This window comes from Xiphophorus maculatus, chromosome 1 (genome assembly GCF_002775205.1).
Source record: "Xiphophorus maculatus strain JP 163 A chromosome 1, X_maculatus-5.0-male, whole genome shotgun sequence".
In the NCBI taxonomy this organism is placed as follows: Eukaryota; Metazoa; Chordata; class Actinopteri; order Cyprinodontiformes; family Poeciliidae; genus Xiphophorus; species Xiphophorus maculatus.
In genome coordinates, this window is record NC_036443.1 from 27,846,506 (window position 1) to 27,990,684 (window position 144,179).

At 38.4% G+C, this 144,179-nt stretch overlaps 1 protein-coding gene across 1 annotated transcript; it reads right to left on the reverse strand.

The window, feature by feature from the left end:
* Positions 1-45,682: 45,682 nt before the first annotated feature.
* On the reverse strand, positions 45,683-100,116 carry tshz2 (teashirt zinc finger homeobox 2). Its single transcript, XM_023341331.1, has 2 exons — positions 99,375-100,116; positions 45,683-49,436 (listed from the first exon to the last, which is right to left on the reverse strand). The coding sequence occupies exons 1-2, from the start codon at positions 99,412-99,414 to the stop codon at positions 46,396-46,398; spliced, it is 3,081 nt and encodes a 1,026-aa protein (XP_023197099.1). The 5' UTR covers positions 99,415-100,116; the 3' UTR covers positions 45,683-46,395.
* Between the last annotated feature and the right edge of the window lie 44,063 nt (positions 100,117-144,179).

Genomic DNA, 144,179 nt, shown 5'->3' on the forward strand with positions numbered 1-144,179 from the left:
GTGCTGTTTCCGATACCCATGAGTAAGCCCCATAAAAGCCGCCCCATCGCCGCAGCGTTATTGTTTCTTGCGGATGATTGATTGATGGATGAGGGCTGACACTTCAATGAAGCCATTTCCACTGGCATCTCTATCCGATGATGTGCAGCGTATATTTTCCATCCACGCCTCATTGCTCGCCTGTGTCATTCCTGGAACTTCATTTACACCATGTTCCCTGAAGGACCTTTTTTAGCCCCATCTTCCTTTCTTTCCCCCCCTCCTTCTGCCTGGCTCCTCTTTTTATCTCTTTCCTTTTCTATGCCATAAAATAATGCCGTTTCTTGTTGACACTGGAGGGCCCTGGAATCATTCGCACAAAATGATAAAACCAAAGGCGTGGAGGGGTTATTTACAGCATGCGTAACACTGACAGAGTCCCACTGTTCTGCTTTTTTGCTGTCAGAAGCCAAGTCCATGCTGAGGCGGAGCAGAGTTGTGATAAACATATCAAACATACCTGCACCGTATACACAGGCGCATTCATTTGCTGGTATCTCCTGAAGGCGTACAGTGGCCTCCAGCGTTGCAGATTCAGCTGAGAGCCTGTCCGCAGCAGCCTGAAAAACATGTTAAAGTGTATTAGTTCGATGACAGTGTGATTGAGGTGGCTTTTTTTGAGACAATTGCCTGTTTTTGCTCATATGGGGAGCAGATGGTAAGCAGGCATCAGTGCGGCAGGCTTTCTGGGATGACGGCCATGAGATTTCCCCCTCAGGTGCCATTGGAGCCCCTTTAGAGGAGGAGAGTGATTGGTAGGACATGGCACCCCTAAGCAAAGGCGTTTTTTCCCCCTCAAAATTCCCTGTGTTTTACAGTTTTAAACAAAAACCCATTGTGTACGACATGTACAACATGACCCAGGCTACATAAATGTTTAAACTGTAACCGTTGGCTTTATTTCAGGACAAAGAGGTATTAAATAATTTGTTTCTTGTATTTATGTAAAAACTGGTACCTTTATTTGGACCAAAAAACAGTGCTAATTGGGATATTCTTTATTATGTTTTGCGAAATTAATAAATTAGGTTTATAATACCTTCATTGTTGCAATGAACCAAGCCAGTGGTGTCCAAACATTTTGCCCCAGGGGCCAAAACTGGTAAACTTTAACTTCTGGTGGGGCACAAGATTCATGAAATTAAACATTTTTTTAAAAAAATTAAAAAATTTAGTTGCATTTGCTCAACAACAAACAAAACTTTTATGGAATCTGTATATCATAAAAACAGAAAAAGGGTTACAGTTGTCTGTCTTTGAATAAGTCTGTGGACACTACTAAACCTGGTTTAATGTAACTGGGTATATTTAATAAATAATTGATAATTGAACAAAACTCATATCTTGATTTTATTAGCATATTTGTGAATTATGCATAAGTTTGAATATTGCTTCATTTGGAAACATTTGAAAGTTTCCTGACATGTATAAATAGCTTGATAAAATTATTTGGAGAGTGAGTTATGTGCAAGATTGTTCTGTCAAGTTGTTTTACGAAGTTATAATGGAAGTTAGAAGGAGAGCAACTTTTATCTAGGAGATGAACTTTGAAACTGGACTGGACTTGTGCTTTTAGTCATAATGTTTCATATCTGCTCAGTTCTGGTTTGTTGCTCTCTTGAAACCCTCCAAGGTCTTCACAGGTAACAAATATTTTATCAGTTATCAGCTACAATGCATTCTGGCATTGCTACTAAATGTCTAAAAGTCAGTCTGCTAGATATCATTGTGCAGAAAACAGTCAAAGAGCTGCCCTTAGGCCATTTTGGGATCTTAATGTGTTATTTCTTGCCATCACTTTAGTGTGAAAAAGCATGTGAAGCATCTGCCTTTCAGCACCTTGAGATCAAAATGTACCCTGTAGTAGACTGCAGGGAAAATCGGAGGACACAATGCACAGTTTACCACATGATGCATTTACCAAAGTCCTGTGTGGGTCGGCTTGGGTGTGTGTGTGTGTGTGTGTGTAGTCAGTGTACCTGACCTTGGCTGCTATAGGACACTTTGGTTCATCAGGAAAGATGATTGTTTCCTTTAAAAGATATTAGGAGGAAAACGTCTGAAGGAAACTGACATGGCTCCCTGCATCCCTGATGGTTTCCACTCCGTTTCTTTTATAGTCCTTCAGTAGGTGAGGGAATAGTCTCCCGCCACTGTATTTATATATTAAGCAATGTCTTTCCCTGCAGAAACAAGAGTGTAATATTTTCTACACGAACGTGTCATCCTTTATCAATAATCACCTTGGAGGGAGAGCTGCTCTTGGTGAACAGATATTGACCTCTGTGGTGATGAGGGTACATTACCAGTGGTGATCCTTCACCACAACACAGAGAGCAGGGCGACGGCCGCAGGAGCAGGTCGCTTATCGACTGTCACTGGATCACAGCAGGACCATGCTACAGTATATCACCATTTCAGAAAATTAATCTTAGATCAGTGAAAAACCTTCATACAACTTGACAATTTGAGGGTTTTTTTTCCTGTTTTTTTACATTTTGTCCCCCAAAAAATCTCAATATATATTTTTTATTGTAGTATATGTGATCCAATATTTTACTTTTTTTTAATATATTAAAAATCTGAAAAGTGTGGTGGACATTTGCATTTAGATCCCTTTGCTCTGATACTCCTAAATAAAATCCAGTGCCAGTAATTTCCTGAAGAATTTGTCTAATTAGTAAATGCAGTACACGTGTGTGTGATGAATTCAGTCAGTCATGTGAATACAGTCAGTATAAATACAGCTGTTAGAGAACATTGAGAAGGAACGCAGATGATAGGTTAGGAATAAAGTTTATTATTAGATTTTTTAAAAATATGCAAAACTTTTCAAATCTCAGAGCTCTGTAATATCCATCATGTCAATATGAATGTATTATGACAGTGTTTTTCAAATTGTGTGAGACCAGTAGAGGGCAATAGGGGGAATCAGAAAAATGGAGGGAAGATGAGAGGGGAAAAAAGCAATATTTATATATTATTTATATATATATATAAATAATAAAAAATTTTATCTGAATTTTTTTATCCAATCTATTTTTCATTCGGTATTATAACATAATACGTTGTTGAAGTGCTATTTGCCATGATGATCTTTCTGATTGCCAGTCAAATTTATGAAGCTTCTTTCTCAAGCTAGCATAGCACAGCCAACTAAAATCAAAAGGAATGAAGCAGCATTTAAGCTAAATGAACGTAATAATTATTGAATAGAGAATAAAAGTGACAAAATAAAAATAAAAAACCATTCTAAAAGTTCCTTCACATATTTTTTTGAAATGTGAAAAAGTTCCAAGTGGTATGCACAATATCACTTTGTATCACTCAGCATAACCTGTTTGGTTAAATAACCTGTTTGGTTAAATCCGCCCCTTTAAGCTATTATCTTCTTGAAATAAAGAAAAGAAAAAACACAATATGTGCATGCTGGCTCTGTGAGAAGACGAGCCAAGAAGTCACAAAGCAATGGCCCTTCTTGTCTAATTCAACGTGACACTGAATAGTACACACAGAGAAACAAGTAACCTCAAATTGGGTTATTCCTCCTACCTGCCAGTAATCCAGTTGATAAGCACTATACATGTAGATTTCTGAGGAGCAGAGAAATCAGATTACTCAGAGCTGAACTGGGATTTTCAGTCTAAATTGGCTGTTCTTCCAAGGGCCCCCTCGTTCTAACAGGATGAATGAGGGGAAATAAATGACTTGACTTTGCTCAGATAAATAGTCTGCAGAGGAGCTCTGAGCAACGGCAAGCAATGCAGGCTTACTGAGCATACAGATATTCAATGTGTAGATACATTTAGTAGAAAAACTATCACATCTACAAAGCGTTAAAAGATTTGAGGACTTAAGATGGATGTTGGAAAGAATTTTCTGCAAATCAAAAGAAGCTGCACAGCAACTGAAGACTGTTTCCGAGAACAATTGGGGAAAGTAAACCTGAAAAAAAGGGACTTAAGAAAATCTCTTAGGTCTGTTTCATTATTTTATCATAATCGGTTAACGCAACTCTGAATTGGAGGTTTTGTGAGCTTGTAAAGCAAATATTTCTAGTGCTTTCATGTGAGGTTGTCATTTCAGCCTAATTTGCTGACATAAAGTTGTGTAAAAGTTTTAAACCACTCCTGTCTTTTTTTTCTTTTATTCGTTGCTTTCGAGGAGCCAAAACGTTTTGTAATCTTTAGCAAAGTGATTCTGATCAATTGGTTCCCAGACTTTGTGAAAATGCATATGCTTTTATTTTGGAGGAAGATGAAAAGCCTGCCAGGCCTTGAAAGAACCAACAATACACAAACTTAAATTGAAAGCCATGCCAAACATTGTTTAAATCTAGAAATTGTGATTTCAAAACTAAAATTAGACTTCTGCATCATTTAGTGTTTTCTTAAAACAAAAGAAAAATAATGGGGAAAAAAACTTTATTCATAAAATCATGGAACAGTTTCGTCAACTGCAGCGAGTCAATTTCTCTGTATGTATTAAAAAGAAAAGGAAAAAGCTGCAGTCCTTTCCTTTAGCAAAAATATCCTTCATTAGTGAGGTGCTGATGTCACTTTTTCACAGTTTGGTGGCTCAGTGCTTCATTCTTCACTGAGGCTGTTTTTTAAAATAACTTCCCTGCTCGTGTTAGTCATCAGTTCAACATTGCTTGTAAAAATAAACAAATGAATAAATAGAATCTCCCTCTGAACAGCCGTCTCACCCAGGGTGTGCACCCACATTTTGACACCAAGCTTCCACAAAGTGGCTTAAAAAAACCCCACAACCTGGATTTCTACACGAGTAATATTTGGATTAAAATTAATGATCATTTACCATCTGTTCATTTCCTTATACTACCTTTATCCCTGTATTAGTTGCTTCTGATTTTCAGTGAATAAGAGAAGGGCAGTATCTTCAACAGATGTCCGTTTTTGTTTTTAAAGAGAAAATTGAAACCTGAATTACTTGTTAAGACGTACAACGTTTTAAGGAGTAAGGTTACGTATCACAACTGGTCCTTTTCTCACAAATATGGAAAAACAATAATACATTTTCCAATGTAAAAAAATAATATTGCTGCAGCTAGTACAAACCTGTAACAGGGCTTTTATTCACATCAGCTTAAGTAATGAAAACAAAGTGTTGCAATAAATCAAGAAAATGTTCAGAACGTGATTTGAAAAAGAGCCAGTTTCAGTCAGGAGTTGAACAGCACAGAGACGGTTTAACAATGAGATGATCTGTGTATATATGCTTTAAGTTAGCATTTGTAACTAAAAGCATATATGGTTTTAAATTTACGTAAAACGGTGTTACATTCTCCTGTAAGAAGATATTGTCATGAAATCATCAGCAGAACATATTCAGGAACTTTTACTGGTGCATCAAGGTTTACCTTGATTGTTAATTTAAAAAAACATTGTCTGGGTCGGTTTGGAAGTTCTTTTATTTCTTCAACAATTTCTTCCAATACTCAGTGGAAAGAATTTACACTCATCATGGTAATTTTGCTCTTTTAAACTTCCATAGTGAAATTATTTAACACAATTCAACTTCACTAAGTTTTAAAATCAGGAATTTGGTGATTAAGTTTAATTTTTTTTGTGAACTTCACAATATCGAAGATGATTAGGGCTGCTGAGAAAATAATCTTACAATTTTGAGAAAAAAAGTCAGAGTTCTGATTCTTTTTTTAAACCAGAATTTAGAGATTAACTTCAGAATTCTGAAAATACTTTTCAGAATGTTGGTTAAAAAAAATAATGAAAAAAATAAAATTCTGACCTTTTTTCCCCAGATGTTTTAGAAAAAACCCAGAATTCTTTCTTCTTTGCAGGGCTAATATACATACATTCGTAATATACATAATATGTAGATTTAAGTTACATTTAAGGTGAGGATTTATGAAAAAAATGCCCTATAAGAAACAATGTTTTTCAGACAAAAAAGACAAAAGGTCAGATTTTTTACACCAACCAAAGGTAAGTTGTAAAATGAAACTTTGAAGAGAGGCAATGTATATTTATATTGGGAAAAAGGAGCAACTAAAAAGAGAATCAAAACATAATTGACTAGACCTTAGCCAGTTTGTGTCTGAGTTTCCATGGAAACTTTGTTCAGACCTATTTAGGCTTGCTTTTTAAAGAGAATTGATTGGGAACAACCCTGACCTCAACCTATTGATTTCCAGTTACTAAGGACCACAACCACAAAAGAGATTTACGGCTCCTATCTTTACCAGCATCCCACTGCATGTGTTCTAGATGTGACCTTTTGAGCAGCAGCGACACTTAAAAATGCACGCCTTATTTGTAGAGTTTTTTCTCTATTATGGTGCATTTATTATCCAGCGAAAAGCAGTTTAAGCAAGAGCATCAGAATTCAAGCAGTTATGTGGCACTCGAATCCATCCGTGTGTGACTTGGGTGTTAACACCTCAGCATGATTTATGTCCCAAGCAGCATTTCCTTGCATCGCAAATAGCAAGACTTTCAGCTTCTCTTCTGCTGTTTTTGTATTTTCTAACATGACACATGAATCCCCGGTGGCCCTGGAAATCAGACAACCCAGGTGCAACACTAATATCCTCCCAGTATCCAAACATTTCCTTTAAAAATAACTGGCACATTGGGGCCCATAAATTAGAAGTGAACGCTGCTCAAGACGTCTGGCTTCCAATAAGACCGTACCCAGAGCAATAAACTTTGACATTGGTGCTTGAAAAATGCCTGCCCTTTTTCATTGTCAAGTGTTACAAATTGATGAAATGAGTTCATCGATGTTCCCTGGTCATTATCTCTCCAGTGGCACTTTGTTTTACAGACAGAGGGAAAAGGAACAGTGCAGATTAGAGGCCCAGGCACAGTTTATCAAACAAAATCTAATATCATCCATAAGAGAAGAATCTGGAAATCAATACTTCATTACTAAATTGTTAGTGGGGATGAAGAGTAATTGTGTGAGTTCAGAGATGTGTCTCGGCGGCCGGGGCATAGGAAGTTCAATGTCACCCGGGAAGTGATAAGTAAAGGCACTGATGGGAAGAAACATTTCTTTAATGGGGGCTACAGGAGCAGGGCAGTGGCCTGAGCACAGAACAGACAATAGACACTAGTTTGCCATTGATTGGCTCGACTATAAAGATGAAATGGCTTAAAGAGCAAAACTGAGAAAAAGAAGATGAAATGAGAAGGAAAAATAGAATGTGACTGAGTACCACCTTCTGAGTTCAACCTTCTTCAGTTTTTTATGCATTCAGGAGAATCTTCTGTTTTCTCATCAACCAAACAGAGATGCAGTGCAGTAAAAAAAATAAAGAGTTTTGCTGCTTGCTACACTTAAAGGTCTCAGATAATCACACAAATTTTAATGCCAGACAAAGGTAACCTGACGCTATGTTTCCAAACCCTTCTCCATGTTTGTTAAATCAGGGATTAATTTAAACTCTTTGTTTCAGTTTCATTTGTCCTTCTACCGTCAGACCTGTTGAATGAAAAAAATCCATTGAATAGAAACTGTATGGCAACATGAAGTAGGCTAAGGAATCTCTAAAAGGAAAACAACAGAAAAAACTAATTGACTAGTTTGTTTCAGGTCATTCTTTCATTGAACTGTCTACTTTTTACACGTTCCAAGATCTACTGAAAGATCCCTACATAAACTGGTTACTTGTTTGTATAATGTAGCTCTTTGATACAAATAAAACAGCCCCAGAACCATAAGGAGTGTGAGTCAGGAGATGTAAAACAAGCCGTTCACATTCCACAGCTAACCAATGAGACAGAATTAAAACAATTCTGCAAAGAAGAGTAGTCCAAAATTCTTCTGCTGCAGTAGCAGTGGCTACAACCATTTATTAAATGTATGTGAACTTTTTCTACTTAGTGACAGGTTCATTTAGCTAACTTTTTCCTTTACCCAGACAAAGTAAGTACAATGAAAAGTGTGAAGAAACAGCAGACCACTTCATGACACAGCTATAGCCATTAGCAATACGTCCGTCTTAAATATGGATCAGCGTTAATGAACCCTTGTAAGTAACTTTGATGAAAGATCAAAGGCATACCGGGACATTCTGCACTGTTTAGAGTGCCGAACATTTGGCTTTATGTAGCCCTCTGGCTCCTCTTTTGTTCACCGTGCGTAGGGGGGCACATCAGTGCAATGAGCACGTCACCCCTGTGCAGCTCGGCATCGCCTCATCCGTCTAAAAGCTTGTGTCTGGAGTCCCTCTGACCCATTCCCCTTGCTCGCCATGTTCAACCATGCAAATCAGAGTGCCTTCAGTTTGAACATTTATAAGATGAACCTGCAGCTCATGTCTGGAGCCACTGGGGGGTTCAGAGCGGTTGCTTAAAATATGACAGGAGAATTTGCAGTTTTGGGAAAAAGACATAAAGTGAGGCCAGGTTTATGTAAAAATTTGACTCAGACATAAAATAATAACGAATTTATAGAATTCAATTGTTTTAATTGTTTTAGAAAAAACTGGTGGCTAGTATTTATGATGTTGTCATATACACTTCTGTTGTCTCCAACATTGCCAAAAAAAAGAATTGTCAACTTAGTTTAATATATTTTGCTAGCAGCATATTTTATTATGCTAACATAATAGTCTTGGTTGGTATTTTTCCTTTAAGCATTTGCTGGTATGTTCACAGTATTTGAATCTAGTCACTCTTTACATTCTTAATTTTTGTTGCACCTGTTAGCAAAGTTGGTATTTCTGTCCATGCCTGTGTTAGTCCTCTATCACTACTACAACTTGTATTATTGACACAGAGTGTAAGAACAACCTACCTACCAAACCTATGTATTTATTATCAATATGCAACATAGAAATATTGTATCTATGCAGATGATACTGAGCTTGGTCTACCTTTTATACTTAGATACAGAATGTGTGTAGATTAGCGGAAATTATTTTCGATCATTAACTTTCCTAGTATAGACAAAAAGCACCCAAAACAGGTACAAATTGACCCGCAGTCGGTGACATCCTTTAGTAGATGATTTATTTTCATACCCGATAAAAGTTGGTAGGGAAAAACCAAAACTTCAGAATTAGAAAATGGCTAACTGCAAAAATAACCAGGAGTTGCACCAATGCAACACATCAAGTGTTCAGAAGATGACGCCAAAGACACAACTAACAACTAATGACATAAATCAAATAAAAAGCAGATGAAGTCAAAACAAGGATTCATGTTTTCCAAAAACTTGTCAACATTTTGACAACTCTTCAGAGTTCTACATTTCTTATTTGTACTCTTTTGTTTTTGGCAAACAGAAAACCTGTGTTGTACAGCTTACTGTGCAAAACTGTAATACTTGTTATATTCACCTCGACTTTGAAGCATTAATTCTGATTCACAAAAACTTCTAAGAAATGAACCATTTAAAAGGAAAACGTCTAAAGTAAAACAAATGGGAAAAAATAGAACTGCTACAACTGCCACTAATATACTTTGTCAAAGTTTAGAAATAAAACTGCTTGGTTAAGCGAAAGGAAAAAAAAAATCTTAGGCTTATGAAAAGATCATGATTTTGCATAAAGTACAGGCATTCAAAACTCTGCCCTGGTCCTTAGTGTGGGAGCTACTGGCTGATAAATGCTGTCATGACGCAGAACTGTGGTTCATAGAAACGTAAAGTAGCAACTCTTTCTCTGGTGATGGGGCAGAGTCCCTCATGCCAATCAGGAGAGTAAACATTCAGCCTGTTAGCAGAGGAAAGTTTGAAATCAGTTCTCTGCAGGATGAGGGGGAAATAAAATTAGGTTTGGAAGACTTTTACATCTGCAAGGCCAGAACCATGCTGAACAACATACAGGAGATATAAAAACTGTAAACATGCCTTATAAAACCCTTTGTGATGCAAAAATTTAACACCAGGAGAAATCATTCCAATTTTTTCCACCTTTAAAGTGGCCCATATGCTGCACAATTGATCTAAAAACAAGTCTGTTAGGGGAAATGTACAAAATAATAATTAAGAAACTACAGTTACCTGGTCATATAAGTGTGTAGACATTTAAGCACTTACTCTGTTGCTCATTTTGCAACAATTTTAGCATTTAGATTAACTTCAAATAACGTTCAGCTGTCTTGGTAGGATTTTCCAATCCAAAAAGGATTGTCCATTCTTATATTTTAGTGGAAGCCTCATTGAACAAATGTATCTGTCCAAAACAAAGGGCGCAGTACACACAGTTCCCCAGTATTTACAGGTGTTAGGAACCAAAAAGTATAAATATTTCTAATACATTAGTTGCATTTTATTTCAAATATATGTTCTACCAAAAAATTTGTGAACAGGCATATTTACTGTGAATAATTTGGAATTAAGTTTTAAACTCCTCAAATACTGAATCGATAAAAAGCAGGGGCTCACTATACATGGACAAGATGGGACAACAATGTTTGGAAATTGGAAATTTCTAGAAAACTAATAAAAAGACAAGATAGAAACTGGTCATGAAGTTTGCCGAGGCGCCAACAACAACACTCCAGGACTTTCTGGGAAGTACTAGTTGCGTTGCCAGTTGACAAAATATGAACCAGTTGGTCCATGTTTCTGGAACAAGGAACAGGACTGCAAGACAGAAACTTTTTCTTAAAAGTAAAATATTCAAGTCAGTTCCTTATGGCAGAATGCATACACCCAAATAAACAAAAGAATGAGTTAATGAAAAGAAAATGAAGGATTTGGAGTACCCGATACCAAAAACCACAACTAGGTCTGCCAGGAAACCAGGAAACCAGAAGAGCAACCAGAAGATGGCTGTGGACAACAACATAATCTGAGTTGAAAAACTTTATTGTGGATTACTACCAAGACTGACAATGATTACTGTAAAGTTGTGCACACCTTTTCCACTGCACCATTAATTATTCTCCTCAAACATAAATGTTTTATTTAAACCACACATGAAATATAAAATATCAACAGTAAAAAATGTTAAATGAATTTTCATGGTGTATGTTTTTTACATAAAAGATTTAAGAGGGCTGGTTACAGTTGTATATATACTGAAAATATTATGTAAAGCCACATATGGTGCAATAATTGCTATTGTCCCTTCCATCCATCCATCTGTCCATCCATCCATCCATCCATCCATCCATCCATCCATCCATCCATCCATCCATCCATCCATCCATCCATCCATCCATGTTCTAACACCATTGTCCCTAGTTGGCTCAGGAAGTGCTGGTGCCTATCTCCAGCTAATGAGAGGCGAGAGGCGAGAGTCATCCTGGACAGGTCGCTGGTCTGTCGCAGGGCACTATAATCCTTTAAGGATAGTTTTGTTAATATCACCTGAACAATAAGAAACTGTATTTTGCATATCTGTTTGCACAACTGCAACAGCAAGAGTTACAGAGCTCCATCTTCTTCTAGATTCTATGTTCAAATTGAGCTCAAACTTGAGAAAAAAAACATAACTCATGTTTCGGTTCTTTGTTTCAGTTTAATTTTGTTCAACTGTTACATGATCTCTAGTTTTTCAAAGCTTTTTTGGATTTCTCCCTGGATCCATTCATTTTCCTATTTACTCCAACCAGCTTCCCTGCTCCCTCTGAAAAGAAGCATCTCCATAGCATGATGCTGCCATGACCATGTTTGCACTAGATTTATTTAGGGGCCGTTAATGAACCCAAATGTACACTACCATCAAGTTTGCATTTGGAGATTAATTTGGTCTGCCACATAAAATCCAAGTTGAAAACATTCAAGCTGACGGTTCAAAATGTAAAAAGCTTCATACTGTATGAATACATTTTATGTAAACACCTGCAGCAGAATTTTTTTTTTCTAATTAAGCCACCACCTTTCTTGCACAACAAATGATTTGTGATAAAACAAGCTGTAAGATCCACATGCTGCCATTTCTAGAGATGATATTTGAGTGTTCAGCAAGTATACTGCTCCTTTTAAAATAAGGAGCTCCCTGTTGTTGACAGAGAAAAACATTTTTTATTTTTTTTTTGTGCAGGGCTTTGACGTTGGTGAAGTGAGGCTGACAGTCCAGTAACAGGGGCCGTTTGCTAATGATTTTTGAGCAGCCCCCAACCGAGTCCTAAATGTCTGCAATATCCATAAACAACTCTATACTGTCCAATTAGGCAGACAGAGATGTACTGGGCTGTCAGACAGATTTGCATGGCTAAGCACCTGAGATCCAAAGGATGATGAGGGGGATGGTTCACCGGCCAGAGAGAGAATGTGCACAATGGATGACTTTCATTACAGCATTACCGCTTTACATACACACTCATCCAATTACTGCCTGGATTAATTGATCATCGTACCTTTCTTTTTCCTAGCAACAGCGTCGGAGCTGCTGTGTTTTTCTCCTTTCTGCTCTGCGTCCCCTCTCCCAGGTTTCCAGTGAGAGCTCTTCATAAGAAAAAAAAAAAAAAAAGTCTGAGGGGACATTTGGAGAATGGAGTGGGGGTTTTGTTAGAGAAAGCCGTCATGAGCCACCACTGTGAGGACGGCCATTTGCAGGATCGCATACGTTGGGAATAATTAGAATTTATGTGTGCTCGTCAATCCCGCCTCAGCCTCTTTCGTGCTGTAGAAGAGCCATCAGTGGTCAGAAGGGTTCACCGGAGCATGACTCATCCCTGAGCGCGTTTGATCAGAATGAATTATGCCTTTTAGATTCATTATGGCACTTTATTTCTCCTCTCTGTCCTCCTTCCTTGTCCGTTCAGCACGGGGAATGAAATGTACAAGACAGCGTACATATTTTATTGTATGCATGCTGTCATGCACGCACGGTTAGGGATAAGAAGTAGGAGGAGGCGTTTCGGCCTAGCAACCCATTATAACACATTTTTCTGAACAGTTTTCTCTTTTTTTAAGGGAGAGTGGAAAGTTTCACAGAGCAAAGGAGATGTCTGTTTAAGCTGAGAAGCAGACAGTTAAAGAATAAAGTAAAACTAACCAACAGGAATACTTCAGAAGGACATCAGGAAGCTGCTTTTTTATTCTGTTACGGGCCTATAGCTGTTAATGGGAAAGGATAAATGCTTCTGATCATCAAACAGATTTTAATATCTGACAAAATAAAATGAATACAGTATGTAGTTTTCAAATATTATTTCATTTATGACTGGGAAAAGCAATTCAAAGCAGCCTGGCTTTCTGTAAAAAATATAATGGAACGGAATATAATGGAATAAATGTTATTAAACACAATTTCACAGTCTTTTGATCCAGGTGTGATTACTCCCAAAATCCAAAAAATCACTTAACAAAATGTTCACCCTCTCCTGCTATTAACTTTTTACTTTTCATTAACACAGAAAGTACTCCTACATCAGTTCTGTTACTTTGTGTGTTTCTGCTCTGTCTTCTAAAACCCCCAGTTGAGGGTGGGACATGGCCACTCACAGTGAGTCCGGTTCTGCTGGAGATGTCTTCCTGTTAGAGGGGTTTTTCCTCTCCACTGTTACTGCATGTCTGCTCAGTATGACGGATTGATGGAAAGTCAACAACTCAAGAGATTGTCTACTGAATGCTACATGTGAGTGGCTCGATGCAATCAAGACAAAAACTTTAAACTAATTTCAATAATAAACTGAGCTCATCAGCATCAATTGGAATGTACGGGTGAATGAACTGAAACTGCGTTTTATTGTAAAATGCCTCCAGATGACATTTGTTGTGAATTGGCGTTTGCAGATGACATCATCATCATTGGTTTGATCTGCATACAGATGGTCAAGGTGCTGCTACCACTGTGAAGATAGTGAAATGCCTGCAGCTTTTTTCAGTGCTGCTGTTAGTCTCTAGGAAATTTGTACCCTTCCCCTGACTGATACCTTGACAAAATGGGATCATTTTGGTCTTTTGTGCTCTTACTATTACAATTTTTCCCCTTTAACTGATTGGTTTGTTTTCAGCTGAAACAGACATGATAAATACACAAGGCTGGAACAGTTTTCTATTTTGAAAAACCAAGTAATTTACCAGGGCTGTGTGCGCTTTTGAGATCTTCTATCTGGAGAGCAATATAAATCAGCGTGTGAATGCATGGGTAAAATAAACGTCCAATGCTCAACTGTCCACCATTTTAACACAGTTAATACAGATACAGTGACGCATATCGAACATCCAAACAGTAAGACCACAACATCATTTGGAGAGAGCTGATTGCATCAACTCATTTCTGCATTTTTAATTGTTTTTTTTTTTTCTTCCGTGGCTGCACTTCCCTCCAGGGACGGAGCCGAGTCTAACAGAAAGGTTAGTAATCTCTGATGCAAGCAAGCTGCTAGATTTCAGATCATGTCAAGTCTTTCTCTGTTAGCGTTTTCTGCCTGGTTAATAATGTAGCTTCCCATTCCCCTCATTCATTTATGCAAGCCAGCAATACCTATCCAGATGTTAGGGGGGGAAAAAGTGATATCTGAAATAATTACTGCTACCAAGTGGTCAATCTTCTCTAACTGTTGTTTTCAGCCTCTCATTCAGAGCTTCATCAGTAATCAAGGGTTAATTTCACACCTCAGTGGATTGCCTGCCTTAATCTCTATTCAGTGTAATTAAATCTGTCCAATAAAAGGGAGCTCTTTTCCTCTTTGTTCTCTCACATCTCCTTCTCCTTTTTTTATTGTTTTACACCCATCACATCTCATCGTCTGAACTACAAGCCATCCAGTCTCGCTTGACAGGCAGAATCTATCCCTAAAATTAAAACATTCCTGACCGAGATTGTGAGAGAGGAAGAGTGGGAGGGAGAGGAAAAAGGGGGTGTATGCTGAGTTCGGCAGAGGGAAAGGAAGAAGGGAAAGCGAAAGGAAACTGACACATCTTGTGTCTATTTTACTTTCCTTTTTTTCTTATTTCAGCAGAGTGGAATGTGAAGATATGACCCTGTCAATCAAGACTTGTGACAAGTTTAATCACGGTGTGCCCTCCACAAAATCAGGGCTAAATAGAAATGCAAATAATAGAGCGCTGGGGCCTCTTATAAATGGTAATCAAGAGGACTAATCAACTGACAGATCCACAGATCTGGCTTGCTCAAGGAGTCACTCAAACTTCTTTTCTTTTTAAAAAACATTTTTGTGCAGGGAAATTAAGCAAATTAACATCTCCATTTGAGTAATTTTTACTTCAGTTACTGCATTTTATTAACTATTTATTTGATTAATTGACTGCCTTTTTTTCCCTCGCTGAGGAGGTGACAGAAAGTTGCACTTAAAGCTCCGCAAACGGGTATTTTCCTTTGAGAGACAGACCAGGCACCAGATTTTCTGAACAATGTAAATGAGCCTTGCCAATACACTCCTCTGTGATCTGCCACAGAAGTCAAGGGCTCCATGACGACTTTGAAATGTTGATTCAGTCGAGAGTGGTGACTTCCCTTTGCACTTTTAAACATACAGCTGATCTGAAGTTTCATGTGTGCTTGAAACTTGTGAAGGTTGCCTTTCTCCCCAATTGTCAAAGATGTCAAACTTAAATGTGAAACTCTGTCTTGCCCTGACTGCATCAAAAGTCAAAGCAGTTCTTTCTTACGGAGTCCATAAGATAAAAGATAAGGGGAAAATCTATTATTTTGCCAGTTCTATTTTTCTTTCATAGCATGCCACATACACAATTAGAATTAGATACTGTTAAAGCTTTAGGCAGCAGTGGTTAATGCATAAATTGTTCACTGGGCGAGTCTCACCCAAGTGCAAAAGTAGCACAAATTTGAGGTGTTAAAGTTTGGCTTTATATTTACATTTATACCAGTGATTTATCCAATGAGGAGGGAAAACCAACAGAGATGCTGTTTAAGAGAAGAAACTTGAAGACCCAACAAACCGGCACCTATGATGGAGACACTTGGGTGCAGCACTGTACACAGTTTACATGGAGATGTAGAAAGCAAATAAAGTAAGTAAAGAAAATGACTTTTTCTGTGAGTTTTGTTAAGTGGAACCACAAAGAAAATATATTGCAGAAAAATATATTCACAAATCACAACAAAACAGAGGAAACAACTTAGCACAGCGCCTCAGCAGAATCAGAATGTTTCAGAATACTTGGCTGAGTGCTGAGTCAGCTACTCCTTAGAAAATGAACATTTTCTGTGAGGAAAAACTAGGTTTATGGAAAAATTATACCATTTTGCATATTTTGTTGGAAGCATTTGCAGAACATTATTTTTCAAAATAATAGCAATTTTGAAAAACCTGGTTAATCATGTGTTCTAATAGAGCGTAGAGGTTTTGCTTTGCAAAAGTGCAGGCTGAGATGAATATAAGAAACAATGTAAGACGGATTACATTATAATGGCAAAAAAAAGAAAAAAAGCATTTAAAGTTATAGAGTATAATTAAAGATGTTCCAATTTTTATTACTTGACAGCAACTCAGAGCAGATGAGGTTTTGCCTTGATTTAAATGAACTCAGTATTTCAGCATTCTTTCAGTTTTCTGGAAGTTTGTTTCAGATTAGAGGGATAGAAAAACTAAATGCTGCTTCTCCAGGATTGGTTCTGATTGACTTGAAGCAGTTTTTCTCCCTTAGTTAAAGGATTTCTCTACTTTGCAAAGTTGTGACTGTAATTTTGAAAATTAAAAATTACAAAATAAATTGGAAAAAATAAAACAAATGTAATCTGGCTTTTGCAAGGTTGTGAGCTGTTGAGGACCCAAATGAGACTAAAACAATTTTATGATTTTATGACGTTTTTGGTATTAAGACTGCCTTAAAATCACAAAAGCATTACAACAATGTATGTACAAGTCAAACCTGGACTGGTTATAGTATTTGTGATATAGTTTGCAAAAAAGGGAGAATAATGCTAACAATCTAGTCTCAATGTGTCTAATGAGACGGATGCATCATTACACTCTTACTGTTCAGTTTAGAATAATCCAATTCAGCTTTGACCAAATAAAGTATGTTAGCTTTTGAGTTTCAAATTCGGAAATGCAGCCTTACTTTTTTACAAAAATTGTAATAAGGCCCTTTAATTTAGCAAATCATCAGAAACTTCCAATCAGAAACCAGCTTTATTAATTTCCGTGTTTTCTTTAAGCATGTACAATATGCACAACATACAGTGAGAGTGATGCTCAGTCCCCATTCACTGGGCATGCAAATTAGCAAAGCAAAATTTAGAGCTTTGGCTTTATGTTATCTTTAATTTACCAATTTAGTGGAAAAATAAATTCAAAGAGGGTAAATTGGATTTTCGTCAGCATGATCATACATCAGTTTCGGTGGTTTGGTTTGTCACTGAGAATAAAACGAGTTATACGGCACGTCAAACGGATCAAACATTTTAAAGACTTAACACTTCCTTCGATCCCTAATGATGGTTTACAGGCCAATTCTCTGGGGGGGAATCTAAGTGCTTCCAAGATATAACATCTTCACAGGCAATCCACATAACCCAGAGTGGCAACGCCAAAGGGAGACTTACACACAAGCCAAAAGAGTGACTAAGAGACGTGTCAGAAGCGCACATCACATATAAATCTCTGCAAACAGAACATTACAACATAAAATCCTCTTTCACCTTCGCGCAATGACTCATCTCTGCAAATTACAAAATTTAGGCATAAATCTGAAATGTTAAGGTTTTGCTCTAAAACCCATAACTGCTCTCTTTCCCGTCTTATTGGTTAGCCAATAATGCACATCCAGCATTTCATTTCACATTGATAAAAAACTAAATCAAGAATTTCATCTGTGATGTTACAGAGGACATTCAGCTCATCCAGCCTCACCTGCAGAGGACAATCAACATCCAAACAATGGAGGAGCCAACAGCAGACATCATTAGGCTTCTTAACACCTCACAACACACAGACAGATTGACATCCAGCCAATTTGGCCATGAGCTGAGAAAAGCTACTAGTAGAGTGCTAGCTCACAGTGGAATAATGATGGCCTAGGCCTGTCTTGGCCCTTCAGAGGCCTTTTTTGATCAGCAAAAGCAAGAATCCAGTGTGACGTGTAATTCAGTTTACATTCATGCACATTACTTGTGGCAGATGATCAACACAGATGCTATTAAATGTGATGCACATCAGATTTGCAGAACAACACCTGTCACCTGTCAGTCAATGCATTCTGCAGTATAGCGCGCGCTGAGATTAAAAGCGTATAAAAACAGGGACAAAGAGACTTATAAAATCAGCATTTCAGAATGTATAATTTGCTGACAACAAATTACACCATCAGTTTAAATTAAGAAAGAAACAGCAGAGATCATTTGGCACAGAGCTGAGATCTGCTCAGGCCTGTACACAGCTGGATGGACAGTATGAAGACAAATATACAGGGGAATGATGCACGTTATTTATAGCATCCAGATAACACATGGTTTGGAAATTGACAGGCCCCCCTAATGATGCTCCTCAAAGTGGCATGGATGCAGACGAGTGGACCTCTTCAAATGGGAGGCCAATCCCTGCTGACACAGGGGATAATAGCCCAGCATTGAGCCCATTGTCTGGGAACCACACACCAAGGCATTTGGAACCGAGCAGCTCCTGTTCCTGTGGACAAATGATCCGCACTCTGCCAGGGGATGTCAGCCATCAGGACTCTCCGTCAGTCTGTTCACATGAGGAATGGTGGCAGAGGCCACTTTCCTTAACCCTGTTAGTTTATGAATAAATACCTGTGTAGAACCAAACATCCATCTGTCTACCTAGTTACCTAGCTACCTACCTACCCACCTATCTTCTCTACTATTGTAGCAACAGATTATGTAATTAGTTAATCTTCTCTATTTGGGTTCGTTGTCCAGTTGTATGATCCAATTAACCTCTAAAAGTCAGACAGATGGTCTCACATTTGACTGTAGTGTTCTAATACTTCTTAGTACTAGAAGTATTAGAATTTGATGGTTCAATTAGTGACTCAAAGGTACTTTTGCCCCCTGGCTGAAAAACAAGCCCAAATCATGAAACTTCCACCACTGTGCCCTAAAGTTAGCAAAAGATGTTTGTGCTGGTATACTTTGTTTGTTTTTACCAAATATACCAGTTTGCATCATAACTGATCATCTCAATTCATTTCTTTGAAGCTAATTGACTGTACACCCAAGAGAGGAGATATGAAAGAGTGTGGAAGTGCAGAAGGGTCAAGATGGTTTCCATTGTGTACTAACGCATGTTTAGGTAAATGTGGGGCTTTAACTTTTAGCATAGGCAGCTATAAGCATTTTTAAAGGGGTTCTCAAGTATTTGCAGATTCCAGCTATTCATGAGTGCTTGAGAAAGACTGTAGCATTTACTACACTGAAAGTTTGTATCATGATAAATACAGCACTGGGTTCTTTGGCATGTTTCTGACCTCTGTGCACTCTTAATTTACTGGGACCTCCATTCTAAATGTTTGTGAACAATTTTTTATACTGTACAATATGAAGCTCCAAATAGTCTAGAAATAACCTCATAAACTTCTCATGACTGTTGGTCATGAATAGCTTTGTCTAGTATGTACCACTTTTTCTCCAAAACAAAAAACGGTACTTACGTACTTAGACACAAATATTAAGAATAACACACCAGCAGTGAGGCACGGTGGTGGTAGTACGTTGGTAGGGCTTGCCCAACTTCATTAGAATCTTGACAGCTTGCCATAAATGATACAACCTCAGCTTCTGCCATTATAGAATATTGTGAATTAGAATGTCTGGCCATCAGTTTGTGACTTTAATCATGAGCGAACGTGGGTTATGCAAGAGGGAAATAATCCAAAGCACAATATTACATTTGTCTCTGAATGTCATGTTAGAGTGGTCTAGTCAAAATATATACTTAAACCTGAATGAGTTGCAAGTGTTGTACTTTAGACTGACCATTCATACTCGAATCTCTCCGTTGTAGCTGATTTATAACAATTTTGCAAAGGAAAGTGAGCCAAAATTATTCCACAGAAACATATTCAGTTGTTCCTGATATTAGCTTCAGACACTTGTCACTCTCTTCAAATAAGGCCAGAGTTACTAAAAAATATATTTTGCAAAGTTCATTTTTCATATTTTCTCAAGGAATCTTTGATTTATTTTAAAATTTGACTATCTATCTATCTATCTATCTATCTATCTATCTATCTATCTATCTATCTATCTATCTATCTATCTATCTATCTATCTATCTATCTATCTATCTATCTATCTATCTATCTATCTATCTATCTATCTATCTATCTATCTATCTATCTATCTATCTATCTATCTATCTATCTATCTATCTATCTATCTATCTATCTATCTATCTATCTGTATCTGTTTGTCTGTCTGTCTAAAGCTGGATCTGTTATAATTGCAAGTAAACAAAAGAAACACTCAGCAGCCATTATAAACCCACCCACAGCTGCCACAGGGACCTCCATTAAGCCCTGCGTTCCTGAGATGCTCTGGTCTTATCTGATTCATCAACAAGACGCTGGCTGGCATGATTTATCTATGCCACTTACTTGTTTTCATTTTGCCCGGGGGCTGCTGCCAGCATCGGGGGCTTCTTTTTACAATGTGACAGCTCCATCTCAAGAGAAAAGACTCCCTGTGCAAAAACAGTGCATCAAAACAAATAAGGCCCAAGCCACTTAAGAGAAGTGGCTGGCTCAGGACCCATTTTCACTACATGTCAAGCAAATGATGCAACGGCACGAGCAAATCTGCATTACTTCTGTGCTCATTCCCTTTGTCTGCAAATTCCCCGTATGAGCCCGAAAATAGGGTTTGAAAATAAATACCCCAATATATGCCTGCTTCTCCTGTTCATTCAGACAAAGAATGACTGGAAAAATTGCAAATTTGTTATTGATTATCTGTATGTTTTTGTCCGTACGGCTTTTTATTTCTTATGAAAATTCCCCACCTTCTAGTTTACATCTCTCTTCACCTCCTTTGCTGCTTAAATCTACAGGCATCGGGACGCGCTTGTACATTAAATAAGAACTGTCACCCTGGGCAACTTGCAGCAATGAAGCATTTATTCTGCTTCACATTTCCTGGCACTTAGAATTATTTCCTTCATGCCTGATAACCAAATTACAATATGGCAGGTCTCCCCGGAGCCACGGGATTGTTAGTGCCAGCTCACAACATACTTTCAACTGATGTGGCATTTCATGTACAGCTGCCAATCAAAGGCAGCAGAAGGCTGAGATGTAAATGAGGGCGGGCCCGATGGTGTTCAATTACTGCTCTGAGCTCTGCATAATCCCCCTTCCTACTGACTGACTGACTGACAGCTCCACATTCCCCCTCATCCCCAGCTTTCTCCCCTAATTTCTCCACCTATGTTTGGCCTCACATTGGGACACGGAATCAGACGTTGAAGGGAATACTGTCATTTCCGTTTTCATTCACGATCCTGCATAAAAAATGTATTGTCTGAAACGTGAGGAACAATAATGGAGAGGAAGGAAGAGCACTGCCAACAACAAAAACCACACAATCTGTGAGCTGTAAGCTAAAGACCTATGCATGTCAATAAATCAAAATTTGGTCTAAGAGGTAATTCATTTCAATTATGCAGTGGACGTCATAGTTTTTGCGGTTTGGATTTTTCTGTGGAACGTAACTCCAAATTATTCACAAAAAATGTTCCTATTGAAGGATTTTTTCGTAAAGGATATCTAAGATATTCTACAAAAAATGCAGCTTGTGAAGGTGAAATACCTGGGAACAATGCTACTTGACTCTCTAAGGTAGCATTGTGTTTGTAAAGCAGCCAAACCTAGAGCTGCTTTCCTGATTGGCCATACTCCGAAGAGCTGAGATACGGAAGGCCGTGTATGTTAGCTTCTGTGGAACAGCCAGGGCCATTTCCACTGTGTGTATTAATGCATATTTTGGCTTATATATCTGTGGATTTTCAGCTATTTGCAACACATTCTGGTCCCTAATGCATATGAATACCAGAGGTCCACTTTATAGGGGCACTCTAAACCTAAATATCTAATGCATATAACAATCTATCAAGTTTTTTTGTTTGTTTTTTTACAATTACTTTCATTCATATAAAGATACCGTGAACTGTGTCACAAAAATAAACATCTGGCAACAAATCATTTTCTTTTTACATATATTTTCCTATTTCTCTTCTCACTGCCGTCATTGCCTTCAGCAGAGCTGCGAGTTAGCACACAATCCCAGAATGCAATGCAGTATGACTTCAATGAGCAATTAGCAGTTGCTCCATTTCACTCATCTGCATTGTTGGATTTTGTCTCTCTAATATTTCTCCCATAAATTATTTATTTCAATCAAGCCATCACATTCATTTGTAAAGCACATTTCAGCAACAAGGCAGTTCAAAGTGAAAACATAAAAACATCATAAATACATCATATAGTCAATGATTGCGAAAACCAGTAACAGACATTGCATTTTGTCAAGTGTCATCATTAAAACCATCATTACACGTCAGATATGTTGGTCAATGTTCCTTTTGTTGTGGTTCAAAACCAGCTCTAAACAGGGGAGTTTTTGGTCAATCCAGCACCACGGCACCGACGTTACTAAAACAGGCATTGGTACATCTGGGCAGTGAGTATCAAGACTTCCTGGAAACCCAATGGACTTTCTTACAAGTACTTTTTTATTTATCAAACTTTATCCTTCCACTAAGCTTCCCTCAAATATGCTTGGATCCAGCCCTCTTTAAACAGCAAACATTTGAGATTTTCCTTTCCTTTGGAGGGTATCAACTAAAGTCTGATGGACAGCTGTCATGTCACCAGACTTTCTAATGTTTATGTAGGACATGTAATAGTTATGATATCACTTTATCAAAAGTTATCTTAATTGGTTTCAGTGAGTCCTTTGTGTCTCCAAGTTTAAGTAGTTATAAAAAATGGATGGATGCCTAACACATATATGTTTGTGTAAGTAATCTTTATAATATTTGAGCTTCAGTTTATAAATGGAATAAATTAACTACATTGATGATATTCTACTTTACTGATAGTCACCATATGCCGGGTCAGAGTCCTTTTGTTTCCAGAGTATAATTTTCCTTTTTTCATTTTGGAGAACAACAGAAATTGCAACAGCTGAGTGGGCAGAGACAGTCTTAGCATCCTACCCAGTATCAACCTTTGGTAAATACTCAGATTAAGAAGGTCCATGAATAGTGCTGGTATCTTCTGCTCTTTCTGTCATAAAGACGCCTTTAAATTCCTCCTAATCCTCATGTTAAAGGTGTGCCAGCTGAGTGGCTTAGGCAATGTTCTGGTACTGACTGACAAATGTTGTCATTAGACCTGCAGGATTCAAAATGCTATGTTCTGCTCAGTACTCTTTTAATACCACAATGCATCATGGGCTGTAATTCTATACAGCTCACCTAGCTTCGTTTAATTTTAAAATATCAAATTGTTTTCCTCCACACTCTCTTGATTTCATCTGCAGTTGTCATCGCCGGTTCCCATCGTCTGTCTAAAAAGGGGCACTTTTGTTGCATTCCAAGAGGTTGATAAATCAATCCATCAAAAAATTCTTTGCGGTGAAACTCAATCAAGAAAGGTCATGTCGGCGGGAAAAGAACAGATTAAATTAGCATTGAATTAGACATGGAAAGTGAGCTCTGTCAAAACCATCACTGTGCTCAGCACAATTAGAATATGTTAATTATGCATTTCATTAAGGGGCCTCAGTGCTCTTTGAATGTGAGATGAAATGTCACTGGTGTAGGCAGCCGAAAAATGGAAGATTGCCAGGCACAACTTTCTTTGTGCAATGTGTGACACCTTCATTAACATCAGGGATTGCTAGTCTGATTAGACTTTTTGTATTAGTTTAAGCCTTTAGGCTTTCAAATGCTATGCCTTTTTTCTCCTTTTTGATGTGGCAGCTAAGACCCTTCTCTGTTTCCAAGCAGATATTGTCTGTGGTTCAGTTCTTTGTTTAAAATCTCAAACATAATGCCATGACACCGGACAAAACAGCACATTGTCTTCAGGTGGATGACGGCATTTACCTCGTCTTTGTTTCTCATAATCTTGGGTCACTTTCAGAAATGTGGGAGTTTGAGAATTCCTGTACTGAATATTCAGTATCAGGATTCTGGGGTAAAATACAATGGATATTGATAGGAAGAAGGGTATGGAAGAATGGTAGGTAAAAAGAGAGGGAAACAGGAAGGTACTACAAGTTTTTAAGGGTTAAAAAACATTTCTAGAAGCAATTCAGGGTCAATTATTCAACTAGAAAGACCACTACTGAAGATCATCCAAGACGATTGCCAATTATCCCCTGAAGTGAAAATTCCAGCAAGTTTATCACAAGGTAAGACGATGCATTGCTGAGGCACACTGAAAATAAGAAATAGCATTTTGGCTTAGAGTAGCGCCAGTTCGAATAAAAATACCGTATTTTCCAAAATGACATGCCAACACACACCTCACCTGGATTTTCCAGTAGTCACAAGATCCAGGAACTGTGGTACTGACCAAGAACATCAAAGTATCCGATACGTATCGGTCTAACAGCTGAAACCTGGTGCATTTATTATGAGGATTGCATTTCTGATGTGATTACAAGCTTCCAGTCAGGGTCCCGATCCAAGCATTTATTCATGCAATTAAGAATTAGCAAATTATATCATTCAACCTTTATATTCAGGGGGTAAAAATGATCAGAAAAACAATTGGTCAGTGTACAAAAAGTAATGATGAACTAGAATGTTTCCAAAAAATGTAGAATTGTTACCTTCACCATTTGAAATTATTATTTCCATGAGAGAATAATAATAATTGTATATTTTAAACTATGAGTAGAATCAGCAGAATGCACTAGCAGAGTGCATTCTGCTGATGTAATGAGGAAGTCAAATCTCATCCTATTAAAGTGATTTTTGAGAGTTTTTCTGTTGCTTTGTATATTTTTTGGATTGGAAATGAAACAAGTTGTTGTTTCCTTAAATATAATAAATTATTCAAAGGGCACCCCATGGCCCAATGGTAGAGCAGGCTAAACCAGATCCAGAAGCTACAGTCTTCAATGCATTTGTCCCTGGTTTAATTCCCAGCCCCAGAGTATTTGCTGAATTTCCTTTCTCTCTCAGACCTTCTTCCTGTCCAGCTACATTTGTAAAAAAAAAAAAAGGTGACTAGTACCATAAAAACCTTTAAAATATATGTATACAAGATCCATTTAGGATCGCTACTGGTTCTGCTACACTTTCTTTATCTTCTTGTTTTACTTGTTTAATATTTTATTTTCTCTTTTTGTAGCTGAATTTTCTTATGTTTTTTACGGCTCTCTGAATGGAAGGTCTGACTTGGTACTGTTGAAAACATGCTGGTTTAAATGGTCAGACCCCATTTGCCAGTGCAAAGTTGCAAAGGCTAGCTGTCTGATTAAAGGTAGTTGGATCTTGAGGTTGGGGGCAGCATAGAGGTGATCAAATGTTGTGGTTCAGTACCATTCATACCATTCTGAGTGCAATTTTTTCTATTTAGCTCCACAAAGTCCTTTTTTTGCTACGTGTGAAGAAAACTGACATTAGAAAAAATTTCACTGAAATCTTTGTGATATTGTGTTGGTGTCCTTTTAAAAGTCTGACCCTCCTGATTCTGGTTCTGAGCAGTGTTTTCTATGCTCAGAGATAAAACCACCATCACATGATAACCTTGGTATTCTTTTTGTACTATGTACATGTATACGCACATACCTATTGCCCATTTTGGACCATAAAGTTGGATGGAACTGTATTTTAGGTCAACCTTTTCTGCAACCCACCCTAGGATGTCTTTTATCTGGTAATTGGAGCTAAATAAGTTCATGTTAACATACATCTACTATTAGCTCCAGCGTTTTATTTCCCAGTGTGGCCCTCTGCAGACCTAGCTGATATACTTTGAAGATGTATTCACATAACCGCTGTTTAGTCTGCTTTAATCAAACTCTGGTTCATTTGCCTAGAAAGTGATGCTCACAAAATAAAAAAACCAAAACAACTCTGGTTCACCTAAAAACCTAGGTCTGAACTCCAGTGCCGTTTGAATGCCTATTTGAATGCCGAGCGGACCAGAGACCATTCCAAAAGCAAGAAGCGGACTACAGCACAGGGCGTTCTGATTAAATACAACCAAAATAAACATGCATGTCTAGCGTTAGCAGGAGAAATAGCTCTTGGTCTTTTGCCAAAGACAAAAGACTGTTAAAGTTTGACACCACTCCATTTTTGTTTACATTTCATAAAGCAGGAAGTTGCACTGAGTGTCTTCTGCAGAGGTTTTTGTGTCCTTTCCTTCAGTAGTTCTTGGTGCGTCGCTACCACAGATCAAGGGTAAACAGGTTTTTTCAAAATGTTTGGTTTATTTAACAAATTAGTGTGAATGCAAACTGCTCCAGCTGAAATTGTATCAAATGTTCCAATGGAACAAAGTCTACATGCTTAGACATCTTGTGCACCATGAGATGATATTCTACATAACCTGATGGAAGAAAATGTTCATCTGATCTTTTACATCACCAGAACTGCTGCTCACTGGATATGTTTTCTTTTTTGGCAGACTATTCTATGTAAGCCAGAGAGATGGTTGTGAATGAAAATCAATCAAAATAAGATTTTTAGTATTAACCTATGAGGGGCCGTTTAGGACAAAATTTACGTTTTGTCTCTCACACACTACCAAAAAGTCTCGCATACTCCAAAAAAGTAGCCACGCACACTCCAAAAAATTACGTTTTGTCTCTCACACACTACCAAAAACTCTCGCATACTCCAAAAAAATAGCCTCGCACACTCCAAAAAATTACGTTTTGTCCCTCACACACTACCAAAAACTCAAGCATACTCAAAAAAATAGCCTCGCATACTCAAAAAATTACGTTTTGTCTCTCACACACTACCAAAAACTCTCGCATACTCCAAAAAAATAGCCTCGCACACTCCAAAAAATTACGTTTTGTCCCTCACACACTACCAAAAACTCACGCATACTCAAAAAAATAGCCTCGCATACTCAAAAAATTACGTTTTGTCTCTCACACACTACCAAAAACTCTCGCATACTCCAAAAAATTACGTTTTGTCTCTCACACACTACCAAAAACTCTCGCATACTCCAAAAAAATAGCCTCGCACACTCCAAAAAATTACGTTTTGTCCCTCACACACTACCAAAAACTCAAGCATACTCAAAAAAATAGCCTCGCATACTCAAAAAATTACGTTTTGTCTCTCACACACTACCAAAAACTCTCGCATACTCCAAAAAAATAGCCTCGCACACTCCAAAAAATTACGTTTTGTCCCTCACACACTACCAAAAACTCACGCATACTCAAAAAAATAGCCTCGCATACTCAAAAAATTACGTTTTGTCTCTCACACACTACCAAAAACTCTCGCATACTCAAAAAAATTACATTTTGTCTCTCACACACTACCAAAAACTCACGCATACTCAAAAAAATAGCCACGCACACTCAAAAATTACTCACGCACATTCAAAAAATACTCAAATTGCGTATACACACACTACTAAAATGTCACACACACACACACAAACGTTAACTTTCTCGCTCACATACACTACTATCAGCTCGCTCACATACACTGTACTAACAGCTCGCACATTCACAAACGTTAACTTTCTCGCTCACATACACTACTACCAGCTCGCTCACATACACTACTACCAGCTCGCGCACATACACACAAACGTTAATTTTCTCGCTCACATACACTGCTAACAGCTCGCACACACACAGACGTTTATCTCTCACATACACAAGACTAAAGTTGAACACACACACAGTACTAAGACTCGTTTTATGTATGTGTGAGAGCGAGACTTTTTATGAATGTGTGAGAGCGAAACTCTTTTTGAATGTGTGAGAGTTGTCACGGAAGAGGCGGGGCATAATTTTTGGATCAAACTGCGCATGCGTAGATCCTAAACTATAAGTTTCGATTGTTGACTCACTGTATGTTCTATTACTTAGTATATTTGTGCTTTTAAATATATATAGAACGTTTAACTTTCTTGTAGATTAAATGTGCTATAGAAATAAATGAATCTGATTGATTGATTAAAAAGAGCAAAATTGCTGTAGTACAATCTGTCCACTGGGTGCCAGTATTACAGGAATTATTAACCGGCGCCAACTAGTGCCGAAGAAGAAAGAGTTTGCTATACCGAACATGGCTAACTCTAATTCGAAACGAGAGAGAATTGGTCAGGCAGCTGCCATTTTAAACACCATTCTATCTTCTCCGGAGGCAACCAGCACTTTGACAGGCGCATTAAACGATTCAACGACTGCCCGCAGTGCTACAGTAGATTCAGAACTCTCATCTCTGTTCCGTTCCGGAGCGGTGTTTAAAATGGCAGCTGCCTGACCAATTCTCTCTCGTTTCGAATTAGAGTTAGCCATGTTCGGTATAGCAAACTCTTTCTTCTTCGGCACTAGTTGGCGCCGGTTAATAATTCCTGTAATACTGGCACCCAGTGGACAGATTGTACTACAGCAATTTTGCTCTTTTTAATCAATCAATCAGATTCATTTATTTCTATAGCACATTTAATCTACAAGAAAGTTAAACGTTCTATATATATTTAAAAGCACAAATATACTAAGTAATAGAACATACAGTGAGTCAACAATCGAAACTTATAGTTTAGGATCTACGCATGCGCAGTTTGATCCAAAAATTATGCCCCGCCTCTTCCGTGACAACTCTCACACATTCAAAAAGAGTTTCGCTCTCACACATTCAAAAAGAGTTTCGCTCTCACACATTCATAAAAAGTCTCGCTCTCACACATACATAAAACGAGTCTTAGTACTGTGTGTGTGTTCAACTTTAGTCTTGTGTATGTGAGAGATAAACGTCTGTGTGTGTGCGAGCTGTTAGCAGTGTATGTGAGCGAGAAAATTAACGTTTGTGTGTATGTGCGCGAGCTGGTAGTAGTGTATGTGAGCGAGCTGGTAGTAGTGTATGTGAGCGAGAAAGTTAACGTTTGTGAATGTGCGAGCTGTTAGTACAGTGTATGTGAGCGAGCTGATAGTAGTGTATGTGAGCGAGAAAGTTAACGTTTGTGTGTGTGTGTGTGTGACATTTTAGTAGTGTGTGTATACGCAATTTGAGTATTTTTTGAATGTGCGTGAGTAATTTTTGAGTGTGCGTGGCTATTTTTTTGAGTATGCGTGAGTTTTTGGTAGTGTGTGAGAGACAAAATGTAATTTTTTTGAGTATGCGAGAGTTTTTGGTAGTGTGTGAGAGACAAAACGTAATTTTTTGAGTATGCGAGGCTATTTTTTGAGTATGCGTGAGTTTTTGGTAGTGTGTGAGGGACAAAACGTAATTTTTTGGAGTGTGCGAGGCTATTTTTTTGGAGTATGCGAGAGTTTTTGGTAGTGTGTGAGAGACAAAACGTAATTTTTTGGAGTGTGCGTGGCTACTTTTTTGGAGTATGCGAGACTTTTTGGTAGTGTGTGAGAGACAAAACGTAATTTTTTGGAGTGTGCGTGGCTACTTTTTTGGAGTATGCGAGACTTTTTGGTAGTGTGTGAGAGACAAAACGTAAATTTTGTCCTAAACGGCCCCTCATATTAACCTGTTTGCATTTACTTATTGTTGAGATTGATATTGCTTGTGCACTGTTCTACCAAACTTTCAGTCTCTTGTAAGAGGCCAAAAAACAAACACTGAACATTGAAAACTGAACGTCGATCAGTGGTTCCTGAATAGTCGCTTAAACTCCTTTCTGAACTGAATGCATTATGTTACTATGATTTGATTCTGATTATTTATTTTGTGTCAAGACAAAAAATAACGTCATTAAATGTGGTGTTCATCTGAAAACAGACAACAAAATTTTACTTTAAGATGTAAAAACCAGAAGGCTATTTTTGTTACATCCTAATACAAAACACCAGACCTTTTTCATGTGCCTCCACCTAGCGATACTATTTTTTGTTTCTATCATTAACTTCCAAGTGAACTTCAAAAATATACCACACATTGAGACAGCTGACAGGTCATCACACTGCATTTTGTGGCAATCAAACGGAGAACATTGTGATACGTAAGTGAAAGTTGCCTCATCGCTGCGGCTTCCATTACAGATCAGCCAACTTTGAAAACTTCATTAAAACAAAATGAAAGCATTTCCCCTTGCACTTAAATGAAATCGACATGCTTCAGAAAGAAATGATGAAAGCTAGAAGTGGGAGCTGTCTCACAATCTCAGCGCCCACATACTTTGATGGCATAAGACAATCCTTGCATGCCGGAACTTTATTGTAGGAATGATTGTTTCTGGAAGACCCCATCTCACAGATGTAATATAGATGTCTTGAATGAATGACTACCTGCTGGTCTATCTCTGTACTCATAACTGTGAATATACAGCACCTGTGGAATAGAGCTCCTACATCAGGAGCTACATCAGAGGGTAAGGGAGGTGTGGATTAAATTCTTCATGCCTTTATGGGTTATTGTATACCAGTTAATGTAAAATCATTCACCGCTGGCATATTTTAGACGAATATCAAGACTTCCTTTTCTTATCAGCTTAACCACAGAAAGTGCTCTGCGGAGCCTCATAGCTGGTCCTGTGAGGATGCATTACAACGTTTGGCAGTTCATATTTTCTGTAGCTACTGTTCACTTCAACCGCCCCGCACGGTCAGCATTACTTTCCACATGAGAGATGGTTCAGAGACACCCACCATGGTTAGGGTCCTGTAAACGATGGACTCAGATCATTCACTGTCTGAGCTCAGTTCCAGTTTTCCACTTATTGGGATCCAGCCGGAGCATCGAAGGCTCTGGCAGGAGGACAGCTTCCATCTCAGGTGGGAGAAATTCAGTTTGTTCACAACTTTTCCACAGGTGTGCCATTTGCCTTTCTTGTCTTCCTGTCAAACGCTTGTCACTTTAAAACCTCAGCTGCTCCGACAGCCGCTCTCCTCAGAGAAGTGGACTAATTAAAAGGTATCAATCATTTGTTTTGGGTCTTTTTTTCCCCCTGCGTTTGATCTGATAGAGGCGTCAATAACTAAACGAACAATGAAAGCGTCATGTTAGAAAATAATCTACTTACAGGTCTAGAACTGCAGAGTAGCGCTCAATCAAAAGTGAAAAATGGCCGACTCTGTCCAAAACCTTAAATGTATTCCATGGCCGGAGAATGAACTCGCCGGCCATGTGACACATGATTTACACAGGAAAAGGCCTGTGACTCTACCATGATAGATCTACGCTCAAGTCTGCCTGGGCTCACTCTATGACATATAATCCTTCTCTTTTAAGTTGTAAGATAAAGATAGATAACAAAATGCTGTATTGATTTCCCTGTCTGCACAGTAGCTGGCTTTTGAGGACTGCACATATGTTGCTCTGAGTCTTGACCACAGTGATTACTTCTTCTGCACTTCATGCTTTAGTTGATGTTTATATTTTCAGCATTAGCGTTAGTTTGATGTAATGACATTTCATGTTCAAATAAAAATTAAATTAATTCCAATCTATTTAACTTTAGACAGACGCAAAACATTTGTGTCACCACCGATGGAGCTTAAAATTAGAGACGTTGCCTCAGTCTGACAATAGTTTGTACGAGGTTGGTTTGTTCTAGTTGTGGGATACAATTATAGAAATTATAATTTAAAAAGCTACAGTTTTCGGTTTTGAATTTTTCTGTTAGGTTTGGTGGACTGATTCAGTAAGTAGACATATGCGAACAATCACATCTGGAGAACAGAAAGAAAAACAATAGGTTCTAAAAATGTAAAGGACTCTTATCTTTTCAGATGAAGTTATTTTTTTGGAAGAGTTGAAGCTTTGTGGATTCTGTCATGCACTGACCAATCACCAATCAGGCTTTACCATAAATGTAAACGGGTTTGTGGAGAGATGATCAGACACATTCAGTCGAACATTAACTTGAAATTATCCTATAAAGAGTAAGCTTTTGGTTTCTGATTGTTTTTGAAAAGTTTCCCAGTGTTATTAGAACCAGAGCCATGATTTCATGTTGTCTAGTATCTCTTAGTATACAGAAATTAAAATCTGACCAAGACGTCATCATTATCAATATTTCTACTTTGGATGACTCGGATAAAAAGTGCATGCTCTGCCAGATAGATGTGATGCATTTTAATCTTCTAAAGCCAGGCTGTGTGTGAATCTGGGTCTGGAAAAGTGAGCAGCGGCAGGATGTCATGTCACATTACCATACATGATTGTCATTCCGCATTTAATTAGAGTTATATCACACCAGAAAAAAAAGCATAAAAAACATGCCTAACCGTATTCTAATGCTGGCTCTCTCACGCTCTTATGGGTCATTTGACAACATCCAGTAGTCTTTGGGTAAGAGATGGGCGGGTATTTTAGCTTTTCCTTTGCTTGGGGCCCACAGACGCAGGCTCTGTTTACAGGCTGGGAGAAATAGCTTAAATCTGCTGGCGTCAACGCTGATTCATGTCAAACTGAGTGGCAGGTGACCCAGGAGCCGGCAGCCAGACACTGAGATGGATTACAAGTGAGCAAAACGCCAACAACCTCTGGCCTGCTGTGGGGCAACAGATGACTGTAGAAGAGGGCAAAAGGTGGAGTCCCCCCTTCCAACTCTCCATCTATCCATCAACCCATCCCCCTCTTGGCCACCATCCACTCACACTGACTGATAGACGAGGGAAAATGAGAGCATTCACTTGTTAAAATAATACAACTCTGTCAGTCACTGGTCACATGTTGCAGATGCATTGCTCCACTTTGCAACTGCATTTTATTGCATTTGGAGGGGAGGAAGTGATCTCAATATTTTCACAGCTCATATACAAAGCACCTGATTTCTGAATTGTTCGTCAATCAAAAAGGGCTATTGTTTCCCCGAGCGCTGGGTGCTGTGGGAATTACACTCCAGCTCAGGCCCAAGTGGTGAGGTGTTTCTGGCTTTAGGGCCAGCGAGGCTGCAAGGAAATAATCTAATAATAGGAAGGTGTGAACAGCTCACACTCTTGGAGGAAAAATACAGACCAAAATAAGAGGGGGGCTCCTGCCAGCCTACAAATTCTTTTTTTGCTGCAAGAAGAAAGGGGTGGATGTTTTCCGGTTGACATTTGGCAACAACAGAGCCAACAAACCAGAATCCTCCTGACGGCGTCTGAGGGGACCAAATCCAACCCATTCCAGTTCCGGTTGTTAGTTTCACAGTCAGGACAGCCTTGATTGTGTCCCAATTTTTCAGCCAGTTTTCTGCAGTTTTTCCACTTTACTTGAGTATGCAGTTATGTTGTCAAACAATTAGTAGAAAAATGACAATTTGAAACAAGTTTTAGATGTGTTACATTTTGTTTCTCTTTGGAAATCTAATTGATCTCCCCAGCAGTCTGTAATTCTGATTGCTAGTTATTAGACAAGCGCTAATACAACAGTTGCCCCTTGAAAATAATGATTTCAGATTTTTTGGGGGGTGGCAGGGGTCTGACATCCAATTCCAATTTTTAAAAGTACTCACACTCCTTGAACTTTTTCACATTATGTCTTGTTTATTGGGATTTAATGTGCTATGTAAACAAAGTGTTTACATTTTGTTTGCATAGCAAAATGTAAACATTTTGTCACTGTCATTTTTCTACAAGTTGTTTGACAACATCACTGCACACTCAAGTAAAGGGAAAAGACCATGAAAATCGTACACATCCAAACTTTTTCACCAGTCACAAAAGTATGGCATGCATTTGCAATCCAGCCTCCCTTATTACTAATAAAAAAAAGTCAATGTGCATCAAATTTACTCTCAGTATGATTCCGGCTGTTCTGTGAGGCTGGAGTATTGAACAAATAACATAATGGAGTCCAGCAAACATGGTGAAGAAAGTGGTCTAGAAAGTAGGGTTGAAATCTGACCCCAAAAATACAGAAGCTTAAAGTTTGGATGGTGTTTAAGTCTTCTTTGCCTTAAAGGAAGACATTGCTTGAGACTCGATGGTTCCATCTAGTTATAGGACTATCATTCTGTATTGACATAGCCATATGTAGGACCGTACTTAATCCTGTTTATGACTCTTATTGATCTTTATGCTCCCTCTCTTGATTTCCTCAAAGGAATCCAAGAAAGGAATCTGTGGCGTTATCAAATTAAAAGCAGTGGTATCTGCTTCCTACAACAGCAAAAAGTATTTTAGCTTGTGAAATTCTGCTTTTTTATTCTTCAATCTCTTGCATTTCTTTCCATTTGTAGACTTGATCAGTGCTCTTGGATATTGATGTCATTAATCTAGAGAACATGATGTTTGCAGGGATTTCAGTGTTTGGAAGGAAAAGTCATTTAAAAAGTTTCTTCTAACTTTGGCTTCCAGTTGTTATTTGATGGACACAGAAGAACCAGTGCTGGTTTAAGAATCATTAAGTCGCAATAAAATTACAAGAATGACGATAACATTACTCGATGTTTGCAGTCTAGTCAATAAATGGGATGTAAAATGTGACCTTTGCACAGAGGCCGTTGGGTGCTTGCTGATGCCCAGGGTGGGACTCATCTCTGTAACCACATTAGTTAAAGACAAGCAGAGAAGGGTCAGGAGGTCATCGTCATTTCACATATTTTTGTGAAACAAAGCTTCATCAGTTGGATTACCACTGTGATTATGACTGGTGAAAAAAGGTGAATTTTGCCAGTAGCAGTAGGCAGATAACTATTACAGTTTATCCTCAAATAATATTTAAATCCCTTTTGTCACCAGCACACTGATAGGTTGTGGCATTTTTTCATCCTTTATTAAAGTGAGTTTCTATATTCTGTATTAACTCTTTAGGAATATCTAAGGAGATGAATGGAACATGATGATCTGACACTAAATGAGAAAACCAAGCAGTATAAAGTGTGACTTATTTAAATAAATACACACTTTCAGTTGCAAATAGATTGTTTATTGGGGAGTCAATTAATCTTCTTTCTTTACGTGGAATAAATATTGATTAAGTAAAGAAATTCTGGCTTTCAAAGTTAGCAGCGTAACAGGCTTACAGGCGCTGAATAAGATTATATTTTGATATTTTGTGCAAATATCTTAGTACACTTGAACTAAGACAAAACTAACTTACACATGACTTTTCAGCAAAATATAGGAGCTGTTACAAGTTAATAATTGATTATTATTTCACTTATAACAAGCATTTTTCCGATGGTATAAGTGAAATAATCTGCCAATGGAACTAATACATTTTGATCAATATTAAGCAATTATTGACTTAAAACAAGCTGTGATTTCTTGTTGAAAAGTTACTTATAAGTTATCTTTTAACTTAAGTCAGTTTATAAGATCTTACTGCTCTACCTGTTGACATTCAAAAGGTTTTGTAAGGACAATCTTAACATATTTTCTGTTATATTTAAGGATTTAAAAAGAACTGTATGGTCTCCTTTAATTTGAATAAATCAAGTAATTGTTGCTCCTAGAGCTCAGAAATGATCTTGCAAGAATAAATAAAAACACATTTCACAAATTAATTACTATTAATTAACACGAGGTGCTCCAAAACCAACCTGCTTATTTAATATTTTCCCATCTCATTTTTAGGTGTAGCTGTTTTATTGTGGGTTTTATTTGTTGCACCTCTCAGCGTAAAGCATTTGAATAAGTGAGTGACTCACTGAGTCAGATCTGAATATCCTCTCTGCTCCTGTCACAAGATCCAATATGATCAAACATGCTTCCAGATATAGAACTTATTTGCAGCTCATTTATGGATTACTCAAAGCACAGGCCTGTTAAACGAGTTGCATGTGTTTGTAATCTCATAACGAAGCCCTCTAATAAGGGAATGTGTCACCTATGTCTCTGGTGTCTGGTCATTTTGCCTTTTTCTCTGCTAGTCCACAGATGCTCGAGACGCACAGGCAGCCAGTCGGCAAGAATTAGAGCAGCGTCCATGATTGTGCTGACGTCTGCAAGGGGCCGGGTTGGAGATTAAGCCCAATAAAAATGTGTGATTTGTTGCTTTCATATTTGGAGGATGTCAGCTTCAATTTGAGCTAGCACACTGCCTCGAGGCAGGCTGGGTGACAAACATGAAGGATGCACTGATGAACTGCTGGCAATCAACTGTTAGTTCTCTCATCCACTATACGACGGCGGTGAAAGCCTGCACACATTGTTAAACAGAGGTTCGACATCATTTTATTTGAATTTCATGTAATAAATCAGTTAAAAAGCAAGGAAATTGGATTCAGTTAGTCACCTTTTGTTCATCTATTTTGCTGCAAATCAGAAGCCATTTCTTTGCTTTTGTCACACTATTCTTCCATAAGGAAAAACATGCAATTTCATGCTGTTTCACAATCTTTATTCCACATTATATATTGTTAAAGTCCCTCAGTTTAGCATTCATATACAGTATGCGATCATTTCATGCACTTTATATGACAATCGGATGCCTATAAGGATGTTAGGATATTTTAAAGGTGCACATATCAGCACATTTCACAACCAGAAAACCTCAAAATATTAAAAGTATAAATCATAAATCAACCACATTCAGGTTTCCATAGTTTTGTTTTTAACAGAAAAGAAATGTTAAAACACTATTTTCTAATACAAAGAGCCTTTTGAGTCATGATCACTAAAACTGGTAGGCAAAACCACAAAAACATGTGTTTTCTTGACAACAGAGACATGTTGAATGGACGTGTAACACAGTACCGTGGCATCACAGAAAATGATGTAATGAGAACTTTTAAAGATCAGCTATAAAGGACATGTGGAAGAGCTCCATGAATGTAAACAGGTGAAGAGGCTGGATTTCATCTCACACATAGTAAACAGTCTCTATTTTGGAAACAATTTTTTTTTCCATAATTATAAAGTCCGTGGAATCTTGGATTTATGGAAAAGAACAAACCCGAGGGAAGATGACTCAATAGGCTATATAGTTAGTTGAGTGGGTAGAAAACAGCCAGACCACTGTCACAACCACAGCTGTTGTTTATGAGCATTTTCTTTATTACATAACAATGCGCTTTCTTTTACTGCCATTTTTACTTTTTATGTTCGTTTTGTCTGCAGGTCAATTTGGCTTATTTTATAACAAATTATAATATTATTGAAAAGTTATTTTATTTCACTAGCTTAACTGATAACGTGAAACACATTAAGCAGATCGTTGCTTACTGTTATATATGATTATATAAAGCGCACATGACATTTAAATTAGAATATAACATCAGGCCAAAAAATTGTTACACAGAAATGTGGGCTATATAAAAAGTTTGTTTAATTCCTACTTGATTTTTTTAAAAGGTATTTTAATTTGAAAAACCAGCCTCACCCTTATTTTAATGACTGTTTACAGCAGCTATTGAGAACAAGACACTTTACAAAAGTAGGAAATTGAACTAATCATATAGGCAGCTTCACTGTCAGCTACATGCATTCCAGATTTATCCTAATTATTAGTATAGGTTATTATCAACTGGTAAAATAAATAAATAAATAAATAAAGGACAAGCGGAAGAGACAGTAGCTAAACAGAGATTAGCTACTGACTTGCAGCAATCACTTCTCCTGAATGAGCCTGCAAGAGTGGACTGTTGAATATATTGAGTCGATAACTTAGCAGCAATCCCTCATACTGAGCCTGCATGCAGCATCAGCAGAAAGGATGAAAACACAACATCCGCTAATATATATAGATCAATACTGAGTCTTTCAAAATTATCCTCCTACATGTCAAAGCCATGTTAACTAACTTCATTTGTGACATTTTTTTCTCTGTGTCTGAGTCAAATGAACGACAGAGCTTGACTGCAGTTGCAGCGTTTCAACATGCTTAACATCCATTATATTATGGCTGTTGGCTGGAAGTGATTTTTTAGGACCAAATAACATGTTGTGTCGAAACTGACTTCTAGAGATCCAGTGACACAATAGACATATTTGAATTATATTTCAACAGTTATATAACTGGACCAAACTTGTACAATGTGGTTCACAGTTCAGATGGGTTTCTACAAAAAGATGATCATACGAATTAACAAGCCTATTCAGAACCAGAGTAACTAAGTCTACCTTAATCCTGCCATCGTTTTTGTGTTTTGAGTAGCAAAAGAAAAAGCAGTCCTTCTTTGTGGATGAATAAAATACAGACTGGGCTAATGATAAAAAAAACTTTTAAATTCCTCTGTGGGATGCCGGTTTGTTTGGTCTCCAACCTACTACGCTCAAACTACATTTCTCCTGGCTTCCTCCTGATCAAGTTATAAATCTTCACTGTATGAGCCACAGTTTGAGCTGTGAAATTTGCAGTCACTACTTTTACCTTTTGTGGACATTGTGTTTTGTACCTACCTGAGTTTTATGCTCAATGTAACCGTGTTACTCTTTAGGGAAAGTTCAGCTGCCTTGTACTTTTTCTTTGTACTTTTCTCAATTTCAGTCATGAAAATTAATATAATTATAGTAACAAACAAGCCTGAAGACAACTGAATAATAAAAGTTGTAAAAAATTATATGTCAAGTATTCAGCTGTTGTATTTTACCAATACAGCTGAGTCTGTTTGATTTACTAGCTTGTCATTTATGTTACTAATGTGGAGATCATCATAACAAATCCATATTTCAAGTGGTAGAAACATTTATTAAATGTTTATGGCATTCAAATCTAAATTTAAAAAGTAAATGAACATAAAAAGGGCCTGCAAACTGAAATGCAGCCCTCAGAATCGGGCTTACTGGCAGTGATTCAGAATTTAGAATATTAATCAATAATCCCTGTTCGAAGCGTGGCAATAGTGAGCATCTGTAATTATTAAACAATCATTACACAAGAAGAGCAAAAGGCCAGAAAAAAAGTGAGGAGAAATAATTAAAAAGCCAATCAGGCGGAGGGTCTGAGTCATCTGAACACGATCGGGAGCGAGGACAGACGGATGGATGGACTGTTTAAGATTCTGGAAGTTTGGAAATATCTCATGCATTATAGCTGAAGCCCCACCCCTGCTTCCCCTAGTTTAATCCTTTTTGCAAGTGCTTCATCAACCTTCAGCTTTTCTGACAAGACAGAAGTTTCAGCATGTATGATTAATAAGATACAAATGTGCAACTGATATTTGATAAATGACTTGGGTTTCATATTCATGATGTACAATGAATATGCAGCACCAGGGGCTTAGGCCTACTTGATTGATCAAATGTATTCCATTCATCACTTACTTTTGCTTAATTAGCATATTTGGAGCAACACCATTAACATGGGAGGACTATGGGCTATTTGGTAGATATGATGTATGTAAAAGAGCAGACATACATGCAGAACTCTTTGTCTTGTGGCGCTTCTGTTTCCAGCCGGGAGAATACATTATACAGCAGATTTGTACACTTTCTTATTAAACACAAAGCAGCATTAAAATATACGGTTTTCCACTGTATTTGTTCAGCCACATTTGTGACTAAAAATGATGTCACTCCATCTTCAGTAGTTCAATTTAGGACAATAAAATGTTAGATAACTACTTTGCGAACAGGAACAGAGAGATTTAATGCTCTTTCTGGGATATTTCTCAGAGGGGCGTAATAACCTGGGGACTTTAGGGAGAATAAATGGGAGAAAGGGGAGTTAGGATGTGGGTCATTATAGCTATAAGTTCTAAAGCCCTTCATTAAACACATGAGCTAGTCATTACCCTGCTGCAGCGTGATGAACATTTTGAACCCGTCTCCTGCCCCACCTCCGGTTTACATGCCAGATGATGCAGTGAATCCATGCCTGTCTGGCACAGGGCAAAGCTAAGTCAGGCTCAGTGTAAATGTTTCCTGCGTATCCAAGCAGACAAATTCTGATGCACATTTGCCCTATTACAGCACATCAGCGTCAGCCGGATGCATGCTAGTGCAAGCACGGAGCGTACACTTTATCATTATTTGATAGTATTTTTAATGACAGACTGACAAAGGATTTGCAAATGCGAGCCGCCGTCAGTTTTCGTGAGACTGGGTTTAACTCAGACTGCAGAGCGAGAAATACCCACGTGAATAATCTGATTTTTCAGCCAGGCAGCTAAAATGGCTTTGAAAAGTTACTTATTGGAAACAGCTTTATGTTTTGAGTTAGGCTATGTGAAGTTTTAGAGGTATACCACAAGACATCAACATCATCAACATAAGGTATGCTGCAGAATACAGACTTTCTCTATTCATTTTACTGATCATTTTTCTAGATATAATCACAAATAAAACTGTCTAAATCAAGATATGTTTTAAAATACATTTTTCAATATATACAATTAAGGGACTCTTAAAGGATTCTTCACATGTTAGAATGATTTTGGAAGTAAATTTAATGCTTGAGCTCTTGTGTTTTGAAAATGAGAAATGTGTCTTGGCCTTGATACAATCGATGGGACGAATGGGGAAAATAAATAATTTTGTGCTTCTCTACATTAGGAAGAAAATTTGATATTTACTATAGACCAGCTGTTTCTGATCTAAATTTTATTTTATCATGTACTTTTTAGTCAAATCCATATTCCGTGGAGTACTATCAAATAAATCATAAAAAATACATCTAAAAGAAACAAATGTTTCTCATCAGATATGACAACATAGCAATATAACACTGTTCCATTTATAAAACCAGAACGGACATATAAATTAGCTTAGTAAGAGAAAGTAAAAGTTTATAACAATACATTGTTTTTAATGTATACCATTTTTAATTTGTATTTCTGTCTTTTCTTTCTGATTACCAAAAGCATAGCTTCTTTATTATAGACACACAGGAGTCTGTTTTGTGGGTTTACTGGTATTTCTGGTTTCCAGTTATTAATCATGGTGATGTGATCTCTCATAGTAATGTCAAGTACCAGATTTAGCCAAATGACACTTCTTGTTGCACCGCTGTGATACATTTTGTTTTTTAATTTAGCACACTGTAACAGAGTGTTTACTGTTGGTCACTAATTGATTGGTACAAAGTTATTTTTGATGATGTTAACAATAGGCTTCAGCAAAGAGTTAGCTTGTTTGGAATGATTCAAACAGCAAATTAGCCAGTGTCTTGACCATTTTGCTGCTGCATGTTGGAAAAAAATATATTTCCTCCCAATTCAGTATATATAACAATACTTATATATTTTAACGAAATGTAAAAAAAAAAAAAAAAAAAAAAGGTACAGGTTAGCAAGGAAATGTTAATGGTTAAGCAGAAAAACACCTGGCAGGCCTAACTTTCAATGGAAGAAAAAACAGAGAAAGAACAGAAAGTTATTAGAAGCAATAATTGCACAAAACAGATACTGGAGCTGAGTGAGGAAATTGAGCTTGTGGAGTACTAGGGGTTAAATAAACTTATTAATATACCAGTTGATAGAAATACAAACAGTTCAAAATTTAAACCTGTACTACAATTTTGATGCAAGTTAAACGTTTTACATTGAGATGTCTGGTTGATTTTCAGGTGGTTAGTCCTAACTGGTTGCTTATCAGAAACAAAACAAATCTGATCTTTTTTCTTTAAATCTAATTAAGCTATTTAGGAAATAAGCTAATTTTAGAGTCAGCTGGTTGTTTAAAAATGAACTTTGTAAAAAAACCTTCTGGGATAGAAAAAATAACTTTATTATCTGGTATTCATCCAGATTACCACAAAAGTATAAATCCAGCAGGAGACGGCTGGACATTTTGCAGCAAAGTGGTTTTGTTTTTATGCACTAGCTGGATCTGGAAATGTTGACAGCTTTTTGGAAATCTGAGGGTAAAGGTAAGGATCCATATTCTCCGGGGGATACACACAGGAACTGGGATGAATTCAGCTGCTAACGCTAACAGCCTTAATTGCAAAATATAAGATGTCAAAGACAGCTTAAAATGTCGCCTCTATGATCATTTTATCTTTAAAAATAACAGCAGCTCCTTTTAAAAACACATAGTGTGTCATCTCTGTCTAATGTAAATAATATTACACTTTAACTATGGAAAGGCTTCTATAGGGTTCTAGATCGGTAAAATGACTGGATACAAAACATTTTATAGCAAATCAGAGATTTTTTTGCTAAATATACATTTAAAAACAAAATATTTTTATGTTTTAAGGTGAGGGGAAATAAGGTCAGAAAGCTGTAACCTGTCCTAATATGAAAAGGAGAGGCTTAATTTGTACAACTATCTCTGTAAAATTGAGCTGTTTGGGAGAAAGTAGTTTTAGTTCAATAAAAACATTTTGTAAAGATAACTGATTTGATCTTTTAACGAAAGCTTAATTTCTATACAAAGTAGACAAAATATTGTTGATGTTAATTGCAGTTCTTTAAAAGAAACTGGAATAAACATCTAAGAAAAATTGAAGATCAAAACCTGGACTTAGATTCTGTGACTCATGTATCTCCAGAAACAATGATCTAAGAAATGCTCAGATATATAGAAAATTCACAGTCATGGTAAAAATGAAGTAAACCTCAATTAATTTTAGAATTTCACATAATTCTAACAAATTTTGCTTGAATCTTGTGCACTCCAAAAAACATCCAAAAACCTTTCCATTTTCACTTCTTCTTTGATAAAACGACAAAAAAACAACAACCCTAGAATGACTTGAGGGTGTATTGTCGGTTTATAATGACTCTACTTTTAAAAAATGAAATACAAGAACTCAAATTGAACTAAATACAGTAGTTTAGTCAGACATTGCATCATTTCTGGAACGTATTGGCAAATGTATATGTTCATTACAGGATTTATGTTTTTCCCCTTTTTTATTTTGACAGTATTTGTTTTCCATACATTTGTCCCATCCTCTGCTGTGGCTGCAAAAACGGATCCATTTTCCTGGTTTCCTCTGAACTGTGTTATGTCTGTTATTGATGGCAATCAGTTTGTGTTTGGGCCTTTGTGTGCCCAAAGGAGGCTGACTGTGCTTTGTAATTAGCCATGACATGCTTTATAAATGGTGCAATTAACAGCGTTTATATCCAAACATCCTAAATCAATTAATATAAAGCACACTGAGAATTATGAGCCTATTTCACTTGATTTTACGCAATGTTTAATCTGAAGTATTTTTTTTAAAGATTGAAAGGGAATGTGTTAATTTGAGAGGCAGATCAAACTACTATATTTGAAACAATTGCTTCAATAATTCACATAAATGCTATTGCTTTACATCTGTACACCGCTTTGTGTACAAACAGCAGATTTAATCAAAATTTAAATCAAAACAAGGTACATTTTGACAACATTTTGTGTCTAATTCTCTATGCATGATTAAGTGTTTATTTCTTAATAAAATCAAACAAAAAAATTATTTTAATATGTTGTGTGCATCTTATTTTCAGTATCTGGTGCATAAACCCGACTTGAAATGTAAATGATTAACCAGTAACAGCCACAGTTGTGATCCGTTCCTGGACCAAGCATTCTGCTGCAGCTTAAGAACAATGCCTGCTTCAATATAAAATAAGTTCCTCCTCTAAAACATAATGGCCCTACAGACAAATCAGAGATCCATCGGCAAAGAAAGGCACTAAATAATTTATAGCTTTAATCTGCTCACTGAGGTGTGTGGTCTTTGACAGTAATTATAAATGCAGGGAGAAATTATAGCGGAATACTTTAACTGCATTAGGAGTCATCTGATGAACAACGTGATTGCCTCCTCATTTCCAACAATAGGGGGCAAGTCGGTGTCACAGCATTCAAATCACCACAGAGCCCATGTGCTTTTCCCCATTTACCATCAAATGTCACTTGCCTGTTATAAAACAGAGATTTGATGGGTGGAGGTAATTGAGGACTTGATTGCTTGAAAAGAGATGAATTGCATAAAATGTTTATGAATTTAGGAGGCAATTATTTTTAATAGCTTTGAAATAATAGAGCTGGAGGAAATATGTTTAATTGTTATGATAGTATCTTGCAGCGGCCGCGGCGGCAGCTTTCACGGGGAAGCAATAAAATCTGACAGGAGGATATATCTTTCAAGTGTATCTAAAAGTCATAAGGTGAAGAGAGGATTGTGCTGTGCTGTAGAGGATGGTGCTCTTTGTCTTATATGTTTTAAGTTCTCAGTGGATACAAAAACATGATGAGACAGATACTGTGAGCTTCAGGTTAATGCTTTTATTTAGTGATGGACCGAACAATCAGTGCGTGATTGGAAAAAGTTTCGACCAGTGATCTTTATTAAATCTGTCAGTATTTAAAATTTCCACCATTTCTGGTCCGAAGAACTCATCAACAAACAGATCCACTTTGATTTTAAGATAAGTCTGAGAAAAGTTGGAGATACGTTCTGAACTGAAACTACAAACTGCAAAAAATGTGTATGTAATTTTATGTTTGTAATATATAACCGTATATAAAATAATTAAATGAGGATATGGAGGCAGAATCTGAAACTTTGACTTATTTGTAGCCATATTATTTCCCTTTGGTTTGAAACTGGCTTATTTTAAATGTTTTGCTTTCATTTATAAGAAATGCAGAAGTGGTGTCTGTCATCATAACCATTAAGTTTTTTTTTCCTCTTTATTATTTCCCCCCAGTCTGAAAATGAATAATTAACTAAACAAATACATAAACAATACAATTTGCTGCAGTATCTGCAAAAATATTTTGTACACAACAAAAATTTATTTTATTACGCCGCCTTTTGTCAGCCCCTCAGCTACAGGTGTCCATAACTAATCTAAACCTCACTACCGATGGTCTGAATACTAGACTAGTCTTGATCAGGTAGAGGCAAAGTTAAGTTTGTACTTTATTGATTGTTTTTATTTTTGAGAATACAAGTACATGAAAAAAGAAAATGCAGGTACATCTCAATAAATGTTCCCATCATCAAAAGACTAATTTATTTCATTAAAGCAATTCAAAAATTAGTCATATTTTGTATATATTCATTACAGAGTGAGAAATATCAAGTACTCATTTTTTAAATTTTTATAATTAAAGTATACAAAGTACCACTCCCCAACCACCAAAAAAAAAAAAAAAGGAAGTTTCTCAGGAATAAAATAATTTACATGTCCTGTTTTGTTCAAGTATAGTAACGGTTATACCTGTTGATCGTTCACTTTGCTGTCACCTTTTCCTTCCACTCAACTTTCCATTCATTTGCTTGGACAAAACGTTTTGTGAACAACCAGTTTCTTTAGCAATGGCCTTTGATGGCGTTCCCTCCTTCTGTCTAGTACAATATCAGTGTGTGAGGAAAGGTGTCATCGTTTAGGCCAAAATTATTTATACTACTTGAAGATTTAGATCTAAAATGACTTTACTACAACCCCCATGTTTATTTTTTATAGGAAATGAAATAGACACACTTCCCTGAGATTCAATCAGAACAATCTAAAAGACTGATATATCTTCCTGTAAAAATAACATGTTAATAAAAATAAAAGATGACTAAATCAACAAGGAGGATAAATATGACCTACACTTTTTAAACTGAAATACGTTTACATTTTAATGACATTCCTTTTTAATCAGATACACCCAAGTTTGTTCTGTTCACTTGTGAAAGGAAAATATTTTTTTGTTTCTCTAAAAGTAACGAGTAGGAAAATGCTATAAATTTAGATTTTTCTACATAGGTGTACACCTTTGCTTTTATTACTGATCAAATCTATGCAGAAACTTGCATGTCAGCTGCAAATTGTGTAAAAAAAATAAAATTAAAAAATCCCATCCACAAAACACAAATACAAGCCATTATCAAATGTTAACTCTTTATTTGAATAAGTAAAAAAGGTGCAGGTAATCACAGGTGTCATGTTGTTCTCATTGTTGCATGAAACTGTCTTTTTATGTTTTCCTAAAATATATTTACATGTGAAATGTCCTTGCTTCCAAACGGTCTAATCATTTTAGAGAAATGTACATAATCCGTGTCTAAACTGGTGATTAAACATTTATTAAAGTGCTTTTTATCGTCTTCTATCATTGCAGCACAAAACATCTTTACATAGCGATATACTGTACAGTTCTGCATGTGTGTTATCATTTCTCAGGCTACCTGCTTCAAAAGCTGCACATCTGTGCAGATGTATCACAGAGGTCGTACAAGTAGTTCAATTAGCTCATTATTATTATTTTTTCCTTTAGAATACAATTGAAACTTGACATATACAAATAAATAGTAGTCATAGCCAGGGCTATTGCATGCAAACATCAGCAATTATGTTTCTTCAAGCAGTAATACATTTCATTACTGGTGGTGCATTTGAGCTGGGTGCAAAAGTATCTCTTAGTGTTTCCGCAAACAACGTCTAACCAGTGTGTCTCCGCTGAACTCCATGAGTTTTTTTCTGAAAGTCATGTTGATGCACACTATACAACGCTAATTGAAAAATGGTTGAAATATCTGACCCGTGTAATAAAATGAAAAAGGAAGAAAAGGATAAAAGTTAGAATATCCATATAAAACATTACTCCTTGTCCATTTCCACATATTGTGAATGGTTATCAGGGGACTTGCTGTGAGTTTTACTCAAATGGAGCTTGACTGCATGATTGCTCGCAAATGTCCGACAGCAGAGCTTACATTTAAACTTTGAGTCAATGTCTTCCTCTGACACCAGAGAGTCGGTGGCTCTGATGCCGAGAGCCTTCAGCATTTCGGGCTCCTCCACCTTTGTCTGGTGCTCAACCGGCATTTTGCACATGTCTTTGATTTGGAAACCCAGATGGGATTCTAAATGGGAAATGAACGTGGTTGGTGACCTAAACTGGGAAGCACAGTCATTGCAGTAGAAGATCGGATGGCCAGTGTCCATATTCTTCAGGAACTTGGTTCCTCCTGTTTTCCTCAGCTGGTACTTTACATTCGCTAGCCAGTGGCTGATGGTGGTCATTGACAACCCAGTAAACTTGGAGATGTGCATCCGTTCCTGAGGGCCAAGATCTGAGAGCAAATACTTCCCCTCAGACGTTTGGAAGAGGCTGGAGGCAAACTGAGCTTGCAGGATGAGAAGATGGCGAGGATTCCAGTTCGATTGCCTGCCTTTGCGTTTGTGGACGGAGTACACCTCAGCAGACACGTCCTCAAAGCGTCTGACGTCCGACTCCAACTTCATGGTCGGAATCCTTGATGGTAAGGATGGTTTTGGTGTTGTGGCTTTTGGAAGAACCTTAACCATGTCAGCAATGTCAGACAGAGCGTATTTCTGTGGTATTGGTGTAGAAGGCCCTAGCAACAAGGTGCTTGCCTTGCTGTGCTTAGATTTAGTCAGATCTATTGGTTGGTCATCATTAGCCATGAGGAAAGTCTTATCAGGTCTGTTTCTTATAGGACGTCCGAGCATTAGAGGCGGCTTCTCATTGCCCCGGTTAAACTCAGCAAAAATAGACTGGGCGTGTGCAGATAGTTTATCTGCTCTTGAGTTATTGGGTTTATTTGCTTTGCCCAAATGATTGTTCAAAACTGACTGTAGCGCACTAAGAGGGTTTATGCCAAGCATATCTGGAGTGTCACTGAGAGGCTCTGATGTGGTGCTGCGTCCGTTGCTGGCAGCGGGGCTCGGCGTCTTGCCTCTGTCAGAGAAATCTGGGCTCAACTTCCCTTTGATCGCTTCACTTCCTTCATTCATGCAGTCTGCATCGAGCTTTGAAGAGGAAGAGGAGTCATCCTGACAATCGCTGTCATCATTCTCCAGCAGATCAAACTTAATATTCTGACTTTCTTTACCATCGCTAATGCCAACCTTTTCTTTTTTGATGTCCACGTTTTGATGCAGTCCCTGGGGAAGCTCAACTCCCAAAGCGCTGTGGTACAGTTTCCCCTTTGGGGCAATCGGCCTCAACTTATGGTTAAATGTCTGCTTTAGCTGTGCAGGGGGAGACGCAGAGAGAGAGGTGTTTTTGATGATGCCAGAGAGCTGATAGGCAGCGTGGATGCTCGGGTAGGCACTCCAGCTTGGTGTCCCTGTTTGAGCCTTATTGATAGCAGAGGCCACTGTATTGGCTAAAGATTTTAGGATGTCCCCTCCTCCACCTGACTCTTGTTCAAGGTCTTCCTCGCGAAGATAGGGGTATTTAAAGACTCCATTACTTTCTTTTTGATCCTCATTCTCCTGCTTGTCATCTTTTGTTTCAGTTTCTTCCATTTTGTCTGATGTTCCTTCCCCCTGGCTATCCTTCTCAATGCTTCTAGGGGAGAGGTTTTTCGGCGACACCTTTTCTCCTTCAGTGTCGTTGGCTGCAGGCTCAGCTACGCCCTGGATCTTCTCCACAGCCAGTGGGTCAAGTGCTAGCTGTTTGCCCTTTTTAGATGCAGAGTTTGTGACTTTGATGAAGTGCCCAGTGACCATCATGTGCGTGGTAAGCTGCTGCAGTGTGTCATGAGAGCTTCCACACTCCATACATTTGAGAATTTGAGACTTACATGTCTCAAACTGCCATGTGTAGCTAGCTCCATTCTGATATCCGTAGCGATTATTGTTGGCGTTTGAAAGGGTGGCGGTCCGCTGTGCCTCAGAGTAGCCAGATACACCAGTGGTCGAGTCTGGAGAGCAGGGCCTTGTTGTTTCAAACACCCGTTTCTTTGCTGGTGGCAGCAGTTTGGGTGTAATCACTGGGATTGGCTCTTTTAAAGGCACTTTTTGGTAATGCTTAGTTTTAATCATATGCACACTTAGATCCTGCAGCGAGTCAAAAGAATGGCCGCAAAACATGCATTTTAAAACTTTCTGTGCATCCTCCTTCCCTTCCATGTCTTGCAAATTTCGCTTTCTAGATTTAGAGGATGAGGCTGAGGAGTTGCTCTGCTTGCTGTGGTTATTATCTTGATAGTGTCCGGTCTTGTTCATGTGGACAGTGAGCTCCACCAGTGTGTCATATGCAGCGCTGCAGTCCTTACAGCGGAAGCGGCTGGCTCCTGTGAACACTGAGCCACAAGGTTTGGTGGTTTGCCTATAAAGGTGAACAGAACTGAACAGGTTGGGCTTGGATGCAGGTTTCGGTGAAAGCGTCTGCTGCAAGGTCTTGGAGAGCGCGTCCTGGTGCCAGTCAAACTCATTCTTGCTACTCCCATTGGTGCTGTCACAGTTGGCTTTGCTAGTATTTTTGCCCACTTTTAAGTCTACACCAATTCCAGTCCAGTAGGAATCTGACAGAAAGTTTGCATAGGCTGCTCTCATTTTCTCTAAGCTGCTGCCTGACTCCTCTTTGTGTTTCGAACCACGACTTTCTTCATCCCTCTGGCTCTCTGGCGGTGAAGACGTTTTAAAGTCTGAGAGTCTGTCACTGCTGTCGCTGAGACGAGACTCCAACTCCAACTCCTGATTGGAAAGCACACTAATGGGGGAGTTCTGGTTGCTGTAGGTGTTGGTACTCTTGTTGTCCAACTCTCTGTCCTCACATGCCTTGGGGCTGGTCTTCTCTGAGCATTCTTCTTCGGTTTGAGCTTCAATCTCACCATCCTCTTCTGGAATGGACTCCTGGAGAGGAGCATCTTCATCTGGTTCGTACACTGAAAAAAGAAAAGGACAAAGAAAATGTGCATTAAAATACAATGTTTACCTCGCAACATCTAATTTATGCTTAGATTTTTAGTGTGTGCAACAGCGCCCTATTTAGCTTGGTTTTATGTTTGGAGGTCATTATACTGCTGAAAGACACAGTTGCGACACATATTCAGTTGCACACTCCTCATTTTTACTTCAAATGTCTCGACTCCATGATGCCATGCATTGTAATTAGGTTCAGAAGGGCAATTGTAAGAAAACAGGCCCACAGTATCAGTAGTCTCTACTATACAAAAGAGTGGTGCTTTCCACATGTTCATCTTTTTCTTTGTCGGTTTCATTTTACTGACATTACCATCTGCCTTAAATTAACACGGGTAAAAACAGGTTCTCATTCAATGGAAGCCGTGGATTACTATCTAGCAGTTCCCAAACACTTGGATTTGTTGAAAAAAAGACAAAATTTTTATTTATTCTGTTTTATTTATTTTTGTTTTATTTAATTACTATTTATAGTAATTGTTAGTAAGGTGCCAAGAATTTTTAGAACTTTTTATTTTAATATGGGACGGTTTTCATACAGAACAATGTACTTAAATGAAATATTTTTCTGAAATATTCAGTGCAAAATATGTTGTTTCTAGACTTTCTACACATCTTTATCACTGGTGGCAGTAAGAGTAGAGGTTGCTGAACATTTAAACATTCTGTGGAGTATCATGTAAATAGTCATTGAAGAAATATGACGTTAGATGCTTTGTGCTTGGGGAAGCTAGGAGAGCATAGCTTAACATAATGCTTTTACTAACAGATTGCTGCTGCTGTAACAGCACCATTTGATTCACGACCCGCCATTGACTTAATGCTGTGTCCAAGGGTTTCCTGGCCTCAAGTTGAGATGTTTACAACAATCATTGGCTACTGAGTGACAAAAGGAAATTGATTCTTCTGGGGCCTGTTAAGTGTTCTTGCAAATGACCTATTCCACTGTGATTATGGATGCCTCAAAACTGCAATGGAAATGTGAGCCTTCTGTTCTGGGAAACATCTCATCCTCCCTGAAGCTACGTGTGAGGAATGGATTTACACGAGCCGAGTTATTCTAATGTTCAGCATCAGTCCAGAAATAACCTAATAGGCCTGAATGAACAAAAGCAGAAAAAACAGTACTTCATGTTTTGCTACAAATACAAGATCTTAATATTTTGTTGACAGTGAAAATTTAAATATGTTGTTGATGCGGAAAAGCTTGTTGAGAAGCTGATTCAGTTATCAGAGTGTATTGTACAAAATTTCCGAAGATAACTGGCAATCTGTCACGTCATTATTTTTTCCCTGACAGTCTCATAAAAAGCAATTACTTCTTTCATTATTCATATGTTTGTTCCCCCAACTCTTGGAGCACAAACATTATTGCTTCAATTAACAGATAATTAAACAACAGAATTTCTAATTGACACATTTCCCATCATCCAATTAATGGAGGCTCTGACTCAGCACTCCAGGAATTTCCTGCAGCTGCAGTGTTGGCTTCATATGGATTAAAACAACATTTTTCTCTCATTACATGTTTGGATTATTTGAAATTTAGCCACTGACAGCCCCTGTCAATCATATCCCTGATAACACTACACTGCAGCTCTGTAAAAATGTATGCATGTTTGCATTTGTCTGAAAATCTATTCCCAATTGTAAACATAACGTGAGCAAGGGGCCCTTAAAGAGGAAGTACAAAAATATAATAGTAAAATTAGTCTAATGTTCTGCAACAACTAAGTTTTTACAAAAAAACAACAAATGTTTTTTAATAGCACTGTATCTCTTAATGACATCTGCCAATAAGTGCAGTTTGTCAGGACTGTCGCGCATCTTTTGAGATACTTTCCACCTCACGGTCATGCAGGAAAAATGGGCATTTTAGGAGAGACATGGCAGATGTGCTGGGTGTTAAATATGAATAGGACATAACAGCCCTGTCCAGGCACTTATGCATTTCATGTGGTTAATATTTCTCAGCTGAATAGAAGACTGTCCGCAGAGGGGATGGCTGCAGCCGAGCACTCAGGCGTCCCGCACCGGGCAGCCCATAGAATGTCTCCATCACTCTGAAAATAAGACTTTTTTCCCCCTGTATCAATATTTCACAAGTGCCTCGAGAGAAACCCTGGAGATGAACTGGTTGCCGGCTAATGGATGAAGATGGAGATGGGATTCGGACTTTCAAAAACAAACATGGGCCAACTGAGGCCCAGTGAACGAGAGCGTGTATGCACACACCAGCACACACTCACTCATAAGCATAGATGCGCTGTGACCTTGCTCAACTGCACAGGGTTGTTTTGATTGGCTGGATGAGATCAGGGATGGAGCCCAAAACACCCTTGATGCTAAGGGAGAGAGTTGTCAAGAGCACAGAGATATGCTTTATTTATAATCTTATATATAGTATTCACAGTGAAGGAGAACAGAAATGGCTGTGACAAGCTCCAGGTTGATGTCCTCCCTCTTCAAAGTTAGCCCTAAAAGTGAAAGGCTGCTGGGAATGTTCACCAAAAGAGGGGAGGACATCCCGTACGCTGGTGACTCTTTTCTTATGCCCATCTTCTGGATGAAAGAGTTAGAAGTACAGTGCACACAATACAGTCTTTTTTACGTGCTCTCAAGTTAGAATTACAAATATGCTTGCATAATAGTGATTTTTGCGACATAAAAATTAAGTAGAATGAAAATATTACATAATTTTAGGAATAAAAGGTTTTTTAAACAAGATGCTTTGGAGAGAAAATGTGAATCTTCTCAAATTCTCAATTTAATTTAGGTCCCTGCTTTGACTAGGCCATTCTAACAAATTAAAAGTTTTGATCAACAACTTTCTGCTGTACATTCATAATTGTTCTGCTGGACTGTGCTCCTTTGTCTCTTGTGTCATGTTTTATACAATCATTAACATGTTTTCTTCTAGGCCTGCACCCCCATAGCATGATGCTGCCACTATCTTTTTTTTATGGTGTGGGTGATGTATTCAGGGTGATGTGGAGTGTTAGTTAGAAGTGCAGTGTTTGATGTTTAGCAGTTTATGATTGCTAAACATCAAAAACTGCATATTTTCACTATAGGAGATACAAAATAAGGCCTAAAATTATTCATACCCTTCCCAGATTTAGGCCAAAAGTAATCTTCCAATTTGACCAACTTCCATCTTTTGACTGAAAATAATGTTAACATTTTTGCAGAGGGAGGTAAATCTTAGGGTAATGGCAAAGAGACCGTCCAACCTCAAAGATTTGGAGTTCATCACCAAATACCAGAGAAAATGTACAAAAAAGTGGTGAGAAATTATACGAAGGGTTTGTCTGCTGTAACAAAAAATAAAGATGAAAAAAGATGTGCAATTTGTTGCTGGTTCCCAATTACTCTTTTTTGAAGATTTTTTAGACAAAGTCAACATTTTTATTACTGAGTGATACTACATAAATATGACAAAAATTTAAAAAATAAAACTTTTATAGAATACATTTTGTGATTTGGATTTTTCTTGAAGGTATGCAGTTTTGTTCTAGTACCTCTAGGAATCCACAGTACAGGCTCTGACCCCTTACTGTACCAAATTTCATGCCAAAAATTGAAGCATAGAAATTTTGGAAAGGTATTAGTTAATAAAGTCCAGGCGAACCTTCCAAATGTGTTGTTTTGGAACATTTTGGCACCATGTGTGCAATTACAAATTTCTTTGTTCCTTGGTCTTCATGGAACTGTTCATTAATGTTCTTCAACAAATCTCTCATATAAAATGCCTCACATAAAATGGCAGTTAGTTATATCAGAAGTACAACTTTGAAGTTCTAACAAAAAGTGTAAATTGTAGGGCTGGGCTTTGATTGCATTGTTTATCATTTATCATGATAAGTTTCTCATCATGATAAGAGTTTTGATTCATCAACGTCACAATAAATTCCAATTAATAACACTAAAATCCCCCCAAAATGTTCTTATTGTCAGGATTGACAGTTTTACTATTTTTCTCAATAAAACAATTAATAAATATCAATAAATTTGAAAGTACAGTAGCTTAGTGATACAAATCACACTTCTTTATGTGACTGGTGCCTTAAAGAAGCATGTTACAAATGGGTATGGTTTTCAAGAGCATTATTTATGTTTGTGGTTCTATAATTGCTGTAACACACAGTCAGTCATACATTCACCTAAAAAAAGAGATAATAAATTGTTCTTATTACCACTTTTATCATTATCACAATAGTACCGCCAAATATCATGATAAAACTTTAAGTCCATATTGACGACCCCTCCTAAATATATTTGCAAAGCACTGTAAAAGCCGAAATAAAGCAAAGTAAAAGTGCAATATACAAAGAAAGGTTTTCTTTTCCTGGCTAGTCACATGAACTTTTATTGATATTAATATGTATGTTTGTCCTATTCTTGGTATGTGAGAGTGGAATTGACAGAGATTAACAGCTGCCCTTCCTGCTGCTCTGTGCCTTTCTATCAGATGCCCTAAGCAGCAGACATCCAGAGGCACCAATTAACCTTCTGGAAGGGATTGCTCCGAGAAAGCTGCATGCCTGACTCTGTTTCCCGCTCTGTTTCTAACAGTGCTTTGCCAGCGTTTGATCTACCACGGCGCTGCAGCAAGTCCCAGTTGCACTGCTCAAAAACACGAGAGCAGACTCAAAGACAGTGACAAAGATCACTGACCTAAGATCATTGCTGAATATAGCAAGGCTCCAATGAGGCTCACAAAGCAGCATTGATCAAAGAATTCATGCACAATCTGATAAAATAAAAGTCAACACCCGGTATTTTTATATTTCTGCCAAAAATAAAGAGAAGGAAATGCCTGCTTTGAAAATGAAGCCAAGTAAGACAACTCCTCGCCTGACCGGCCATAGAAAACAAGAGGCTGGCATGCTTGCCTGAGATTTAGCATGTCATAAACTGCTGTAAAGCCTCCAATCTGTGTCACGACAAATTTATATCTTCAGACAGAGATATGCAAAGGTCAAAAAACCTGAGGTGTCGATCGTAAATCAGACGGCTGAAGTGTTTATAACCTTTATCCGTTAGAACAGACTCTTGGCATGGAGAGGCCTGGATTTACAGAAGCAGCGGCCTGATTCTGGGCCAAAAGACTTTTTCTCTACATCCAGAGAGACCAGCTAGCTGCATAAAAATTACAGATTCATGGCCGCATTTCCAACTGGACTGGCGCTAAAAGGCTTACATGACAACATATTTATACCTCAAGTGTAAAGTATTAGTATCTTCATAGAATACAATCTCATATCCTTTCCAGTGAGTGTATTGAAGGGTTTCTAGTGTACAGCTCCCTCGACACTTATTGGTACTCCATGGTAGATATGCATACAAAGCTTTCAATGAATTTTGTAATCTTTAATTACAAAGTTAAAGATTTTGTACTCACACTGAAAAAAACCCGAAATAAAATGCAACCTTTAATTTGAGGACATTTATATGCATTGGGGATCTATTTTTACATAAAAATGATACCTATTGGCCCTTCTATATTTAACACATTCACTCCCCTGTCAATAGACCTGTTTTTATAACATTTCACAATATTGGAGCAAAATGGACAGATGGACCTTCGACTATTATTCTTTGTAAAATGGCTGCCAATAGTTCTGGGTCCTACCCACTTCTCTTCAGCTCATGCCACAGGTTTTCTGTTGGACTTAGGTCTAGCCTAGAAAAGGCTATGAAGGAATGCCAAATCTGTGTCTGATGAAATATTTCTATGTTAATCTGGCCATATGGTTTGGATTATCATCCTACTGAAAGACGTAAAATAGATCTATTGTCAGTTTTCAGACAGTTGAAGGTGCCATTCACTCTACCAAGATTCCCAAAGCCGTTGGTATAGAAACGGGCCACAACATTACAGTTCCTCTAACATGATTGATACTGAACATAGGGGTTTTGCTTTCCATCAGGTTTACTCTGCGTTTTTGTTCCTTTGAAGCCAAGGCATCATACAACACTAAAGAAATTGAAGTCCCAGTTGAATTTGGCAAACCAGACATTTACGTTTGTGATGGTAGGATGATAAACTTGCATTCTTCCTCAGCCAGTAATTAAATTTTTAAAAATAAACTTCTTAATATTGAGACTGTAAAATATGCTAGATTTTTTCTAACCATTTCCTGATTTGTGAAGGTTAATCCTCAGAAACCTTATTTGTATGACATGTTTTCTTGTGTTTTCAAATTTTAAGAGGCCATAAAAGAAATAGAGTCCAGACTGATCACTTTAATCCTCCTGTATTCTTAACACAGTGGTCCTCAGGAGGATGGGTGGACAGGCTTTTCCTGTCAGACCGTCAGTTCCCAGAACCACACAGAAGAAAAATTCGTAAAAGTGCATGGGGGGTAAGCGTAAGAAACTTATGGGGTCAAATAACCCCATGTCTAAAGACCATAGGAGGGTTAAAACAGTGGACTATAAATTAAAAAATATCCTATTACACTTACTTTCTTTGAATTGCATGGAGTGTTTTTGTATTATGCTGTTTGAAAACCAGTGAATAAGTTTCCCCAAATTTTTAATTATGAAATTATGCTACTGTAATAAATGATGGATTTATTTTCAAGGTGTTTTTACAAAGTACAAACCACGGAATACTTCAGTTGCATTTCTTTTTCAAATCAATTTAAACTAAAGGTTGAATCTTTCTAACATTTTAAGCTAGTGTGATTCTATTTTAGGGCTTTTTACACATCTTTAACAAGTCTGTCAATAAGTACGAATGACAGCTGTGAAAGAGTGGTTCCAACATCAGGAGAAACTTTTGTAATGGTGAGAACATCAACATGCAGCCACCGGAAGGTCAACATTTCCTTCATTAATCTGACAAGCCTCAGAGAGTTAGCACTCTGACGAGCGTGGCTAACGGACAGCTTCAATCCCCATCGCAGGACTCTGTAAGCATCCGAGGTAACACTATCTTCAGAGAAGATTGGGTAATTCATAGGTGCCGGTGACAGGTCTGCACGTCTGTGCCACTTTCCCCACCGCTCTCCGCTTGTCTCAAGCTACAGTTTTTGCTGCTCGCAAATCAATATCTCTTTTTACTTCTCATTGATTGCCTAGCGGTGGGACCAACCTAAGCAGGACTGTTATGACATTTCTAGATTTCCCCCTGTCCTTGGAACAATCAATTACACGAGCATGGCAATCAAAACCTCTTTGCAAAATGAACCTGCTCCATGACATTTTCATCTCCCGGATTTATGCCATGAGAGAGGAAGAAAAAAAAAAGAAAAAGAAAGAAAAGGAGGAGAGAGAGAAAAGGAGGCCTGCTGGATGGGCAGAACACACTAACAACACAGGTCAGTCTCCAGGCTGTCTCAGAAAATCTAAGATTGTGTTTCTTCTTTCTCGTGTAAATTATAGAGCCAGCTAATTGTGCCTGTACGTTCTGGAACTCTTAGTCACAGCGCTCATCTGCCGTTATAAATAGGTGTGAAATGTCAGTCAAAAAGTACTCTGAGTGCAAAAAATAATTCCCAACAAACTTTTCTGTGCTTGCAACACTGAAAACAGGATGGCATGCTTCCCAAAAAATAAAGACCCAAACAACAAAAAAAAAACAAGCAAGTCACCCTGATGTGATTTCTTCCGTGAGCTATCATTAGAATGAGACTCACATGCCACCAGGTTTAAATATTTGACAGTGATATCTGACTAACTCTGCAAGAAGCGTGTGTCATGATCAAATGCATGCATTGTCAGAGATCCAGATGATTGCCTTGATGACATGTCTGAAGTTAATTCTGAACCGAATCACATGAGAAATGGTGAAGACCTAATTTGGAGCCCCTGAGCCATCTTTAAGGATCTATAAACACCTCTCCCTGGATTGTTCCCTGTCAAGCAGAAGGCACCCCGAGCCCAAGGACACTGCGGTGCGTCGACAGAACCATCAAACTCAGAATGCACCCTTTAACAAAATGTGTCTGGGGGTTAATTGACATCACAAAGAGAGAGAGTTTTCAACTTGCTTTTAAACAGGAGTGTGTCATAAGATCTCACATGAGTTTTATTTTCTAACACTTCTATGCTAAGTGATTCTAGTGATAAACCTCAATACAGAGCAGACGAACTGTAACTGAGTCTACCTCTTGTTGTATTCTAACAGCACACTAGTATGTATTCAGGGAAAAATACTAAACAAAAAGAAGGATTAGATAATATGAAGTGGGTTTAAAAGGAGCCACGAGCATCCAGAAAGTGGTTTTGTTGGATCTTTTTAAAGCTCTCAGTACAAAACCACGAGATGGAAACAACTCTCTCAGTTAATTTTTGTATGCATGAAGGAGATGTTACTTAAAGCGCATTACGTACTTCACTAAACACAAGCTATTCATGCAGATAAATGCCTCGCTTTCACCCACCCTCAACTTTAATATTTAATAGACTAATATAATCAAATGAAAAGTCGCAGCTTGGAGAAAAAAAAACAGAAAAAGAAATGGACAACTTGAGGACAGATTGTGAACACAACAAATGGCACAATGTGCTCAGATGGACCCCGAGCCAGATTAATAAGATAGGATCGCAAATATGACACCATATCCTGCCATCTGGCTGTTCATTTGGGCAAAAATGATCACAATAATTATGGCAATTAATCAAAAGTGTTTTCACAACCAGCACTCTGTTAACTAAAAACACAGAGAACCCTGGAATACACAATTAACACATTAACATTAGGCGTGCTTACTTTCAGTTACTGTGGAGCATTTTTCTGCTGGTTTCTAAAAGCCTGCCTGTGTATGCTGAACGGGAGCTAATGGTGGTATTAAGTGAGCCAAACCAGGCTGTAGCACCTCCACTCCAGGAGTTCCATCTCTCCGTGATGTCAGCGAGCGACGCTGCTCCTTTTGATGCCTGCTAGAAGCTTCTGCACCCATCAGTCGGCCCCTCAGTCTAATTGGAAGTGAGCGGTGGGAGAGCACGGCGATCTGCACTCCAGCACCCAAGTCATCATTTTAAACTTGCCACTGCTGGCACACATTGCATGCTGCTACCTGGTGTAGAAAAGAGTCTTTTCAGTGAAGAAAGACAAAAATATGTCCAACAGTCCCACCCTGTCAAATAGACTAGTTGGACTAATGAGAGGGAGGTGTTTAGTACTACAGCTACATATGTGTAAATCTGCAGTTAGAATTACTTTGTACTTTTGAAAATAAATTCTAGTGAAACTGTGCCATCTTGAGTTTGTATTTTTAGAATTTTTAACGTTTCCATGTATAAAATACAATGTGTGACAATTCAAAGCTGCTTTGACAACAAGCAAGGACTTAAAATGTATATTGAATAATTTGAACATAAGGACTTATAAGGCTATGAAGTTGTCCAACCACAATAAATAATATCTAAGGGCAGGAGTTTGTCTGAAGTAATTTCTGGTTTGATCGCATATCATTCTCTGCCTCAAACCGAGGTTTACACAGTATAAATTAGAAGGTGAAAAATGCTTTTTTTATGTAGTAAATGAGAGAAAGATGGAAAAAAATTTTGTCATATGGGTATGAAATGATATAAATTGGTAACGGCGGAAAAATTAAAACTCAAAAGTCCTTCGTCTTTGTTTTCACAAATAAACTGGATTTTGTTAACATGTGGCAAGAGTAATAGCTGCTCTTAGATAAGATAAGATGAGATAAGATAAGATTTATTTGTCATTGTCATCAACAGATTACAACGAGATTGAGATTTGGTCGACTCAAGTTAAGATGCAGTTAAGAACTAAATTATGATGTTGTAAAGTAATAAGATCTCTTCCTAAATCTTATTTCTTCTTCAGGAAAAATGACAATTTAATTACACATGCGATGCAAGGATTTTTCAAATGATTATCTCCATGGTTTATCAAAAATACCAATACTGAAGCCTTCAAAACATAAATTATGACTTCAGATTATTTTTATGCAATAACCCTGCTTACATGACACGACATTAAACACAACTGAGTTCATTAGAAGAGGATAACAACATCCTTATGCACACCAAAATAACCAATTTAGCACTTTCCATATAAAATGTTTCCTTACCATGTTATTTAACATAGTTCTGCTTAGTGCATAATTGTTCAGGTTTGATCAGACTGAGTTCTTTACATTTTGGGAAGATCATATTCAGGCCTGTTCTTGAAAAAAAAAAAAAAAAAAAACTCTTAAAAAAATCCTCTACTGGCGATGCTAATGAAATGCTAACTTTAACGTAGTGTCCACAAACACACAAATAACAACTGAAATACAAAATTTTGACACACTGAAAATTATTAACTTGTACACATTTTGTTTTGGTCTGACTAATGAGTGTTTCAGTTTTTACTTGTTATCGTTAGCCAGCTCCAGTTAGCTGCCATTAGCAACCAGCATTGTACAGCAGTATATTACTATGGTGCTTATTTTACATTTACAAATAGAATTGGTCTGTCAATGTTGATCGTTTCTATTAAGAATCCAAAATTATGCTAAAAACAACTTGAAAGTAGTGAGTTTTGTTGAAGCTTATGTAGCCTGACAAAGTCATGCTAACTGCAAAAGAATAGTGCTTTCTGAGGTAGATGTCCTCAAGCACTGCAATGTTTCAATATCGCAAGATCTCAGTGCAACTCTTATATTTGGTCATGCGTTCCATAGTTTAAGATTGATGCTCATATTCAATTTTCGTTCAGTTTTCAAAAAAGGGCCTCTAAGCACCACAATGAAAACTTCACACTATTCACAGAGGCACATGTCTTCAGATCCACTAACAATCTACAGAAAATGGCAGCAACATGGTTGTTTTTGCCATTCTTTCTTGTCAATAATTTAAATTAGCGACTGCTGAATGAGCTGTGTATGAAGTTCTGTATGAGCAGTAATAAATATAATATGAACACAGCCTGTCCATCTCCTATTTGTCCCATTTTTCCAACATGTGGAGATTTTACTAAACAATCTGATGAATGCGTAGGAGAGTGCAACATCAGTGGAGGAGTTTATGGATGATCCTGAAGATAAAGTTCCAGCTGGAGGAGCAGGAGCAGGACAGCGTCGGCTGCAGTGCATCTTCCACCGTAGCGGGAGGGGAGCAGCGGCGCGCCGCTCTGTCACTCGCTTTCTGAAGAGCCTGTGACACTGCTCTCCACGAGCGACATGATGAGGTCTGATGGTTCCTTTCTGCAGAATAGCAGTTTACCCCTCGTTCACCCTTATCAGAGAGTGAACCCATCATCTCGCTGCACGCCACTCAGGAGCGCCTCGCATATTGGAGCTGACCAGTCGAGCAAACAGGGCGGTACTAATAAAAGACCATCTTGCTTCGGTTCAAATTTCCCTGATTGAATGTCAGTCAGGAATGTTTGCGTGACAGCGGGGTAGAAAGTGGGCCATCATTTAAAGGAACACCGCCATGAACACATGATGCCTTTGTTCTCTGTTTATGAGTGAAAGGTATGATGGCCTGCAGCCACCTAGCATGCTGTTTGTTTTCCATGCAAACTAAATAAAGCACTTCTCAGTTTCTACTTAAACATTTCTGCATCAGAGCTACACATTCTGATTAACTGCGTTCAAATGTTTATTTCCTTGTTTGCACTTTCATTACTTCATTATAAAGTACCGAATGAAGCAGCCCGCCTCCTTGGCTTTCTGCTGTGTTGAATTCAGTTTCCCCCTGAGAGCTGTGGATGTATATACAGTGCTCACAGGCCCTGCATCATAAACTTTGCATGAACCCTAAACGCAGGCCCTCCCAAACAACACGGGCCCTCCATCAAGGTCAAGCCCTGATAAATCTGATAGTGCAGCTGGAGGAGAATGTGTGTATTCTATTAGAACAATCTGCATTTCACTAACTCTTCCCACCCGCTCTATTCTGGTCTGAATCTTTCATTAGATTCTGGACGGACTCCACCAGAAGCTTTTCTCTAACATGCAGCTTATGTCGTTTTCAGTAAACAGAAGCATTTTTTATTTTTTTTTTTTTTTTTACATTTCAAGTTCATTATACAAGATTTCTACTTTTTTCATTCATTAAATACAATGAAGCTACAGAGTGAGAGTTTGCAGCTGAAGCGTGATACTGTCAGTTTCTAGAGGGTGGCAGTGGGGGGGGGACCAAAGGCTGCTTCATGGTAAACATAAAGGGAGAGAAAGCGAGCCAGCCCAACCTGGAGCGCGGCGGGACGAGAAAACAAGCAGCAGCCAGAGAGGCAGAAAAGCTTCAAAACAGCCACTTCCCTCCCTTATTCACATTCATTTTAATGGCAAATTTGTTGTCAAGTGTCCTCCGTGAAATGATTAGGGCCCGCTGTTTTTGTGAAAAGTGCAAACTTCTGGATTTGCCTGCCGCGCCTTGTCACATTGACAGGCTATTCTGAGAACAATGGCTGCCCAAATAGTGAAATGTGTTGGCACCCAATAGTTGAAAGTTTCCCCTCAAAAACGGGCCTGCTGCTGTTTGTGGTTATACCGCCGCGTTGATATCTCGATGTTGATTAGAATGAAAAAAGCAGCCAGTGAATTGGGCTCCCCAGAGCCGGCACATAAAGCACTGCGAGAGATTGACAGTCGCTCCATTGAGCCAATTATTTGTGTTCATGAGACCTTTTTCTATTAAAACTGGTTAAAGACTCCAGTCATTGTTGGAGTGTCTGAATTAAGCTGCTGGTGGAGTTTACGGAAAACCAACAGCAGTTAATGGCAGTGCTGCCTACTTAACAGCGCTTTTACTACATGAACTAATCACAGCTATAATAATGTTTCCATTACGTGTTAAAGTTGAGCAGTGCTTTTTAAAATAAAATGCATAAAAGGCAAATTATCCTCAAGTCTACAATAAAGGAAATGCAATAAAACCAGATCAGTAGGGCCATATGTGTAGCATTAATGTAACACTGCAAACATATTGGTCAAATATTGCTGGTGGAAAGAGGAAATATTTTCCACCTCTCACTATATCCTCATTTAGCCCTCAAGTCGACGGCGTGACATTTCTGAGGTGTTCGGCTTTAATGGAGGAGGAGTAGGCTGCGGAGCCCTTTTATTCATTGCATGGGAAAAAGTGGTTAATTTATTGAAAAAAAGGTAGGCGGACGAAGCAGCCGAACGGAACTGATACCCTGCGTGGCTGTAGGTTGTGCACCGAGAGGGAGGAGACAGGAGAGCAAGAGGAGGGAGGAGTGGGGGAGTTGAGTAGGGGGGAAGGACGCCAAGGAAGGCGGAGACCAGAGCGACAGAGGAACGGCTAATGGAAATGAGTGACAGGCTTTCAGAATGATTTACAACGGGTGGCGCTGCGGCAGAGTCGGCGCTTGATGGATGATCCTGAAAGACGGAGACGAACCATAAATCATGTCTTTGAATCATTGACAGAGATAAAGGAGGGGGAGAAAAAGCAATGGCATTGACGTTCATTCTTCCAATAATGTACATTGACGAGTTACACTACGGAGCCTTAATTAAAAAGTGAACACGGGTCTTCTCCCTCTCTCGACTCCCCTCTTCTCCTCCTCTTGCCTCCCTCTTGCCTCCCCCCCTGTGCCTCCATCCCTCTCTTCTTTCTATTGCGATATCAATGGTAATTAAAGATGCAGCATCCCCGGCCCATGTCCCACAGCCACTTCCTCCAGCTTCCAACAGCAGCCAGATTAGATAAGTGCCTTGCTAAAAGATAATGTCACCCCTCAACAATATCAGGATGAGTCCGGCTCATTTGTTTCTACATCTGTACGGCCAAAAGTCTGAGATGAGAAAGAGACAGGACATAAAAGAAGGAAAATAGTAATTTTAAAAAAGTACTCACACACTGGTAATGTTTAGTAGAGACTGTAACTGACTGACTTTATGCTTGACCAGTGAACTCAGTATCAGTAAGGTAATTTTCTACATATGCACAGTCACAAGTCTAAGAATATACCGTATTATTACTTCACTTATAACAAGACATTGTTCCAATCTTATACGTTAAATGATCTGCCAGTAGAACTAATACCTTTTCATCAATATTAAGTAATTATTGACTAAAAACAAGCTCATGTGTCTTGCTAAAAAGTGACTTGTACATTGGTTTTGTTTTAATTGAAGTGTACCAAGATATTTGATCTAGAAACTAGACTAAACATATTTGGTAAAATTGTGTGTTTTTACATTTAGGGACTACTGAGCTGTGTTGACACTCGATGTGGAAGCTGTAACTACAGTAAAAAGTCTCTAAGTTACAGTATCTGTGATGGATATTCTACACCTTAACTGTTGCATATCTAGGATGAAAAAGCAGCTCACATACAGCAAACCCCTGGTTTTTGTGAGCTGCCACTAATAGCTAAAATCTGTGAATAATTGAGCTCACGCATTTACCACAGACAATAATATTTCAGTCTTTCTGATTTCTACTTTTGGGGGTACAGCCAATAAATGGTGCTCTTGTATTGGATGCTTTGCAAAAGTAACATGTATTTCAGCTTCCCAAGCTGTATTTTCTTGTAAATATATTGGATATACTATGTAATGAAAAATATTCTGGAATATTCTAGAGTTGCGTTCCAAAAAAACATCCATAAATAGTAAAGTTGGGGTCCACTCTATTCTTCAGTAGGGATGCACCAAAAAATAAACAGGTGTCTTGAGTTGGTCGACTTTATGCCAGACTTTACTTGATCACTGATTGGCTGGTCAGAAACTAAATATGCAATCCTGCTTTTTAGAACTAGTGAACATACAGCTTGCAATGCTAAATAAGCTAATCATGCTAAATACTAATGTAAGACTGTTTTAGGCTAACCAATGGAATTAGGAGATGTTTGCAATCTTCTAGAAACAAAGATAGCTAATTCAGCAAGTAATACAGGAATTGATAGTTAGCATTAGCAATGCAAACTGTGCTAAAAACTAATAAACTTGTTAACTCTGGGACTTTTGACAATGTTATATTAGTGGAATTTTCTTTTACTGCAGAGCTGTGTAACACCTACTGCTCTCTCTCACAAACACTGTGATGTAGCTATCAACCTGACAAAAATAATGCTTTTTAAGCATGGAAAGGCTTCTGGAAGCTTTGTAATACATACAATAAATTAATGAATTATTTAAAAATCTAAAATGAAACAGTGACGAAAAAGAATGAAAGGTTCTTAAAAAAAATTATTTTTAGATATAGAAATATCTTTTACAGTATCTTTTGAAGGTGTAAATAAGAGAGATGCTGGTTTAATGTACAGACGCCTCTGGTCTGTAACCTATGGTTTTACTGCTTTTATAGACTTTCAATGATTCAGAAAGACAGCTCTGTAACTTCATACTGCTTTTGAAAGATTATTTGTTTTTTAGAATAAATACTTCAGTATTAATACAGTAGAATGTGTTTCGTGGAAATTAACATCCCACCTTTTCAATGTATCCATGAACTACATAAAAATACTTTGTTGTCAAAACATAAATTGAAACTGGCTGAACCTGAATCAGCAGGTCAGAACTTCACAATCAGCATCTTTGATCGGTGGATTTCTACTCATTAGTTTTACTTTGTGTGAACATTTAAGAAAATAGAGACTTTTTAAATCTGTTTTCCCAACATCTCTTTCTCAGGAACCGTGGTGCTGCTCTGCCTTTAGTGCAGATGGCACTTTGATAAGCAGGAGGAGCCCTTCAGGAAGCACAGAGGCTGAATGAGTGGCATTCCACATCAGCTGAGCTCCCTTAAAGTGCACACAATAGAGCAATGAGGTGAGAGTAATCCTAAACATCTGTCTTGTGTGTTCTACACGCACAGGCTGTTTGTTCAAGTTCAAGGATAGACATTAGCAAGATCAAGGGGTGTGGGGGTATTCAGAGAGGAGGATGTATCAATTCATGCACTAGTTCTCCGAAGGGATTAAACTGGGTCTTTGCCGCCTGTCCCTCTCTCTGCTCGGGCAAACAGAATGAAGAGGGCTGCCCTACTAATGCAAATATCCCCTTTCATGACATTACAAATGAATACTTAGATCTGTCTATATGATTGCTTTAAACAAACTGGAGGTCTGTGCAAAAAAAAGGTGCAGTTTGTTGTTCTGCTACATGGTGACATTTCTGGAGAGCTGAAATGGGAGCTGGACACTTGGTGGTCGTCGAACGGCGGAAGACCGATGGCGGTAACCCTGGTCCTACAAAAACCCACCCTGTCCGGTCTGCCTGTGTCTGCATGTTTCTGAATGATTCATGCTGCCGCTCAAACACAAAAGCTAGCACATGATTCCAGTGCCATTTTCATCTGAAGGCTTGAAATTGTTCATATCATGTCTGATCGCATCCTTGCATCAAAACACCGCTTGATGGACAAGGGAAATAATTACTTGTCATTCACATGTCTGGGCTTTCTCTTCTCGCCTCTTTTGTTGCTGTTAAACATGTTTCTCTGTTAAACACTTTTCCTTCGCACCCTCCCCCCTTCCTGTCCCAAACTCCAAAACAACCTTGACTCAAACTTTAAAGTTGAGATGAAAAAGTGAAGATTTTCTAAATCCTCACACCTCTACGTTTGTGAGAACTGACTCCTCAGCTGAATGAATCAAATGCTCCGAGCATAATGAACTTCTTGGAGTCTCTGTCATTAGCAGACAATAGCTCCAGCTGATCTTAAATGGTCTTAAAAGATGATCCATAAAGTAATGAAGCCAGCTCTGCTGCTGGCCTGACGCCCGAAACGGGACATAATCAAAGCCGCAGGGGACACGCCGGAGCTACTGTTACTGCTCAACATCCCTCCACTTCCCCACTGAATGCTCTTTGAAGGATAAAATCTGCTTGTCATTATGCTGTAGATTGTGAATATTCAAAATTCAATGCATGCGTTTCAAGGCTGTCAGCCGGGAGCACAGAGCGCCTTCAAACCCTGCTGGGTCTTCTGTAAGAGCAGCTTGTAGTGTCCAAGGCCCACCCTCCTCCTGACTCTTCTGCCCGGACCACCCTGCTTGCTGCGTTGCACTCCATGACAGGACGATGCGGCTCAGTCCTTGGACCCATCGCATTGTTTTTCTTGGACCATGGTGAAAGCAAATAGCAGCTAAAGAGCCCCTGTGCTCAGAGTAAAAAACCAAAAACCCATGCGGTCGTTCATCAAAGCCAAGACAAGTCACTACTCCCCCATCAAACCCTCCCCATATCACCCCCGGGGGCACAGCTATCTCCAGCCTCCCCCACTCTGGGTTTTAACTAGGACTCCAAATAATTCCAGAAATGACAAATGATACTTATATCTCTGTGCCTGTGCCGAATCAATAAGCATGCAGAACAACTATCCATCTTGAGAGGTATCGACGTACGCGGCCCCAACGTCGGCAGAGAAGCACTTGGTGGCTTTATTCGGGGGGCTGCGATGGGCGGAAAAAAAACAACAAAAAACACAGCCCGCTCTCCCACAAGTGGTAGCAATCCAAAATCTATTACCAGGAAGTGCAGCATGTGGAGAGATTTTTCCCAAGAACAAAGATCATTGGGTAGAGAAAGCGGACCGATCATTTGTGAACTGGGATGGGGCTTATTTTGACAGAAGCACCTGCACATGTTTACATGGCAGTTGTGTGCCGGTGTGAGCTGATGGGTGGCGATACAGCCCCCTCTCTGGTGCTCTCCCCCCAAACCCCCAACTGGATCGGAGCAGCTGACAGATAGCACTTCAGAGCAGCTTTAGCTGCAGCTCCCCTTGAGGGGTGTGATTGATGACTCGCGCTGCCACCTAGATCCATTTTCCCCTCCAATCTGACTCCTCACAGGTAGCATGCAGTCCTCCCTCCTTTTCCTCCTCTCTCTTTCTCTCTCATCTCCTCTAAAAATTTGAGAGGGCTCATTTTCACAGAAGGAGTTTACCAACAGAGCAACTTCAAAACATCTCCTTTGGACAAATTAAAAACAGAATCGTACAGAGGAAATAATTGGGGATAAATGCCTTGCACAGCCGTTTTGATCCTGAACATTAGAGATCAGAAAAGTATAGGGAGAAAAAAAAAACAGTTCGATGTTTGCAGGCATAATGTCATTAGCAAGGAGAATGTTAAGACCCAAGACCCCTGCAGGTCTGAAGGCATTTAAGAACAGTTAGCTAAGCCATCTGGTAGACAATTACACGGGAACAAACACACCGCCTCAGCAAATAAAGCTCAGCTCATCAATCACCAGAATGGCCAGAACTTGGCCTGTTATTCCCTCTGATTTAATAACCCAGTGAACTACAGTCTTATCCAGTCAACTGAAGAGCATCCTTACATTCACCAAAAAGCTCACAACTACAATGTCCTGCCAAAGTATTCATACCCATTCAACGTTTTTATGTTTTCTAACATTAAAACCACAAACTCAGTTTATTTTTTCAGATATGAGATGGACTAACACAAAATAGGATTCATGGATTCAGATTTTTTTACAAAACAAAAAATTAAAAGCGTATGTTGCTTTTGTATTCAACAACGTGGAAAATATTTTGGTATGGTTGTGAAGATGCTTTTCTTCAGCAAAAACATGGATGGCTGTAAAAGTTCATGGGAAGACAGATGAAGCAAAATACAGTGGGGCCACATTATTCGTAGGGGTTAGGGACAATCGCCACCTGCGAAAATTCACACCTACTTGATACTCCCTCTAAAAATACTTATAACTGCCTATTTGACTTGTTTAAACCCCGAATATACCTAAATATGCAATAATATCCAGAGTGGAAACCTCTTAGCACTACCACAGAAGCAAATATTCTGCTGCCATGGGCACAGCCAATCAGCAGCAAGGAAAATAAAAGATGCTTCTGGATTGGCTGCTTTGCTAATGACGTCCAGTAGCCTTGTGCCTACGTATTTCAACTTTGCAAACTGCTTTTTTTTTTGAATATTTTGGACATTTTCAATGATAAAGCAAGTTTTCTGCTAATAACTGAGGATTACGTGAATCTACAAAGACTGCACCGGGAATTGGCAGGTTTCCTCTGTACAGGGTAATTTTGTGCAGAATATAGGCTGTAAAAAACTAAGGAGAAAGTATACGCAGCAGGACAACAATCCTGGACATACACCCAAATCTACTATGTAACGGTTAAGAATAAGACATAAATCTTTGTTTGTAGATGTGCAAAGTTGACATAATCCAAAAGAACTCCAGCTGTTATTTTTTAAAAAATAACTTCTACAACTTATTTTATACTCTTTCAATTTTTCTTTTTGGAAGAAATCAATTTTCTTCCACTACTTTCTGTTGTTCTACTGCACACGTTTCTAATTAAATACTATGAAGGATGCAGTGTGAAATGAAAATTAAAAAAAATTAATTTTTGCAAAGCACTCTGTGTAACAATACATGCTTTTATTTTTGTCTATGTTAACCTCAATATTTTAAAAATAGAGTGGAAAAAACTTGATTTTATGCAAGTACAAACCAAAGACAAGTGCAAGGTTAAAAGTAAAAACATTAAAAGCCATCACTGTTTCCACATTCAAGTAGTTTGCTTAATTAACATTTGCCCTATGATTTTAATTGCAATCATACTTCCCCATGGGACCTGGATGTGGATTGTCTAGTAATTGCAGATGTTTATATACGAGATGGTGACCCGGTGTCAAGCCTATTCCTGAGAACCATGGAACCAAACGAGGGGACACTGTCACTGAGTGAACACTTAGATTTTATTTTGTCAAGTTTATGAAGATCCACTAAGCTGAAAACTAAACTAACAGCACAGTATCACAGGCTGAGAATGAAAACAAAACCATAAATATAAAAGAGCTGCAATTCACTCAGATGCAGGTCAGCCTTTGTCAGCTCCGGTTGAGAAAAAGAACATGTTCATGCAGTGTTTGTGGGTTGTGGCCTGGGCGGCCTGTGTGGAAGAAAAGAAGTAGGCCACCGCTGCGGTCTCCGATTCTCCTCAGTACACGCGTCACCTGCCAGCTCATGTGGCCCAGCGGAGATGTGAGCAGGTCTGGCAAGAACCAAATGTTTTCATTTACCTCGGGGGCATCCGTGCTCTCCTTTAGCAGGCGACGGCAGGCTAACATGTCGAGATACCAGTCCAGTCTTTGCCTCCGAGAGAGGTCGGGTTCAGGAAGCATCAAGTTTTGACTGAAAGGAGGGAAGGCTGCCCCAACCTCTGTGGTGAATACGCCGCACAAAAGACAAATTTGATCATCAGGGCGTGTGAGAATGCACAAAACAAGAAAGCAAAGGATCAACTTTGATTCATGGCACATTCCAACACCTTAGAACTTGAAAACGTGCTTCATTACACCTCTCTGCTCGGGTTTGATCTGTGCTCATGTTGCTTGATCGCTCCTCAGTCTACTGGGCAGCAGGGGGTGGTGGTGTTTCTCCGGCTAACCCTCAACACGTCTATTTCTAGCCCAGGACTTGCTGACAGCACGTTTAACTTTGTGCTCCGCACATGAGAGACAGCTAACGGTTACTGACAGCTTAAATGCACCATCTCCCTACACAATACCTTATTGACACGTTCCACCTCTCTTTCAGATAAAAAAGAGAAAGAGAAAACAGAGATGGTAGGTACAAAAATATTATAAAGAGAAGGCTGACTTCCAGCCAGCTTGTGGAAACCAGTAGCTCCGTTGGGGAGGCTCTCTGGGCAGGGTGGGGCTGTCTATAGAAGCCTGTTTTATGATCTACTCCGCTTTGCATGTGTGTTCACAGGTTTCTGAAAGTTACTCTCAATTAGAGCAGCAGGGGTTAGGAGTATGTTTTGCAGAGGATAAGTTAAAGCTTGACACGTTTATTTCTGCCTGGTGCAGCTGAGGAGCCGGTGACAGCCTTATCAAAAGTCGTTTTCTTTGATCACCCAGCTCCAAATGTAGGAAGTGGTAACCGTCCCTGACAAGTGAAGAGCAAAATCTAAAGGAGCACAAAATGTTTATAAAGCCTAACCTTAAAGGGATAGTTCAGGAGTTTTGAAGGGAGGTTCTATTATAAGATTGTACGCAGTTAATCTAACAGCAGATGATAAATTTATTAGGATCTTCATTTGGTATAAATTCAGATTAGTTGGAGCCAAAGCAGATTTCTGCTGTCCTTAAACATCTCAAATCTAAAATAATTTATGTGTGTGATCATTTAAACCATTTTCATGTGTTTCAGCAGTTATTTACAAAGACGGTCATTAACAATTTAAAAGGCAAAAGGAGGTAGGAGACATGTGTCACCAATAATTATTGAACCATTTCCAAAAAAATTGTAAATAATCTAGCTATTAGCTGTCCAAAAAATCATTAAAAGCTGCTGATTATGCATTAAGGAAGAGGTAAAAAAGTTAAAATATCTAAACATATATATTCTGCCAATTTTGCTATGTCATTGTTGTGTATGTTTTTAGTTGTTTAGATCACTTGCATAAATCTAGTTCGGTTTTTATTTTAATGTCTGCATTTATGTCAAAATAAATTTTAGATTTTATTTTGACTTATTTCAACATGTCAAAATAAAATCTTCACTACTGTCAAAAGGAAGAAAAATAATTGCTAACTATGTAAAAATTAACACAAATCTTTTACTTTTTAAAAACTTTTCTAGAAGATAATTACTCTAGTCGGAAGAAATGTAAATGTACTGTTTTCAGTATGTTTCACACAGACGATCATTGATGGGACGCCACCTCTAACCTCTGTTTGCTGTGTAAATTATCATCAGTTTCTATGTAAATTACCTTCCAATGAAAACTAGTTGAGGGGTGTGAGGATATTTTCAACTAATGAAAACATAGACAAAACTTGGTTTAGGAGAAATATTTTTTTGTGAAAACCAAAAATTGGTATTCACAAGTAGAGTGAAGGTTTCAGAAATCTCAATCTGTTTTTTTTTTATCTCCTTTGATTTAATCAGTCCATATATTGGTTTATCATTCCAGTCTAATGTGAGGCAAAATAACTGCACAAAAACTTTCATTAGTGTTCATAGAAACAATCTATTTTTAAATTTAGACCTAAAGATGATCAAATGTAGTTCAGCCTCTTTTAAAAATCTGAAATATCTAATAGGAAGTGGTGACAGGAAGCTATGAAACTGATCCTAATGTTAGCGTTATTAATAGGTAATGTTTAGCTACTGACAATTTTCGCTTTCTGTTGCTTCTACATCATAATTTTAACATTTTACAATCTATTCAAAGTCTTTTAATCCAACCTTAATAACAGAAAGTTTGAGAAGCTTTGAAACCATACATTTTTATATCTGCATCATGGCTAGCTTAAACTGTTATCTAATGTATATTTTTATACATTTTTAGCATAATTTCACTCCAAAAATCTTGAACTATTGCTTTAAAGAATTAAAAGCACCATGTGGTGAAGAAGAAAATGTCATCACTTAGAATGACAATAAGAAGCTGACAAAAGAAGCCCTAATCACATTTGTAAATTTAAATTAGCTTAGAAATAATTCACAGAAAGAGTAAGCAGGGATCTGCATCAAGCTGAAATCAGAGGAACGTCCTAATGAATTCCTCAGGACACAATCCCTAATTACGAGGGAAAATGCCACGTCCCTTCACAGTTCGTGGGGTAAATCTTATTTTTGAGACGTTTAATGACTGATCCAGCCAGCGAGACGACAGAACAAAGCGCCGTGGCGAGGAGTTACTCATCTCCCCGTTGAAAAAACTCCTCCGTTTAATGATTCACCGCTAAGGAGAGTCCACACACTTCCAGAAGAATTCAAATCCCTTTTCCCACAGCCTCTTTCAGTCCGTATGATAAATGACACCCGTCATTCCGTCGTTGCCAAACAGCACAGAGGGGAATTGTACTGATATATGATTCACAAGAACAGGAAATAAACTCTGCCTTTCTCTCTAGCTCTCCCTCTTGCCAAGTAGGACGGACCTGGACAGTGTCAAGGATCTTTTGGTGGAGGCGGTGGGACAGGACTGACGGCACCCAAGCCCAAAAAGGGAATAGGACAGTGGGTTTCCAAAGTGAACTCTCCCCTCTCTCAAAAGCCTGCAGCTTCTGGTGACTGATGAAAGGCACAGCATTAAAATAACACCAGCATCTCTGGGAAAAAAGCTTAGGAGGATAAAGAAAAAAAAAGAAATTAAACAGAGGGCAAATTAAAGTCTGCAATTACCAAACAGGGGGGGAAAAATATAGATTGAGCAACCTTCTTCTGCCCCCAATTACAATGCAGCAAGCGAGGCTAATTACTGCGCCTTGATTATTTCAGATTTCTGACTGATGAGGGTGACAACGACTTGAAGAGATGAGGTGCAAGTTCAAATAGGCCGAGTACACACAGACAGAAAGTATAGCCCGCATTAGACATCTCAACAAATTAAAGACTTTCTGCAGCCTGCTCTGATGTGACTGCAGTCGGTGTCCCTCTGCTAGAAACATACGGAGGGACGCATCTTGCTGATGCTCGCCTCCAGGCTAGTCCCTCCAGGCCAGTGCTCAGCGGCAGGCCTCCCACTTGGGCTCAGAGCGCGGGGATGTGCCCAGGGCCAGGACCAGCAGCACTCAATCACCCAGACAGCGACATCCTTTCGCCATCACCATCAGAGAGGCCCCTTTGGGGTGGTGAGCACGAGTGTCGAGTGGAGAACGGGGGGGGGATATTTATGGGCAGAGTGTTCCCACACACACACACACACACTCAAAACCATGAGATTCCGTTGATATACTGAAGGCTGGACTGTGAGATGGAGCCATAAAGTTCATCTCCTCCTCGTTTTTAGCCCCTAACCAGACCCCTGGAAGTGCTCCTCTGAGTTTTACCGGTTGGGACTGATGCACAGAGCAGACGGCGTGCGTCAAGGCGAACGCAAACCACCATGTTGAAAAGATGAACCGAATGATCAAAATAACTCAAAGAAAGCAGAACAAACACTCCTACTTGGGATGCTTCCGTCCTGCGTGAGGAACTACACATGTTTACCTAAGAGATGCATTTCACTGCCTCTTTACCTTTGATTTCGGAGCACAATAATTACAGAGGAAGCCACGTACGACCCTGTGGCAGATTAGGGAAGTGGTTTGGAAATGGGTTCAAATTGTCGTTCTGAAGTAAAAGAGGCTACTTTGCACCACCAGGGGTTTCTTTCCTCAGGCAGGCCAGGGGATTAAAAGAAGCCATAAAAGGTCTCTAATGGCATCAGTAATGTCTCGCTGCCATTAAAATTGGTGAGAAAAACATCTGCTTTGCATTTTTCACTCCCCTGCTACTCATTTGTCTTTCAAACTATCTGAAAGAGTGCCACGGTTTCATTGTGCTCATATTTCCTCAGAATAAGGTTATTTTACTGACTTCATCCGACGGGTGTTTGCATTAAATCAGGATTGTGTTTTCACATGCCAAAACAATGGCAGAGTCGCCGAGGTCGCACACTGAGAAACGGCAAACCATCTACGGCTTGAATCAGTCTGACCACAGTGCCTGAGTTTCATTGTGAAAAGTTGTGCTTTAGTTTTAAAGAAGCAGCAGCCCCCCTCAATATTTATTAAATCCTCTGGTAGAAATGTATTTATAGCTTTGCACTTTAGGAAATGAATATTTTATTGGGGTTAGAAGCTGACAATTTTTAAAAATCCAATGTTAAGTTTAAGAACATTTATTCATTGGGGAAATAAATGCTATGTTAATAATTTCTTAACATATTAATACTCTGTGCTCTTTTGCCAATAGGGCAAAGTTTAGTTTTCTCCAATAACATTTTACAAGAGAAGATCTTTGCACAGTATTTTAAATGTCCCAAATGCAGGTCCTGTTCTGTGCACTCTACTTTTGAGCTCACCCCAAAACTTTTCTATATGATTTAGGTCTAGGCACTTTTATTTTTATTGAAAGTTGATTTTGTGTCAATTTGATCATGTGGGTTGAAGCATCATTGTTATGAAACACCCACTGATGACCCACTTTCAGTATTTCTGCCAGAGACCAGCAGGTTTGTGATCCCATTTAATTTAATGATTTTTCCAGCACCTTTCCAAGTAAAATAAGCCCACAGTATTATGCAACCTCCTTCAAACTTCACAATGGCCATTAGGTGTTCTTAAATGTATTTAATCTTAATTTCACTCAATTTGAAAAGTGTCTCAGAGTAATGGATCTGTGAGTCATGTCATAATTACAATATAGATAAACAGAAAGTCAAGGAATAACTGTGATGGTCTAATTAAAAGTGCATAATTTATATTATAGCAGTTTTATTTACATAGCACTAACAACAATGGCTGCACCATAGTGTTGTTCTGTCTGGCTAAATGGCACTTATTGACACCAATAGGGAGCCAATTACTGTCTCTTGAGTCATTTTGTAAAAAAAAAAAACAAATACATGTGATTTTTTCATACAGAATAAGCATATTTACTTGTGCATATGTATTAATTGTTTTTATCTTGTAACCAGGTTGCTATGTATTGCAAATTTTTGCTCAGGTCCCTCTTGAAAATGAGATCTAGATCTCAATGGGGTTTACCTGATTAAATAAAGGAATATGAATATTCAAATATGTGAATAAATACTTTTGGATCCTTACGATTCCTAAAAACCTAATGACAAACTTGTTTCAGATTATTTGAGTGAATCCACCAGGTTTTTTCAAATAGAGCCTCTCTCATCCCTAACAGTAACCATCAGGCGCTTTTCCATTCACGTTTTGTTTCACTCAATTTCATTTCTTGTAGCCATTTTGTATCTTATGAAGTTCAAATCAAACTACTTTGAATGGGATGTTTTCTATTGTTTCCTAGTTTGAAGAATGGATAATAGAAAACAGCCTCCGTTTCATCCCATCCCAAAGGAAGCATGACGTGATGGATTAAAAACACCTTAAGTTACATTTATTTTATGGGAGGGAAGTAAATGTGTTTCCAGTGGATTTATTAAAATAAAATGTCAGAGTTTTTTTCCACATATAATAAATGTACTCAAATAAGTAAATCAGTGTGGAGAGTGCTCAATGTTTAACTTCTTCAACAAGACAGACTCTTAATTCACACCTAGGTCACATAACAAGAGTCCGCTAAGAGTAAACACCTTGATTGCTTTATGGTTGGCCCTCTAACCATTAGGGGTGCACTCTTCCTGCAGCTTCTGGGAAACAGAAGCCCCGCTGTAATCTTTCCCTGCGAACCCTTTAATAAAGCATAGCCTGCTTCATTAACTTCCTCTCACAGCATGATTGATCGGTGCCAGTCACAGAAACCCCATCTTCGCTCTGCCCACTGCTCCTCAACCAACTAAATAAAGCACTCTTTTTTTTATTTTTATTTCCAGCCAGCTACCACCCATCCCACGATTAAAGGAGAGTATTCAGCATGAGCCAAAGAGGGAGTGGCATCAGCTGTGGATGGCATCGCAACAGTGTTCCTTTTGTTCAAAGGCTGGGTCAAAATCAATTTTATGGGATGGCATTATAGCAGGCCTCAGTAAGTACGTTTAATTCTTACAGGTTTAGATTCAGTCCCCACACATGAAATAAAAAAGCCTTCAACAATGAGCTCCTCTTATTACGCTGACAGAGTGCAAAACAAATGCAGCACCAGTGTAAAAAATCAAAAAATCAAATGGGATTAAAGGTGCTGTTTATAGACAGGATGAGTCATTATTTTGCCTGCTGCTTTAACAAGTCCCATTACTGAGCGACATTCACTTTGTTTCTTTTCCACTAATTTTGAGCCATAACTGTCACAGTAGGATGAATATGGAGATAATCACTGAGAAGGAAATAGATTAAATTGAAAAAGTTTGATTTCCTTAAATTACATATTAGATATTACCTGAGGAGCAAAACCCAGTAAAGTGAGGCCTTAATGGCAACATGAGAAACTGCACATGAATACTAATTCAGAGGAAATTACGCACACACAACATACAGATAGCCACTACACAACATTCTCTTACAAAATGAGAAGCTACATATTGATGATGCTACTAAAGTGAATGTACAATCTAAGCAATGGGAAGGAAACATGTACGCTGGAAGATAAGAGAGAGGGTAATGCAGCATTACAGTAATAATGACATATTTTCTTGTCCTCATTTAGGAGCTGGACTCCTTTATGTTTTTTTGTTTCAGTGATACCCACAATGCCTGTGTGTGCTGTGATCCCCCACTGCTCTACGGTGGAGCAATAGAGAGATACAGAAGTGCTAGATGCTGCTCAGCTGCAGTGATAAAGTCAGTAATATCGCTATCTCGCCCTCCTCTCCCAAGGATCGCTATAAAACCTATTTCGAAAATTGCGCCCATATATTCAGCGAGGACAGTTGGCTCATCGCGTTGACAGTCCAAAGTTTTAGGCTGAATTACACTGCCGTCATTCAGAGGGCTTTATCAAAGAAGGTCGGTAACTCACAGACCCAAATCTGTGACAGGTCGGGCCCGACACCTCTCCCTTCCCTCGGCCCGCCCGCCCCGACCCCCACCCCTGCAGGCAGCTGGTGGGGTGTGCTGCCACTGAAGCGCATGCTGCTGACGCTAGGGACACAAGATGGTGCCGGGTCACAACACTGAGAGCTGCACACCACCCAGGCAGACAAGCACAGGAGCAGAACTCCAACACACACTGTCGGACAGGTCAAGGATGGAGTATCTGAAGTAATATTCTTGATTAATCATTTTAAATTACCTTTAATTCATCTGTTTCACTTTTTGCAGACTTAAAATGGCAAAATCAATACCGTCTAGTTTTGCATAGTATGCAGTTTTTTTATACTGAAATACTGGAGCTCCTAATGAATATCCTGATGCTTAGCTACAGCTAACTGCAGTTAGCTACAGCTAACTGCAGTTAGCTATAGCTGATGCCTCTGTGTGTAACTTTTGAATAGACATTAATCAAGAACTGGGCTCTTTGCTCTAACTGGTAAATTGTGAACTTTTTCATCTCCGATCGGTGGAAGCCCTAAAGTCAGATCTTTTCCAAAATCATTAATGTACCATACATAGGTGTAACTAGTTAACTAGTTAAAATTGTGGATAATAAATCAGTCTCAAATTTCTGATAGATCCATTTCTAATTTTTAGAGGAGATTTTTATCCTTCAAGGCATGATTGTTAAAAATACAGTGTTGTTACTTGAGAATAGTCAGTTTAAAGCTAAATTAGACACGTTATGTTTTCCTTAGCAGGACAGACTGCACTTTAGTTTTCTTTTAATCCAGGAGCTCTCCTGAGGGACACTTTGCCCCCTTTTTTCTACAGTTTGAGGGGTGATATCACCTCCAGCTGTTTACAATTAACTGGACCTTGTCCCGTCGCAGAGCGTAAGTTTTACTTGCCCTCCTTAAAGCCTGTATTTTCCAGATGGTCTAATACAAAGTTCCCTAAGCCCAACACAGGGACCTGCAGGACCCAGAGTTGTATCAATCTGCAGCAAGGCTTCATGGAAAGAGTAATAATACTATAAACTGTTGGTTTGGCAAAGGGAAAAACATTACACTTATAATTTTCACTAACACTCATCCCCTGCAGCTACATGAACTGTATTCATTTTCACAAATTGCATTACATAAATGCAAAGAGGACACTGTGCCCATCAAAATACAACCTGCACTCTGGGGCTCAAGAGGAGCTGGCTGCTGGCTACGCAAACTACTTTGCTGCACTCGTCAGCAGGAAAAGTGTGCTTGGGTCAGAGTGATACATGCCCACTCTCTGCATGGAGTTTAAGCTGCACAATTTAAAAAAAAAAAGACATAACAAAACAAAAACTTAGACCTATCTGAGAGCGACAGCACTGAGATCCTTTGCAGCTTGCGGACGTCGTATGACAGGCAGCAGCATGAGAACCCGCATGCTTACTGTACGGTGGGATAATTCTGCTATCAGACACGGCCCAGATTTAACACTGAACAATGCAGACCAAGTACTGAGCTCTTTAAATTCACGGCAGAGGGAGCCGCCAGAATGAGGCGGGACAGAAAGTTATCTGTCCAGATCGCCACTTCAGAGTCTTTTTCAGGTTGTAGAATTTTTTATTTTAATTCAACAAAAAAAGAAAGAAGCACAAAACAAACTGTTCGGTGATGCATAATTTATTACCGTGGAATCACTGCGGTTTCTGTTTGGTGCCGTTTCTGCTATGATTTTGTTGAGAACTTTTCATGCGCGGGGGTCATGAATAACGATCAGCGTGGGATTGCCTTTCAGCTGTGGGCAGGAGAGTATTCCTCTACACCGAGCGCCACCGCTCCTTATCCAGCCAGAGGTGGAGATGATCCTCTCTCTATTACAGCTCGGCTTTTCCCTTTGTGTACATGTGTGTTTGGCGTCGTCTCGGCAACGGGGAGTCGTCTCCTACGTCGGGCCGGGCGTCTCCACCCTGAAGGAGGCAGGATCCTGCCAGTCTACCACAGGTTTAGTTAAGTAGGCACCCTGTGTGAGCGAGTGCGTGTGTGTGTGTGTGTGTGTGTGTGTGTGCGTGTGTGTGTGTGTGTGTAGAGTACATATGGCGTCATCAAAGCATGCCAATAATTACAGAGCTGGGTTATTACTGTACGTGACTGTTGTTTTCATTAACATTCATTTCCCGTCTCCGGTTAAGAGTAAATACCCACCCACCAGTGTAATCACAGGTTTATTTCAAACCAGTGCAGCTATCTCCATAATTTCATCAAGCCCCCATAACTTGACAGGGGATGTGATATTTATCTTTCAAGAAAAAGGCCAGAGGAAGCACTCTGCAGGAGGTAAATACAGACGACAGTGGAATTCCAGTCATTTAATGAGTTTGTTCAAACACACACACACTGCAGTAAACAGGGATCCACTTGAAAAAGTCTTACAGTGATGTATTATATCACAGACCTTGTGATTTTTTTTTTTTATTTCACACGTCATGATGCTAACGACTTGGAGCTGGTCATGACCAAATGGGATCGCATCTTTGCAGATTTACGTCGCATTGAAATGCAGGCAACCTTGGCAGGAAATAAGAGATTGGAAGGGGGGCGAGGGTAGAGGTGGAGGGGAGAGAAAAGCCGGCCTTTCATCATTTTCCCCAAATCAGAGGAGGAAATGAATATGGATACCCTCAGGCGTGAGGGGAAGGAAATTCAGGGGCTGATGAGGTCCCTAAAGGATGCGTCTGGACAGTACCGGAACGTTTCAGCTGGGTCGCTGCCAGGGTGGGAGGGCTGCCACAGAGCATGTAGGAAACTCATGCAAACAGCAGACAAACACAAAGAGGAGGGTGGGGGGGTATGAACTGAAAGGACACATAAACAAAAGCATGTGCTGATAGAGGCTGGATGGATGAAATGCAGTTTTGTTGCTTTCTACTGTAGAGAAATAACACTACGAGTGTCCTAAAAAAATAAGTATTCTGTCACATGGGCCAAAACCATCAAGTCAAAAGGACCTGAGGACCAGAAAAATGTTTTCCAACTCAAAAAGAAATGGAACGTGTAATACTTTCAGGATTTAAGTTGCCCTTTACCTGAATGTTCTTACAGTATTTAGCCAAATATATCAAGTGTATTAAAAGCAGATTTGGGTGCAGCAAAGTTTGCTTTTTGAACAAAACATCACTTTGTATTTGTCTTTAAATAACTTTTAAAGACAAATACAAAGACAAATAACTTGTCTTTAAAAGTTATTTAAGGACAAATTATTTGTCTTTAAATAACTTTTAAAAACAAATACAAAGTGTCTTTAATATTGTATTTTCTTACAATATTTTCTATTGTAATACGTTACTTTGTCTGTGGTCGTTTTGTCCTAATTAAAAATAGAAAGGCTCTATCTACATCAAACACCAATGCTGGAGGGTCAAAGTTGTATCATTCTTGAACTGAAGTCAGGAATCACCCACAATCAATCAAGGGGTTGAAAATGGTCCCGGGGCCACACTTTGGACACCCCTAAAGGTATTTATCAGCAGCATTATATTGTGGGTGTGTTTTTCTTCTACAGGGAAGGAGGAAGAGAAGTGATCGGAAGATGGTTGGAGTTAAATACTGTCAGGACCTTTTGTTGGTTTGGACCCAAATTCAGATATGAGGGGGTAGGGGAAAGGACACACAGGTGACACTGGGAGAAATCTGACACTGATTGACAAAACTGAGAACTGTTTACGCTGAGGTTGATTACTGGACTGTTACACAGGTGAGTTAATGTGCAAGTTAGGAGGGCAGAGGGCTGAGGCATTGAATACATTTAGTGAAAAAAACACAAAAAGAGTCCAACACACCATGAAAAATAAGACAATCCTGGAAGATATCCTGTAGGAGGTTATGAAAGACTTGAGACTGAGCAGAGTTTCACCTTCCAGCAGGACAATGATGGTAAACGTCCACAGAGCCAAAAAGTATGGCCCTGTCAAAGTCTAGACTTAAATCCAATTGAGAAGTCTTGAAAATTAATGCTTAGAGATGCTCTCAATCCATCCTGACACAATTGCTGTTATTTTGCAGATGCAGAAGTATCTGGGTTTAGATGTGCAAATCTGGTAAGGATCATACCCTAAAAGACTTGCAGCTGTAATTGGAGAAAACGGTGGTGCTGAATATAAATTCAGATGTTTACTTATAAATCAAAAAAATTGAAAAGTCATATATTCTTTCTCTTCTACTTCACAATTCAAACTAATTTGTGTTGGTCTATTACTTAAAAGCTTAATAAAACACAGTGCTTATAAAAATTATATATGGTTGGACGTGACAAACATTTTAATCTAAGGAAAGTACAACAGTAAAACTCACACACATGCACTAGTGTGGCACTTTCTGCCTTAAATCTCTGAATGCTGAGATAAACGCAGCTATCACACTTGGTAAATACTCATATGGCATCCAGCAAGTGCTACTCGCCTCACTGTGGTGTGTCGGGATGGAGCAGGCGAGGCTTAAAGAAAATTAAACTGGTTAGACACACTGAGCCAGCGGCCGAAGATCAACAGAGGGGCTGAAGAGTCAGGATGTCCCCCTCCTTAAAGTGGGTTAAAACTGATCCCTCACACATCCAGAACTTATTCACACAGGGAGAGGAGGACACCCAGTTAGGGATTAAAGCAATCTGCACAACGGTGAAAGCACGAGTAGCGGCTCCACAGGGAGGAAAAGGACATGCCATGTTCCAAAATATGCAAATGAGCTTTACGATTTGCATTTTTAAAAATAGTCACAAGCAAAAAAATATTAAAGTCCAAGCAGGTCTTGAAAACTGTATGTATTTATTTATGTCAGGATGTGAGAAAACACATGAGCATATTACTGATTTATAGAGAGCAACTTGGATAAAGGTTAGTTTTACATCAGTGGATCTTTTCATCCTCAGTTATCGACTTCAAAATTTCTAATTTAGTTTTAAACAAATCTTCTTACAAGTTGAGCCTGTGACATTACAGCTAAGACTAAAATATTCAAATGATTAAATTCAGACAAAAACAGTCATTCAGCATTGCCCCCCCAATATGACTGATAAAACATTATAAAAACAGAAAATGTAATTAAAGCACATTTATCTGAAGGTAGATAAAGAATCTGCATACGAACTCACACATGTCGTAATTGAAATCTTTTCCATCTTCTAACTATTATGACTCAGTTTGAATAGAAAACAGGGAGAGAATCTAAAGAAGCCTTGCCCTTGGAATCTGCCTGTTTTCAATAACGCTTTTTCTTCTTTTTAGAAATTGTTGAAATAATATTTTTATTTAATTTGGAATTCACAACTACTAGCAAAATCATATCAGATTTAATTAATAACTTAAAAAAAAGTTTGCTTTATGTGTAACCATGTGATTGCTGATCAGGATCTGGTTGTCTGGTGTTAATCACTTCTCTTTACCCGTGATATACCACATGATGCATGATACACGACTAGCCAGAAAATTGGCCTGATACCAAAATTGTGGTAGAAAATTGGTTCAAAATGGACCAAAAATTGCACAATGTATGCCCAGTTTAAGTGTGCATAACAATGACCTTGTACCATGGACTTTTCAGTTAACAGACCTAAGTCATAAGGGGTAGGATGAGGAGAAGACTGGATCCAGACTCAGAATGATCTGGATATAAGACGCAGAATTCAGGCTCCATCCTTGTGAAATGTTGCGTGAGAAGAAAATGTGCAGTCTAATTAATAACATGGGAATAAAAAAATTATGGTGCTAATGATCATCTAACAAATGATTTCATGTTTAAGATATATTTCCTGTTGTTGGATTTATCCGAAAATCTGTAAGTGCACTCAAATTAAAGGTTTGATTTTAAAACATGAACATTAACTGTGAAAGGAACTGCTTGAAACATTTTACTTTAACCCTCATCTTCTACTTTTTTATTCTTCCACTAAAGGTACTAATTATGTGGCATGTTGACAATCTTGTCTTAATTACAGCCTTTTGTGCAAGCAAAAAGCTCAAAAACAAAGCAGAATTAAGAGAGTTCCCATGAATCCTGTGACTCCTTTAAATCTGACAAGATAATCTTACTCTTACTTCTCAGTTTTTTCCCCAACAACCATTCCCTCTTACGAGTAAAAACCACCAGTGTGGTAGTGATGATGGAGGAGATTGTACTTTTGTTATTTCCAGATCCATCACAGACCAACCACTGCACCGCTGCGTCCTGCCCAGGTCACTCTGTGTTAAAGTCGGGGCCTTCGGCAAAAGCAATGATCTGCACGTGACCTCTGCTACATTTTAGGGATGAGTGGGCCCCAGGCGACAGTTACCACGGATACACAACACGGCGCAGAGATGACACGTCAGTCACTGACACAGTGAGTGAGATGGGGAGTTGGAAGGACAGGTAGATATTCAGACTGAATGCGAGCTAAATATAACAAGAACTACTTTGACAGAAGGACAAATGGCTATAGATAGAGAGGAAGGGCATGCAAATGGACCCATTTTACAAAACACATTATATATAACTGATTAATAGGATTTAAATTTGACAGCTGATTAGTTTTAAGGTGTGTCAAAGAAAGAAAAAAAAGAATCTTGAAAATAATCCCACATAATTCAGGTTCTTTCAGATTTGAACACAAAGACAGAACAGCGAGAGCCGATTCCCCCAGACAAAAACGTCTTTAAAGTTCCCAGTAGACTGAGTCTCTCACTAAATAGCTTTGTTGACTGCAACAAAACTGACCTCCTACCGCCACAGAGAAAATGACCACTTTCTCCCAACTTCCAAATGGCCAGGAGTTTGGGGGGTGGGAGCATGAGAGATACCACGACTGAAAATACAACAGACAATTGCTGACTCAATGTTTGTCAGGATATGGGAGGGAGGAAAATGTGTCCTTGACACCTTAAGCGGTTTTGGATTGAACACGACTTATTTTGACAGTTAGTTCTATATCACTGACATTTGGGAGGCAGACACAGAGAAACACACACACACACACTTCAAGACAAACATCTATTCTTCAAAGAATGGAGCGACACATTGAAATCATGCTTTAAAGCCACTAGAGAGATTTCTTTGTAACATCAACCATTTTGATAAATGTTTCCACCCACAGACAACATGTCATGGTCAGTTTTCATTTTGTTTGCAAATTTCCTTTAAATCATTACTTAATTAAAATAAAATCTACCCTCCTAAAAACAAACTTTTCTGTAGAAATGGCTCTGGTGACTTTAAGAAAGACATGAGAGAACTGAGCTGAATCCAGGTGTGTTTCTAGTTATTCATGTTTTTAATCCGATCAGCCCTTTAAATACACAGGTGGGCAAACTTCAGCTAATCCCGGAACTAATTTTTGTTTAGCAATTTACAAAAATTGTTCTAATTTTGAATACATTTGGCACACTTAATATCCCCAAAGTAAAAATTTTTCTGGATAATGTCTACAGCACTAACTTACTTGGCTGTTTTGTAAACTTTCAGTTGAATAAAGTTTGACAATTGCGTTAAAGTTTTGGCTATTGGCTGTTAAATAGTTATATTCATGCTCTTATTTTGAAGTGGGTGAAGAAGGTTTATGCAGTAGTTCCATTTCCTCTCCTCACGTTCTCCACCTGAGATGCGGTGCAGCAAATGACGTTTATTCTGTACCCAAAATGCAGCCTGTCGGTCTACAGCAAACAGTTGAAAATCTACTGATTTTCTACGTGCTTTACAAAGTCCTACCATGGTCTATTAGGCAAAATCAGCCACAGAGTTAGCAGTACTCAAGAACTATAAAACTGAAACCATGAGTGAAAGCTCTGTTCCAAACATTCACTTCCAGAAGCACAAACCACACAGGTGGTTATGCAATAATACATTTGATCCTGTGAAGTGCTATGTTCTAACACATGTTGTGTCATTGAGCTATAGTAAATGGTAGCATTTAGTGCTTTAGGGTTAGTGCAACTAACGTTTTAGTTAGCCTCCTTCACCACTGTTTAAATATGTTTGCCTGCATTCAGCAAGACATTTAACAGCATCTGAGAACACTGCATGGATATCTGGGTAATTTAGGAAATAAAATACAAGGAAATTGCCTATGAAAAGGACCAGTACACTCTGGAATGACCAGGCGTGATTATTAAAATCTTCAGCAATCATTTCGACCCAATTCACTATAAAAACCTTATGGTCTCTTCGATGCCTTGCATAGTTAAGATAATTATTTGGTCCCAACGCGGTTTCCTCCAGAACTGCTGTATTGCTCACTGCCTGGCAGACAGACTCATAACAAGCCCAATTGTAGCAGTTAGTCCCACTATGTCTGCACCTGCAGAACAGCTTATACCACAAAGAACTTGAGTCTGGCACTCAGACTGTGGTTGCACTTGAGTTTCAAAACTCAAGACTTCAGACTTGACTTAGATTTGAAGCCTGAAGACTTGAGACTTGTCATAGACCTGAAATGGACTCAAGATTTAGATATGGAGTTTCGGGAGCAATTAAAAAAGTGTTGACCACACGACTCACAGAAATGTAGGACTCAGAATATAATGGGCTCTCTGTAGTGTTTCTTGACAACATGTCAATAAAAGTACATAGACATGGCTTAAAAGTTCCTCTATTTTTATTTCATAGCATTAAAACCCATCAAGTGGCATTTGCAGTAACTCAGCCACAAATTGTTACCTTGAGAGAAATGTGCGTTTCATTTATTAACAAGAAATGTTTGTGGATCATGGGCTGTAAATGGTTCATAAGAAGTCCTTAATGTTTAATGAAGCATCGTAGTAACAATAACCACACAAATTCCTCTTAAGCTGAACTTTATAATGAGTAACTTTGGGTTATTTCAGAAGTAAATAAAACGTCTCTACCTGCAGAGATATAGGCAAAGACTTGTGGTTCTTTAAAAGAAAAGCACTTTGTTTAATTGACTCAGAGATTCAGCATTAATGTATTCCTCCAAGTATTTTTTTTTTAGAATAAATGCTCATTTATATTTTTGTTGGAAACAAAAATAATCCATGGTTGTTTTATTGGATGTAAAACTGAAAGTTCCAAAAAGTAAAAGTTTTGTAATTAGGCCTTTTCCACAGTTCTATGTTTCAGTCAGACTAGCAACCGATGTGAAAATGTTCATTTAGGTCATTACAAACTTGAGACCTGTTAATGTCTCAACAGTACCAACCAATTGCTTAACTACTAAGAGTGATACGACTTGAAGGGCGCATTAAAACACCAGTTGGAAAAGGTCAGGCTTAGATGAGTAAAATTAGGCCTGAACACCTTGCCACCCAAATCAAATTCCATAGAAGCTACTCCTCTAGAAGCTTGACTGCCATAGCCTTTGCTATTGATCTTGATCCCCTTGTGATGTTCCTCATCAACTAAAAAATAAACAAAACCCAATTTTCCATTGCTTTCTTCAGCATGCCTTAAAAGAAAGTAGAATTTTGTGAAATCCAGCAGTGAAAAGTTTTCATTGTCAGTGCACACAAAAAGAATCCACCACTGGATCGGATGTTTAAGAACAAAAACTTTTCGCATGCAAGGCACAGTCGTGACAATGACCAGGACCGGCCAGGTTTTATTGTGATGTGTACACCTGCATTATCATTACCCCCTTAATGAAAAACAGCAGCAACACAACACCATTATTTTCTACACTCCCCGAGGGCCAATGCAGGCTCCTTAGATCCTTAATCCAATCTGTTTACACACACCCACACACACAAACACTTGGCCTTACAAACTAAGAGCCATAAAATATGACTGTAACATATTGCACTATTATAGTTTGCTTTTAGAGGCCTCACTGTCACTCAGTTAATCTTAAGAATGCTGTTCTGGTTTACAAGTAACAGCTGAAAATCAAGAGAAACATGCTCCCATCTTGATAGACAACATGACTTATAGCTGCCCTGGCTAGCAACCTCTCGGATGTCTGGCCTGAGATATATGACGAACAGGCAATCGTGGGAGGACACAGAGTCCCTGAAATTCTTGTAAAAGTGGGGAGGGTGATGAATCTGCATCTGCTCTTAACCGTGCAGACACACTATAGTTATCATCAGTGAGGTCACGGGGTATCATCATGTGTTTGGTAGAGGATGTGTAACCTTGAAAAAGAATGAAAAAAGAGATGCCAAAATGCTTCAGGGAAGCCAGAAACCAAATGCCAGATGGATGCACTTTACTAAAAGCCTGACCACTGCCGCTGCTCGGTCGGTTGCGGCCTCAGCGTCGTGAAATCTGGGTGACGATGACATCACCCCACGCCCACATGAACCATACATGTGACGTGGCGGTGTGCTCCCCACCGGCAGCCTTTGGCACAGTGTTTGCTCTCAGTCGAGACGCAGTTGGGCCATAATTAGACATGCTGCTTCCTGTACAAAGACCTCCCTGTGTAATATTAATCATGTGAGGATAAAGTTGTAAATCCATCCCCTGCGGAAATTCCCCCGTCTTTCATGTGTTCTCCAAATGGAGAAGAGGGTTCTTTTTGCTTCGGTTTGAAAGAAGCCACCCTGGCCTTGAAACATGTGGCTAATAACAATTCCAATGCAGTGTTTTGTCAAAGAAAAGACAACAAAAAAGGCAAATCAGATCAACGTGATAAGCTGAAAATCTACCGCAACCCCCAGCGACCTGATCTTCAACGTTTGAGCTATGATGATGTGAAAAAATATTATGAGAAGATTTTATGGGGTATTTAGTGAAATTAGTTCATCTTCATGGAATATCATGGCATATAAAATGCCGCAGAATAATATTTTTGGTTTCCCAGCATTCATTTTCTTCTCTAAATTAGACCATTCGTCATGCACTCATTACAAAGACAGTCAATTTTGAACCAATTCCAATTGCCTCTAATTTCTAACTGAAATAATGCAAGATGCACATTTTTCATCCGCCTGACATCCATTGACTTTATTATTGTATGAAAATGCCAGAGCGGTGCTGCATAAACACTAAAAAAGTCATCATATTTCGCATTTTGAGACCGAGTTTACTGGTAGGTGTTGCACTCTGCACACAATCTATTAAAATCCAAATCAAATAAGAGAAAAGCTTTTTTCAATCATCATGCAAATAAGTGCTATATTAGAAAGCAGAGTTTGAAAAGTTGTTTGTTTCGTTCACTCACTTTTGCTTCAGATTAACTGCAAAATTTGGCTTGGAGGTAGCGCAGCTGACAAGAAATCACTTTAAGTAGCTGCAAAGAGCACGGAGTCCGAGCCATAGGCTACAAAACACCGACATGTTGTGTGCTTCTCCTTAATCAAGCTGTAAGTACAACAGAATTATTCTACATTCATCACGGACACCTAAGCTGTCACTGCTGTTTAATGAGTATCAATTAAGCTGTTTCAACAGACTAGCTCAGCACATACTGCAGACACAAACAGGCAGGCACAGCCCTAAGGAGAGGCTTCTTAACACCGAGCCACATTGGGCCTCAGACATAATTTAGGCTCGGTATCGGGGCTGGAATAAAGAAAAAAGAATCTGAGAAGAGATGTACAGAATTTCCATTTAATATGTTTTATCATTATTCTGGCATTTTGTCCCTTTTAAAGCACCCACATTACACCTGGGTACAACTTGGTATAGATTATTTGACAAATGCAAAATAATAATAATAATAAAAAACATTAAATGTGAAATTTATCTATTATGCAAACACATAAGAGGCTACATGTTTGCATTCAGGGATTACTTTATCAAAAAAAACGCACCTTTTAGTGGCAACTTTCATTTTATTAGAGTCTTTATTTTGAATTCAAAGTGCACCTCAGAGATGCATGGGGCAGAATAATAATGTGTTTAATAGAGTGCATGATCCACTGGACCCCCTGCTATGGGGAAAAACTAATTCTTGTCACTTAACATTCAGTTTGACATTAAAGCTTGTTTGCTGCTAACAAAAATTATCAAATGAGGCAGTCAGTATTTGAAAGCTCTGCTAATTAGAAAGCTGAAGTTTTACCCCTCAAAGCAGATCTTCTATAGAGAGAAGAGAAGCAACACATAACTTATTGTGCTGGTTTTATGGCACATTGGAGTCTTTACTTCTCTATTAAACAAACTTTTGAAAGCTAAGACATTGGTCAAAGGCAGTTGGCAAACTAATTTAAAGTCTGTTTATTCACTTTAGACCAGCAGAAAATACGTGGTGATTATTTGATATCCAAAACCCACATGACATCTTCTGAATTGTTAACACTACCTTGACATGAGTGTCTAGTACGCAACGTTTCAATTCGAAGCAGTGGACACACTTATACAAGATAAAATAACTTATCAGAGCCCAAAATATATCAATCAACATCTAAATGGAATTATCTGATAAATATTTATAACAAATTTAGATCAGACATTAAACTCTAGCCCATACTTGTTTTGCTTAATTTAAATACAATCATAAAATTCATATCAGGATTATATAAATTCAGGATATATTATTGGGATGTTTAATCTCAGTAAATTTGATTATTTGTTTGTGTTACCCCAAGATAGCTTCTTCAATAAAGCATACAGATTCAAATTTTATATATACATCTCTGGAAAAATATTAAGAGACAACTGTTAAGAGAAAACCTCTTGTTTATTCCACCAAACATTGATTTCTTAACTCTTCCTGAGTTAAAACATTAGTATTGTTGTTTCTAAATGAATATGAACTTGTTTTCTTTGCATTATTTGAGGTGCATTTTTTTTATTATTTTGATCATTTGTCATTTTCTGCAAATAAGTGCTAAATTTTGCTTGGAATTTCAGAGACATGTCATCAGTAGTTCATAGAATAAAAGAACAATATTCATTCAACATATATCTATAAAAAGTTATATCAGAGAAACCGATTATTTTAAGTGGTGTCTTACATTTTTTCCAGAGCTATAACAAGAAGAAGAAAGTTTTACAGAGTTATTTTTTTCACCTTTACTTGTACTGCTAAATCTCATTGAGACATGAGTTTTCACTTTCAAGAGCGACCTGCTGATTTGGTGCCATTGTTCTGCTATAACTGGTTGATGATCTCTATCACAGGACTTAGTTTCACCAAAGGCAGCTTGGCAGTATTAAAAGGCATAATGTGGGAGACATTTTTTCCGCTGCCAGAGAGTGGCTGGATTGTACAGAGAGTGAAAGCCTCTATTTGACCCCAGAAGAGAGAGACAGACGATCAGAGGCCATCAAGGTGAACAGCAACGCTGGAACATTGACTGGATTCATCAAATTAGCTTCCATGTAATTGTACTGCATGACGACTCGTAAAACATGTCGGCCATAAAGCTGTCAGGAAGCCATCAGCTTGGTGCTAAATGAAGTTACAAAAGGTGCAAGGTTCACAACTTCATACAGTGGAAGAGTAAAGCGTCCAGCAGCACAGAGACTGGCTGTGACCTCATCATTTGTGGTAACCATAGCAATCAGAAAACCCATACTGGTTGGGAGTTGGTATTTATTGCTTATTAAAACACAACAATTAGAAAAAACGTTGTCTCTACTAGTCCAAAAAGCTATTCTATTTTTCATTAACAATAAGCGAAAGACATCCTAGATTTGGTGTGTATTTTGTATGTGCAATTTAATACTCACAATTAGATCTGCTGATTTCGACAATGCACCTCAGCAGAGACTTGATAAATAATTTTCCAAACCTCCACAACACCTGACTGCATATTTAGCAGTCTGACCTCCCAGAGACTCGCGGAGCATGCAGTGCGACGGCAGTTTACCTTTGTAATTGTTACAGATCACGCCATTAGCACAATATTGTCATAGCTCCTGCTCCCGCAGTCTGCAGCAGCTGAGGGTTAATTTGCATAATAAATCTTAATTGAAGCTCATTAAGGATTTGATAAGAAGCAAATCAGGTACACCGCCGGATAACTTAAGATTAATGTTTTCTCCGTCTTTAGGCGCTCGCGTATTAAAGAGAAATGTCACGTTCATTAGCAGAAGTTTAAGACCGCCGTGCATCAGGTGAAGTTTAACTTTAGCAGTAGGAATAGGCTGGGGTGAAATTCTCAGGGTAACAGTAAAAATAAAAATGAATGTGTAACATGATTTTCTTTAATTTAGCACAGGATAGCAGCAATTTCTAATTATTGCTGCTAAATTACATTATAAAAATGTTATCTATAACTTGGCTCAAGGAAAATTAATAACAAGCCATTTTCCTTGAGCTGGGGCATCTGGCTCAAGAAAAATGAGCCAGATGCCCCAGGCTCATTTTGGAAGTTTTTCCAATCAACAGATTTATTTTTGCAGAGCTTTACAATATTTTGAATTTGTTGCTGTCTGTGTGGAATAACACAGAGTCAAAAAAACTTTTATTAACTGGTCGTTAGCAGAGCTATCTGCTGATGTAACAGTTCTGCAGTCAGCTGCATAATAGCAATGCCAAGTTAGTAATAGCATTAACGGGAGGCATTCCTTTAGCTTCCACCCATAATTTTTCAAATAACCAACATTATTTCTGGTTAACTACAAAAATGCACAGGAATGACTAATAGTTTCCTGAAACCAAGTATTAAACTATTCACGACTGTTGTGTAATCACTTCAAAATTAAATCACCATTAAAAGCATATATAATAACAATGATTTTACACACTCCAATTTTTTTCTGATCTATTAAACGAAGTATCTCTGAGTATATAACAGACATTTCAACCACCAATGAGTGCTAAATGTTAAACACAGCAGCATTTTAGACTTTATAACTGCCAAGGAAGACTATTAAAATTCAGTTTGCCTTCACGAGGTACGTACATAAACTACAGGAATGGTCCGCTGCCACAAAACAGCTACAAGGTGAGTTATTTCTGTTTGGATGTATGTGGTGGTATTTGTCTTAATAACTGGAACATAGATTAAACTCAGTCTTCATTCCAATATTTTATGATAATTTTTGATCATTCTGTTGACGACATTTGAGGAAAGATGAAGTTTCTTGTTTCCTCGTCATGTAAAGCAGCTTGAATTGCTTGTTGCTAAAATGTCCTACACAAATAAACTAGCTGTGCCTGTTGGATTTCTTCCCAGCTTGCCAGAATTACCAAGGGTCTGCTTATACTCCAAGATAATACACTTTTTTTTTTAGCTGAATTACCTCCATTTTGTTAATCGCATTAATTCATCAAAGAGACAAAGACAAAACTTCCTGCAGTCCTCCACAAGAAAAGCCCTTCGCATAAATGAACTGCACATATAAGATATTTAAAAGCTAATGAAACAGCTTAGAGTTTCCTCTTTGCTCATATAAACTCAACAGTCTCAATGCAGGGAGTTCTGTGTGTTCAGCTGCAGACTGTAATTGTCTGTGACATCATTAAACAAAGGTAATTTGACTGTTAATATAAATAACATACTATATGGTATTATTACTTCCACCGCTACTGCTACTAATAATAAAAATAAAACTGATTACATTTAAGCTGCTCTTGTGCATTAACTTCAGCTTCTAATAACACTCCTCGCATTATTTTAACACATTTTAGCAAAACTAACATTTAGAACTGTGATAAATTTGCACACAGTGAGCCTGATCATGATGTTAAAATTTCTTTTTATTACACGCCTAGCCGAAACAGGTAAGGGAGGTTCAGTCCAGGGCAAATCTGCTCCAAACAAGAAGAAAACTTCCTCTGGCACTTTCATAAAAGAACTGTAGGAACAGCATGATGGAAAACTTGTGATTTTAAATGCCGTGGGTATTTTTAAAAGCTTGGCATACTTACTAAAGGTAACTGGTCCATGCTTTTTTTTTTTTTAGATTGAAATCCTGATTATTTTAATTACAGTTTGGAGAAATGCATTCAGCGTTCTTCCATTTGAATGAAAGCACAAGAGGAACGGCAGCCCGTTCGCTGCCTGTCTGAAATCAGAGAGGCCTGATTTTTAAAGCTCCTAAGAACCTCTTTCAGAAAGACATCTCCGGTTAGGCTAACCTGATCCGGCTGTGATTGTTTTCGAGAAACCTCCAAACCATATGGCCTGCATACATGCCCTCTGCCTGACTACACATGTAGGTCAACTACTACAAGATGGATGTCTTCACTTAAATCATCTCAACTTTGTATGGACACAGATTATGTGTTGACACAACTGCAGAGGATATAAATTACCAAGTTCTAAACTGTAGTGGGAAATGAATATCATTGGAATAACACAAAGCATATGAGCTGCAGTGAGTTTTACCATAAACCACGACAAACCATACCTGCTCTGTGGAAATCAATAGCAGGCCCACTGTGCTACTGTATTAACTGCAAGCTTGCCTTGCACTCTTATCCTCTAAATCCACATAAATGAACAATCTAAGCTATAAAGTCTCCTCCCCATATTCCTCTGTAAATCATTATATCTGTAGGGACCTCGACAAAATACCATAACATAATTTCTTTTGTACTTGGAATGTCTGGCAGAAATAATGAGTTTCAGCCTCCCCGCAATAAACTCTCCCAATATTCCAGTTATTGTCAGGCTTAATGAGTAAAAGAGAGGAAAAAAAAAGAAAAACATAACAAGAAATAGTGGCTTTTCTGCAGCAATGATCACACGGAAACATTATCCACATGAATCACCTCCGACGGCATATCAAATTGTGTCATTTGCCTGGAAACTAGTACAGGTCTCAGAGGGAAGGAGAGGTGAATGAGCGGTTGCTGTAGAGAGGTGCAACATGGCGCAGGAAACTTGCCTTGAGACCCATCATAACAGGCTGTTTTTTTTTTCCACACAGGAGAGCGAGATCACTGCGCTGGAGGGCAACGGGAGTCTCGCTTCTTATCACCTAGACAGCGCACCGCCTCGTTGGCCTCGCGCGCAAACAAAAGGCTTCCACAAACCACTCGCTATCTAAACTTGTCACCTACATGTATGATAAAACACGCCGAGATCATCCTCACGCCACCTGACTCCATGCTACATTTTTTTCCCTGCTGCAGACACAAAACTAGCTGATGAGGAGAAAGTTATTAAGGAGCGTCTCTATGGGAGCGCTTGAAAGTTGGAGAATTGCAAGCTTTGCAACAAAGTGAAAGTTTGCTTTTGCTCACAAGCTACTAAAAAATTTCAAGGCTGGATTTGATCAAAACAAAACATCCGCCTTGTTGACATGAATTCAGAGAGATGCTGCTCAGAGAAAACACACACTTTTAATGACTGCTAATGATAACGCTCCCCTGTAACTTTATCTAAAGTTCTCTTAAGGCTATGAAAGAAGTACACTAACGAACCCAAAGGTATGTGATCTGGTGTTAAACAGGTTTTTCAGAGCTGATAAAAAATGCATCTTAAAACTGCTTCAACTGTAGCATGATTTTCAAGGCCAAACGGGAGGCTTGCCTCCCTGTTTTTATGGATTCCTTCCTAAATTAAGAGGATTTTCAAACATCAAAAAGAAATAAATGAGTCATTTGTTATGTTTTGACAAATCTTGCAATGATTATTACAGTAGAAACATCTGATAAATAAGAACAAAACAATCCTCTTTACCTATGCCAGAAATTAATTCTGCCTTAAAATCAGAAATTTTATTTCAACTCAAATATAAAAAAGTAAAAACAACTTCTTAATTTTAAATTTTGTGATAAACGACCCACACAATATCAGAAAAACATCTAATTGCAATACTATTTCTAAAATGATCACACCAGTTCTGATTAACCTACATTTCTCTGGCTCTGTTCTATCTGTGCCATTTCAAAACCTCCTCTCCACTCTGTGAGCTTTGAGACCTCAAACAGTAAAAATATACACCAGGTTGTCCATTAAGGGCAATAGGAGTCCATACAAGTGGTCAAATATATTATTGATCTGCATAGCAGAAATGCTATGTTGAAATACGGGAATCAATGTTGAAATATAATATTCAACCGAATATTGCTTCCAAGCAGTGATTGCAATTTGCCCACTGAGAATTGTGATAAATCCTAATATAAAACAAATGCAAAAAAAAACAAAGTGATCAAAATTATGTGTGTCCAAATGTTGGAATGTGACATGGGATAAAAGTGGCTGCAAAATTTATTCATTTCTCACAGTTACAGTAATTACTTTTAAAAAGGAGCACAATTTCTATCACCTTAACGGCACTGGCAGTAATATAGCAAGACAATGTGCAAATGTGACCAGAAGAAAATAGATGAATACATCTCCCCCTCCCCTGCTTGTTGCTGCTCACTTCCAATCAGCTGAGTGAAAGAAGACTATCAGACATGCCCTGTGTTTACAACAAACTTGAATTTAGCTGACATGGAAAGTAACATACCAAAATTATTAGTTTCTAATAATGTTATGATGTTATAATACTACAGGTGGAAAACTACCATTGGCATAACTGTTAAGCAGCAGACTGCAGGCTAGCTATCTCGGCAAATAGACTAATAACCTGCTAATTTCAACATATTATAATCCCAGTATTACTCTATAAAGAACAAATATGCTAAAATAAATATATAAATAAAATAAAGTACATACTGTGCAATAAGCAACAATTGAATTTAGCAAGAGTTCTATATTTTTTTGTAAATCTATGTATCACAATCAAAATTAAAATAAATATTGTAGATTTAACTGAAAGAATCAATGTTTGCTTATTTTTGCAGCAGTATGAATGCCACCCATGTTTATGATAGCACGAGGATCCCATGCTGGCCCAGGCTTCATTCGAGCAAATACTTAAAAAATATACTTAAAAGTCTCTTACAAGAGTTGAATTGTGAGATTACTGAAAGATTTTCATTCAAAAGGGGCCAAAGTATTTCACTTTCCACTGTAATTCAACACAAATTGTTTGTGAAATCATACCCACTTCAATCTAAGCTGTGAGAACAGAAAACAAACGATCTAAGAACCCGACAGACCCAGCACAATCCGGACACAGCAGACGTGGATTTAGAGTCAACATAAGGTCCTTTCAAACTCAGGAGCTGTTGAGAATATTTACATGAAAGAAAGAAACAAAAAATAAAATAACAAAAGTAATAGGTTTTCTAAACACGCAGGTTACTTTTTATCTGCTTATTTTTTCTCAAACATCTTTGAAATTTAGTCTACCTCTGATCTAAAGAAAAAGAGAGACAACTGAACGAGTCCTAATCTGATATTTCCAGGCCTTACATTTTCTGCTGCTTTCCCCGCAGATTTTCTCATCCCGAGCCTACTTCCCTTTTTCTACTTAAACTGGATAAACAACATCTGCCTTGATCGTAGGATGTTTTTCCTGAACAAACCACTTAGGAGGAGTTTCTGCTAGCCAATTCCCACAAGCTGCTGTCAGTCACTCGCTGGCACTGCAACACTTAATGCCTTTGTCTGTTCTCCAATTTATCTTGTTAACAGCAAATTGGGCTAACGGCTTGAAGCACGGAGCTATTGTAAAAAAAAAAAAAAAAAAAAAGAAACTGTTAGGGGAGTACTCCCACGGCCACAGAATAACATATGGCCCCCTTCACTCAAAAATGCATCCCGAGCACTTATAGGGCTTCGTGTTTACACCGTATATAAACCTGATACACAAATTCCATCTTGGACACGGCGGCCTGTTAGCCTCTGGCTTTGTGATGCCTGCCCAGTAATAAAGCAAAGCTTTAGTGCAGCCTATTCTGCACCGGTGAGTAATTGGCATTCTAAATTACCATACAGACCATGTTTGCAAAGGAAGTAAATCTGTGAATAACTGGCCTTTACTTGTGCAAGCATTCACAAATATTACTAGGTATTTGTGGAAAGGGTGGGGGGAGGACGAGGGTCGTGATATTACAATCCTTAAAAAAGGACAAGCAAACAGGATGCTGAATCCGGAGGATAAATGTCTAAACTGGCAATGGGGTTCGTTTTGGAGGAAAAAAAAAACAAAACAATTTTCACCAAGAGAGAGATGCTGCATCTTTAAGAGCGCCACCAAAGACAAAAAAAAAGGAAAAAAAAATGAAACCTATTCCTTTGCATCTTCCATGCTCTTATTCCAATACTGCTCTCTCCTTGTTCCCCCTCCACACATCATTAAACATATTATTATAACATGACTGTCAGCCCGCGCCTCTCCTCGCTCCGTTCTTGCTCTGCCAGGTAATCAATTTGTCGTCACTCTCTGTAACCCCAGTAAAGTCATCAAGTGAAATGAGTTACAGCTGCAAAGAGCCTTCAAGAATACAGGAGAGAGGGAGGGGGGGAGAGGGGTGAGTAGTAGTGGGGGGGAGTGGAAAGGGGAGGGGGACAAAAAAAAGCGAGAAAAATGACAACACAGCCCAGGAATATTCCACCGCTTGATAGCACATCCCAGGTCTTGAAGATGAAATATTAATGCACAATTTGTTTATCTGCGGGCCCACATCTCTCCGGTGCCGAGCTGTTAATTTTCTATCGGCACAGACAACGGATCAGTCAGTCATGAACTCTTCACAGCCATTACCGGGAGACATTTTGATTAAGTATTCCTAATGTAGTGGATAGGAAAGAATGAAAACACTCTGCCTGCCAACTTTTGATTGACCATTAAGCCACTGATGAATGTGCCTGTCAAAGAGGAGACAATTACCTCAACAATGAAGAAACTCTTCTGGAAGGCTTATTTCTCTGTAGGGCTGACACATTTACCAGAGTACAGGCGAGGCAGCTGAGAGCGTGTAAAGGGATCACTTAGGCATCTTCTCAAAAGTTCTCCGAATAAAAGCTGGGGGCATTGTTTTGCAGAAAAGGCGGCTTTTCCGAAGCCTCGGGGTGTGAGGTGGGGGGCGGGGGGGGAGAAAAAAATAGTTACTGTGCGAATGTATGGCGATGTGAGCGACCGTGTGTGTAAACTGAGAGTGTGTCGGGCAGATAAGGGTCTCAGTATCTTAAGCGGCTGCAAAGAGATGCTATTATTTGGCAGAGAACAATCGCCATCTGGTTGCTACATCCGCAGCCGTAATAAAGACTGATAACTCCTCGACGCACCACAACCAAGTAATTGCATCCTCAGAACGCCGGAATGCCCTTGATCAATCTGGGTTTAATCCAGCAGCTCCATCACTGCTGAAGCTGTTTGTTTTAAGGGAAGTTTCAGGAAAAATGGAGTGCAGGAAATGAAAGAGGCGGCGTTACGTTGAGTTTTGTGACTGTGGTCAGAATTTTTCTACATTTTTTTTTCTATTCCTGTAAACATGAGATCATAAAAAAAAGCATCAGAAGATGAAGATGGTGAATTCCACAAGCAAATGATGTGGCCTTCTGTACAAAAAAAACAAAACAAATCAGTGTGTTGTAGAGGTGTGCTTTACTCTTTTTCTCCTGGATAGACCTCACGTAAGTAAGTGTGTAAGTGTGTGTGTGTGAGGGCGTGCAACCCATTCTCCATTTGTCCATAAGATTATGAAGAGTTCATACAGAGTTCATCTGCTACGGATACAGCGGCAGCAGCACATCTTTCAGCCCCTCTCTTCTTCATGCGGGTCAAATCAAAACACCCTCAGAAATTTTGTTGTTTTTTATTCAGCTGTGAGAAAAAGTTTCTAAACAGTGAGTGAATAAACGCCCTGCAGCTGCTTTTAGCATGATAAAGGAAGAAATAAACAACAATTATGCCTTTAACTCTCTTATAGACATGGGCTGGGTATTCAGGTATTGACTTTTCAAATCACTTAAATTTTCCCTGAATACGTTCCTACGATCTGCTAAAGGGAAAGAAACAAAGTGACCAGATTATTTCCCCGACTTTAGAGTAACCTTAACCTTTCCCTCCCCCGCCTGCTGCTGCAGACTGCCAGTCAGCTGGCTAAAAGAAAGGAACTACACTTTTCATTCACTTACAAAAAAACAAATATTCTAATTTTGTAAATATCTACAATTGTGAAAGTAAAAACTAAAAGTTGCTCGCTGGTTTAAAGAGCAGATAGCCCAACTTACCTGGCTAATAGCATATTATTATACTTCCACTGCTGCTCAAGAAGACACAGCATAACATAAATGTTTAACATTCTGCAAAAAACTACCACTTAGTTCTGTATCAGCTTTTTATGTTTCTGCTTAAGTATAATCCTCCTAATTAGAATAACAATGAATAAATATTATATGTATATATATCATTCCTAAAGTACAAATCAGTATTATTTACTTTAGCAGCTTTAGGTTTATGAAAAACAATTAAATCAAGTTATGCATTTTATTTATTGTTTACCAAACTCATAACTTTATTTATCATCATATTACCCCTCCCCTCCTTCTCATAACTGTTTGAATAATTAGTTTTATGCTACATGTACCCCCCACCTTGCTGCTATCACATTGGACCTGAGCCCAAAGTGAACCCTGATGGGTCCCATCCGGAGGTCCCTGAAGAAAATACAGCTGTTCGGAGTCTGCGTTCAGATTATTTACAGTTATATAACTCTGTCCTGAATAAACTACAAAATTCCTGCTTAGCTGGGGGCTCCTTGGGACACACAGGAGGAAGGAGGTGGAGGGGAGGCGGAGGGGAGGCGGAGGAGGGTGGGGGGGGGTCCCACTGGATTAAAGTTTGAATTGTGTTTAAAACCGGTTTCCACACAGAAAAGAAAAAGAAAATCCCACTCGTGTTAAGAAGGTTCTCTTTTTGTCGCTTACCCGCAGCCCGTTTGGGAGCCTGCTGCTTCCTCCGTGGCATTTTTGCTTTTCTTTCTCTTTCTGGAGTCGCAGCTCACTTCACTGTGTCCAGGTGAAATCTGAATGCGGTCTGTACGATAGTCCATGCATACACACGCGCGCGCGCACACACACTCAACCGCACGCACACGGAGCAGAGAGTGCGGAGTGTGTGTTAAGTCTCTATTTCTCCCTCCCCGAGTTGCTCGGTGCGTTTTTTAACAAAAAAAAAAAAAGAAAGAAAAGAATCCAAAGAAGGGCTCGTTTTCAAAAGCGAGGAGCAGATGTTTCAACCGCGGGCTCTCTGTTCACCTTCCTCTTCTTCCTCTTCCTCCGGGCTGCGAGTCGACTCTTTTCACCATCAGCTTTTGTCCATCAGTGCCTCGTACGTTGATCGATGTGTGTCAGTCAGTCAGTCAGAGAGTCCCGGCAGAGCGGCTGTTGTGGTTTTCTTCCGTCCGTGGATAAAAATGTGCGCGTAAAAATGAAGAAAAGGCGTTCTGGTAATGGTACGGTGGATTACGCACGGTGCAGGCGGAGGGGGAGAGGCGATGCCAGCAGACATCGATCCATAGAACAAACTGAACATTAAAAACTCCTCCCTCCTCGCCTGGACTTGATGATGGCAGCGAGACATTTGTTACACTAGATAACCATGAGTTTATTAAAGGAACAGAGGCCAGAGAAAAGACACGGGAGCCGGGGCTGTGTGTGCCGCGGCTGCTTTCTGTCACTCTCTGCTTTTCTCTGGCTTTTCTGCCTCACAGCTTCCGCTCTGCTCGCTGGAAGAAGTTTGAAATATCTCACACAAAAAAAGAAAAAGAAAAATGAATGAAGTTGCTCGAATCACACGCCGGTCGTAAGAACATTCAGGTAGATTTCAGTAAATTAAAATATCAAAATATCACCGAAAATCTCATTTATATCCATTACAACTCAAAAATGTAACTCCGTCAAATGCATTACACACACAATTATGTATTTCAAATCATTTCTTTTAAGTTAGCTGAAAAAAAAATAACTATAAGAACATACAATAACCTAAAAGACGTAATTGCTAAGGAAAGTCTGTTGCAATTATGGATGGAAAGTTGAGTGGAAGGAAAAAAATGCATATTCATCAGTTTATCTAAATACTTCAGAATATCACCAGAAAGCTCATTTGTTTCAGCAGTTTAATTCCAAAGATGAAACTCCTCCACAGTCATTATGGTGGTATGTTTCAGCTCTTCATTTCAGTATATTTTGATGAGCAGGAATCAAAAACTGAACTTTAAAATGATTTTTAATACAAAAATGTTTTAACCTTTTAAAGGCCTTTACACTCACAACAATGATGGTTACCCTCACTTACCTTCACATTGCGAACAGTCCTCAAGTTATTACTTATATTTATATTTAAGCACTTATGTGTGGTGAAACAATAAAACTTACAACAGGAGAGGACAGAATGTGTCTGGTTTCCAAGAATGAAACTAGAACCCTAGGATTACCCATTTTCATAAATAAAACTTTAACAAATCATAAAAATAACTTTGTCCAAGTTTCTCCAGACCATTTCTTTGTATTAGGATAAAAGACAAAATGTTATTGTGAAAGACAAAATGCTGTATGAAATCGCAGTTATCTTATAGGCTAAATATTTAAGATTTTGAAAAAAAGAAGTCTGTTATAACAATAAAAGGCCCTTTTCCTTAGTGCTTTAGTGCGTACAGTCTAAAGAGGCAAGCGTTGTCCATCAAAAACATGTTCAGGAATAAAAAGATGGATAACGTTTTTGTTGTTTCAAGTGTGCCACCCCTGACATGTTGCCACCCTGGACACTGAGCCACGTCACCCATATGAAAAACTAAAACTAGTCAAGCAGAGGTTTTACTCTTGTATGTATAAAAATTTTAGAAATTTACCAAAACTTGAAAAGCAAAGCCAACCAAAAGTCAGACATACAGGAAAATAAGACAAAGGATTATCATAGCTATAAGACTTTAACTCCTTTACTAAAAGGGACGGAAAAGGAAAGTGAAAGTTGTTTCAGTTTACTCCTCACCATGTTATTCTAAAACTGTTTTCTTCACTCTTTACACCTAAAACAATATTTTCCTAAAGCATTCTTTCTCACCACATCCTCCTTATGTGGTTGTTGCCCCACAAAGGCTCGCTTTCTCTTTTAAAAGCCTCTCATGACCTAATCAAATATGAAGCTGAGGTGATGGATGACTTCATTTCAGAGAGACAACACCCCTCAGAGATCCAGGCTCGCCCCGCATTACAAATGGCTTCCTGATAATATTCCATCACCCTATTTTGTGTCTGTCACTCATTTCACCAATGATACCCGAGACCTCCCGTGAACTCCACCTGAACTTGTGCGATCAATCATGGCTCAGATCAAGCTTGAGCCTTACCTGTTTGACAGCTCCTAACACCCTGTGTGTACACAAAGCGTACGCGCAGCGTAGCAGCCGTTGCAGCGGTGCCCACCGCCGCCTCACCTTATCTCTCCATGAAAGGCCTCGCTCCACTGCAACCCACACCCACGCTGTATCCGTGCCACAGCTGCCTCTCCATGCCTTTACGCCCCAAACTGTGAAAAAAAAAAGAAAAAAGTTTCTCATCATTTACAACTTTTTACCGGCCACTCATGCGTGACATCCGTGTGCAGATGGCGGAGTCTGTCATCCTTTGAGTCTTTATGAGTTTCTCCTACAATCACACGCCTGCCATTCGCATACCTGGCTGCGTTAGGAATTTACTCAACATGTTCCTTTTTAGTTGTTTATATATATATATATATATATATGTATATATATATATATATATAAAGTTGGTGGAAAGAACCTGTGGCTTTCATCACACTCATTAGCAAACAGAGCTGCTTCTCTAACAACAAACAACAAACAACAGTTTGACCATAATTTGCATGTACAGTGCCCTTCACATTTTTTGGGACCACTGATAAAGATTTGTAAAAAGCAGTAAAATACAGTGATCTTTTTTTTCAGAAACATTCCACATTGATTTTCTTTTTACTTTAATATTTTTATTCTGAGATGAACATTTCACATTACAAAATGTCTTCTTTAATTTTTTTCTCCATTAGATTCGTCCCTGATAATTGTAAGATTTGATCAGTGTCGGTATACGTTTAGTGATCCATCACTTACTGCACAAAGGCCTGTCCTCCTAGCCGCTCTTCAAAATGGTAAGACAAGAGAACATGCCATACATGGATATTGGATTTTCTGAAAATGGCTGCACAAAAACATTGGCAGTGTTTTCAGTGCTCACAAGAACTTTTGAGCCACAGTTTGGAATATATACAGCTCTGGAAAAAATTAAGAGACCGCTGCACTGAACCTCATTGAAAACCTCATGGTTATTCCACCAAATGTCGATTTCTGAACTCTTCCTGAGTTAAAACATTAGTATTGTTGTTTCTAAATGAATATAAACTTGTTTGTTTTGGGGGTTTTTGCATTATTTGAGGTCTTTCTCATTTTCTGCAAATAAATACTAAGTTTTTGCTTGGAATTTCAGAGACATGTTGTCAGTAGTTCATAGAATAAAAGAACAATGTTTATTTTACTGAAACATATACCTATACAAAGTAAAGTCAGAGAAATTGATCATTTTAAGGGGTCTCCTAATTTTTTCCAGAACTGTTCCTGCCTGCAACAGTGGGTGTTGTAGCCATCTTTTACATTTGCATATTTTATCATGTACTGTAATCATGGTAAATAAAAAAGCATAGATACAATAAAGATACAAGTGTACCCTCATACCACTTCTATCTTTACTCATACCTCACATTAGATTACTGTTGGAAATGCAGGAAGTTGCTATGAAACTCTACTTAAAAGTGACGCTGAAGTCAAGAATACAATGATCCTTCAACTTCCTGCTGTTGTTTTCAAAGTCCTGTTCATTTATTCTCATATCCTACATCATTTTCAGATTCATTATTGGCAGACATGTCACTCCTCTTCAGCAGTATGAATCATAACAGCAGCAGCTGTAATCTCTCCAGCTCCAGGCAGAATTTATTGAGAATGTTCAAAAAGTAATTTTTGATTATCACATATTTATTAGGAAGTGTCACAAAGTATATCAGAAAACAACTGAAAACATCTTGAGATATTTTTTTAAATAGCGAAACAGTGTCCTTAAGGGTTCAAAATGCTTAAAAATGTCACTGAAGTAAACCAACCAGTGACAAACTGTTAAGTATCACTAAAAAAAATGGAATTACGGATTGATAAACAAAAGTTTTGCATTTTCAAAGGTTAAAAAAAAGTTAGAATAAGGTTAAAGGAGAAGCAGGTCGGTCAAGATGTCTGACTGTCCAGTGGTTTTTCACAAACACTACTGTATCTTGTCATCATACAGTTAGGTGAAACACAATGGAGGAAAATTAAAGAAGATTTCCAAAGCTAGAACTGCAGCAAAACTTTCACTGTTTAATCATGTAATTGCAACAAAATGGGATTTGATCAATTTAAGGCTTCTCTTTAGGTGGACAAAGAGTTGTAAAGGGTGTTGTATGTAAACCTGGGTCAGTTCTGGAACAGTAAGCGTGCCCTCATTCCTTGGAAAACCAGCCATGACACCTCGGAAGAAAGAACAAAATCGGCCTTTTATTTACTGTCAGCAAGGTGGTTTTAGAGCATGTCTTTCATTTGCACACTTTTGACCTCTGATGTTTGCTGTACGGTAGTTTAACTCAGTTTCACAATCTTTTTTGTTCTAAGACAACAGAACATCCGTATTAAAGTTAGTAGTGGGGTTACCCTGGATTGTATGATTAACATTCAGACAGTAAGCTAAAAAAAAATCCATAAACGTGTTTGAAGACATTTAAGGTGACAATGTTTGATGTCAGTGTCACACAGCACGTCATTTATTTTCAAAAAATGAATAATCTGAGAGGGTTGTAACTTCTGGTATGAGTCTACAAGTTTATTTAGATGGATATAGTAAAATCTTCATGATACTTATTTATATTTTTAAAGTTAAAACACATGACCTGTCCTGGATATTACATATGTATAAATTCATTAAAGGAGCAGTATTATGTATTTATCAAAGTGTCATTTTATAGCTCAATCAATTAACTATGTCATCTTCAGTTGTTATAAAAATGCTATATAGATGTCAAATATGACTTAAAAAAAATTTACATCGTAATTTAACACCTTGAAATTGTGCCACTGTCTCTTTAAAAACTCTTGCTCTTTCTGAAACTCCGCCTTCAGGAAGTCATCACAAAAAGACTCTTCTATTAACATTTAAAGTTTTTATCAGCACTGGACTGAGAAGTAGCTCCTCTAAAGAGCCCAGCAGGTGCTCAGTTCCACCAACTCTTTATGAATTGTTGCTAGTTTGAAGGAGCTGAGTGAGGGAGTTTTGGGGAGGGATACTCTGTGAGGTGGAAGCTCAGAAGCTTGGAAACTGCAGATCCAAGGAGGAGCTGGTTCTCGGTTCCACCAACCTTTTTACACACTTGACTGGTTGAAATGGGAGATTAATGAATTTCTCAAACATGAATGAAAGAATCAAGGCAATGTTCCAGGTATATTTTTGATCAGGGAATAAAAGTATAACATGACGGAAAGGTCCAAAAAGTAAACTTTACATGATACTACCCCTTTAAATATTATCTACAATCAAAAATTTATTTGGTGTTGTTCATGTTTACGCTACACTTCTGTAAGCAGATCAAACCACCAGGACACTTTTCTGCAGTTGCAGCTTGTTTGCGACGCTAACACATGAGGCTGCCCAGTATGAGCAGAACAAGCTATTCAGCTAACTTAACAAAGCAGTACAAAAAAAGCAAAAAGGAAGAAATTCAGACATTTTGTGGTTACACAGACACAGAGCAAGGCATTGCAGGGACTTAAAAGTGTTCCGATCACTTCTACAGTATTCCCACAATAGTTCCTCTATTTTCCCACTGCAAGCAAACCCCATCATACTTCACTTGCAACTGAGCTGAGGGTTGTTGGGCCGCATCAGAGTTTAGATGAGCTTTCACACCTGTCCAAACAAAGCAGACAATCCTAGGAAATAAACTCTGGTCAGTGCTAAGCAGACTAAAAACTATTAAAGCACCCAAAGAGCTATGTTGGTAGGGGTCCAAATCTCCAGAATGTAGAACAAGCTGACTGGACAAAAACAGCGATCAGAACCAAAACAAATGGAAACACAGCATAATATGAAAAAATAAGTACGTAATGTTAAATTAAACTAAGTTAAAACTGAGATTTGAGCAATGTCATCAATATTTACCTTCCATAGTTTGCTAAAATAGTTGCTAGTTACAATTGTTAACTACACTTGTTAATAAAAGATAAATGAAAAGAGATTGAATAATAAATCAATAACGATATATAGACACATGATCAATATCAATAGATACCATGTCTGTTAGAATATTCAATCATTTAACTGAACTCCGATCCTGAACCGCATGGCATTCTGGGGGATCTAGGCAGTGGAAAGGCTTCAGCTAAGCAACTTTGGTGGAATCAACTAACTCACTGTCTCTTTAGTTACCTAGCATCTCACTCACTCGTTGGTTACCTAGTAACAACTTGTTGAGTAACATGTGCAGCAGTCATTTCACGTTTTGCCACCATTCCTCTTTACTGTTAAACAAAAAACAGTATGGAGTGAAAACTGTGGATAAAACAAAAAAAGTTGCACCACTAATTTGGCAGTGTATTAGATATTTAAAACAAAAAAGTAATCAATTATTGACATTGACTGATATGAAACGATATATCGTGATATGATTTTCAGCCTTATCCAGCGCTACTGTAGCAAAATAGCAAGAGAGTCATACAAATTAGTGGGATGAATTGGAAAAGGGGTAAATTGACTAAGATTCAATTCTCCTGGTGTGCAGAATCATGCTGTGTCTCTTTGACATTAATTATGATATTTCCTTCTCAACTACTAAAAGTGTATAGCTGATTAAACAAAGACATTGGTTATGAAAACCCATGTCTTTCTTTAATTAGCAATTAAACAAAGACATTTTGGAGAAAAACATCCACTCCCTCTAAAGTTTCATTAAGGTGCAGTTTGATGTATTGTCCTGTTCAATATTTGCACAAAAAGCAAAAAATCACAATTCATAGTAAAAGATTTGATTTTAACCTCATTTTGTGTTGAATAAATTTATATTTCAGAATTTCTTACATACATGCTGTGTCTCCCTTTTTTGTTTCGGCCTTTGAGCCAGGTCATAGCAGCAGCTTGGAACTAGCTAGCTTGGAAACATAGTAAAGCCTTTAGCGGCTTAGACACATATTTCCCCCAGGAGTTGGAAGCAAGCAGCACAGACCTAAAATCAGACTGAATATTGACATCAGATAGTTAAAAACACAACTGCAATTGAAAACTAATTTTGCAGCATTTCTCCTGAATGAATAAAGACAAAGGGGTTTCCTTTTATGCTAATCATGGCACCTTTCCAACATATTTGCAGGAGCATTTTGTCTTTATGGGTTGATGTCTTTATTTTTCAGATGAAAACAAATGGGTTTTTTCTCAAAAGATTTCTTTATTGCTAACATCTCTTTATGCAGTAAGGGCACCATCTGAAACCGTCTTTACTTTCAGCTGCTGCATTCAGAAGACGGACAATGCAGCAATTAAGCTGTGTTATTCCTTTTTCCTCATCTCTGACATTTGTGCCTGTCTCCTCCCGATCGGGCTTTTCAGACGAATTTAATTGGACGAATATGAGCTCTCATATGCACTTAACAAGGAATTCAGACTGTATCCTAGAAAATCTGATGTGAAATGTGTCAAGCTTTTTCAGAGTGTCATTAGGAACTGAACAATTGTGAAACGGCTACATTTCCTTTCATTACAGATGTGTGGTTTGGAAAACTCTCTAGTAGGTACGGGTCTATACGGGATTTCTCTGTACGATAACCTTGCATAAAAATACCAGCATTTTATTACATCACAAAAACTAAAAAAAGAAATCTGACATTATCTTCTTTTACCTACTGCTGCTAAGACAATGTACTGGCTATAGCAGTTAATATGTTATCTTTAAAATGTACATATTATATATTATAACACACAATGACGATAAAAGGAATTCTGATTCTATATCATATTATCAATCAAAAAAGTTTATATGTGTAGCATATTTCAGCAACAAGGTAGTTCAATGAGCTTTATAATATGAAAATATATTATATTATATTATATTATAGCTTCTGGTTAATGTAAGATGGGGCTATGGAGCTCTAACCTGGACAACATTTCTGCCATGTCTCTTTATGGTTGTTGTCTGATGACAATTGGCCTTAAATAAGGCAGTGAGACCAGCAAAGATTTTATTTATCTGATTTCTTTTATGATGACTTGTTGATATGCTCTTGGAGTTATTTTAATTTGGACACTGTGAAGGATTTTTTGATTTGTTCTCCATTGTTGGCTAATGGGTCTCTTTTTCATGTTGCTTTTTTAGATCTTTTGGCCTACTTCATGTTGACAGACAGGTTCTCTTCACCTTAAACAGATTTGAATGTAATCAGGCATTAGTGTAGATACAGAAAAAGTAAAAACAGAAGAAATCCGTAAGCTAAAATACTTTTTCACAGAACTTTAGCAAATCCAAGATACCATAGAGCTGCTCACATGAGATTTCTGAGCTCTCTGAATCCTAAACTCCTGTAAACCGTTTGGTGGATCCTCTCTGGTCAAATTTGAAATTCACCACAACAGTTTTTAATTTCTTAAAGCTCTCTTCACGTTACGTGGTTACAAATTTGTTATATTCTCATCTCGATAGGGAGTCTAATTATAATACCTTTGTCACAATCAAAGGAGGGAGGCTTTAAAAAAAATCCAACCTGTCTGTTCTCTAACGATGAATTTCTATGTACAGCAGACAGCCTGTGATTGAAGTCTGGTTTCATAACATTCAAAGAAGTGTCGACAACATACACCTACAGCTAAAAGCAGCAGCTTGATTTCAGTTTGTTAAGGCTTGTGAAACCTTACCAGTGCTAAAAACAAAGAGCTGTTAGAAATTCTATGTCTTATAAAAAAATCTGAGAGTTCCAGCTGCGTGATTGACAGGTGGTTAAAAATAAAAAAATCCCCAAGCAGGACGACGTTGAAGCAATTTAAAGACGAAGGCTTAATAAGAACATGTTTTAAGTTTGAGGTGTAAAGAAAAAAAACATGAGGCTAGATGAATATGATCCGTAAACAAACAATTAGTGCTTTTGAATTGCTGTCATCGAAGTATAGTTTTGATGAATACAGTAGATCATCACAAGCCTATAGTGATTTATTCTAATTATTGGAAACAGTATTTTTTCTTAATAAACTGTACTAAATAATAAACCGGATCCTTGGTGAAGATCCAGCCACCGTCTATACCCACTTGTGCAGATTTTTTTTTTTCCACCAACGCACTTTTTAGATTCCCATAGTGATGTTAACCCACCTGAGAACTACCATCTAGTTTTATCAAGCTTTTATTTATTTTCACTTTGAACTTAGGTCCACTCACAGAATGAATATGTGAAATTAAAAAAGTAAAAAATTACAGATATTTCCTGCCATGTAATTTTTTAAAATTAAAATCAGACATCGAATTGAAATCTGAGATATTTTTTTCAAAATGGGAAAAAACAAATGGACATGCTAATTTTAATCAGATTAAATATTGTACTCAAGTAAAAGTAAAAAGCAGTTTTCTAAGAAATTACTCAAGTAAGAGTAAAAACGTATTAAAGGCTACTCCAAATCATTTTTTTAAAAATTACATCATCAGACAGACTAAAATATTAAGTTATGTGTAAATTTTGGTATTTTAAAAATCAAAATTAAAATAATATAAATAGTAAAAATACAAAATATCAAAATCGGGCAAAAGAAACATTAACTATGTGCATGTGTGTCTGTATATGATATATGTTTTTATAAAACAGGTTTGTTCTTTATTCAACAAATAAAAAACATAAATATCTTATTTGAAGAAATTTTATTCAAGAGCAGCGATATTTACGTAAGTACAAGTAAAAACTACAGCATAGAAAAATACTCCAAAAAGAAAATTTTTCTGAAAGGTTATTCGAGTTAATGTAACTGAGTAAATATAACTAGCTACACCCCAACTCTGATCTGAATAATTCAGATAATGACTATATGAAAATAACTACCAGCCTGAACTTGCCCATATCTACAGTTGGAGTAAAAAATAAACACAAATTCAAAGCAAACTCAAGTTTGTTTACAGTAAAGAGGGTGGTAAGAGAAACAAAGATCAAATATCAGGCGTGGGAATAAACCTGGAAGGTGCAGTATAAGGAAATGTTTCCAATGTCTGCACAATGACACAAAGTGTCCAGTTGGACTGAGAAGAAATGGGTATTTCTGCTCAGACACACAGTTCAGTAGGGACTCCTTCCTGCAGGAAGAACGCATTTAAGCTGAAAGCTGGTGAGCATGAAGAAGCCAGAGTGAGTGTTGCTGCTGTCGAAAGTGCAGTTAAAGGAGCTTTGTGGGACTCAGCATGTTTGTCCTCAGGGCTGAATGTAACAGATGACAGAGATCATTGGAGCTTTTTTCGCATCAGTCACAACTCTCTCCTTTCCCCAGTTTTATAGTGTACTGTGGAGACGCAGACACCGTTGTGATATCTGTTGCGCTGTTTGTAGCTAATGTTGGTAGCTGACAAGGAGCTGCTTGTCGCTCTAACCATGACACATGCTAATACGTCTCACTCATTCCTTTCTTATTCTATTGTTTTGGTGACTATTTTTGATCCTATACTGCTGCAAGCAGTCTGTATGTCATGAAAGGGAACTTGCGCAGATATATAAATCTATATGTGTGTAATTTTTATCCAAGCAGTAGAATCCCAGCACACACTGCAAAGGGCACTTTTGTGAAACACAATGGTCACAACAGCTATGATGATATCTGCATTTTAGGTCCTAAAATTGTAAAAGGAAACAGAAAAAAGTCCTGATGTTCAAAATAAAAAGTTACATATAAAATAGAAACTAAAAGCTACGTGGTTTCTTTTGTAGTCTGACTTGAATCTGGTTTAAAAATAAAATATGTGGAGGTAGTTGGAGATTAGGGTTATGGCAAAGAGACTTCAAGATGATCACCACAGATAAACTGTCAAAGTAACAGTGTAACGGTTTGATAAGTGTAAAGACAATCACGTATTTTTCTTTATCATGAAGAGGGGTATCATAAATTTTCAAAGATTTTTAATCAAATGTAAATAAAAATTTGGTTAAAAACAGAGAAATTGTATTTTTCTATCAAAATTTAACATTGTTTTATTATCTTTTAATTATTTTAACAAGATGCCTCCATTATTCCCAAACAGAAACAAAATTCTTGGTTGATTCATCACTTTAAGGGAATGAAACGTTTTGAGGTTAATTACAGTTGCAAACCTCTTGCCCTTTGCGGTAGTACAACTTCTCAGAATCAACATAGAAATTATACACATATTTACTGCACCTCAAAGGATGAGTATTTTACAAAACATGTTTTCTTGAGCAAAACTGTTGTATTGATGAATGATATATGAAGACAAAGAGGATTTTAAGTTAAATTAATTATTTTTAAAAGCCTAAAAATGAATACATTTATCCCATCTCATTTGCTTTAGCCATTATGTTTAATATCCACAATTTGTTGATAAACAATTTGAGTGTTTTGTAGTTTCATAAATGTAAAAAAAAAATCTAAATATACCAGATTAAAAAACAAACAGTTCTCAAGAGGGAAGCGGGTTTGTCCAAAGAAATCAGTGTGACTCCTTGGTCAGTATTTGTTCACCTGTCTCCATGGTAACTAATTGTTAATGACTGGGGGTAGTCTCTGCTGTTTTTTACTTCTTCTAGTTTTATATGTGATATGCACCACAGCATCAAGATAACAACCACTGCTTCATAGTCCAGAGAGATGCTACAAGCCTGCTGCACAGCTAGCTTTCAATCCGTCCAATCCATTTGAGGTTGAGCTCTGTTGCAGTGAAAGATGGGCCGTCTTTGAATGTGCAAATCTGGACATTTCTGATGCGTCCAGCTCCTTTTCAAAAACCAAAACCAGGTATTACTTTCCTATACTTGGTATTTGCATACAATCCAAACAAAAACCAATAGTTTGTTCCTCTAATATGTCAAAATGTGGTCCGAAGGTTAGTGATGGCAAGGCATTGTATCTATTGTGAAATTACACTCTGACCCATGTAATAGTACAACACACAACTTACAACACACAATCGACGCTTCGTCATAAAGCATTTTGTTGTAAAAAAAAAAAAAGCGTTTGAAACTGAGTCCGTCAGCCTTTTTCAGAACAAGTAAAAGCAAATAGGACATGCATGGAGGATTAATGGCCACCTTTTTAATTTAACTTAATACCACCCATACAAACACCCTTTCTTACAATGCTGCTTGACCTATTTCTTCTCATGTAATATATCGTTAAAGCAGCCTTGTGAAATAGCTTAATTATTCATGCTTGATTTCAAAATGAAGAGCTTTGAGAACATGGCTCCACGGGAGGATTGACACACGCAGCAGTCCTCTTACAAGCACACACACTGAGCCACACTGGGGCCCCACTTGCTCCGAAGGAAGAAAAAAAAGAAAAACCTCACACAGCCTTGACTGACTTCGTCCACCGTGTTGTGCACAGAGCATTAAAGCAAGAGTGAAGATAAATGCGCTGTCAGCAGCTTTAATGATTTATTTCAAACATTTCTCTCGATCCAATAAGGTTACAATCTCTGGCAGGTAATTGTTTACAGAGAAATAGAGGGCATTTGTTTGTTTTATTGAGCACTGAGCAGAGTGAATGCGCTTAGCTCAGAAATGGACGCTTCGTCATAAATATCAATTCATTGTTTGAGAGTCTGTGCTTGTAATTCTCATCGCACCCAAAACTGCACATACAGTAAGAAGTATCTGCCCCTCAGGTTTGGCTTTTTTGTGTGTCACACTTAAATATTTCAGGTCACAATATTTTTTTATGTCAGATAAACTAAGTAAATACGGAAGAATAAAAAAACATTCAACATTTTCACAGAATGATCCGGTCTGAAACAACGATTGCCACCTAAACCAAATAACTGCTTGTACCATCAAGCATTTGTGATTACAGACCTCACTTTTTAGGATTTTGTAACAGAGAGCAGACTTCATGGTTCCATCAGTTACGCCACGTCGTCCAGCTTGAGGAGCAACAAAGCAGGCCCAGACCATCACACTACCACCGCCATGTATGACAGCAGGGACAGTGTTCAGTCTTTGAAATCCAACGTTTGCTTGTTTCGTCAAATGTAACCAGACGCACATCATCCAAAAATGTTTAATCTTTTTCTGGTTAGTCCACATCTAGAGGCGAGGGCAGTGCGTAGCTGTTCGGACCCTACAAACATAATGTGTTATTGTGTCCTTGTTGGACTATGAACTCCTGTCATAGTGGCCATTTTTGCCCAGATTTTTGCTCATTGTTGAAGTACTCTTGGAGGTCAGACTGCCACTCCATTGGTCCATCTTTTCTCCATTTGTGGATACTGACTCTTAATGTGGTTTGGGGGAAGGGTTTGAGTTGAGGTTGTAGATGTCATTATGTTGTCATTATGTTATAATGCGAGAAATTTACAAGAAAGTACTAATATAGGAGCACAGCGGGAGAGAGGGGTAAAATACAGGAGTTTCCCGGCCAAAATGGGAAACTTGTTAGGTATGTTTACAGGCAAAGCAAATGAACAATAATAACCCCATGATAAACAAAGGTGCAGCGTGTTGGATGGAAGAAGAAGGGGGTTAAATACTGATTCTTTAGTATTTCCTCCTTTACTCCCCTTTGCCAGGGCGTTGGGTCTTTTGTTTGTAGGGTCCGAACAGTTACACATCGCCCTCGCCTCTACGTGCGCAGTTAGGTAAGGCATCAGAGCAGCCTGTCACTTGTCCCTTGCTATTGCTTTCGTCCGCGTCGACAGTTGTGTCCACCCTGGGTTTGTCAGTGTCTATTCAGACCTGACCTGTCTTGTTCAGCTCATGGCAGAGGATGCTGATGGACATTTCCAGTTCTCCTTCTCAGTGTCCATCACTCGGGCGCGGGATGCATCTCTGACGCATCTTAGTTTGAGCTCCTGAAATTTGTTGACAGTTGCAGAGGGTGGTCTGCAGTTCTGCCATCCTCAATTACGGCAGATGTGATGTGATTCTGACTTGAGGGATGTAGGTTGCCTGCTGTGCATAAATGTTCAATTGCGGTCGATCGATATCTTGCTAATAGGTTTTGAAAATTGAAAACAATGCAAATAGAACAGATGTGCAAACCCCGCTGAGGGATTTTGAAAAACAAGCCCAAAGGGCTAAGTGAAGGTTGGGTAGGTGACATCATTTATTTATTTATTTCCAGTCCTGGCGGATTAGATTCATTCATCCTCTTTCATGTTTGTTGCTTTGCTGCCAGTCAGTCGCCTGTTTGTTCTCTTAATTTCCTGCGAGTCGCTGATGAAAAAGAAGGAGTATTTAATTAGCACTCCCTCTGTTCTGCTGAAACTGCTAGTGTGCTTTTTTATGGGACCAGGAGAGGAGCTGAAGTCTCTTTCTAATGGAGATGGAGGCAATCAGATAACCAACACTGCCACCCATGCTCTCTTTTCCTCTTCTCAAAGAGGACAACTTCAGCTTTTAATAAACATGTAATAAGAAGGAAAACAGCTGGTAGCTGCATCACAGATGGCACCGTTCTTGGCATCTCCAAGAAAGGGACCGCACGTACAGATGGCTCATTATTCCAGCATTTGCTTATGCATATTGCACAAAATTTTATTCCAATGCTTAACAACCAGTGTAAGCAATACAGGTGTTGCTATTTTTCACAAGGCTCCCCTTGCAAAGCGAAATAAGCAGACGGCGTCTTGGTTTGGTCATGTCTTTTGATGTGGATCAAACTCACACGAGCCTCTAAGAAAAGGAAAAAAAACTTCTCTGCATCAATATTTCATCACCGTCTCTGTTTGTGAGGAGCGCCACGCTAATCTGCACTCAGGTGCGATTCGTGCCTAAACCAGCTGTCAGCCTTGCCGTGACTGCAGCTCTGTTTTCAGAGTGCACCTTTGTGTCGTGGAGGTAACAGTCTGCGAATACCTCAGCGGGTCGTTGATTAAGACAGAGGGAGAGGTATTGATCACAAAGCAATGGCAAAAAAAAACAAGAAAACCCAAACCAGGCACAGCTGGCCAAGAGCAAAGCTAATCACCTGGATCACTCATCCTTGACCTGTGTAAAAACTTTTGACCGAGCGTTTTTATGCGAAAGCACAAACTTCTAACCCCTTTGCATGTTTCTGAACTTTTGCATCCTCTGTGTATTATTTATATGCACTCAGATAGAAAATGTCACTGGTGAAAAATAATTTGACTGAAAACAAGGCGAAGGATTGCGTCCCATGAGAGAATAATATTCTTTTGTCGAGGCTTTTTTTAGGTTGACTGTTTTAAATTACAGATGCTCTCTAATTGGCCACGGTCAAATAAAACCCGCCTAATGAGGCATTGCATTCATTTGCTTATTTCCTTTCAAGTCGTTTCCCTTTGTATCTGAGAGCAAAAAGTCTGCTCTTGTGCTCGCTGTTGTTTCGGGTATTCTTAGTCAAAAGACTCTCGTGCCTCCAATGAATATGTAAATATTTATTTTTTCTGCAGCAGAAGAGTTGAAACAGTGAATTTACTCATTAGCTATAAAGAGCAGCACTGCTATTGCACCACTAGTATGAACACCAGCTGCTTTTTGAAGGATAATTCAGAATTTTTCAAAAGTGAGTTTATGTTAGAAAGTCATTAGCAGTTGAAATCTTTCCTACAATAGCTAAATCTGTTAGTGTCTTCATTTTTATAGGAATCCAGATACTTCTATTTGTACCCTAAAGTTGGATTTTCAGAGGTCATAAAAGGAAATACAACAAGAACATCTTCTAAAGTCGACATTCTGACGTTGAGGTCACAAAGCAACCCTATCTCTAATATGGCTTCCCTCACTGTTACACTTAATGAAAGCTGCAGATCTAAATTACTTATTAGCACTTCTGACAGTCAGCATATGATTTAACAAATAAATGCATAGAGGTGTACAACTAATGTTGATTAGCATGTTTATTTACTGTTTAGGCTGATTTCTAATATGTAAACATGTCTATAATATACACATATGCATATTACTATTATTATTATTATTGTTAGTGCACAAATGTACACAAAAAGAAAGAGTAGAGGTAAAGAGCACAGTTCCCAGTCAGTTCGGACATTTGGTCAGGAGATACGGACCGTAGATCAAAGAAGACTGAAGGGGCCTCCTTGTGGACATTTTCTGGGGTCACCTGACGTAGAGGGGACTTCGGAGCAGATCCAGAACCTGCCAGAGGGAACACTTCGGGTACCCATAAGGGGGGCTACGGAGAGGAAAATCTGTTCCCTTCTCAAATGAGTGAAAAACAACAGGAAGATAAACTGAGTGTCAGTTAAAAATATCTGAAGTGTCCCTTTTATGTAGACATTAAACAACAAAGGCCTATATCTCACTTCCTGCAATCTCCATTACGTGATGAACTTAGTTCGGACTCCTCCTTTAACGTGATGATTAAGTGTGCTAATCACAAGTGAGAGCGAGACGCAGACACTTTTATTCCTCTGCATGTGTGTGAGAGCGTGTGTCCTGAAACATCCCAGGGATTTTCTTTCAGACCTCCTCACACTTGACACTCCATGTATGCTGGAGCTGTCCTGTCCAATTTATAACAGAAGTCAATGTGACCTTTATCCCGGCAATGACTATAATGTACTTTAGCACATGTCAGTCTCAGGTCAGGATCATCCCCTGTGTCATATGTTTTGTCTTGCATGTAGCAGAGCCACTGGGGACGTTCTGCTGCTCCTCTGGGCTGCAGCAGGTTCCACTTTAAAGGGAAAGCAGACAGGTAATAGCTGCAGGAATCATGTAACATGTTATTAGAGGCCTGTTTAATAGAATAAGCTGTCATAGATCCTTTTCTTTTGCTCTGTAATATCTTTGTCAAGCATAATGCATTCAGTACACACTGCTTTAAAATCCTATTTTAACAACCGCAATAAAAATAAAAAAAATTCCTATTATAGTCTGCAGCCAATGCAGAAAACAAAGGAGGCCAAAAGGATTTAGCGTGCTTAAAAGCATAGGTAGGCTGCACAAAATAACTGTCACATGTTTTTGGCTCTGATTTCGCCCCTCATACTCTTCTTATTGCTCATCAGCTAACTTGTCAGGTCTGCTACATCCCTTTGATGGCATCACTGACAATTAGCAAGACGATGCCACACAAAACCATCTGGACAGGCACATCTCTCGTTGCTGAGGGAGACAGTTCCTGGTGTGACAAAAATAAATCTCAAGGTCAGTGGCTGTCACTTTTTAAAAAGTATCAGATTCCTTCAGAGGTAGATTTATGAGATTGGATTTATTTTGAGAAGGTTTACGGGCTAATGACGAGGTGTCTGAGGCTGCTGAGGAGAGAGGAGGAATTAAATCAGAGAAGTACGCAAACCTGGCCCTGTTTTAGTTTTAGAAAATGTTTTATCCACGTTTATAGACACAGGGTTGGAAAAAAATATTTGCCCCCTTCCAGATTTCTTCTAGTCCTGCTTTTACTGACACACTTTTTGTTGTTTCCCACTGTCAAAGAATGTGGGAATATTATACAATGTTAACCAGAGTGAAAACAAAACAGTTTTCAAATAGCAATTTCATTTATTAAAGCTACAGAATGTAACTTTTATGTAAAAAATATGCTTTTTACATATTTGTGTATCAAAATGTCATGATATTTCTGTGAGACAATCTGTGAAAAGATGGAACTCTTCCACTTCTTCCCTGAGTTAAGAAATGCAACACTCCCAACCAAAAACGACCAATCACAGCCAGGAGGAGGGTCTTCTCACTGTCAATCAACTTCATGTACTCGCTGCTAAATGTGCTAGAGGCAAAGAAGCAATTTATTATAGGAAAACTATCGCCTGAGCAGTTTTTAGCTATATGGAAAGGGTAACAAAGTCATTTCTAAGGCTTTGTGAACCACAGCAAGAGTTATTATCCACTATAAGAGATAAGATAGAGCATTAGTTTACCCTTTCAGCAGTGTCTGGCACAAATAACTTAGCAAACAGGTTCAAAAGGAACCCAGAATAATTCACAAAGTCCTCCAGGCCTTGTTAGCTTTCATTGATTCAAGGAAAGAGACTGAGCAGGAATAGCATCAATGAAACCGAAACAGAACAAAAAGGCCCATCATATATTTACAAGAAAGCAACATCTGGATGATCCGCAAAGCTTTTGGGGAAGATTCTATAGACTGCGAGACAAAAGTGGATCTTTTTGGAAAATATCCAGCCTTATATTTAGTGTAAAAGTAACACAGCATTTAAGAAAAATGACCATCATATCAATAATAAAATAATGATGGAAGACTGATGGTCTGGGGCTGCTTTGTTGCTTCAGGACATGGATGACTGGTCGTAATTAATGGAACCATGAATCAGTTCCAGAGACATGAAGCTCAAGCACCCTTGGGTTATGTAGAGGGACGATGATCCAAAACCCACAAACCTGTCAGGTTCTTTGAGCCAAAGAAGGCTTGGAGTGACCAAGTTAAAGTCTGGATTTAAATGCAGGGCATTCATCCTCAACAAATCTCCAGTGCTCCTGAATTAAAGCGTGTCTACACCAAACAGTGGACCAGAATTCGTCCACAGTGATATGAGAGAAGAGACAGACAAACAGGCTGCTTGACTACAAGTCTAAATATGATAGACCTGCCATGCCATTTTTCCAGGACACTCAGAACAAAAGATCAATTATCAAGACGAGTGGGAAATTGATTTTTCCCTTGCCCATACGCAGCACGTAAATATATGATGCTTTGACATACCTCTTTATATTGGATCTGAAGGGCCCCGGCAATGAAAGTCAGATTGGATATAACTCTGTTAAGGCTCACTCAAAGCAGCACAAACTCAGCACAACAGCAGGGTTTGAGGTTTGAAATGTTTCTTTGCTTTTGTAAACAGTAAAACTGTTACATGCACTCAAAGAGATATTGAACCATATATTTTCTGTTAAGGTTGACTCCGGATTTTGTGTGAATTTTTGAGTCTTTGTCCTGACGTAATAATTCTGTTTCTATTATTTCTTCCAAACTAGTGACCTTTATCTGTTTCATGTAACAAACCTAAACAAGCAAGAATTTTCTCAGGTCTTCCATGAATGAACCTTGCTTTTACAGGGAATTAAACAATAATCCTAAGATCTTCTGCCTCAGTGGTATCAAACATTTTAATTGTGAAACCAGAAACAAGACAAAGAATTTTGTGTGTGTAATTTTGGTCTACTAATTCAGATAATTAATGGCCTTGAATTGTGTTTTCACAGTGGTTTATTAAACTATCAGGGCACATATACCTAAATCTGACCTAATTTACCAAACTTTGACTAGAAACATAATGATCTTTTTTTACTCATATATTTGTTTGTTGTTTTTATCTGATTTTCTTGCTCAGTCAGTTCCAGGTGAATTTAATTCTGAATAAAATTCATACTGTTTTGTTGATGCATTTTACTTTGTGAATCTTTCCATTTGTTATGCAGAAGGATTAAATAACATGTAACTATAAAAGTAATTTAACAAAATTGTACATGAATTTAGGCTTTTCTGTCAAAGTGAACAGTAAATGCACACGATGATTTTTTTTAGAATTATGTTACCCATTTACACTGCCTTGTTAATGTCCTTTAAAAACAACGTTTCCTTCCTTATGTTTAGAATAATAGCTTTTAACACAATGTAATGTTATCTTTGATCAGCCTTTCACCATTTTCAATGACTTTATTTTTGCCGACTGGCTTTGATCAAGGTTGAAGGGGCAAATGGATCATTAAGCAGAAAGTAGAACACACTGTCATTGTTTTGAAGAACATATTTTATGCAAGCCCTGCTCTTGCAACAGTAACTCATCCACAGCTCTTCCGCCATAGCATGGTCCCATGATGCTTCTCCGCTTGTGTGTCCATACATCATGTTTGTGCATGCTGTACTAGAGCAGATCCCCTACAGAATAAGCTCCAGTGTGTCATCCGTGCAGAGTTATCCCTCACCACTGGCTGACCGTGGCATTATTCCGATGGGGACTGTTTGACTAATAAGCATTTTCGTTTCACAAGCGCTAGCTCTAGTCAATGCTGCTGCTATGGAAATATACAAACTCTATCAGAGGACACCTTGGATGAAAATGAAAAAAAAGGTGGCCAACGCTTTTAACAGCAGTAAAAAGATTTCTTCGCAAAAAAACTCACAACGGTCAATAACAAAATATCTACACTGTGTTTCTAATTGAGGGATTTGCAGAGTATGCTGTGATGATTTACACATCGTTGCACTTTTTTCTGGTTCTGGTTCTACAGAAGAATTCTGGAGACTCAAACGTACAATAGGAGGTTGCGGTCTCATAAAGATGTAAACACGGTACTTGATTTGAAATGCATTAAACCAAAAAGGGAAACTCTGCTTCCACATTTCAGTTGCCCACCTCTCTTCAAGAGGGATACTTTACAGTTGAGAAAGTGTGGGCATTTACAACAAAAACACAGAGGAATTCTGCAGATGTTACATAAATGCAGATAAACTAAAAAAGTACATATGCTTTAGAGTATACTTAAGCTAAGTCCATGCATTTTATAGCATGAGTGGTCCCGGGAAACCGAGGTTAAAGAAATCAGCTAGTCTGCAGTATGTAAATTAATATTTTGAGTGCATAGAGTCTCTGAAGTATTGGGAAATGATCTGAATATCTTCAGTGGTGCGTTTCTGTTTTACTATGCTCAAGTTTAGTAGGAAATCCAAAATAAATTATCTTATGACCATCTCTACTGCTAAGTCACTTTTTTTTCATAACCACCACTGTCAAAATATTTTAACTCTATGATAAAACCTGGATCTTCTCCTCGCACACACAGTAAAAGATATCATATCACTCTTTTTTTTTTATTTTTTATTATTGGCTCTGTGAAATTGCCATTTTACTCATAAATTGTATTTTTTATGTTGTTTGTATGGTACAACCTAGAACTTTTTCTCAATTTGCTACAGTAGAACCACAAACGTCAATGCAGTTCATGTAATAGATCAGTGTAATGTAATTTATTATCACCAATGAATGAATTGATTTGGATAATACCTACTTCTATGTGGTATGTCTATCAGCTCTACACAGCTATAGACTAACATTCCTCCAAAGTCTTCTCTACAAAATAGCTCATGCTCAGTCAGATTTGACAGAAAGCTGGTTAACATCAGTTTTCAAGTCTTATGATCCTCAGTTAGATTTAGGTCTGGGCCATTTTAACATACAGATATGCTTTGATCAAAACTGACTAGATGTTTAAACTCGTGTGAGTTTTCCTTCACACATGGCTGCTTACCGGCAGAAATCCTCCGTTTAGGGTATGTGGCTCAGTCCTCAATGTAGTTGTTCCTGGTTCAATTCCCCTTCTCTCTCTGCCCTTCTTCCTAATGAATAAATGGTAATTGGAAATGCTATTGAGAATACTGAGAATATGGTAATATTTAATATTTTAACACAAGAATAAAGTTGTAATTTTATGAGAACTCTACACCAAACTGCGTTAAAATGAGGAATACTGAGCATCTTGTAAACTATATTTGGCATCGGTTTTAGAAATAAGAAAATACTTAATCTTTAAACAAATCAGCATCAAATAATCATCAATCAAGAGGTTTGAAACGATTGTTTAAACGAATGTCCAGTTGCAATAAAGAGCCACTGACTTGTCACATCTGATTTTGATTCTATTGAACTATTTTTCTTATTAAAACAACTTTTATTCTCTGAATTTTCCAGGAGTATTGCGTCTTTATTCTGCCGATAGAATAACTGCTCTCAGAATGCGACTGTTCTCATAATACTATGACTTTATTCTTGCATTTTCTTTTACATCTCAGTCTTCCTCTAACACCCCATCATACTTGCTTTACTAACCTCTGCAGCCAGTTTTCTTTTATACTGTCACAAACTTCTCCATCTTTCCAACATGGACGTAGATTTGTTTCAAAATATCCGCGCTTGTATCCTCCTCCATCAGTGGTCACTGTCGTTCCTGTCTCGGCTTCTTCTACTGGCCTGAACAGGCAGCGTGTAGATTAATTTCAACTCTGCTGCCACCTAGTGACTGGAGGTTTGTTTGTCAGTTAGGGACGAATAAAGACAATAACAAAGTCCACCTGAGCTCCACTATTTGAGAAGTACTGCTTTTGGTGATGGCCATACTTTGATAAGTTAGCTGTGTTGACATTTTCCGATGAACAGTGCTCAGTTATGTTAGGCGGTTGGAATAAACTCTTCCTGCTTTACATTTCTTCACAACTGTGGCCCTTTTCGTCCAACAAGTTCCTCTTTTTTTTTTTTACAAAAATAATCTTCGACACACCTCTGAGGCCTTCACAGAATGGCTGGTTTTAAATTACAACGGGGGAAACTGAGTGCACTGGATTTTATTCAAAGTAAGCACAAATTAAAATCACATTTTTAAGTGATTTATGCTGACGTGCTACTTTGTGTTGGTCTGTCACATAAAACCCTTATATTTGTAACATCACAAAATGTCATGTTACAAATTAATGTTATGAGAATTAATACTTTAATTCTCCTTTAAAGTATTAAAGGAGAATACTTTAAAGGAGTATTAAAGGAGAATTAAGACTTTTACGCGCTAATTAACTTGTGTGCTTCTTTGTTTATGGTGGCCACATAAAATGTTTTGCAGCACATTCAGATCCTGAAGCCTGGCGCAGCGTCATCCCTGTTAGTCCCATCATGGTGCAGGCCTGCCTCTGCTGCCGTCACCACAGCAGACCACCCTGACAACATCTTCCTCTGTTGTGAGTCTTCCCTGCAGAAATGCCTCTCAGCACAGGGATTCGGTCCGTGGAGGGTTCCATCAGATGGCGCATAGCATCCCGCAGTCTCTCACGCTAGGGCTTTGGTAGAAGTTCAGCACACATGAGACACCATCATTTGAAAAACATCTGTCACTCTGACAAATAATAAGTGCACAGTGCCTCCAGGGAAAAGGGAAGTGCAAGCTCCATATTTTATTTCTTTCTGTATAGCACTGCGACTGGCAGCATGTTTTTTGGTGTGTGTGCCGAACTGTACTTTATACCTAATGCATGCTCACACTGACAATTGACATTTTAAGGACATTACCTTTCACAAGGCGACCTGGACAAAAGGCAGGGAGATTTATCTGCCGGGGCGGGGCTGGTGAAATATTTTGATTTACATTTTTTTTCCCCCCTCTGTGCAGTTTGAAATGAATGCTGAAGATGTACATCACACCCCATTGCTCCAAGCTCGTTTGAGCTCTCGGCAGAATAGCCTGATGACCTGAGATCAGGTAGGGCTATAACTCCCCGGGGAGCTTGCTAAGCCAAGACAACGCTGCTCTGCTCTCCTTTTCTAATTCTGCCAGTTCTTCCTGGCTTAATTGAGAATTTGAACAAACAAATTAATCATTGCAGCCCATAAAAATGACAGGATTCATGCAGTAGCATTCTTCATTCTCTCTAATTTGTTGTGTGTTGTCGTCCCTCCACCTCTCTTCCTGTGCCTTTTCTCAATCCCCCACAGCATTTTTTTGTGCTGAATCCGCTGCTTTACCCCCTTATGAAAATTACAAATACTTGTCAAGGTTAACGAGTTAATATTCTCATTCAATATTTATTTTATGGGCGAAAGAAAGCGTCTCCCTTCAGCGCGTCCTCTTGCCGAGCGAAGATGGGTTTGTTAATCAAAATGACAAGGACAGTGTCCTTTTGATAATCCCCTGAATCATCGGGAATAAAAAATGAACTTTATTAATCAGCGGCCTCTGATTAATTGTTATGAAGTGTTGCTCATCCATTTCCCCTGCATTTCCGTAATTTTCACAGAAGCCTAACAATCTCCCAGATGATTTGAAGCCTTTTGAGCTGGCGTAGCATTCAAAGGCGCAGCAATAAATAGCTGGGCAGCACACTCGTCCTTCCTGGATGAGCCACTTCTGCAAAAACACAATGCCGGCCGATTCTCCATCTATGCTTACAGCGCTGTTTTTTTGTTTTTTGTTTTGTTTTTTGGTTGTTTATTTTTTTTTTTTAATATGACTTTTTCTCAGCTTCTGAGTTTGCATTCTTTGAAATTGCTTTGTCCTAAAACATCAATAATGACACTAACACCAGTTTAGCAGCAGCCATCGGTATGTTTGCTTTCTGACTGCATTAACACTGCAGCATCTCCCCATTTGCTCACTGAATGCAAAAAATGACTGTATTGCTCAGCATGTGAGAGCAACCCTAAAGTTTACAAATGAAACATGAACTAACCAAACATGTTTGTAAAGACCAATACATTTCATCTAAAGCATCTAAAAATTAAAATGAAGACACAGCAGAACATTGATACCCGTATCTTTATTCTTAAAAAACTTGATAACTTGAGGTTTTTGATTAATATGTAACAATGCATGTCATTTTCACAGTGAACGGCGCAAGGTTGGTGTTCTGATGTAATTTAAATGAGCATATGAGTCATGTGGTGCTCATTTCCTCTAAAGTCATGTCCATGAAAGGGAATATCCAAACCACAGGAAAGTTTTATTCAAGAAGACTATCTTTCTTCTTCTTTCTGTCTCCTAAAGGCATTTCATACAAGAGGAAGGCAGATATCACTCAGCGGCCAATATGCATCAGCAATATTCCTCTGTATTTACCCAGAGGTTATTAGCTTTATATTTAGCACAATGTTTAACAGTCAAGTGATAGGAAGTATACATTTAACAAGTGTGCTCTGGTTATTTTAGCCTCTTCAACTGATTTAAGAAGGCTGGGTGTCTCACATGCAATTAATTGTGGAGGTGTTTTATCCATCAGAGTGAATAATTTAAAAGGAGTGTTAATAGGTATCCCAGACTTGGCCGAAGGAACAGAGACAAAGTGTTGTTGAAAGACATTTCATTACTTCCCCTCTGATGCTGCTCTTCATTTGTTCTCCTGTGTCTTTTTTGGGTCAGTCTGGATGCAATTAAGGACAGCAATAAGGCAATGATAATGATAATAAATGACAAATTTCATTAAAAGATGAGTCACATTAGGAAAAATGTGAGATATCAGATTTGTATGACTATTAGATTTGATTTATTTCTAAACTTGATTATTGTAATCGTTTTAGCTCTGAGTCCCTGTTTAAGCTTTCCCTCTGAATAAAAACCAGTCAGTCTCTTAGTCCATGTAAACTTGTGTAAATCAGAGGAATAGCAAACAATAGCAGGAAAATATATGTTCAGTACAGCGGACAGCACCTTGGAAACTATAATTGTTATCCCAACAAATTTGATTCAACATCTGAATTTTGTAGCAAACTGTAAAATGAAGCAGACATTATAACAACGTTTAGCACCTCACCAAAGAACTGTATTAAACTGTTTTTAGCTGCTATTACACAGTTTTCTTATCTTGTTCTAAATGTAGGGTGCCTGTAAAACATGTTTTGCTTTGACATCACCATCCAATTTTTACCATACTTTATGATTGTCTGACCATTGGAATGACACCCCTTTATGAAAATTACAAATACTTGTCAAGGTTAACGAGTTAATATTCTCATCCAATATTTTTTTTTTCAATGCTGTATAGAGCTCAGGAAGATGACGTCATGCAAACACCAGGTGCCATATTGGAAAGTAGAGCTACACAAACACTGTACAAAAAGTAAATGACTATTCTGCAGGTGAGTGAATGTTCATCAGGGAGACAGAGAAAAAAAAACATAAAACAGATGTGACATCAGGTAAAGAAATGCCAACTTTCCTATGATGTCTAAAACTGATAATGGTTTATTGATTGAAATTTCATTTTGAATGTAGACATTTAGATTTACAGCTGTTTGAATTATTAGAATAGAAAGTTAAAAATGTTTGAAGGGGAGGGTCTTAAAGTATTTAGGGATTTTAGCCACCATAGATCAGGGTTTCACTTTACATGTTTTTTTTTAATTTAAAATGCTATTGTGGGTAGCAATAAAACTGGCCATGCAAACATCAAAATGCCAAAAAAAGGAGATCCTCAGCATAGCAAAAGCATTGTTAAATGTTTTTCCTTAAACAGTTGTAGTGTGTTTTATTTGACATGCTGCCCTTCGCTTTACATGAGAATCTTACATATGAAGGCTACATAAATGTAAGCAACACTCAGCTGACATTTGATTATTAATGGGAACAGTCAGATCAAAGTGAGAGATTAAAATGATTGTTTGGGTTTCTTGTTCAGAAAAAAAAACACAGCATGGGTGTCTACATATAGTTTTTAAATAAATTCTGGATCTCTTTACCACATTTATACATTAGTCATTCCACTTTGAAATGAATTTTCCCAAATCTGTTTTGGCAGCAAATCTGTTTAAATGTGTACAGGAGGTGCAAAGGATAAACTGAGTTTGTTTCTGGCCTAAGAAGCACAAAATGTCCATTTGATCAGTAGCAGTTTGTAATTACAATTTATTTTCTAAGCATTTTTCAACTAACAAGATTAATACCACAAATAAAATGCTGATATTCAATCAATATGATGTCTATGCGTGACAAATACAAGTGGAAGAGTAGAGAAAATGTGTTCCATTTTGGGTATTTATTTATTTGCCATATTCAAACATATTCAAAAACTAAAATCCTAATATTAAATGCATTAACTGTCTTTTTTTAGCAGAGATGAAGTACATCATATCCATTTTTAAGATGAAAAGTTTTGCTTGTACTTTATTACATGAATGACTGTATACTCTTCTAACACATGAAAGCACAGTTTTCTTTGCAGGAAGTCTAAAATTGATAATGTGGGGTACTTGATCTCGGAGCAGCTTTGAATGATGCCTCCTGCGAGCGCGCCTGTTTGTGTGGAGCCACTCTGGTGGGAAACAATGTGAACTTCACTGACTCCCACATGCACAGAGGGATGACATTGGAGAGAAATCGTCTCTGTCAGATGCAATAAAGGCACGTCCACATGTGCATTGCTCCTCATCCTTCACACTTTGTGTACACCCAACCCACAACATGAATTAGCCATGGCGACTCTGGGTTTTTTTTTTTTTGTTGTTTTTTTTCCCAGCTGCCATCCAAGACGAGGACATTTGGGGAGATGAAAGGAACATGAAGGGGGTGTTACAAGCCAGGTCTCCTGAAATGTAACCAGTAAATTCAGATGAGATATTGCAGAATTCATTTTCTGAATCTCTTTTTCTTTCTCCCAACTGCACAAGACGTCTCTTAATTTTTCACAAAAGGATTCATAAATACTCGGGGCCCTTTTGTACAGTTTCCTCTGATGGAGATCTGTGACAGTGGGAACAAAAAAAAGACTCTCCTTTAATGACAAGTGCCAAGCACATCAGCCAGGCCCCTCTTTTCAAGTAATTCCAACCCCGGCTATTCAGAGTTTGCCCTGTGGCGAGACCGAGCACTTCGTTCTCCAGAAATAGCCATAGCTCATCTTTCACAAGGACTCAGGTCGTCTTATCACCGCAGAGAAAGGTTCATTTGAATTTCTGTCTCTTCAATAATGCCTGGCAATCATGATGCCCTCTTAATATTGAAGTTTGGGGAGTGTTTGTGTTGTTCTGCCCCCAGGCTCCGAGGCAGGCACAAAGAAGTTGTAAGTTGCCATCGAATATCTCATCAGATGATTTTTATCCGCCTGCACAGGCAGACAGTTCAGCCTCGGCTGATCTTCTCTTTGTGAATCACGACCCTCCGAGTGGGTTTGCTTCTTTTCTTTCTTGACATTATTCAACCTGATTTCATTTTTTTTTCAACATTATAAGCAAATGCTTCCAAACTAGCCGTAAATTTCAACCAGCTTGCTCTGTTAGCTTTGTTTTTATTTGTCGCCCGACTCAAAGCCTCTAAAATCTCCATTTCTTCTTGCACTTCGTTAACAGCAGAAAGCAAAGTCGGCTCCCCACATCTAATTAACACCCAAATGCACCTTGACAACTTTGTCTGACATTCACTCTGCTAAAAATCGTTTTTAGATTCGCGCAAAAAAAAAAAAAAATCCCACACACTTCAACTAAAAAAAAGAGGCACTTTTCTTGATAAATTTAAGATAAAAGACGTGGCAGTCATTTTCCTCCATGACATATTTGTTCTTTAACAACAAATCAATGGCTGTGAAAGCTTGGCACCTGAATACAGAACAATGGGGAGATGAAGCGAAGATTGTCTTCATTAGGCACATTAATATTCATAGAAAGAAGAAAATCTGACACCACGGAGGACTTGGTAACCTTTTCTCATATTAGATTTTTTTTTCAACTTCTTAACACAATTAAAGTCCAGCAATGACTTAATTAATGCGGCTTTCTGTCAGGCGCTTTAAAGAACTGTCAATTTGGCCTGGGTCTGCCTGTCAGCGGGGAAGAAAGACAGTCATCCCACTCTTCCAGGAGACAGTCGGAATCACAGTGCCGGATAAAGTCACATTCTTAGACACCTTGCCAAATTGATTCTTTTAAGGGTTTTCGAGCAGATTACCATTTCTTTCCTCCTGTCTTGTCTTCTGCAGAAGTGTCAAATATGGGTGAAAAAAAAATGAAATCGTTTTAGGTCTTGGCTATCATCATGCTCTCCTATTGTGCTTGTTGTTGTGGATAAAAATGTGAGTGGAATGAAGCAAGGTCCTAAATCTCTAGAAGCCCAATGTAGTCTGAGTATGTAGTTAAAGTATATTTATGAATTTTTCGCTTGTATTGAATTGTGACACATTTTAGCAACATTATGGACAATATTGGGATTGAACATGTATTTTCTTTCCTGGAAAACATAACTATTATTTAGTGAAAGTTTAGGCTGTAAAAATGAAATGTTATTGGAAACTGCTGTTGCTAATGACTGACTCTGTAGCTACATTTTGATCTTTCCTACCTCTGAAATGGCAGACGGTCTCCCATTTATACCTTGATTGGAGCAGATTTTCTGGAAGTCTCTTTATTCTCCCTTTGCATGCATAGATTCTCTCAGGATACTCCTCTTTCAGCCCAGTGTTCAAAAATGTCTATGTTAGATATTAGAGTATATTTTTTGAATGTGGCTCTTTTCTTGCATGAAACTGAACTAAATTCCTAAAACCTTGTGACATTGGGGCTGTATCTGATTCACTTCTGTTGTCTGAAATTCACCTTTTTAAAGGAGCAGTATTTTGTAGAATTTACTTTATTGATCATGAGGTAGATCTTTACCTCATGTTATAATGTTATTCCGTCATCAAAAACATACCTGCTGTGTTGCCTTGATTCTTTCATTCATGTTTGAGAAAAATTGTTATTTTCCATTTCAAACATGACTCTCCCACTCAACTCCTTCAGACTAGCCTGCAGCAATTAGCAAACACCAGGTGGAATTGCACATCTGCTGAGCTTATTATACGGGCCACTTCTCAGTGAAATGCTGGTGAAACACTGATAAAGGGTTAACAAAGAAGCAATGTTGTGATGACTTTCTGAAGTCAGAATTTCAAAAAGAGCAGAAGTTTTCAGAGACAGAGCTTCGATTTCAAGGCGCTAAATTACAAAGCTCAAATTTCTTTGAATCATATTTGAAATATATAGCAATTTTATGCCAAATAAAGACAACATAGTTACTTGGGAGTGCTATAAAATGACACTATGCATCTGGAAAACACACAAATACTGCCAGTTTAAGATCTAACAGCCTTTGTTTCAGACAAATAAAATTAAAAAGTAGATTCCATCAGCAAATCACAATATTTTAAAAGTGCTCCTTGTTATATCTAGCATAAAACTGTAACATTTCAGTAACTGAACATCATATTGATGTGGTAGTATGACAGTGTTGGTGTGTTGTCATTGTTTAGGTCCTTTTCATAAATGCAATTGAAAATATCAGGCCATCAGTGTTTGGTCTACAGATCTTTCAAGCTATTGTGCAGGACGATGCTCCACTGCAGAAAAAAGAAAACAAGATGTAGGTTTTGTTGTGTCCTAGACAAAGTTTGGACTTAAATCCAGTTGAGATTCTGTGCCTTAACTTAAACAGGCAAGTTATGCTTAGAAACCCTCCAATGTGGCTAAATTCAAACATTTCTGCAAAGAAGAATGGGCCAACCTTTGTGCCCAACCTTCTGCAGCCAACTCCTCAGATAGCCTTAAGCCTGCAGAGAGAGTGCAGTAAAAAGTGATCAGATGATGCTGAATTTTACTTTATTTATTCCAAACAAACAAGGAGCAATACTGTGTTTTTACCAAGTCTCTGTCCTGAAACCACCTCCTGTTCTTTCTCAGATAAAATTTTGGATGGTGTGAATTTTCTCACTGAAAGAAAATGCAGTCAAAACCAGATAATAACAATATGTTTTGTTTTTTTTTCTTCCTTTTTTCTATCTCTCCACTAGGTGTGACCGTGCAGGGGGATCCGTACACTGCCATTCTCTGTATTAATGAACCAATACCTGTGATCATTCTGCAGGAGGTGTAGCCAGCCTGGCAGGTGTGCTGCCACTGGGAAACAGATTAAAATAGTCAGGGTTCCTTTCAAGGCTTGTTCGGAAAACAATGGAGGCTTCACAAGGTAATCATGCCATTATATGAGACGGAGGGACTAATTGGAATTATACTAGAACAGGCAGGGAGCTCATTAAAACCTTGAGCACTACCTCATGATAAACAGTCACTTTAAGGGCTGGCACTAATATGATGAGGCAAAGTCTTTATTTCTCTCTTTCAAATGAAACACATCTGATGTTTAAGCTCCTTAAACTCACTCAGCAGGTATCGAGTGGAATGTAAGACTCCTAATTGCGACTTGGAAATTAGTACAATGCTTATGAAGCAAGCTCAGTCTTCACGCAGAAACGCTGAGTATTTTGGCAAGGTAGGGATCATTTTGAGCTGTTTTCGCCGTGTAGACATTGAGGGTTTTTTTTATTTTTGTTTTCTTTTGTCTGCTTTGCAAAAATGCATTTCAGTGTTAAGATATATAGATAGTGGATTCATTATAAACCTTGCTCATTATGGCTGTAGAATAGAAAAGAAAAACAACACTGTAATCTTGTTATGGGCTCTGACGCCCTGTGATTAAAATCAGACTCATTTTGCTTGATGAGAAATTGGCTTTGCCCAAAATAACTTTATGTCCCTGTGCTTTCCAACCACACTTCATTAGCTCCATCTTGCTCAGGCAGGATCCTTTGTGCCATTTTGACTGTATTCAAATCTCTTTAATGCCATCTCATGTTTAAAGACTGGCCATAAATCCCATATCAGTTCTTAATGACCACTGCTGGCTAGCCGGTAATATGTCATTGTTCGCAGGCGATCACCCAGCGGGGAATAGACCATGCCAGTCTTTGTAATTGCACACCCAGAAAGATTTATATTGCCATTATGCACACCCATAAGAAATAATTCAAACATATCATTGAAAAAAAGAAAAACATCCTGCACACTGCTGATGTCCAAATCTGCAGCCAGTGAGATATTCTGCTGCTTCTGCTCACATGGTTTTACTTGTGTTTTTTTCTTTAAGTCTCTGTTTTTATTACATTAGTTTGGATCAGTACATTTTAAGAAGTAAAACACATCTTTGTATTCTTTAAAAAATGTTATATTTAATATTTAGTTGGTGTTTTACTAATAACACCAGCACAATGTGGTGCATAACTAAGTTGGAGGAAAATTAGACATGTTTTTGTTACAAAGAATCTGGAAACGGTTGTTTGCGTTCAGCCTCTTTCTACATTTAATAGAACCATCATCTCTGCGTAATGACAGCTGCAAATCTTTTGGGGTATGTTTATATTTTCTGCACATCTGGAGACTTTGACCGTTCTTTGCAAAACAGCTCAGACTAAGTATTGATAGAGAGGATCTAGAAACAGACATTTTGTTGTACATTTTCAACTGGATTCATGTCTAGACGAGCTGTGACTGGACGTTTCAGGGTCATCAAGTCTTCCGCAAATGTACTGAGCTCCTCCCTGACCTGTCTGTTGTGTTCTTTGGTCTTTACTAATATTCTCTAAGAAAGGTCTGCTTGAAATTTGATTTTATTTAGGGGTATTATCATAAAGAGGGCTGAATACAAGAAAAAAAAAACACTACCCCTTTCAAAATATTATTTTTAAAAAGATGTAAATATTTTCCACCTACTACTGAGTTCTGGTATATCCCATAAAATGTCACTAAAACACATTAAAGGTGGCAGCTGTACGTCGACAAAATGTGAAAACATTCAAGGGGTATGAATACTTTTGTAGAGAACTGTAGCTGTACAATCTTTCATGTAGTAAAGTGTCTGGAGTAGTTCCCCCCAAACCTCTCTGCCTCTGCAGAATCCCTTCTTAACAAACTCCGGCGTTTTCCTCCCCAAACGCCCACAATCCTTAGATGACGCCCGAGATGTGGTGATGGAGGACGCCGTTAGCTGAGCTCCCCTAAGTGTGTCGCCGCCGCCGCAGCTTTTGTTGTGCTGCCTGTCCTGGTTCCTCCCGAGAGGGGCTGGCAGGTGTAGGCTGACGCAGGTTTGATCACCTTGGTGAATGTGGACCTAAGTGGTTTCTCTGCGTCCGCAGGGAGGACAGCAGCAGCAGCTAACGGCAGAAAGGACGAGTGTTTGACTCCCGGTAATGAACTGCCTGGTTGAACAGGATTGCATCATGCTTGTTTCCTTTAAAGGGATTTGACAGGTGCTCAAATATGCTGGTTGACGTTATAATTTGAACCACGGCAGCACATGGGGGGGAGCAGATAGAAAAGGTTGTTGCAGATTGATGCAAACACGACAGGTGCAGAGTTAATATATTTACAAGTAACTGACATAAAGCGAAGTTATGTGCTTAATCTTACGGTTTTAGAAAGTTTACAGCTATCGGTGGAATAACAAAGGACCTTGCTTGTTCTCTTTGTCCTTGGTTACCGGGCCAGGGAAGTGGAGGGGAAGCTGAAGTCAGCCATCAAAAGCAGGCCAGTCACACAGACTCCTGTTTCTGAGTCTACTGAGACCGCTCCCAGGGACTCTTTGTTCCTTTTCAAGCAGACTGCCGCTGTCTCCGCAGCTCAGGGGGCTCACTCACCAGTGACAGCCCCAGTCAGATCATACCCCCACAATCAAATACAGTTTTATTAGATCTGTCTTGCAGCGCGGCACTCCACTGCAAAAACATGTTTTGTTCTCTTTAACCTATTCCACCGGGGACACAAACCAACAGTGACACTGTCATTTGTGAGCAATGCAGTATGACTCCCTTGTGGTACAAATGTCAGATTATACCGTGCAGTACTAGTTATCCTCCCTAAATATAGCCTCTCTGGTATCATAGCCTGTCGCAAGAAATTCATGGCTTCACACACATGGCCTTTACAGAAACTCCAGACACTGTCACAAACCTTAAGAAGTCGCCAGGATGAGACTAATTGTAAATTCATATCTGTCTGCAAACTCTCCTTGTAATTCTGAGAGGAGAGACACCTGCCCTCAGCTTGATCCCGACTCGTAATATGTGATGTGCACTTTTCACTCTCTGTACATATCAAATTGATTTGCACATGGAGTTGCCATCTTTTATTATACTGGCATTTAAGTACCTTATAAGATTCAACTATGCACGTCTTAAGAGTCATGATTACAAAATGAAACAGGTTTAATAGTGGTCACTCACACAATTGAGCTCCTCATACAGTATGTCTACTAATTCAAGCAGCTGAAATCCTGTGCTTTATGTTGGTGTGCTGTAATAGAGACATTGCAGATAGAAATAAAAACAGGCGTAAATTTCTGCCACAAAATACAGAAAGCTTGAGATTAGTCAAAGCCATTTTCTAGAAAAAAAACAAGGACATTTCTAAGTTTGAGAAGTTGAGAATTTGCTAGAGAAAAAGTCTGAAATGTTTGGATTAATCTCAGAAATTTTCTAGAAAAAACAACAAAATTTTAGAGAAAAACACGTTGAAATTCCTGAGTTTCAAAAGTCGAAAATGATTGACTTTTGAAACATAGCCAGTAGTGCATTAAGAAACATTGCACCTAGTTATTCCAGCTTTCCGAACTTTTCTTTTGAATATTTTTATAAATGCTTTAAGAAAACAAAATTGTAAATAGGAAAAGGAACTGAGTACATATACAGTAAACTAAATGAATACACTTTTCGGTAAGCCAGCATTTCTGATTTATTAAATCTTTTATTGGTATAATGTATTACTTAAACTACTGGGTTTTCATCATCTATACACCATAACTATCACAATTAACAGAAATAAAATGAGTTATCCAATATGAATTGGATAAAAGCAGTAATTTAGCTTCTCAGTGCTATTTTAATGTACATACAAGCTATAGCTATAAAGTTTAGTTGATGGAACTCAATTGACGCTTATTAAGAAATGCTTTTACAAAAGGATTCAGAGGAGAAATTCAAATGTTGCACATTAGCATTGCCTCGTGTTTACTTTTCTTGTTTTTGGAGAACATGAAGAGCTAATCAAGATCACAGGGTGTGGCGAATCAAACGCAGTAGTTGCTGTAACATGATCATTATTTTGTCTTGAAGAGGAGTTTGTTTTTCCCTCGTTTCCCTCAAAGCTTCCTACAATTTATGCTCCTTTCATGGGAGAGAATCGCACACAAACAGCAGAGAAGATTACAAGGAAGTGATCAAAAACCACCACAAATGCTCTGACTGCTCAGTGGTTGGACCGGGCTCACTCGGATAAATGCATGATGCATGTGTGGCATTGTGTCACGTCAAGGACGGCCATTAGAGACAGCATGTCATACTGAGACAAAGTCTCACTCAGACGGGATGTAATACATTTGTAATGTATCTCACTGTTCACTCATTTGCACTTCTGAGACACTTCTCATATATTTAAGAGAAGAAACTGTTTTTTTTTTTTATTTTGTTTTGTTTGGTCACATTGTTGAAAATTTAAAAAGCTTTTGGGGGTTTACTTCTTTACTTTCAATTTTTCCCATATCTATTATATTAAAAAAAGCTTTAATCAATAATAATCTAGTATTATTGCTAACCAGAACCAATGTTCAATAAGGCATATATATCTTTTTTTGTCTTCAGACATCCAGCTCCATAAATAATCAAGTCCTTCCCTGATCCCTGCAAGTAATTATCTGTGTTCTCTGACAGCCACAGCCAGCAGCAAACTGACAGGCCTCCGTGAGGGAAATGTTGTGTAAATTTTATGAGTGACAAAGGAGATTAGTAGAGTGACTTTGTACATGCAACTTTGACCTCGTTGGGGCTGCAGGAAGGTGAAGGGGAGGCAGGAGAGGAGCCGCTCCAGGAGCTACTTTACTCCGTTTCATTTTGTTAAATCATAAATTTGGCATTGAGGTAGATACAGCACTGAAAATGTGCTTGGTCCCTTGATTACTTCTGTTTTTACTTTTTCATCCCAGTGAGTCTTTCATATTTTTGTAAGAGAATTTGGAGCCACTCCTTGTTGTAGAATTGTTTTAATTCAACCACATTGAAGGTTTTTGAGCAGTATAATCTTAGTATAATCTCAAAGTATCTAAATAAGATTTAAGTGTGGACTTTTACCATAACTCTCTTTTTTAGCCATTCAGCAGTTGACTTTTTGCTATGCTTTGGATCTATGTCCTGCTTCTAAGCTTATTAAGCATGAGCTGAAGGTCACAAACTCTTCTAGAGAATAACATTTTTATTTTTTTTCCACCAGTGAGGTCCTACATAAACAAAACAACCCTATATCATGACACTACCACCACCAGTTTCAGTTAAAATGTTCCTCTTCTGTCTCATAAGTAAAATACTTTCCCTAGACCTTGGGGATCTTGGTCATCATCCAGATGTTTTTGGTCAGTATGAGACACCCATTCTCAGTTGTCTTTGTTGTTGTTGAATCATAACCTCTGACCTTAACTGAAAGAAGTGAGGCCTATTGTGCTTTAAATGTTGTTCTGGGCTCTTTGGTGACTTTTTGGACAAGTTGTTGACCAACTCTTGGAGAAATTTAAGCCAGTTACCTCTGTGAAGGTTCATCGCTGTCATATGTTTCCTCCACTGTGGTTCTATACATATAGGTCCATAGCTTTAAAACTGGTGTTTTGACTATTTGACTGATAGATGACAATAACTTTGTCTGAGTTGTTCCTAAATGTCCCTAGATATGGACAGGTTTTTGGGCATTGCTTTGTGAGAACTTTTATCCTGCTTCAAGTCGCCTGACAGGTTCTTTTTAAGTGATTTATTGAATTTGCAGGCCAGGATGTAAACAAGTCTGGGTGGACCTGATGAAGTTAAAGCTAGCTTTCCAAAAATGGGACTAACTGGGTTTCCTGAATAATTTCAATAATCATTTGTTACTGGCATATTTTTAAACTATATTTGTCTGACATTAAAAGTTGTTTGACGCTATGAAAAATATGTGGGGAAAAAAAGAGATAAAGAAAACAGAATAAATCTAAGGGTCCAAATATTAAAGTTGCATTAATTTGAACTGATGTATACTTGGAGAGATTTGTGAAAATCATATTAAAAACAAAAATAAAACAGAAAAACAGTGGTTTGATCTCAGGAAAACTGAATCACTCGTGTCTCATGGCCACAATGACTCACAATCACTTCTCCAGTGTGTTTATAGGATGTGTCTTGCCATATTTTGGCACCATATTGTGTTGAATTTGGGGGAAAGCAATACTTTTCCACAGAAACGGTGATTCTGGAGAGGCACTCATCAGTTAAATAACAACCTGCCTCTGCAATTTCTGTCTCCGAAACTGCCCCTTTATCTCACACCTATTGTATGTTGCCACAGAAAGACCAGCCCTCGGCATTCTTTGCTCTGATTTGCCATTGAAGGCTTCTCATACAGTGAGTCTGCTCGGAGAGCCTTTGTTCCGCCTAATTACAGGGACGATGATTTCAACACGTACGTATGTCTTCCCTCCAGCTCTGTGATTGTCAGGGAGATTTGATGAAGGCATCAGGCGCATGTGAGCGAAGAGGAGCGCAGCCGTGTGTTTACCCAGACGGTCGACGGACTGATGTCACCCGAAGAGAGCAGGAGAGGTGGGCCTCGGCGGACTCCTCTGCGTCTCCCTCTCCGTCTCCCTCTCTCCCCGTGCATCTGCCTGTCTCTCCGGACATGTCATGGGAAGTGATGATAACAGGGTTGTGTGCCGAGTTCAGCGGCCACGCAGCGCTGCAAATCTCCCTGGCCATCTTGCACGGTTCACGCTGTTCAAACAGGTTTCCACGCCGGCTTGTGTCTTGTCTTGTCAAGTGGCTGACATTCTGATTTAATCAACATCCATGCCTGCCAGATGAATTAGATCACTATCAAAACTGCACAGGGAGCGCCATGTCCCTCACTTGTCAGAACCAAACTCATCTGCTCATTTATTTATTGCAGTCTCCATGAGAGGAGTGGCGTAACATTGTGTGGGCTCAGGGCTGTCTGTCCTTGGTGCTTTGTCAGACTTGGTTGAGCCCCGGGGACTTAGAGATTTCTATCTCCACTCTGCATCTACTGAAAACACATATTGGTGGTCTGGAGAAGAAAAAACAAACATGGCATTCCTCCCTCTGGTCTCCTGAGCGTCCGACTGCTATCTGCGCTCAGAGCAACAGCGCTCGGTTTTAATTTCCCTCCTATCTGGTAGTTAATAAATCTAAGACCCAGGAACTCCAAACAGATATGGATCTGTTTTCATTTTGATGAATGACATGGAAATGTTTAGACATGTATGTTGACTGAGCTTCTCAGTTCGTTTCACATTGCATCTTAGTTTGCTGTGGTAATTAAAACAAATGCAGAGGATGAGCACGCATAGGCCGAATCACTGATGGGTGCTTGATAGAGCAGAAACAGCTGAAAAAGGCTGATAGTGTGCTCACTTGACAATATCAAGGCCAAACTGCTTGTTCTCTGAATAGTGGACCATTCTGAGAGACATAAACCACAACATTCAGGCTTGGAGTCACTAAACAGAAAATATGTGCGTGGACATGCATGATTTGACCTGATCCTCTTTGGAAAGTTGCGCATTGAGATCAAGTCCCAGGCTAAAGAAAGGATACAAATCTGTTTATTCTAAGTTAAGTCAAATCACTGAGGTTTATGTTGACAGTATCCTCAGGGAAAAGAAACTAGACCCTCTGTCACTTCTAGAGTTCTACACATCAGGAAATAATAGAAACAATCTGCTCTGATAAGATGAGTAATTAGCCTGCAGAACCAGCTTTTACAGTAAAAAGTCTCAGTAGTTTTTTTTTCTGTTTCACTTTATCAGTTCAATCACTGTGGATGTTTTCACTCTACTCTTCTTTCCAGTGTCACTTAATTTCATTGAAGTTCACAGACCTGTTTCTACTCACCTCTCCTAAGCTCCAAAAACAGCATTGTAGATGAGTTAAGGTCTGGACTTTGGCAGGGCCATTTCACTCAAAATACTTTGCCAAAAAGAGGAGTTCATAATTGTACAATGGTATATTAAGGCTATTGTAAAAAAAAAAAAAAAAAAAAAAAAAAAGGAGTACACTTCCATAAAAAAAATCTGAAATTTTCAGATTAATCTGAGAATTTTTCTAGATAAAACAAGGACAGTTTTGAGGTCCAAAAGTCCAACGTTTGCTAGAAAAAACTCTGAAATTTTGTGATTTATCTCAGAGGTTTTCTCAAAAAAACTTAGAGATTTTTGAGCTGAACATTTTAAAATAATGCCCAGGTAAATTCTACAAGTTATTGTCCACCCTTGTTTGGCTCAGCAATGTTCACAAAGTGAATACAGCCGATGATCTCAGATGATGGAATAATAAAAATCACAAAAATTCCATGAATTGGGATTAATGGCTGCATTTCTTTGGTAATAATTTAAAAGGGAAAAATGACTGCAAAGGGTCCAGTTGGCATGGAAACAATAATCAAACTTCATCTACCATGCTTGACAGTTGGTATGACATATGATGTGCTGTGCATTGTTTTCTCCAAATATGAAGCTGTGCATTGCAGTATGGCCAGGTATATCTGCCTTGGTCTCTTCTGTCTAAAGGATAAAGTTTCAAAAGTCTTGTAGTTATTTCAAATCGAACTCTGCAAACATCAAGTATGCTGCTGTAGTCTTTTCAGAGCGAAGAGGATGGCATTAAACAAGCCAGATTTGTTCTATTTTTTTCTACTTGTTCTGTTAAGAACTTTAAAGGGGGTGTATAAATGTAAAATACAATTTTTTGAGTTGTAAATTGTGTTACAGTGTTATTCACTCCTCAGAAACATATAAAAAAACAGCTGTAAACAGCATAATGGAGAAGCATTTTTGTGACAATGTGCTGATAATACCCCTTTAATTTTTAATATTATAGAGACCATATAGCGTTAAAGTATTGCACAACCTTTTAAGGTTGTTGTTTTGCTAGGATGTCCTGAGAAGATTGGCTACTGTCTCAGCTTTTTTCCATTTTAAGACTAATCTGTCTTGCAGTAGCATGTTTGACTTAAAATTGCTAAAACCCATCCAGCAACAACTTAGTGTCTAAGATGAGAGGCAATTTCTTACCAAACTGCTAAAAGTCCTTCTTTTATGGAGGTGCTCATATTTGCTGATGATCAGCTAATCAATTAATTTTATTGGCAGCACTTAGTTGTTACTTAGTAGGAATTGACACGGTGGAAGCTGTGTGTTTTGGGACGCTTTCGGTTGCATTTAAATAATGTTAGAAAATTCTGAAGACCAGATCATTTGTATCATATCATATGTAAAACTTTAGAGCTGAATGTGACTTTAGAAGTGTAGACTATTCATTAACGGCTCAGTGTTTTCCTAATGCGAGTGTATGTTGCATGAATTATCAGTGGGAGGGCGGCTGCGGCGTAGCTGCGCTGAAGAGATTCAGATTGAGACGTCCACTCACGGCCCACTGGTTTGATATTTCCATCATCGACAGCAAAGGAGACTCTGACAGTCGGGCTGCATAAAGCCAGCTGTTTTCATGGTTAGAAGCGTCCTGAACGTGCACCCAAGTTGAAGGATCGGTAGGAGATTATTAACCAAAGTGACACCCCGAACACAGACTTCCACAGTCGGAAAATCATCGGGCATCTTTCCCTCCCTCTCCTTCTGCCGTTCCCGTTCTGGCGCTCTAATTTTGGAGCTGCAGCAAAGTGCTCCAGCGTGTTCGTGTCAAAGTTCCAAATTGAAAAGTGTGATTAGGTGGGAGAACATTAAAAATAGATAAACACACATCTGTGGACTAATCTGGAAAGCAGGAAAATAAACAACAACAAAATACAAAAGGATGAACGAAGATCATGGACTGTTTATCAAATGATTTGGGAATAAAAGGAGAGGTTAGATCTGTGATTGGTCTCAGAGATTGATGTCCTGAAATGAGTTTGCTTTCACTGAATTATTCAAAAACATAAATCAAAGCAAACTGTCTTTGAATCCCTGAAAGACACCTGAACTTTATTATTCATTATTACTTTTCATTGATGGTGACATTTTTGGCGTTTGAATGATAATTTATAAAAATAATTTCTGTTTATATAAATAATAATAAAGTTTTACTAAGATGTTACTGTCTGCAACCTGTGAACCTTGTTGGAAATTTTGGGGTTGTAAGAAACATAAAAGATGTTTTGCTTTTTTCTTAAGCTTCCTTAAACTTGTGATGAAGCTTTCTTTGATTTTTTGTGAGTCTCTGTCTAATTTACTGTCAAACAAACCATCAGATCATAAAAAAGCTATTATTGTTATTATCATTATTAGTAGTAGTAGTAGTAATAGTAGTTGTAGTAATAGTAGTAGTAATAGTAGAAGAAACATTTGTATAGTTGTTGTAGTAATAATTATTGTAGCCACAGCAGTAGTAACGTTATTATTATTAACAAAAAGTGTTGCATAGTGCCTTGATCTGATATTTTATGTAAATAGGTGTTATATAAATAAAATCACAAATAAATCAAATTGAGTAGTGATAATGTTTTAAACTATACTCTTAGAGTGATCTGTTTGCAGTGATGAAGAGTCACTCAACTCTGCATGCCAAATGCTTGAAGTTACTGATTTTCACAATTGTGACTGTATGTATTTATAATGTTTTATATTTTCATGATGTAAAGCACTTTGGGCTGCGCTATAAATATAAACAATTTACTGCTTCCAATAGATATCGAGGTTTAAGCCCAATATGGTCACACCATTGTTAGGTAAGAAAAAACTAAAACAAGAGACGCGATACCATACCAAAAAGTATCACACCGTGTCACCTTCATGCAACAGGTGTGCATTTAAAGTAATACAAAAGCTTCAATAATGTGACAGAACAAATTCACAGTCATTTTGTCACATCCAGACTCACAGAAAATGATTTTTAGATATACCAACATACATAATAAGATGATAAAGTTTTAAAGCATCTTAAACTTTCTTTTTACGTCTTTGTTTTTGTCAGTGAGTGTACTTCCAGAAAGGTGTGGAGACTACAACATGACATACAATAAAGAAGGGAGATTAAAATCCATTTGGAAATCTTGCAACTGTAAAACTAAACAAAATATGTACACTTTACTGCTTAAAATTGGACTGTTTGTGTCTTTTCTTATTGTTTTATATGTATTGGGTTTCCAAAACTCCCTTCCACGATGTAAAGACGCCCTTTATTTTGTTTACTTGATAAAATGCAAGTAAAAGATGAGGGATTCCTCTTGTCAAATGCAGCAGTCACTGCTTTTATCTGCAGCTCTAAAGTATGATTTCATTTGAGTCAGTTGACTAACAGTCTTTGTGCAGGAGGTGCTGCTTCATTGTTTTCCAATCCAGGTCATGTTTCGGTCACTCCAGAATGTGATATGAAAAATGTGACAATCTCTAGTGATGCCTCATACATAAGAGCGGAGGGGAAAAAAGCCATTTGGCTTCAGTGGATCAGCATTCTTCTCAGGTCTGTGTGCAGCATAGAAAATACAGTATCATTTCAGAAGATGCACACATTCATCTTTGAGCAAATCTGTCCCTAACTTGTGCCTTTTTAGCCACCTCAGAAAAGGCAGGAGGGGGAAAAAAAACGAGGAAATGAAAGCCCCAGCGCTGCTCACTCATCTAAGAAACATTAAATGTACGGTTTGTTTACCCGCATCTGCACTTATGAATCCCAGGGGTGCCGCAACCTGTGTATAACTCACCCTTAGGGCCTTGGAGTATTTTTCACTATGGAATGAAATTTTATAGCATGCGAGATTAGCCGACACTAATGCAAGGTCAAAAATAATAGAATCAATAGGCAGGCTTGGCGATGTTAACATTTACAGAAAATAATGGGCTGAAAAGCGCTGTCGAAAACAGAATGAAATGAGTCTCTGCAGAATTCTTATTGATGGCTTTTCATTATTTCTAATAATTTGACTTTCTTTTGTGTGCTGCTGCAAGGGCTGTGGCCCTTGCTGCGGTGCAACTGTTCATCTCTAAGCTGGTGTGTGTGGGTGTGTGTGTGAAGGCATTTTGCGATTGTATTGGGGTGAACGCGTGGGTGTGCGTCTGTGCTTTCATGTGCACGGGCACAACTTTTTATGGTCAATAAACAGTTACTCTCTCCCAAAGTCTTCCAGCGGCTGATCAGATCCTGGGGTTGTAACGCTGCAGCAGCAGTTTGTGAGATGAATCCCCGTAAGTTGGGCCAGCTTGGAAGATCCGGGACTCGACTCAGAATTGTTTTGAAAATATGGGCCGTTTATTGGTTCTGACAACACTCACTCCCTCGGAGAATGAGCCAACATCTAATGAAGTGTCCAAGATAAACCCAAACGAGTGTTCTCCGCTGACCCCCATGTTTTATAGTCTGGCCGTTTCTGCAGCTAATTCAAGTGTGATTACAAAGGACTGGGGGGAATGTGGGGCGTCTGAGATCTTTCTCCAATATCACCCCATGTCTTTACCCCCTCCAACTAATGAAAATAATGGTTATGAATGTTTTTGGTGCACTTTGATTGTCACATCAACTGTTTTTATTGCTGTCATTATGGTTTAACATCGCACTGTTAATTCTGTTAATTAAAAAGCTGATTGCTTTTGCCAGTCTGTGATCTCCATTTGGTGACTCCATATGGTAGAGATTGCCTGTTGTAAATTTCAATGAAGCCTTATCGCTGCGTCGCTATGTATAATCAGGCTGTACAAGCGCTGAAATCGCCTGGAAACCATCATCATCCCTCCTCGCCTTCTCCAAGTCAACAACTTTACTCAAACTAGCAGATTTTTTTTTGTTGTTGTTGTTTTTCAAGTCACTCCAGAGACTACAGGTCATTGTTTGTTAGCAGAGCCAGCACATTTTAATGGATACACTGAAGTGCATCACGAGCTCTCGATAATAACCCAGCAGTACCAAATTTTAGTTTTAGGAGACCACATTAAATGACAGTGTTGTAATTAAACAGCGTAATCAGGAGGTGAAATGACAAAACCCAGAAGGAAAAAAAGCAACATTTGAAAGCTCTTCACTGTGTTTTTCACGTCAACAAGCATCAAAAAAGACTGGAGACGCACTTTTTTTTTAGCAATCAGAAAGCATTAGATAAAAAAAAAACTTTCAATACATAAGAGTAGTTTTGAGCTCAGAGGCGATGACCTACTTCAGCTGGGTTTTTGTCAGTTGTTTGGTCTTTGTGTCTAAGCCCCTCAGTCCACTCCTGCTGTCTGAAAACACACTGGTTGAATCCCAGAAGGCTGGATTAGGTTTGCTTCTAGGTGTCAGGAAATAACTGTTGTGTTCAATATGAAAGCACAGGCACCACGGCCATCCAGATGAGCCACAGGAGAGGCGTAAAGGTCTTTTAGCATTTGACGAGAATTAAAAAAAAAAGCATGTTGACATTAAAACAAATGCTGGATTTGCTTTATTTGATTTTTCTCTTTTTTTTTCTTTTCATGGGCAGATATAGAAACCACTGGAACGAGCTGTCAGTGGGATCAAAGCTTTGTTTCCTGTTGGTGTCCTTGGAGCGGGTGAGTACACACAGACAGAAGGACTGGATCCACTGGGCACAGACAGAACTGAGACTGGAATTACTACACCACAGAAACATGTCATCCTGAGTTTTCTGAAGATCAGAGATTATTTATCTAACAGGTTTCTCCCACGTTCTCTGTGACCACATACAGTGTTTTGAAAAAAGTATTGAACTTTTCACATTCTGTTAAATTATGATCATTAACTTTTCTGTATTTCATTGGGATTTTTTGTGACAGTCTGATACAAAGTAGAGGATAATGTATGAAAAAAGATACTTTATCAAAACTTTTTCTAAAAGAATTTTGAGAAGTGTGGCATTCATTTATATTAAGCATAATTTGTTCTGGTTCCCCTAAATAAAATCCAATACAATCAGTTTCCTTCAGAGGTCACCTAAACAGTCTATGGAGTTGGGTAAAGTGTGATCTAATTGGTGCAGTTGGTAGTTCTGCTGCCTGCAACTAGAAGGTTTTGGATTTGAATCCTATGGGATGGAGTTTGGATGTTCTACCTGTGCATGCATCAGTTCTTTCTGAGGACTCCATCTTCCTCCCACAGTCCAAAAACATGACCGTTCGTTTGTTGGTCAGCTGTACAGGGAGCACCCTGCCTCCCAAACAATGGCCTCTGCAA

Excerpts from the sequence above, each read along its gene's own strand:
- tshz2 (XM_023341331.1), bottom strand. The coding sequence starts at position 99,414 with ATGCCACGGAGGAAGCAGCAGGCTCCCAAACGGGCTGCGG. Across the intron at positions 49,437-99,374 it reads GGCTCCCAAACGGGCTGCGG|TGTACGAACCAGATGAAGAT; the intron begins GTAAGCGACAAA and ends TTCTTTTTTCAG.